The sequence below is a fragment of the Gossypium raimondii genome, chromosome 5 (assembly GCF_025698545.1).
Source record: "Gossypium raimondii isolate GPD5lz chromosome 5, ASM2569854v1, whole genome shotgun sequence".
Taxonomy (NCBI): Eukaryota; Viridiplantae; Streptophyta; class Magnoliopsida; order Malvales; family Malvaceae; genus Gossypium; species Gossypium raimondii.
In genome coordinates, this window is record NC_068569.1 from 4,445,847 (window position 1) to 4,567,742 (window position 121,896).

The 121,896-nt window shown below is 33.0% G+C and overlaps 14 protein-coding genes and 2 pseudogenes across 66 annotated transcripts; 11 read left to right on the top strand and 5 right to left on the bottom strand.

The window, feature by feature from the left end:
- The first annotated feature begins 1,344 nt into the window (after positions 1 to 1,344).
- Positions 1,345 to 3,789, top strand: LOC105769794 (U-box domain-containing protein 45). The gene is made up of 2 exons (XM_012590666.2): positions 1,345 to 2,146; positions 2,527 to 3,789. The coding sequence occupies exons 1-2, from the start codon at positions 1,527 to 1,529 to the stop codon at positions 3,452 to 3,454; spliced, it is 1,548 nt and encodes a 515-aa protein (XP_012446120.1). The 5' UTR covers positions 1,345 to 1,526; the 3' UTR covers positions 3,455 to 3,789.
- Positions 3,790 to 9,006: 5,217 nt separating this feature from the next.
- On the bottom strand, positions 9,007 to 11,137 carry LOC105769194 (stromal cell-derived factor 2-like protein). The gene is made up of 6 exons (XM_012589669.2): positions 10,735 to 11,137; positions 10,510 to 10,650; positions 9,930 to 10,070; positions 9,781 to 9,830; positions 9,562 to 9,691; positions 9,007 to 9,327 (listed from the first exon to the last, which is right to left on the bottom strand). The coding sequence occupies exons 1-6, from the start codon at positions 10,846 to 10,848 to the stop codon at positions 9,244 to 9,246; spliced, it is 660 nt and encodes a 219-aa protein (XP_012445123.1). The 5' UTR covers positions 10,849 to 11,137; the 3' UTR covers positions 9,007 to 9,243.
- Positions 11,138 to 11,621: 484 nt separating this feature from the next.
- Positions 11,622 to 14,597, top strand: LOC105769192 (NADP-dependent glyceraldehyde-3-phosphate dehydrogenase). Its single transcript, XM_012589668.2, has 9 exons — positions 11,622 to 11,905; positions 12,041 to 12,234; positions 12,316 to 12,444; positions 12,611 to 12,730; positions 12,873 to 13,009; positions 13,316 to 13,471; positions 13,578 to 13,956; positions 14,058 to 14,174; positions 14,298 to 14,597. The coding sequence occupies exons 1-9, from the start codon at positions 11,758 to 11,760 to the stop codon at positions 14,409 to 14,411; spliced, it is 1,494 nt and encodes a 497-aa protein (XP_012445122.2). The 5' UTR covers positions 11,622 to 11,757; the 3' UTR covers positions 14,412 to 14,597.
- A 118-nt stretch (positions 14,598 to 14,715) lies between these two features.
- LOC105769193 (uncharacterized) lies at positions 14,716 to 15,759 on the top strand (annotated as a pseudogene).
- Positions 15,760 to 23,000: 7,241 nt separating this feature from the next.
- LOC105767533 (sister chromatid cohesion protein PDS5 homolog C) lies at positions 23,001 to 31,476 on the top strand. The gene is made up of 14 exons (XM_012587094.2): positions 23,001 to 23,453; positions 25,224 to 25,427; positions 25,516 to 25,697; positions 26,308 to 26,434; positions 26,517 to 26,711; positions 27,062 to 27,109; positions 27,227 to 28,126; positions 28,262 to 28,369; positions 29,321 to 29,394; positions 29,744 to 29,795; positions 29,926 to 30,012; positions 30,083 to 30,126; positions 30,397 to 30,474; positions 30,552 to 31,476. Exons 1-14 carry the CDS (start codon positions 23,352 to 23,354, stop codon positions 31,120 to 31,122), a joined length of 2,772 nt encoding a protein of 923 aa, XP_012442548.1. The 5' UTR covers positions 23,001 to 23,351; the 3' UTR covers positions 31,123 to 31,476.
- Positions 31,477 to 40,341: 8,865 nt separating this feature from the next.
- On the top strand, positions 40,342 to 48,973 carry LOC105766756 (sister chromatid cohesion protein PDS5 homolog C-like). Of its 2 annotated transcripts, XM_052630955.1 has the most exons (15): positions 40,343 to 40,868; positions 42,440 to 42,485; positions 42,643 to 42,846; positions 42,937 to 43,118; positions 43,721 to 43,847; positions 43,930 to 44,124; positions 44,491 to 44,538; positions 44,696 to 45,595; positions 45,731 to 45,838; positions 46,815 to 46,888; positions 47,233 to 47,284; positions 47,415 to 47,501; positions 47,572 to 47,615; positions 47,893 to 47,970; positions 48,048 to 48,973. In XM_052630955.1, the coding sequence occupies exons 3-15, from the start codon at positions 42,691 to 42,693 to the stop codon at positions 48,616 to 48,618; spliced, it is 2,622 nt and encodes an 873-aa protein (XP_052486915.1). In that variant the 5' UTR covers positions 40,343 to 40,868; positions 42,440 to 42,485; positions 42,643 to 42,690; the 3' UTR covers positions 48,619 to 48,973. The 2 variants fall into 2 exon arrangements, with proteins under 2 accessions (XP_012441787.2, XP_052486915.1); XM_012586333.2 differs by lacking the exon at positions 42,440 to 42,485 and having other exon boundaries at positions 40,342 to 40,868.
- Positions 48,974 to 62,112: 13,139 nt separating this feature from the next.
- Positions 62,113 to 67,391, top strand: LOC105767534 (uncharacterized). Of its 50 annotated transcripts, none has more exons than XR_008196246.1 (9): positions 62,113 to 62,273; positions 63,640 to 63,689; positions 63,783 to 63,817; positions 64,055 to 64,142; positions 64,294 to 64,329; positions 64,431 to 64,506; positions 64,592 to 64,697; positions 66,507 to 66,634; positions 66,985 to 67,391. XR_008196246.1 is itself a non-coding variant. In XM_052631562.1 (8 exons), exons 1-6 carry the CDS (start codon positions 62,965 to 62,967, stop codon positions 64,661 to 64,663), a joined length of 510 nt encoding a protein of 169 aa, XP_052487522.1. In that variant the 5' UTR covers positions 62,282 to 62,964; the 3' UTR covers positions 64,664 to 64,697; positions 66,507 to 66,634; positions 66,985 to 67,391. The 50 variants fall into 50 exon arrangements, 11 of the variants coding, with proteins under 11 accessions (XP_052487522.1, XP_052487523.1, XP_052487526.1 ...); XR_008196247.1 differs by lacking the exon at positions 62,113 to 62,273 and adding an exon at positions 62,290 to 63,203; XR_008196254.1 differs by lacking the exon at positions 64,055 to 64,142 and having other exon boundaries at positions 64,297 to 64,329.
- A 1,107-nt stretch (positions 67,392 to 68,498) lies between these two features.
- On the bottom strand, positions 68,499 to 73,655 carry LOC105766757 (transcription initiation factor TFIID subunit 5-like; annotated as a pseudogene).
- Positions 73,656 to 77,440: 3,785 nt separating this feature from the next.
- Positions 77,441 to 79,329, top strand: LOC105769108 (CBL-interacting serine/threonine-protein kinase 25). Its single transcript, XM_012589532.2, has one exon. The coding sequence runs from the start codon at positions 77,800 to 77,802 to the stop codon at positions 79,150 to 79,152; it is 1,353 nt and encodes a 450-aa protein (XP_012444986.1). The 5' UTR covers positions 77,441 to 77,799; the 3' UTR covers positions 79,153 to 79,329.
- A 7,733-nt stretch (positions 79,330 to 87,062) lies between these two features.
- Positions 87,063 to 88,843, top strand: LOC105769109 (probable WRKY transcription factor 40). Its single transcript, XM_012589533.2, has 5 exons — positions 87,063 to 87,407; positions 87,516 to 87,575; positions 87,681 to 88,004; positions 88,102 to 88,218; positions 88,327 to 88,843. Exons 1-5 carry the CDS (start codon positions 87,336 to 87,338, stop codon positions 88,693 to 88,695), a joined length of 942 nt encoding a protein of 313 aa, XP_012444987.1. The 5' UTR covers positions 87,063 to 87,335; the 3' UTR covers positions 88,696 to 88,843.
- A 1,558-nt stretch (positions 88,844 to 90,401) lies between these two features.
- On the top strand, positions 90,402 to 92,013 carry LOC105768161 (WRKY transcription factor WRKY76). The gene is made up of 4 exons (XM_012587933.2): positions 90,402 to 90,550; positions 90,642 to 90,854; positions 91,007 to 91,123; positions 91,394 to 92,013. Exons 1-4 carry the CDS (start codon positions 90,524 to 90,526, stop codon positions 91,793 to 91,795), a joined length of 759 nt encoding a protein of 252 aa, XP_012443387.1. The 5' UTR covers positions 90,402 to 90,523; the 3' UTR covers positions 91,796 to 92,013.
- A 158-nt stretch (positions 92,014 to 92,171) lies between these two features.
- LOC105768155 (formin-like protein 6) lies at positions 92,172 to 101,211 on the bottom strand. The gene is made up of 17 exons (XM_012587920.2): positions 100,640 to 101,211; positions 99,407 to 100,107; positions 98,971 to 99,192; positions 96,999 to 98,836; positions 96,783 to 96,912; positions 96,553 to 96,624; positions 96,192 to 96,290; positions 96,029 to 96,070; positions 95,840 to 95,920; positions 95,705 to 95,755; positions 95,524 to 95,605; positions 94,631 to 94,725; positions 94,150 to 94,221; positions 93,944 to 94,060; positions 93,645 to 93,713; positions 93,488 to 93,554; positions 92,172 to 92,888 (listed from the first exon to the last, which is right to left on the bottom strand). Exons 1-17 carry the CDS (start codon positions 100,710 to 100,712, stop codon positions 92,731 to 92,733), a joined length of 3,969 nt encoding a protein of 1,322 aa, XP_012443374.1. The 5' UTR covers positions 100,713 to 101,211; the 3' UTR covers positions 92,172 to 92,730.
- A 4,654-nt stretch (positions 101,212 to 105,865) lies between these two features.
- Positions 105,866 to 107,560, top strand: LOC105768159 (protein POLAR LOCALIZATION DURING ASYMMETRIC DIVISION AND REDISTRIBUTION). Of its 2 annotated transcripts, none has more exons than XM_012587929.2 (3): positions 105,866 to 106,352; positions 106,433 to 106,842; positions 107,038 to 107,560. In XM_012587929.2, exons 1-3 carry the CDS (start codon positions 106,082 to 106,084, stop codon positions 107,374 to 107,376), a joined length of 1,020 nt encoding a protein of 339 aa, XP_012443383.1. In that variant the 5' UTR covers positions 105,866 to 106,081; the 3' UTR covers positions 107,377 to 107,560. The 2 variants fall into 2 exon arrangements, with proteins under 2 accessions (XP_012443383.1, XP_012443384.1); XM_012587930.2 differs by having other exon boundaries at positions 105,871 to 106,352; positions 106,436 to 106,842.
- A 373-nt stretch (positions 107,561 to 107,933) lies between these two features.
- On the top strand, positions 107,934 to 109,729 carry LOC105768160 (chorismate mutase 2). The gene is made up of 5 exons (XM_012587932.2): positions 107,934 to 108,408; positions 108,736 to 108,822; positions 108,929 to 109,072; positions 109,156 to 109,248; positions 109,359 to 109,729. Exons 1-5 carry the CDS (start codon positions 108,124 to 108,126, stop codon positions 109,593 to 109,595), a joined length of 846 nt encoding a protein of 281 aa, XP_012443386.1. The 5' UTR covers positions 107,934 to 108,123; the 3' UTR covers positions 109,596 to 109,729.
- On the bottom strand, positions 109,719 to 113,359 carry LOC105768158 (3-hydroxyisobutyryl-CoA hydrolase-like protein 2, mitochondrial). Of its 2 annotated transcripts, none has more exons than XM_012587925.2 (14): positions 113,076 to 113,359; positions 112,781 to 112,861; positions 112,576 to 112,644; positions 112,356 to 112,419; positions 111,954 to 112,033; positions 111,765 to 111,848; positions 111,405 to 111,489; positions 111,132 to 111,217; positions 110,929 to 111,050; positions 110,736 to 110,796; positions 110,537 to 110,635; positions 110,361 to 110,462; positions 110,241 to 110,282; positions 109,719 to 110,088 (listed from the first exon to the last, which is right to left on the bottom strand). In XM_012587925.2, exons 1-14 carry the CDS (start codon positions 113,196 to 113,198, stop codon positions 109,969 to 109,971), a joined length of 1,218 nt encoding a protein of 405 aa, XP_012443379.1. In that variant the 5' UTR covers positions 113,199 to 113,359; the 3' UTR covers positions 109,719 to 109,968. The 2 variants fall into 2 exon arrangements, with proteins under 2 accessions (XP_012443379.1, XP_012443380.1); XM_012587926.2 differs by having other exon boundaries at positions 113,030 to 113,155.
- Positions 113,360 to 113,664: 305 nt separating this feature from the next.
- LOC105768157 (BTB/POZ domain-containing protein NPY1) lies at positions 113,665 to 118,605 on the bottom strand. Its single transcript, XM_012587923.2, has 5 exons — positions 117,882 to 118,605; positions 117,455 to 117,687; positions 116,146 to 116,215; positions 114,702 to 115,877; positions 113,665 to 114,471 (listed from the first exon to the last, which is right to left on the bottom strand). The coding sequence occupies exons 2-5, from the start codon at positions 117,514 to 117,516 to the stop codon at positions 113,932 to 113,934; spliced, it is 1,848 nt and encodes a 615-aa protein (XP_012443377.1). The 5' UTR covers positions 117,517 to 117,687; positions 117,882 to 118,605; the 3' UTR covers positions 113,665 to 113,931.
- Between the last annotated feature and the right edge of the window lie 3,291 nt (positions 118,606 to 121,896).

Consider the following 121,896-nt stretch of genomic DNA (forward strand, 5'->3'; position numbering starts at 1 on the left):
TCGATTGAGTACTTTTTTTCAAAAATCCCCTGATTGTTACCATCTTTTAATATACCACTATTTTAATAGATTTTTTAACTTTATTAATGATGTTTTACGAGGTTTGATAATTTAATTTAATTTTTAATACTTAAAAGATTAATTAACTTCATTTGTACTACATAAGTGCAAAATTTTAAAATATATAGAAACTTTTAAATATTAATTACTTTTTAAGGGTTTTTAATAAAAAAACTACATGAGGAAATGTAGGGAAGTATTTTTTTTAAATGCTCTTTTATTTTGAATTCCATTTTAACTAATTTGATTTTTATTGTTTTTTAGTGTTTTTATGATTAGGTTGATATCACTTTTATTTATAATATCAAACTCATAAAGAATTATATGAGTATAAAATTTAACTTATTTGATATTTTTACTAATTTGAAAATCTTGATTGAGTCCGTGTCACCCTCAATCGGGTCACTAACTCGGTTAAGAAGTTAAATGAGTGTCTTTTCGTAGTTAAAATAAGTAAAATTATTTAAGAGTATTTTATTACTTTCACTTAAAAAGTCAATAGAAATATGTATATAATGGGATTTGAATCTACATCAATTACATTAGTTAAATATTTAATTTACCATTAAACTAAAACTTTATTTTGATATTTTTATACATTGCAATTTTATGATGTACACTTTATTGCCTCCATTAGTTGCATATTTGTACTTATCATTATTTAAACTATTGACTGAGTTGATGTCACCAACTCGATTAGGAAGTTACGAAATTTTTTCTATAATTTTATTATTTTAGAGTATTTTAGTCTTTTAACTTTAAAAATCCATAAAAAAACATACACATGATGTGATTTGAATCCACATAAATTTATTATCTTTACTAGTTGTGTATATGAATAATATATTTGATTAAATTGATGACAAAAATTATCTCGATATGAACTCAAGATTGATGACATCATAATATTTTATTTTTTATTCTAATATCATTTATATAATGTGTTACTATTAATTAATATTTTTAAAGAGATATTTATATTTTAAATTTGTGATTTTGTTATGAAAAATTTCCAAATTTTAATAATATTTTAGTATTTTAAGTCATGACAGCGAGGAAAAAGAAGTATACTAGTATAGATGTACTTAAAAAGTAAAACCGATCCAACATAAAAAGTAGGCACTCAGACAGCCGTTAACGCTATCCAAAACACCCCCTTTGCTTTTACGGTGTTTTAATTATATTTTCACTGTAATAATTTTCTTTCTGACATATGCAGATGTAGTTATAAATAAACAAACCGAAAAAAGTAAATATATAATTTCTCTATTTTTGAGCTCTGAAAAAAAGTGAATAAATTATTAATAAAAACTAAAATAAATAAAACAGAGTGGAATGATTACGAAGAATTAGCCCTTCTTCTTCCTCTTGTTGAATTCCACTTCTCTCAAAGCCAAAGCTCTGTTCTCTTTTTCTTTTGCAAATGTGAAGCTTGTTTTTTTCTTTTGCAATAAAGAAAAAGAAAAATGGCCAAGTGTCACAGAAACGACATCGGATCCATAGCCCTCGATCGCCCTTCCACCGCCACCAGTAGTACCGGAAACAACTTCAGATTATGGACGGCCTTCACCGGCGCCGCATTCCGAAGAAAAATCTTCGACGCAGTAAGCTGTGGAGCAAGTTCCCGCCACCGCCACCAGCTCATGCAAGAAATGCTCAACGACACTGGCTCTCAGTCTCAACCTCCGCCACCCACCACCACAATGAAGTCGGTGTTGAAAGAGTTCAATGATCCGAAAAAGGCGGACAAAGTAGTAAAGAAACCCAACAGCAATGGCAAGTCGGAGAAGCTAGCCGATCTCTTGAACTTGGTTGAAACTGAAACTGCTGCTGAGACTAAGAGGAAAGTGGAAGCTTTGGAGGAATTGAAGCGCGTGGTTAAGGAGTTGCAAGTGGAAGACAAAGAGAGAAACGTACAAGCTGCGTGTAGAGTCAGGTCTCTTACTAAAGAAGACTCAGAAGCCAGAATGACTTTGGCCATGCTCGGAACCATTCCGCCTTTGGTTGCAATGCTTGATTTTCAAGATTCTGATTCACAGATCGCTGCTCTCTATGCCTTGCTTAATCTAGGAATCGGAAATGACGCGTAAGTTTCCTAAATTTGCCATTTTTCTTTTTAAAAAAGTTATTTTCTGAGTTTAATAACAAGCCCTTTTCTAATGTTTTTAATCTTAATCTAGAATTTTTGTTGGTGTTTTGATGGGTTTCTTGCCAATGTTGGGTTTTTTTTTTTTAATAAAGAGAGAAAATAAAAAAGCCTGAAATGATTGAAGGGAATTTGGTCGGACAAGTCATTTTCCATGTTTTTGCTTGCATGCCCTGTTATTTTCTTGAAACAGATCCGGATTTGTAGAATAATGCATTTAAATTGTCTTTAATCTGATTAATTTCCTTTTTCTGGGTACAGCTTTGCTTGTTTGATTTTGTTACTTAAAATATAATTCTTTTATAAAAACCCTGTTGCAGGAACAAAGCAGCCATTGTCAAAGCAGGGGCTGTGCATAAGATGCTAAAGCTACTTGAATCCCCAAACGAGCCAAACCAAGCAGTTTCAGATGCGGTAGTCGCAAATTTCCTTGGCTTGAGCGCCTTGGATTCAAATAAGCCTATCATTGGCTCTTCAGGGGCTATCCCTTTCCTGGTAAAATCCCTCAAGATTTTGGACACAAACAGCAGGTCTCAAGCCAGACATGATGCTCTTCGAGCTCTTTATAATCTATCCATCTCCCCATCAAACATATCCTTCATCTCGGAAGCTGATTTGATACCTTTTCTGCTGAATGCCTTGGGGGACATGGAAGTCAGTGAAAGGATTCTTTCCATTTTGAGCAATGTAGTATCCACTCCAGAAGGTAGAAAAGGCATTAGTATTGCACCAGAAGCATTCCCGATTTTGGTGGACGTGTTGAATTGGACCGATTCGCCAGGGTGTCAAGAGAAGGCATCGTATATTCTTATGGTAATGGCACATAAAGCATATGGAGATAGACAGGCCATGATCGAAGCTGGCATTGTTTCATCATTGCTTGAGCTAACACTTTTGGGTAGTACATTGGCTCAGAAGAGAGCTTCTAGGATCTTGGAGGTCCTGAGAGTTGACAAAGGGAAGCGAGTTTCAGAAAACTTCGGTGGGAACATGAATGCAGCTGTCTCGGCTCCAATTTGCGGCTCTTCATCATCGTCTTCAACAAATCTGAACGGAAAGGAGTGCTTGGTGGAAGAAGCAGGCATGATGAGCGAGGAGAAGAAAGCTGTTAAACAGTTGGTCCAACAGAGTTTGCAAAACAATATGAGGAGAATTGTGAATAGGGCCAATTTGCCACAAGATTTTGTTCCATCAGAGCATTTCAAGTCACTCACAGCAAGCACGACTTCAAAGAGCTTACCCTTTTGACCCCAAAAAAATGAATTACCTACCACCTTCAGCAATTTGCAGTGAATGGAGAGTGAAGAATTAGAAGCCTGTAGCTTTAGTCTTGTTTCCACACACCCATTGTTCCTTTTTTTCTTTTTTTTTTCCTTTTACTTTTAGTTTTTTTTGTAGCTTTTGTCAATGTATGATATCGCCGTTGTCAATATTCCATCATAACCTTTGTAGAAACCGTTTCTTTCTTTTGGGTTGAGTTTAAAAAAATAACTCCCAAATCCATGGTGTGTGGGAAATGTGATCGATCTGATGTGATGAGCTCTGCTAGCATTAAATTTAATAAAAACACACCTTTGGGGATCCGAATAGTGAAAGAAGCATGAAGTCATGAATGGTCTGAATGACGAAATATGATCCAAGTGATCCTTGGTTGTCAGTGGTATGGCATGCAAAAAAGGAGAAAATCTAAAGGTTGATTTAGTCAAGTTGGATTAATGGTGTAGCCAACTCAGTCCCTACCTCCCTATAATCAAGGTCAAATCGTCACTTTCAACCCCTTCAAAGGTACAGCTTTGTCCAAAGCCTTGGCCCTACGCCTTTAATCTCCCCATTTATTTATTTATTTCATCTCACGCACCACCTGTGCTGTTAAGCAAAGAGGTGTCGGTCATTTTCTCCTGTACGTAAAACAAAGGACCATTCTTTGCAATTTCCATCTGGGAATCTGTTCACCTTTGTCAACATTTCTTTTTTTTTTAATTAAATTCTAACTCTGACCATATTTCATCGGGAATCTCTAGATTTACAGAGTCGAATTCAAGCTATTTTTGCATCTGTGATGGGAAACATTTCTATAATTTATCTTCTGCATTGACATTGTTTACAGAGCCATATTATATTTTTTGACTTCTAATCTATTCTCAAGTTAAGATCAAGAGAAGGGTTAATAAATAAATGGGAACACAAGGAAGAAGAATCTGATTTGTTAGGCTGAAATAATAAATAAATTATTTGCATTTTCTAATTTCTACCCTCCAGATGTATTTTATTCCTTGGATGCTCATTATTGTTTACTAGTTACACCAGTCATCTTTATTTACCTATGGCGACTTAAGTCACTCTTGTTGTCCATCTGTGGTGCTTGAAATTGAGTTTTGTTGTTTGGTTTGTATATTCTATATGGGAAATTATGATTTTTCACGAGGCTAATGAAAAATTCAGACCTGTCGTTTGTCCTTTCTCTTTCATTTCTTTATCTGCTCATTTTCCTTTTCTCTAAAATCGCCAAAATTCTTTGACATCATAATAACCATGTCCATTACCAATACCATAGATTATTGGCTAAGACAAGAAACTTCATTAAGAAGGTAAGTCATGTTTGGGGACTGGAAAAATAACTTAAAAAGGTACAAACTTTCACAATGCTTTTGGGTTTAGTCTGCACTTAGCTGCATCTAAACATGTATAGTCTACGAAAGACAAACTTAGTCCAATTGATTCATACAATCACACTTAAGAAGTAACACCTCATAAATCTGACTCGGAGATGTGAATCTTAGCATCTTGGCTTTGGACCATTACCCTCTTCTTTAAAAAAAGTATGACATTCTACATCATGATTCATAGCTTTATAAATCACAGGCTTTTTAGTTCAATCACAATGGTAAAGTACCAGACTTTGGTGTAACTGCATTCTTATAGTTTGTCAATGACAACTATAGAAGACAGAGTTGCAGCTGTAAAGAAAGATAAAGTTAGAGAAATACTAAATACTTCATTAAGAATCTACCGTGTTCTGTTCACCAATTGCTTAGCAAAGACGGGAGATTGAATTGAAAACCAGCTTCAGAAGCTTAACATTCCAATTTTAACGTTAAAGACAAAAGATACGAACGAAACTTGAAATGCCTTCCGGGCTGATAGTAGTAGTAGTACTAATTTGAGGTCCATATCAGCCAGTAAATGAGCTACTGTGGGTACAGTAAAAGCATATGTATATAGTCGATAGATCCAAACACATAAATGATTATCTATGATCTTTTGTTTCTCGCTGCAATAACTGACACCTTTCTTTCCTTTCCCATAAACATACGACTGTGAGAAAAATAATAATGACTGGGCTCTCTGAGAGAGTGTAAAACGGACATGAGCCGTGGGGCTGCCTTTTGTCAACCACTGTTGAATATATACTTTGCCGTGAATAAATCTTCGATAATCAACTCTTAAGATGAACCCCACCTACACAGGCTATACCATTATTATTACAGCCTTTACCTATCCATGCCACTAGATGTTCAATTATTCATTGACCTCCTTTCCCCCATTTAACAATTCTTTTAAAGGATTGTTGATTATATAAAAACAGAATCGCCTCTGGTTTCCTTTCTTGATCACTAGTGATTACAGCATTATTGATAATATTAAAATTCTCAGTTTAACTAAAAAGGCTTATGCTTGGATTATGGTGATTAGTTTATTCATATTTATTTCCCAGCACTCGATGGGAGAAAATCTACTGTGCTAGACTTTAGACAGTCAAGTATGGGGTGTTAATAAAGTTATGGAGCTTTTCATTTAAATCATAGACACATGCATTGATCATCCCGATGAGATGTCGGTGCTAAATTTTGAGATGCAAATATGGACATTGGTCAAATTTTATTTTTGTGTATAAATTTGGTTGATGGAAACAGATTTGGTTCTGCTTCTGTTATGAGAATATCTAACAAAGTGGGTGGAAATGGTTTTGCATGTGTTAATGGCAGATCTTGAATGAGGATCGAGCGAGGTACATTGTTTGGTCATACATGAAGATTGAATATAAGGGGGTGGAAATTGGCATTAAATAGGGGACAGTGGACACTATTTTTTTGTGCCTCACCTAAGTTTATTTATTGGTTCATGTAATGTTGGGGCCATCTAAGATTTTAATGATTCATATGTAAAGGACCCATCCCATGGTAACCAAGTTTTCAGCCTAGATTTATGGGACTTTTAAGAAAAATTCACAATAAAAATCAGATTATTGATTGTAATTATTGAGATAATTAATTGAGTTAAACTCAATTATTGATTGTGGGCCTTTTTTCCCCCTAATGTCTTGGATTTTAGTCATTAGAAATGAAATATGATGTTTGGTTATAAGACCCGAGGGATAAAAAGGGTTAGGTAGGCAATGATATTAAATGCGGAATGGGGCTAGTTTTCATACAAAATAATAAAGTTAAATTATAAAAATTGAGTTTTAATTTAGTTGGTATTGACATTATTATCGGCTAATTCGAATGTGTCACACTCAAATTAAAGGAAATAAGTAAAAAAAAAAAAATTATAAATCAACCATACAATGAACATAGAAATTTCAATGGAAATCCGTCCCTCCTTTGTGGGGCACATTATAAGCCCAAATATTCATTTCAACCGGGCTGACTTTCCACTTCTACCCCTCAACCTCTTTTCTTTATTTTGACTGTCCTACTCATTCAATTAGTTTTTGTAATTATTTAAAAGTGGTAAAAATATTTTTTAAAAAAGAGATAAAATTTATTATTTCAAATGAATCCTCTATACTTGTTTCTTTTATCTTTAAAAAAGAAAAGTTTTCTTTGAACAATATACTATGATTCTCTTTCGCATTATATAAAAGAGGTTGAAGATAAAGAAGTAAAGATCGAAGGTACCCCCAATTACAGGCCTTTCATAGTACCAAGTGGACCACTCTCAACTCCATTGTCAATTGCATACATGCATACATACATACATAGCAACATATAGCTTATATGTAGCCTGGAAATTGTTGTTTATGATTTATGAAACCAAAGAAAAAATGGGATAAAGGCTAATCATTAACAAAGCAACCATCTTTATACTAAAAGCTTTAATACGAAAATGGAGACTTTTTATACACATGGGAATGGGACTACTTTTATAATCTTAGGACCATTTTTTTTTCCTCCCGATAAAGTTAAAGATTTGGCCGCAATATTAGGATGCAAATACATGCGCGTGGGATTGACAAGAAACAACGAAATCATGTGGTGTTCTTCTCTCGGGAAAATGAAAAGCAGGGCCGTTCGGTTTAGAAAAGCTAGAGAGAGCTTTTGAAAGGTTAATCTCATACCCCTCTTATGCCAGTATTTCTGTAATGTAAATTACCCATCATATACTTTTATTGTCCTTGCTAGCTTTTTTTCTTCTTTTTTGGCTGATTACAGCAATCTTTCTTTCTCCAAAGCATAAAATCTTTCAATTTTATTTTTATATTTTTAGCTAACAAGACCCTAGCTTGGTTGATAAAAGGCAAAAATTTTGAATTTTGAGTTGTTAATGTATGAGTTTTATTTCAATTAGTTAATCTTAAGTCTGAATAGATTCAATTCTTAGTTTGATTCTTTATTTTAATTTTTAATTCGTTTGTACAGTAACAGTTTGATTATATATCAAGTGATTATTTAGACATATATTTATACTTTATTTTAATTATCATGTAATTGTAAACTTAAAAAAGAAAACTTTTAAAATATATACATTATTAATTTGTTTTATATAAATATTGATATATTTATCGACACGTGTTGATGCTATTTTTTATAACATGTGTACTGTTCTAAATAACATGATAATTGAATTTAGATAATAATCTATATGTTCGTGTTGTAATTCTGTTGTGCCTATATTCACCTTACATTTTATATTTATAGTTTATATACATACATATTGGATATATTAGGCAAAGAAACTAAATTAGCTTAATCTAACGAGTAGCAACAATGTCGATTGAGTCTTAACTTGATTGGCATGAGTATTGTTGTCAATATAAAAGGACGTGAGTTTGAGTGCACTGAAATATATCATTCTTCTGTTTATAGATTGAGGAAGAACTATGAGTAGTTTTATTTTAAAAAGAGCAGATATGATCAGAAACTATCCTAATATTATTCAAAAAAAATCATAAAATGAGTTTGTTTTCTTCATTTTAAGATATTAAATAAAAAAGTTAATTTAAGATTGCTTACTTCCTTCTCATTCAAAAATATATGTTTTTCATGTATGATTGTGCTGGTGATATTTTTCTATTATAATAATATTTTAAGTACTATATAATTTTCATTGTTTATAAGTTGTTTTACGTGAATTTAGACGCGTTTGAATATTTGTGTCATATTAAAAAAAATTGTAAAATCATGTTTAATTTATTTATTTTTCATGTTGTCTTTGTGTTTTACAGTTATGTTTAATATTATGTTTCTAATTCTTTTAATATTATGTTTATGTCGTTTAATCATGTTATGTATAAAATTGTTGTCGGACAATAATTCTCAAAATTGTGTCATGCATATCGTGCTTCAATGAAGATGCAAAATTGGAGGGCACAAGATTTCATTTTTGCGGCTCCATGCATGTTGATAGGAATGGGAAAGCCATTGCTCATGAACTAGCCAATATTGAGCGGAAGGAAATGTCCATTCAAATATGGATAAAATTTAAGTATTTCTCATGTTCATTTTAGGATTCATAAATATTAATATTATTAAAATTTATAGATGCCCCTCTCAATAATGTTGTCTTGGGAAATAAAGTTGCTCTACTGAAAAAAGTATATATAATTAATCATAAAAAGGGGTATATCTGATTAGTATCATCTCAAGGTACAAAACCATGCATGATAGGGTATTTAGCAGAGAGTTGTTCTGCAAAACATACTACTGATTTAGTAAAATGACTATCAGCTACTAAAGCAAACAGGCACCAGTCACCTACAAATCCAAAATCCATGCACCTGCTTTCACATTGTAGTAATCTCCTAAACAAGTATACTACTTGCTTTCAGTAATGGGGAGGTACACACCCTCTGCAGCCAACCATACATTATCAGCACGCTTTTCTCTAACGCCACAAACCTACACCATAACGTGAAATGGTTTAACATACTAACAAATAACAATGACCAGCTCATTTACCATTAGCAGAGACTCATGTCTAGCAAGCAATAAAAGTAGGCTTTTACACTCAATGATGAGTTAACTAGCAAGCATCAAATATTAGTATTGTAAAATATGATGGAAGATGAATATGTTCCTTAGAATGGAATTTAAAATCAAGAAAAACACTTATTGATATATTTCCATTCTCACCTCTTGCTGTCCACCAGCTATTCTGGCGTATTTCTTGTCGTGACTATGCAGGTAACCGCCAGTGTCAATATGTTGAAGCCGAATCCTTTGATCTTGCTTCCAAGTCTTTCCACTTCCCTCAATCAAGAGCCTGATAGGATCCTCCCAACGATGAAGCATTAGCAGGAAAAAAACAAAAACAGGGAAGTTAAATTAAGAAAAGAAAAATATATGCCTCACCTCCAATAATCGCCGGTATCCGATTCTGATTCTCCTCCAAAGCAACTGACCTACAACCAACACCAAAAGGGTAAAACACTATCTGTAAGTCTGAATGATGATAAGAGACCTAGAAGTTATGATTGGCTGTTGTAACATGTGAAAAATACCTCGAGGTTTCCGGATATTGGGGATGCATGCAAGTGGCTATGCAGCCATTTTCGGGTCCTCATGTGTTGCAACCTAATAATTGCCCCATCGGGGATGGTGTCTCCTTGTTTAGCAGATGTATCGGGTGGAGGCCTAACTATCTGCAAAGCATAGTCCCAAATGCAATCGGATGATGAAACACTCATCGCATCATTAAACCAGAAATTGACTGAAAAATAAAAGCAATTAAAAATTACCAAACCTGAATTCAACTTTCAAAACGATTTCAAACTTTAACAAGAAAGAATTGTAGAAATGAAACAAAGGCACTAGCCAATTGGAATACCGTTTAGAAAACTTTTCATGTTCTTCAACCATACACGATAATATAATTGCATGGTTAACTAGGGATTGAAACAATTTACAAACAAGCATGTTTACTACAAGCTTGGAAAAGTTCATTGATCCACTATATTAACCATCAACAGAAAATCTGATTGCAGCATGTAGATAAACAACAACACAAACATTAGCAGAACAAAAATTCAACTTTCAGAAACTACTGCGGAAGATCAAGCAGGCAAGATAAAGAGGGAGTACCCAGTAGCTGTTGGAGTCATCTACATTAGGAAAGCCGGTGACAGATTGCTGTCCACTTCCAGAACCATACGGCACCTCGTGTGAATGAAGCCTAAATTTTGTTTTCTCGTGCATCAGCTTTAAAACCGTCCCATAAGTAACCTGTTTCATTCATTCAATTTAACTAATTTATGAAACAAGGAACAAGGAAAATTTTTTAAATAAGTTAAAAAGGATTTTTGAAACCTGGACGTTTTGGGAGGAGGAGGAGGAGGCGGCGGAGGCGGAGGAAGGAGAACCTTGATCGAAATCGAAAGTGAGGAAGAGGAAGAGAGCAAGACCAAAGAACCCCATCGCCATCAAGAACAGCAATCCGATGAACCAATTCTGTTGCCAAAATGGATAATCGACCTTCAGATCCTTCCTCAAATGTTCTCTTTGCTCAGCTTTGCTCGGACCACTACTTGTTGCAGAAGACGAAGACGGTTTCCTACGAGAGACGGCTTGCGACCCCGACGACGCCACGGTGGAGGAAATTTGTGTCAGGTTGAACGGAAAATTAACTTCTTTGTCTTGTGAAATGGCATTTTAACGGATCTGGCTGGGAAAGATGGGATCATATGCTCTTGGAGGAAGGGGGAAGAACACTAAGAAGTTGGAAATTTTCTTTAACGGGTGACACGTTTGAGTGACATGATTTTCTCCAATAGGAACGTGACATTTGGAACAGTGATGACGTGGAGGGTTATGGGTGGGTGGAATTGGTTGTTAAGAGAACCCCTTTTCGGGTCGAAATCGGGTCCTCTAGGAAACCTCCAAGAGAAAACGATTTCTTTTTATATTTATTTCTCTACTTCAGTGAACCTTAGCTTCGGGCTCTATTTGGGTTTGGGCTTTGCTTTTCAACAATAAAATTGTGAAACTCCAAACCGACGAATCTTTCCCAAACTCAATTTTACAAACATATAACGTTAAGAGCAAGCTAAGTCAGAAGAATATAACGTTAGAATCCAATCTACTAAAGGGTACATTCTGTTAAAATGGCAAGTTATTCAATTTTTCTGACGCATATTGTGTTGAAGTGTCGAGATACAACCAAATGGGACATATTTTAAGTCACCTACCCACTCAGCCTCACTTCAACTCCCAAGTGTATGGCCCCAAATTGAAAGCGATCAAAGTTTACACCTCAAACAAAGTCGTCTCCCTATAAAGCTTTTCTTGTTTTTCTGCGATTTTTACTGAAGAGGTTAATTGAGCGCACGAACAATGGCAGGAACAGGGGTGTTTGCTGAGCTAGTTGATGGAGATGGTGTGTTCAAGTATTACTCATCTGGGGAGTGGAAAAAGTCATCTTCAGGGAAGTCGGTGCCAATCATCAATCCAACCACTAGACAGCCTCACTTCAAAGTCCAAGGTGATATAACGATTGTGTTTCACTTTTTCCTCACTTCTTACTTCATTGATGATCCCTTCAAAGTCGACGCTATGGCATGAACATGATCGTTACATATCTTCAATTTTTTTTTTCTTTCTACATGATTTGGAACAGCGTGTTCTCAGGAAGAAGTAAACAAGTTGATTGAGGAAGCTAAAACAGCTCAAAAGTCATGGGCTAAAACTCCACTTTGGAAAAGAGCAGAGTTGCTTCACAAAGCAGCAGCTCTCTTGAAAGAGCACAAGGTTCCCATTGCAGAGTGCCTTGTCAAAGAGATTGCAAAACCAGCAAAGGATGCTGCGACTGAAGTGAGTTCAAATCACCTTTGAATTGTTGGTTTCTTTAGCATGCTGTAACTATTTTGGTGGTATACCTTTTGATTTAAATAGGCGGTAAGGTCTGGAGATTTGGTGTCATACTGTGCTGAAGAAGGGGTCAGGGTACTTGGTGAAGGGAAATTTATGGTATCTGATAGTTTTCCGGGAAATGAGAGGACCAAATACTGCCTCACTGCAAAGGTAATTTGTTTCAGATCATGTATACGCCCACCGTTTTGAGGTTCCACATTATGACCAAGTGTTGCTTTCATGATAATGAAACTGTCATGATTTCCTTTTTCTTGCTGGCCTATTTTGGTTGAGGACTGAATGCTTCAATTCCATATTTCTTATTTGGGCCATGCAGATACCTCTAGGGGTCATTTTAGCTATTCCGCCCTTCAACTATCCCGTCAATCTTGCTGTTTCAAAAATTGCTCCTGCGCTCATTGCTGGAAATTCTATTGTGCTCAAGCCTCCAACCCAGGTTGGATATAACCCTTGCTGATTCATATAAATCTTCTTTTCATTGCAAAATTAATAGTCAAGTACGCATTTCGTATACCATAAACCATGCCTCTCAGTTATAACTGAATAATGGGACAAGTTTTTCTGGAAACTACTTCCAGGGTGCTGTAGCTGCACTTCACATGGTACACTGCTTTCATTTAGCTGGTTTCCCCAAAGGTCTGATTAGTTGTGTTACTGGAAGAGGTTCGGAGATTGGTGACTTCCTTACAATGCACCCCATGGTCAACTGTATTAGGTATTATCTTAATTACCTTGAGATGATGTCCTCCCTAGATATCATTTATTGCCTTTCATCTTGATTGAATATTATAATTTGCCAACAACAGCATTCTGGAACTGCATATGCTCGTGATAGGAAACAAAGTAATGATCTTGTGGAACTGTATCTGCATTGTCCTGATGTTCTGATTTGTGGATTAAATATATTCTGTTGTTGGTAGTTAAGCACCCTTTCTAGTCGCAAACTAATATAGATACAGATCCAAGTTCCTTTTATTCGCATGTTAATTTTGTCTACCATCATGCATGCATGCCTACTCAGCTTCACTGGTGGAGACACTGGAATTGCAATTTCAAAGAAAGCAGGCATGATACCTCTTCAGATGGAACTGGGTGGAAAGGATGCTTGTATCATACTCGATGATGCAGATTTAGATTTAGCAGCGGCTAACATTGTGAAAGGAGGCTTTTCTTACAGGTGAGAGAAATCATTATATGAGTCCTTCCATTTTGATTTTAGGTCGAGTATGGTTGCAATTAGCATGATGTGTTGATATTGAATAATTTCCTTTGTCATTTATCAGTGGTCAAAGGTGCACAGCCGTGAAGGTCGTGTTGGTCATGGAATCTGTGGCTAATGCTCTTGTAGAGAAAGTTAAAGCTAAAGTTGCAAAATTGACTGTGGGGCTACCAGAAGATGATTCTGACATCACTCCGGTTGTTACGGAATCCTCTGCTAACTTCATTGAAGGATTAGTCGTGGATGCCAAACAGAAAGGAGCTACATTTTGCCAAGAGTACAGGAGGGAGGGCAACCTTATATGGCCATTATTATTAGATAATGTTCGTCCTGATATGAGAATAGCATGGGAGGAGCCATTTGGTCCCGTTTTGCCTGTCATAAGGATTACTTCAGTTGAAGAAGGAATTCATCATTGTAATGCTAGCAACTTTGGCCTGCAGGTATAATTCTTAAACGATAGTTTAAATGCATACACTTTCACTTAAAGTTGTTTAAGACTTAAGAAGTCAAATACATACTTGGGGGTTGATTGGAATTGCAGGGTTGTGTCTTTACAAGAGATATAAGCAAAGCAATTCTGATCAGCGACGCAATGGAGACTGGTACAGTTCAGATCAATTCTGCTCCAGCACGTGGACCCGATCATTTTCCTTTCCAGGTGATTTTATTTTATGATCATTTGTTCCTCTCTGATGCATTTGCTTTCCCAACTCTAAAAGTTTATTTCTATGGCATCTTAACCACCTAGCGATTAACAACTTAATCGTTGAGTTTGTGGCAGGGTCTCAAGGATAGTGGCATTGGATCTCAAGGAATCACCAACAGTATCAATATGATGACAAAGATCAAGACCACCGTAATTAACTTACCAACACCTTCCTACACAATGGGTTGATATGAAAAATTTTCATAAATTCGACCAATGAAATAATGCACTAGCTTGTAAAGTCAACCAACATTATGAGCTCATGTGCTTGTTGTCTGTAGGAAATGAAATGAGTAGTTAAGACTATAACTTGCATAAGTTGAAATCTTCCAACTTCCAACTTCCAACTTTGTTAATCCACCTCCTTTTTCTCTATTATTTTCTTTCGATTTGCAATTCTGCATAATTTATTATTTTTCCCTATTTGTTTCTGGTAATCAGAATTATACTGGCAAAATCTATAATTCAAACATAGAAAAACCAAACCTTTTTTCATTGCCTCTTCTTTGTATTCTTTTACCATGGAACCTATCACAAGGAAGTTGAGCCTTTTGAGAAATATTTTGGAACGTGCTCTTCTCTTTGGTGTATTCGTCATTGTAATCCGATTCACTTACATTGTTACTATCAGCGGTGAATCCTGCAATCTCAGTGACTTCTGCTTTGTCTCGTTGCCACATAATCTCAACCCCATCATCCTTAACACCAAAGCTTCCGCTATCGTTGGAAATGACACTGCTCCCTGATTTAATCCGCATCGCCATCTCTATACCACAGAAGATTGGATTAAGATTGTCCATTTCTATTCTTCAATCATCAAAGATTTGATATTTGAAGGTTATCTCCTCGCCTCACTCTAAGTCTCTCTGCATAGAGACTACTCTTGGACAGGAAGTTTTCGCCTTGAAAAAGGTTGGAGTGGAGGACTTAATTGTAATTTTCAATAAAGCGACCAAAGGAGAAGGTCACAAATACAATTTTACTTCATATATTCTCTGGCGGAGCCCGCCTGGGCATATCAGCTCAACCATTTGATTTTGCATCAGAAATTGCTCGAACCTTGAAATCTGAAGGGTTTGCAGTGCTCCACACCAAGGTTAATGATACATATAGTTTTAATTCTTTTCTTGATTTATTCAATTCTTGTAAATTAGTTAAAGTGTTTGAGATTGGTGGCTTCAATCCATCAATGCCTTATATTAGAGAAATTGTATTGAAAAAAGAGAATGAAATTCTTAACCATGGGTACAGGAAGATGCTCGACGGTGATTCTGATAACAAGTGCTTTATTTAAAGGTCATAACAGCAAAGTCGTTGATTGAGGAAGAACCCTTGAAGCCATGGATTACCTTAAAAAGAAATATTAAGAACGTAAAGTATTTGCCATCAATGGTAGATATAAGTTTCATATGTTGATGTTGGGAATAGGAGTTATAGTTCTAGTATTGGAAGTTGGTTTATGAAACAATATCCCAAATAAAATAAAACCTTTCAGGTCTGTGAGGCTGATAAAGTTTTTCATAAACAATATGAATGAACAAGATGGTTACATTGTTCGTCATTTGTGGCATAGGTTAGGAGTAGACCTGATTATGGGTTAAATCGGGCCAATGCAAAATTTAATACTTGTTTTCAAGGTCTTGAGCTTGGCTTAGCTCGAAAAATGGCCTAAAATTCTACCTCAAACCCAACTCAGATTAAAAATATTAAGCTCGAGCTCGATCTAGCTTGTTCATATTAAACTTTTTTAAATTATTTTTTTATGTAAAAACAATTTAAAAAATATAATACATCAAATATGCTAAAAAATTAAAATAAATGTTTCCCAACAAATTGAAAATACATTAAATAAAGTTACTTAAATAACACTAAAATAGTTACAACTTAGCAAGCAAACCCCTTTAAATAAAACAGGGCTTATACAATATCCAAATAATACCAACAAAAATATTAGCAATATAATAGCGAAATGACAATAAAATAACAACAAAATAGTTGATTTGGGTTGGGCCAAGTTTGCCAAGAAACTCTTACCCAAGGCTTGGTCCATTTAGAAAATGAGTCTTATTTTTGTCTAAACTCTTTTTCGGGCCTATATTTTCGTCCAAACCCTCTCACATTTTGAGTGAGCCTTCAAGTTTGTACGGGTAACTCAACTCATGATCAGGACTAGTTAGGAATGAGACATTGTTGTTTGAGATTACTTGCAATCCTAAACAAGAAAAGGTAAATGAATTAAAACGCGACCGCATAACTTGGAGAAATCATTGTGATGTTGTGACTTTCCATGCATGCTCTGTAACGACCTGATAGTCATGGCTGTCGAAAAGTGTATTTTCGGGATTTTGTTTTCGTAAAACGGACTCTTAATATTTTGTGTAGTTAATTAGGTTTTGGTTAGGTGAATTTGCATGAATTAAGAGTAATTAGGTAAAATGACAAAATTGCATAAATGGTGAAAGTTGAATTATAGATTAAAGAAAAAACTAAAAGGACTAAAGGAGCAATTATGCCGTTTTCTTTAGATGAGGCGGCATAAGAATGAAATATCCTAAATTTTAAGTTAAAATATTATATTATATTATATTATATTATAACAAATAAATAGATAAAAGAAATAGAAAAGAAACAGAGATGGAAACGAAAACAGAAAGGAAAGAAAGAAAAAGAAAAAGAAAAAGAGAAAGAAAGAAAGAAAGGAAAAATTAGGGCTTTAAAGTTCAAAGCTCAATTGGTGAGTCAATTTAGTCCTTTTCTTGTAATTTTTATGTTTTAGAATTCGATATTAAATACTACCCGACCCATGTCAAAATTTTAGAAATTATTGAGTTTTTAAGTGTTGTTTATGTTGAATAATTTTAGTATTAGGGATTAAATTGATATATTTTTAAGTTAGAAATAAAAATAATTAAATTGTAGAATAAATTATAAATTTTGTGTAATAGGGACTAAATTGTGAAAAATCAAATTTTAGGAATTTAAGTGAAATTAGGGAGTTAAATTTAGTTTAAATTAGAATTTGAATGAAGATGTATAATTAAATGTAAAAAAATAGTCTTGGTTTAGGGACTAAATTGAAATTTAGACAAATATGGAATAAAAATTGAATTATTAATTATGAGATTGAATTGTGTTGTATTAATGATTTTTTTAATTGTTTTAATTCCGTAGCTAACGTCGTACTAGAACCCTTGACTAAAAAGGGAAAAGATAAAGTTGACGAGGAATAGCTCGGGATTTCTAACTTGTATTTCTATAATCCGAATTTAGTTGTTAATTGTTATAATTTAATTTAATGTATATGGTAAGTGTTGAGGTGAGAATTATTGTGTTTTGCAATTGAAATGAATTGATTTAGTATGTGATGAATTTATTGAATTTATATTGATTGAATTGGTATATATATTGAATATATTGATTATTTGTATTGAAATGAATATTGGTTGTATTTGAAAAGTGAATTGGAACCCTATTAACTGTATCGGACTGAGTTGGATATAGATGGCATGCCATAAGATTGGAAGAGTTCAGGGATTTATTCGACTTTGAGTCAATGAGACACTGGGTGTCAATTTACTACTTTGGATTAATTTGATGAGGCACTGGGTGCCAATTTACTTCGGTTTAGCCAATGAGACACTGGGTGTCAATTTACTACTTTGGATTAATTCGATGAGGCACTGGGTGCCAATTTACTTCGGTTTAGCCGATGAGACACTGGGTGTCATATTATTACTTCGAATTATCCGATGAGGCACTGGGTGCTAAACTGGTGTGTTTGGTTAGATCTATGTATCCATCCAAGTCTGAGTCGTGTAAATAGGGGTAATTAATTGAAATGGCACTATGATTGATATTAGATGATATTGTATGCGAAATGAAAATGGGACAGTGAATTGAAATATGGATTGAGACATATGAATTGTGTATTCATGAATTAGATATGGAATGAACAATATTGTTGTTTAAATGATATGTGTATCATATTGTGAAAAACTATTTTATAGCAAATGATGAGAATTGAGTATGGTATGAATGATGTATTTATGAATTGAATATTGAATGACTAATGTCATTGTATCAATAAATGTGGTTTTTAATATTCATGTAACACCCCAAACCCGGTCTAAATGTTATGATCGAATCTGGCGATGTCACATTTTAACACCCCTTACCCGTATTCGACGCCGGAATAGGGTACGAGGCATTACTAAAAGACATACATTTGCATACGTATTAAACTGAGTTACAAAATTTCATCCGAATTAAAACTTTTAAATTATTAACGTGCTTTTATAATTCTTTACAACATATCCTCGAAATATTATATTCATAACAAATAGGCCTACGAGACCCGATATTTACTCATGTAATTCAAAGTTTCATTTCCATTTCATTCAATTCACAATTTCTCATGTTCACAATTCAAATCAAATTCTCAATCCAATATATATATTTAAATCATCTAAGAATATAATTCAAGTTACACGAACTTACGAGGCTAAATTGCAGAAATACCAAAATTTAGGGACATTTTGGTAATTTTCTATTTTCCTCGAATTTCCACCCAATCTTGATATAAATTAATATTTCATTCAATTTATTAATTTAAATAACAAAACAATTCATTTCATGCAATTTGGTCACTTTTTGACATTTTACCAATTTACCCTTAAAATATTACTTTTATTCAATTTAGTCCTTGAACCTAAAACATGCAAATTGGTCATTTTAATGAGAACTCATGCTAGTTGAATAATCATTTGTTTTCTTCCTTCTCCTCTCCATTCCACATCCTTAATGTATAATATGCTTATATGTTACATTATCTATAATTCCACCATTTATTTATATATTAATTCAAAGCTGTCCACTTAAGTTATAGTCACTGAATTATTTATATCTTGAGCTAAGGAACTCTAAATTAAGATCCGATAAATTCATATGAAACTAGACTCACATATATTCTTACCATAAGATTTTTAGAATTTTGGTTTAGCCAATAAGTACAATTTATTCTTTAAAGTTTCCCATGTTTCACTGTTTGACAGTTCTGATCCCTCTTCACTAAAAATTAATTATCTCTTTGTACAGAATTTGGATGATGTTTCCGTTTATTTCTATTGAAAATAGACTCATCCAGGATTTTAAACATATAAATTTAAGTCTCTAATTATTTTTATTCATTTTTTGATGATTTTCCAAAGTCATAATAGGGGAACCCAAATTCATTCTGACCTTGTCTCACAAAATTTATTATATGTCATGATTTACAATTCCATTAATCACACCATTTCTTCTATGAGAAACTAGACTTAATAAGCTTTAATTCCATATTTTTTTCATCCTCTAATTCGATTTCCACAATTTATGGTGATTTTTAAAAGTTAACTTACTGCTGCTGTCCAAAACTGTTTTAGTGCAAGATGTTGATTACTAAGTTTATAACTCCCTAATTCCCTTTCTCTATAATATTTCCCATCATTTTCACTTATTTCCCTTCACTAATATATCAAGAACATAAGACTTTATTTAAGAAAACTCTACTATAACATCATTTCCATGCTTTTTCAATAAGAACAAACTTAAAAATATATTGAAATCTTAATGTTCTTACCTTGTGCTATTGATTTCAATCTTTAACTTGATTTTCTCTCTCCTTCAGCTTCTATTTCTTGAATCTAACTTGACACTCTAGCTCCCCATTGTCTCCTTATTATTTTTCTCTCTTGGAAGCTATGGAAATTCTTTTGATTTCTGGGTGAAAATAGTAAATTTTTGGTGAAAGGACCAAATTGTAAAGAAAGCAAAACTTTCTTTCTTCTCTTCTCTAGTAACGATGGTTGCATTGAAAGACGATAATTTTTTTCATCATCTTTCCTCCCTTTTATATTAATCATTTAATAATAAAATAATACTAAAAATCTTAATAAAATATTAATTAAATAATATTTAATTAATTAATTAATTAATTAAAAATATCACAAACATCATCATTACCTTCTAGAATTCTCTCTCTCTATTTGACCATTTTGCCCTTTATAATCTTTGGAAATTCCATCATTGAGTCATCACTTAATTTGGTAAAATTGCAATTTAGTCCCTCAAAATTCTTCACCTTTTTAATTTGGTCCTAATTCATCCATTTTCCTTAGTTTCTAGATTATTCCACCGTTAAAATATTTACACTATTGGTCCTTCAACTTTTTCATATTTACACTTAGGCAACAAAACTTTTCTCACTTTTGCAATTTAATCCTTTCTTGAATTAATATGTCATAATATACTTTCCAATGTTGACATAACTCAATATTGCCCTTTTTATCACTTTATTTCCTTGTTTTACTATATCAAGGATATTATCTTACTTTCTTAATGTAGTAATTTTCGCGGTATTACAATTCAATTGTGCTTATAATTAAAATGTGCATATTATATTATTTTGTCTTTAAATATTCAGATTATAGAAATACCTCTGAATTTTACTCAGCGTACGATTTGTTTTTCGTGCGCAGGTTAGGTACTTAATTTTGATCGCTAAATCAACATCGAACAACGATCCCGATCTCAAATGTGGTGATGTTTATCCTTTTGAAATGTGTTGGCATGTACTTAGGGTGTCTAATTAATAGTTATTTTGTGGATTGAATGTAAATAATGTTAATATTGATTTGGTATATGTATACATGCGTTTGTGTTTGAAGTTTTATTTTGGCATGCTAATTTGGTGTTTAAGTGCTCATAAGCTAAGTAAAATGAATTAAATTAGATATGTTTATAATTTGGACTTGAATGATATTTTGATGATATAATTTGATGATATAATCGTGGTACCAATGAGGGTACATTGGTTAGGCACCTAGGATGATTGTTTTGACATGTTTTGGATGTGTTTGATTGTGTTTTAAATTGGTAAAATGAATTATTTTTGAGTTGCTTATTGTCCAAGCTTGCAGGGAATGGTATAAACTTGTTGTTTAAGGTACATTTTGAGTCCACACGGCTAGACACATGGGCGTGTGACTGGACTGTGTGAGACATACGGCTAGTACACGGTTGTGTGAACCCTGTAGTTTTGAAATTTTTTATTATTTTTCGAAAAATTCTTTGAGTTTTCGAATTAGTCCCGACTTGTTTCTAACACGTAATTTGGGCCTCGAGGGCTCGAATAAGGGACAATATGTATGAGTTTGATTGGTTTGATTGGTTTTGACCCGAATATTATATGATATGAAATGCATTAAAATTATGTATGTTTGATCGGTAATGCTTCAAAATCCTATTTTGGTTACGGATGTGGGTTAGGGATGTTAAAATGCTCGTCATGTCGTTGTCGTCACATTCGTTTGAGGTTTCGTCGATTGTCTTCACGTCGCGACGTCGCCTCTGTTTTACCTCTTATTCGGTAAATCGTCGAACGTCTTCCTAAATACCTACAAAACGTCTTCCTAAATACCTACAAAACGTCTAATAAATGCAAGACACACTCCTACATATAAATTTACTTTTGAGAGTGTTTAAGTGGATTAAGAAAATATCATGTATTTTTAATTGATATTTAATTTTTTTAAAATTAAATGAATAAAAAAACATGATATTTTAATAATAAATAATGTTTTTAACTATTTTTATTGTAAATTTTTCTACCATAAGTTTATTAAATAATGTTTTTTGAAGAAAAAGTTTGTTAATTAATAATAATACATGCATACTATGTATATGTATAAAATTACAAGGTATCGGGGTTGATTGATAATTGTTTGATTGCCTTTTCAAGGAGGGTGAGCGTAATATTAATTTTCAAAATGTCTTAAAAATGTTTTCTAGAGCTGTGATTTAAGGTTTTAAGTGTTTAATATTTTTATTTAAAAAGTAATTTTATTTGATATAATAACAAATTAAGCCATCAATGTTTAAATATTCTATCAGTTTAATCCTAATTCTAAAATTATTATATGAAAAAATTGTATATCTCAAAAACTTAGAAAAGTTCAAAATAATATAAAAACTTTAGCCTAAAAATACATATAAAACAAATAAAATGTGCAAATTTTTAGGGCTAATTTTATTATTATAAAAATGACAAAATATTAATACTGTGATTAATTATCTTTAGATACTCACTGTTAAAATTGTTTGCATTTATATTATTCTGAATTTTTTTTAAAAGAACAATTTATTTAATATTGAAATCAAAGTTTTTAAAATTAGACTGTTGATCAAATCTTTAGACTATTGATTCGTTGATCCAACCAATTTGATTAAATAAATTATTAAAATTTATAAAAACAAAATATTAAACATTTAGTTCAACTAAATTTTTATCTAACCGTATCGATTTTTGAATCAATCGAATCAATACCCTCTCTAAATGATCTATTCTGGATCACCAATGGATCCAATCCATTTTAAACTAGCTTAATTGAGATGGAGGGAAATTCATTTAACCTATAAATATAATCTAATATAATTTTTTTGGACCATAATTTAATATATATAAAATAACTTAGTTGTATATTTGTATCGTCGTAAGTTGCATTTTTGGCCAAAAAATGTGATCAACAAAAGCCGGAAAGCAAACAAAGGCAACAATAAAATCAAGCGGTCTAAAGAACTCCACGAGGTCCCCGCGTCCACAGAATGAAAAGGTGGATTTAAAGCGTGTAATTTAACTCCAATTCATAAGCACGGCGGAATCCGAGCACAGCCTCGCTGGATTCTCCTTAAAGCGCACAAAAATACACACAACAAAATCGGTCAAAGAGAGTAAGGAGGAAAATGAAAAAGCTAAAATATTTAAAATTATAAAATTTATCTTTTACTATGTTCAAAATTTTTTTTACAGTATTCCCTCTGCAATTTTTTAATTAACCAAAAAAAAAAAACCCTCACCCCATCAACTTCCACTTTCTCGTTCCGGGAAAAAAACCCGAAAACCCTAACTTTCTCTCGAGTAAAATCTCCTTTTCCCTCTCTCGCTGAATCCACCTTTCGTTTTACGTTTTATGGCTTTTCGCGTGAATTTGTAGGTTTTCAATGGTGTGAAATCGAGGCCTTAGATTAAGATTTGAAGGATCTGTTTCTGTATATTTAGGTACATAGATTTTTTTTTTCGTAGAGAAAAAAGCTATGACGGCATCTGAGAAAGAGCTGGAGCTACAGTTAATGGAGGCTGGAAACAGGCTCGCCGAACCCCCTTCGTCAGTCGCTGAGCTCATCCCTCTCCTTGACGTAATCCCTAATCCATCCTTTTACTATTTTTCTAAACTTCGTTTTGCTCTTCGTTATTTTTTTCTTATTATTTGATTTTTCTGATTTTATTATTTATGCGTTTTCGAAATTTTTCGTGTGGTTCTTTCTATGCTATTAATTTAGTTGGATTTACCCCATACTGATCTACTTTTACCACCTTCTTTTTTTCTAAGATTTTCTTCTTTTGTTTGGTTTTCACGTGCTTATTTCTGCTCTTGTTCTCACTGATGTAAGATTGAATCAGTTTAAAAGTGTTTTCTGCTAATGGATATTGTTTAGCATTCTTCAGTCTAAACTATTGTATTTTATATTTATTGTGGATATATTGTCATGTCTATGTTTTCGAATTTGATGAATTACTGATATGAACGACGTGTTTGCTTTACTAGGCTTTAACCGCTAGAATTTCTTTGTTTTTGGATGCAAATGCTATGCAGTAGCTAATATTTGGATGAAATGATACGCAGTTTTGAGATTTCTTTTGAATTCAAAATTGCGCAAGCAGCATTTAAGTGATTGTGTATGTGAAAGTGTGCATTTTCCGTGTCCTTATGTCGCATGTCAGGCTTTAAGTTTATGAAACCTGAGGATTAGTATATAATAGATATATCATTATTTTTTGTTTAGATAATAACCACCAGCTATGTTTAGCAATTAATTTCTGACAGGCTAGTTAAATTTTTAATAACCAACTTGTGATGACATTGAACGCGTTGAAAATTAACATGGAAAGGATGTGTAGATATTGTGTGAAAGGATTCCTTGTAAGCAAGGATTTTGTTGGACATATGAGATTACAATTTTATTGCATAAAACATTTATGTTAATCATATATATTTGTAAATATCTAATCTATTTCCTTAGAGGGATGATGCATGGAAATCTGTTATTTTTAATGAATTTCACCTCATCTGCTCTATACCTCTGGGAAGATCTGTCCTGCCAAAATTTTGTGTCCCAACTAAAGAGCTATTAAAATCCACTATGGATGCTTGTAGGATAGAAGTTTAACTCCATACTTGATGAAGTCCTTTATTTTTATGGTCTTTGCAACCATTTGGTTTTCTTCTGCCCCGGAACTCCATTTACAAATGATAACAATGTCAAAGAAGATTCTGGAATTGTGATATTCCACACAACTCTCTTGCTATTCCATGTTTAGACAAAATCATGTGTACTCATGAGGTCAAGCAAGAAAACTTTAAAGACGATGAGCAAAAACAGTGATACTAGTGCAACTATTCGTTTTTCCTTTGGTAGATTGTTTTGTCTGGAATCAATGTCTCCTTTAAATCATCGCTTTAGGTTTAGTGTTTTACTACTTGTTCTTGAGTAGGTGGCTGCTGTAAAACCGTGCATGAATTCTGTTTTAGAATGCCCTAGGAATTTAGTAATGACTGCAGTGTGATTCCAGTGATGAGTGCGTGCTGAAGTGTTTGGTTTGTAGTCAATTTGAAGTACAAAATTTTAAGTATTTTGGTTTTGCTCTCCTTATTTCACTAGGGGATACTTCGTGTTGCTTTTTTTTACTGCCAGCTTTACCCTTCCAGTAGGCTTTATTTATGTTCTTGTGGAGCATTATAGGTATATAGGTATTTTTTGCACTTCCTAATGATATGTGGGATGATTAATTGTTTGAATTTTTAGGTGCTTTAGCATTCCCGTGTTTTGCCTTACACCAGTGCTTTTTATAAATACTTTTCACATTGATGATTATTGTTTATTCTTTTCCATCCCTCGTGAATATAGCAAGTTGAGAGTTGTCTTTCAAGGGTGGAACAATCACCAAGCCAATCAATGCAAAATGCACTGTCTCCATCACTCAAAGCATTGGTAGCAGAGCACCTGTTCAGACATCCTGATGATGATGTAAAAGTTGCAGTTGCTGCTTGCATCAGTGAGATAACAAGGATAACTGCGCCTGATGCTCCTTATGATGATGACCAAATGAGGGTACGTTGACTTCATTGTTTCAGTATGCTTTGCAGATCATGGCCATTTTAAAATCATTCTGTATTTATTGCTATTAATATGTACGCAGGAGGTTTTTCAACTGATTGTGTCATCCTTTGAGAATTTATCTGACAAGTCCAGCCGTTCATTCATTAAGAGGACCTCGATTCTTGAAACTGTTGCCAAAGTCAGATCGTGTGTGGTGATGTTGGATCTTGAATGTGATGCTCTTATTATTGAGATGTTCCAGAATTTCCTCAAGGCAATAAGGTAAAAGTGAACTTCTTGAATGGAGAGTTCATTCTCTTGTTGTGTTTCATCATTGTTACTCTTCAGCTATTGTCTCCCAGTTACTGTCTGGTTTGATAGATTTATTTTTTTAAGTTTGTTGCTTTTGAAAATTTGCTTGTCAGTTTTTTCTCTTGGTCTCTAGTGGATGAACCTGTGCTTTTGCAGAAGCTGCTCTTCTAATGTCAAGTGATGATCATGGCCACTATGAATTTTTAACTATGGGTTTAAAATGATAGACTGCTATATAGGTTTCTGGAGAATGGAGATTATGCTCCCTCTAGATTGTCTGGGTTTAAACCTGTCATTAAGTAGTTGTCTATGTTAGGTAACTGATCGTCAGTTCCATCTAATCTGAACAAAGTTTAAGTGCTTTTTTAAGAATTCTAAGTTTCTTCAGGGAGCTTTGTCTTGGTCGAGTTTTTAATTGAGTTTGTTTTCATATCAAAATTTGGTCGTCATCCAAATGTACCACTACTTAACTAGAATATATTACTAGTATGAAAAAGAATAAAAATGGTTTAGTATTCTATGTAGAATGCGTATTCTGATCCTTTATTTTCCTTATGGTTCTCTTTGTTTTTTTTTTCAGGGATTATCACGCAGAGGCTGTCTTTACATCGATGGTGACTATTATGACCCTTGTACTGGAAGAAAGTGAAGAAATCCCTACAGAGCTGCTCTCCCCAATCTTATCTAGTGTAAAGAAGGATAATGAGGTCTGTTGTCATACGAGTAAGTTACTGCCTTTCACTTCTGCTTTCTTTGCTTAATTCACCTAGGGTTTCTATTTCCTCTCAGGAAGTTCTTCCTGTTGCTCGGAAGTTGGCGGAGAAAGTGCTTGAAAACTGTGCATCAAAGCTTCAACCATACCTAACCCAAGCTGTAGAGAACTTGGGAATTTCTTTTGATGATTATAGTAGTATAGTTGCTTCTATATGTGGGGCGACAGCTGGTGCTGTAGAGCGGCATGATGCTGCTGTTGGAAAACTTGTGGTAATTACCTCATTTGTATCTTAATGTAACTGCTTAATTTCAAGGTCTTCTGTTTGAGGCAATTATTTACTTATTTTGTGCTGTGATTTTGTATGAATTTCGACTCAGCATTATTTGCTACTTAATTATACAAAATTTAAAGCTTTTTATTTGTATATTTTGTGTGTCAACTTTTTGTTCATCGGCTTTCTGTTGCTTATCTTTTAATTTTTTCTTTTGTTCAAACTATTCTTCAAATCAACATGTTTTTAGATCATGCTTACACCTTACTGATGTCTTCTATTTTTTTATTAACATAACTTAGTCTCCTACTCTCCTTATGTTTCTCTTTTTGGTTTGATTTGCTGTAGGATGATGAGAGCATACCAGCAGATGCACATTTGGAGAAGGCAGCCCAGGTATGCCTGTGGATTCAAGTCCTTTCTCTTTTCTTTTAATGTATTCTGTATTTTTTTTTTTTTTTGAGAATTTAATTCCTGAATTTGTCATTTATAAATCTTCAAATTTCCTATCAGGGGGACAAAAAGATTCCTAAAGAAGTAGTTCCAATTGAACAAGTGGCCCTTGTAAATGAAAAGTCTCCTGTGCCAGTTGCATGCAATGGCATTATGCAAACTGCTGATTCAATCTCTGTAAAGAAGCAAGAGGATGATCACATTGCTGATAAGTCCGAGAATGAAACATCAACTGCTGCTGAACCTGATTTATTGGAAGCTGAGAAAGTGGTCGATCCAGACGTTAAGTTAGAGCAAAGTACCCAGGAAAAGGAGAGGAAATCTGATTCAAAATTAATTGAACCTTCCGACAGCTCTCATGTTGATGAGAAGGAAGTTGAGACTATACCAGATCGTAAACATGACAGCAAGGATGACGCTGGGTCTCCATGTCGAGATGTGTCTGTTGATGGGGATGTATCCTCTGGAAATAGAAGAGAGACAGATTTTCAGCATTCCTCTCCAAAAGTAATTGAGGATAAATTGACTGATGTTGCTTCCCAAACACCAAGTGGTACTGTAGTTGATGATGGTCATTCTAAAAGGGTATCAAGGCCAAAAAAGAAAGACAGCGTAAGCAAGGAGACAACGTCTTCTGTTGATGATGTCTCTAAGAAGGCGTATGAAGGGGCAAGTGATTCAGAAGCAAAATCTAATAGACGACCAGGAAAAAAGGGTGCTACTGTTTTTTCCAACAAGGATAATGCTCCAGTTAGTTTAGATAAACCTAAGAAAGAAAGTGACACTGCAAGTGATTCGGAGGCAAAATCACTAAAGAAGTCATCTAAGAAGGTAGATTCTAGTGGTAACAACTTAGATAAATCCTCTGTAAAGCAACTGGAGGATAAGAAAAGGCGAACTCAGGGGAAAGTTGCTCCTGAGAAGGATGGAACAAAAAACTCAACCAAGAATGATGATGAGGTAATTTCTTTTTGGCTTATAACTTGTAATTTAGCTATTGTAGTAATGTTGATTATTTAAAGCTTTGTGATTTATTTGTTTAGCTGTACTAGATCCTTCAATCAAGGGAATCATTCTTGCTTACTATTGATTTAGGAAGTGATTGGATCTCCAAAGTCAGTGAAGCCAAACAAACAAGATTCTCACGTGGAGGGGACCCCTAAGACAAGTTCCAAGAGAAAGCATATGCCAAGTAAAGAAAAAGTAATGTCTTTTTGCATCTTTAAGGATGAAATTTTAGTAGTGGTGTATTGTAGTTTAGGTAGGTTGCATTTAAATAATGGTGGCATCTATGTTGCTACTATTTTTCATGTTTATTGATGTACTGTGTTTGTTACTTATGTCCGACGCATATCTAGACATAGATATGGGCCTACGTACTTGCAAGGGGCCTCTAAATACATGGAAAATTTGAAAAAATTAAACATACCTGTGTCCAGCACTAGCATCTGAGTCTGAGAAAGACAGGCCAGCATTGTAGGTGGCCTTTGATGATGTTTGTGGGTTTGAACTCTTAATGATTTCTCCATTCTTGCATCCTTGATGATCATTTTGCTATTCACAGGCCATTTATCTTTCTTGCTTTCTTCTTAATTCTCGTATTGGCTTTCTTCTGAATATTCCTGTGATTGTCTAGATTTTTACCTTTAGCTTTTATTGAAGCGTTTAATTTTAGCCTTTAAAAAAGTTCTCTGCCTTTCTTGTTGGTTCCTCATTTTTTTCCTTTGTTTCTTAAGGATTTTTCTTCTTTCACAATTATACCTGTCTAGCAACATGCTGCATTTAACCATCTTTGAGGAAATTTATCTTTCAAGAGCCATTTAACATTAGTTTGATATTTTCACAAGGTTCCAGTTTGTGTGTTTCTTTGGAAACAGTATGCCTGCAATGCTGTCCTTATTCCTTCCTAGAAAACCCACCAATCGAATGCTCTGCTGCACAACTATTGCATTTGTGTGAGTGCTAACTTTTGTATTTTCGTTTGTTGTTTCTTGAGATCATAGCTAATTGTGTTTTGTCTGCAATATTGAAATTTAGAGTAATCCTTTTATTCAACTCTCTTCATGCATGCTGCAGTCTGAACATGGTTGAAGCACTGATATTACATATCATTCTTCTGGAGACAAATGATTTTTTTTATTAATTATTTTCCAGGCTTCTGATTCTATGGAGTATGGTGAGAATCTTGTCGGCTTGAAGGTGAAGGTTTGGTGGCCCAAAGACCGTGAGTAAGTATATATATTTTCAATTGTTGCAGAAGTGATCCTCTGAAGTAGAAGCCATGAATTTTATTTGTTTATATCTTCTTTTTTATGCTTATGCACATGCGGGCATTTATCTAATGTGTGATTGTGCTTATATATGTTGGAGCCCCCCTCCTTCAAATTTTAATGTCAACGAATTAATGTTGCTTAGTCTTGAAGCTTATTATCATTATATAAGCTCTTTTTCCCTTGTTTTCTCACACTTGAATCTTTTATTTGCTGCAAGAAAAAAAATTGATAAATTTAAAGTGTTCTCTTTCAAACGTGGAATGTCTGCTAATTTCTTTCTCCCCTTATGGATTTTGTTTTGCAGGTTCTATGAAGGTTTTATTCATTCATTTGATTCCACTAAAAAGAAGCACAAGGTGGCACGTCTAATGAGTAGAAATTCATTTTAATGTTTTCTTTTTCTTAGTATGTTACTGGAAGTTTTTCCTCTGACCATTCATGCTACAATGTATTAAATTATTTTCTTCAATTTTAATTTGTTTATAGGTGCACTATAATGACGGTGATGAAGAAATTTTAAATCTTAAGAGAGAAAAGTGGGCTGTGATTGAAGACGAGTCAGGGTCAGATGAGGTGGGCAGTTCATAAGCAATTGATTTTTTATTTGTTCATGTACTTTGATGCTAATGTTTCATTGAAACAGGAAGGCGCAGCTAATCCTCCAAGTCCTGATGGTTCATCTGACATGTAGGTGATTCCTATTTGTGATTCTTGAATGTTATATTTGATTGCACGACCATTTTGGCCTCAGATGGTTCTGTGTATTTTGGTCTTTCGTGATGAACTTTTGCGTAGGTTGCTTCTATAGTTTAAGTTGATTCTTTTCCATTCTTTAGCATCGTTAATTTTTTCTGAAAGGTGAGTTTATTTCACGTGTTATATCTGGTATTAGTTTGCATTTCTGTTTCACAATCCTTGTTTGCACTTATCTTCTTTTCCCTTGTGATCATTTTTTAGTGGCAGGCTTCAAAAGAAGAAGGCAAAAACAGCTGATCCCTCAAGCAAGAAAGCTAAGATGGATGCTTCACCAAAAAGGTTATTAGATTCTTTCAAATGGAACCCTTGATATGTTCTTTATTTGATTTCTGAAAATCCCAATATTGGATGGTCAGGGGTGGAGGAACTTCGTCGGGGAAATCCAAGGGTAGTGCCACAAAGTCTGGTCGCAAAACGAAGGAAGATGCTAAAGTGGATGGGAAATCCAAAGATGGTTCCAAGAGTGTCGGTAAATCTGGCAATGACAGTGTTGCTAAGTCCAAGGATCCTAGCACCCCCAAAACTGGCAGTAAACCAGTTGACAATGCTTCAAAAGCAGACAAGAAGTCCAAGAATGAGGAGAGTGGTGAAACACCGAAGTCTACGAAATCCAAGGATGATGGAAGTGCCACACCAAAAGCTTCCTCAAAGTTAAAACAAGACGTTCCAAAGACGGGCAATTCCAAGCAGGAAACCCCCAAAATTTCGTCCCAATCTAAGGGTAAGCCTCTTAAGAGTGGGGGCAAATCCAATTCTAATGGCACTGGTAAGTCAAAGTCTGGTTCGTCAAAGGTGAAAGAAAGTGAAAGCGTGAAAGAGAGCTCAACTGATTCAGGAAAAGTTGTGGGAAGTGTGAAGCGGAAAGCGCCAAGTTTGTTGAAGGCGCAGGGAAGTGATTCGAAGTCTGGAAAAAAGAGGCAAAGATGAGTTGAAAGTCGCACCTACTGCATTGTCGCTGCCAAGGGTTGGTTCTTCTCCAATGTGGAACTTGGGTGAATTGTAGTATTTATTGTAGCATTTGGGTATTTGACGTAGATCTTAGGTTTGTGGCTAGCAAATATTCGTAGTTAATGCAGTTTATAGTGGTTGTACTTTGTAGGGTTACGATACCTTTTTTATATAGATATAGTTTTTTTTCCTTTTCCTTTATTATTGATGCCAGGCGTTAGGATCACATTGGGTTTAGAGTTTTTGCCTTTGTACCAAAGAGTTGCTTCTATAGATTAACTGTGGAAGCAGTGGTGGCGTATCCTTTTCTATCGAATGCCTTCCCCTTTTTAACGATTTGCTTTTTTTTTTTGTTTGGTCCGATTACATTTTCTTGAAAGTAAATATAGAACTTAACTGATAGTACACGAGATGCGGTATTATCTATTTCTAAATTTATGAAGTTTTTCCTATTCTTTTAAATTACAATTACAAATTGAAGTGGTGTCAACATTGCTGTTTGGCTGCTGTACTCTACGTAGAAGTAAACGAAATCGAAGAGGTTTTGGATTTTCATCTTCGTTTGATATTAAGAAGTGCTCGTCTTGGTGAAGACTGTAGATGAATGGTTGGAATTAATTTTTACACGTCGATTGGCGATAAAGCAAATGGGAAAGGGATTCGACAAATTCTGGTGAAGGCTAACGTGGGAATGTTGAGGTTCAATGGCTTCACAAATGGATGATCACCAGCATTTAATTGTTTCATTTGTTTGAATTTTTGGTCAAATTCTGGATTTATTTCTTAATTTTGATTCAGTTTTTATATTTTTTATTAATTGGTCAATTTCTATAGTAGCTTGAATTGTAGTAATTAAATTTCACTATTAATCTAGTATTATGTGAAAAGTTATAAATTTCATTTCTATTCTTTGGATTATAATTTTTTTGTAAGTAAATCTAGAACTTAACTGATAGTAGCGGAGTAAGGTATTATATATTTCTATATTTGTAAAGTTTTTCCCATTCTTTTTCATTACAATTACAAATTGAAGAGTTGTCAACATTGCTGTTTGGCTTTTGTATCGCTTCGTAGAAGTAAACGAAATCGAAGAGGTTTTGGATTATAGCTAGAGCGACTGTTTGTTAAAGCAAGCAAGCTTCAATTTAAATATTAGGGAAGATTGTGGTTGTTTCCGTCACTCTGTCGTATCCAGAAGGGGGGAAAAAATGAGGATGTAATCGATTTAAACGATTATAGATCTGCGAAGAAAGAAAAAGATAGTCATTGAGTAGTTGGAGTTGACAAATGTAATAAGTTGAGGAGGATCTATTTCAGGAGGACTTTAACTGTGAAATTAGATAATCCTTATTATTAGAAAATTGAAAATATTGATACGACTATTTTTAAACGTGCATAAATAAATTATTCTATGAAAGCGTTGAAACTTGTATGGATATGACTACTGATATAATATATATATATATATTTTTTTTACAAAAGACAGTTGAAACTAAATTAAAAGCGAAATGAAAATATAATCCTTTTCCAATTGCGATGCCGGAGCTACGACCAACGAAATGGATGAAATTGACATGATTTTGATTGACCAAAGGTATGTTGGATAAACTTTATTCCATTGTTTAATATTGGTTATAGTTTATGATCTTAAATGACAAATGTATACTACTTTTAAAGGCATGACATTTGTTGCTTAATGCCTAAAAAATTGGAAACATTCATCTTAACATTGTTAATTAAAAATTAATTAAATACAAAAATAGAGTGCGAAACAAATTAATTACAAAAATGAGGTGTTTGTTATAGTATTTTGTCGACATTCCTTTATTGGAAGAAAATTGTTTGAGACATATTTAAGTTGTCGGAAATTACAGATTGTAAAGTCATTATTCGTGAGCACTATTCAAATTAAAAGTGATGATTTATCATCCAATAGATACATTTCCATGGGACATGTTTCTCTCAAAAAGTATGTCCAATATGAAGGGTTGTGTAATACCCCTACCTGTATTCGTCGCCGAAATAGGATATGAGGCGTTACCAGATTTTACCGAATAAATTTTTCGTTATTACGAGTTAAATACTATTCATTTATCGAAACATGTCATGACGTCCCTTGGATGGGCCTCCGAAGCCCAAAACATACATCGGGACCAAACCGAGATTAAATCGAAACCATAAGAAATTTTTTGCAAAATCCCCAAGTTTTTTTTTTTTTGAACTCAATATAACCCCTTTATAAATATCTAATTTTCCCCGCAATTTTAAACCGAGACCAATCCAACACAACCAATCCATTTCAACATATTTTCAAGATAGATTTAACATATTCATAAGATAACCTCATCACATACCAATACCAAAATTTGTTAGCCATACCAATGGCTAACCATACATTCATTTCACATTAACATTTACTTTACTAGCTTATACATGCCATTGATTTCCAAAATAAAGTTTCTTTATATACCGGGATCTTGAGGTTGATAGTGTGATGCGTCTCCCACCAAATCCAACCTCCGAGCTCTTAACACTACAACACAGGGGAAAATGAAACAGGGTAAGCACTTTGTGCTTAGTAAGCTCATGTAACAAGAATTATACTTACCTAATATTGTCAATACAATGCAATAAACATTCATACATCCATTCAATGCATTTTTCCCTTAACATGCACAAACTCAACATTCAAGTTAGTTCAATAATTTCCATGTATCAATAATATATATACCATGATTGATGAGCTCATCAATACCATGATTTTCATTTCCTTGTTATTTTTCCATATTTATCCCATTAAATTTCTCCGAATTTTGATTGATTTTCAGGGATACACTTTAGTGTACAAATTCGGGTCCGTCAATTCATATTCATGTGCACACATTTCCATTTCAGAGAGCACACTCTCATGAATTTAATCTTTACAGCGGGATTACCAGCCCAGGCTAAATCCCCTGTAATATAAACTTATAAAGTATTGTCGGGATTACTAGTCTAGGCTAAATCCCCTGCAATGACAATTGCTCTAATGAGCTTGGATCTGAATTACCAGTCCAGGCTAAATTCAGACCCTAATTCGGATTACCCATCCGGGCTAAATCCATTTTCCACATATTCTTCGGGAGAGCTATATCAGGATAGGATCACCTGTCCGGGCTAGATCTTTTTTACCGTCAATTCATTTTCAGAGATCTATCGAATTTTCCTTCCATTCAACCGGGGTTTCTTCCCTTTTTTATCAAATATATCAATGTTTCATCAATTTTCATACAATGAACATTCAAATCATATTCACATCAATAACATACATTTCAAGCATTTAAGAATATAATTCAAGTTACACGAACTTACCTCGATACTTGTTAATAAACAAAAATCTACTAATCTCGAACTTTTTCATGTTCATATGTAACATTTAATCATTAATCTAATACATTTCATGTTCATATGTAACATTCTCTATAATTCCATTATATTTATATATAGTTCATTCAAAGTTGTCTCATTGAGTCATAGTCACTAAATTATTTATATCTTGAGCCACAGAACTCCAAATTAAGATCCGTTAATTTTCACCAAAACTATACTCACATATCTTCTTACCATAAAATTTTCAGAAGTTTTGGTTTAGCCAATAAGTACAGTTTATTATTTAAAGTCACCCCTGTTCTGCTGTCTGGCAGTTTCGACCCTTCTTCACTAAAAATTAATTATCTTCTCATACAAGATTCGAATGATGCTCTCGTTTGTTTCTTTTGAAATAGACTCATTAATGGTTTTAAAAATATAAATTTAAGTCCCTAATTATTTTTCTCCAATTTTTTATGATTTTTCCAAAGTCAAAACAGAGGGACCCGAAATCATTCTGACATTGTCTCACAAAACCTATTATATCTCATGATTTACAATTTCATTGCTTACACCGTTTCATCTATGAGAAACTAGACTCAATAAGCATTAATTTCATATTTTATTAATCCTCTAATTAAATTTCCATAATTTATGGTGATTTTTCAAAGTTAACCTACTGCTGTCCAAAACTGTTTTAGTGCATGATGTTAATTACCATTTTTCCTCCAAGCTTTCAATAAATGATAATTTCATTCTTGCTCAATTAACCTCTCAATTGAGCTGATTTTTCTCAATTAACACTTTATTCCATCACTTTAAACTACTTTATAACCTTTGGAAGTCAGAATTTCAGCACTAGACTTTAATTCCAAACCTTTTCACAATTAGGTCCAACAAATCAATATCTATTGAAATTGCCTAATAAAATCATATCATAAACAAATTAAAGTTTCAATTTCATGCTAAATCGTCATATACTTCCAGCACATATTCATAGAAACTTTCAATTTCCTTCATAAAATCCAAAACTAATGAATTCAACAAGTGGACCTAGTTGTAAAAGTCACAAAAACACAAAAATTTCAGGAAATAATCAAGAATTGAACTTACTTGTAGTAAAAATATGAAAATTCAGCTTAAGGAAACCTTCTATGGTGTTCTTTTTGCTGGTGAGAATGCAGAAAAATAAAGAGAAATCTAGATAATTCCACTTTAGTCCTAACTTTTAAAGTAAATTTTGCAATATTTCAATTTTACCCTTAATTCTCCAATTCTCCTGATTTTTCTCAGCTTATGCCGCCCCAAATATCTCCTTTTGGGCCTATTTACAATTTATGTCCCTCCTCATTTAACAATTGAGCTATTTAATCCTTTTAGTAACTTTTACATCCTTTTCAATTTAGTTCTTTTCACTTAATTAACTACCCAAACGTAAAAATTTTCTAACGAAAATTTAATACCATATTACTAACACTTCATAAATATTTTTAAAAATATTTCCGACTCGGTTTTACGAGATCGAGGTCTAGATACCTTGTTTTTACCCAATTTCTTCAATAATTTTTTTTCTAATTTAACCACTAAATCGGTAATTATTTTATTGATATTTTCATACGATTTTCCTATCATATCAATATTCATGCAAAAATATTAAAATAAATTTCTTTTTAAATCAGATTTGTGGTTACGAAACCACTGTTCCGATAACCTTGAATTTCGGCCATTACAGGTTGTGGCTCTTCAAAATTGTATTCATTGAGTGCATATAAATAGAGGCATTATGGTGCTCACAAATGATATAATTACAATCAATCCTATTTTCAGAAACTAGAGTAAGAGTTAGGGAATTCATCGATTTTACTAATCAAAGAAAATTTAAAACTTCGTTGTATCCCGGAAGGACCTTTGTCTTAACCTTATAGCAACAAGTCAGTGGCCAATTTTATCACCTAAAAACGTTCCAAAACAAAATATACATTTATAATTATTTTTAAATATTCAACAAGCCGTTTTTTTTATAAAAATAATATCTAAAAAATTAATTAATTACAAAAATAAGGTGCTTGTTATAGTATTTTGCAGTGTCACTAAATACATTTGTAGCATCACCTTCACTTTTTGTCCAATCATTCAGCAATCATGACATTTAAAAAAAATTAAAAATATGTATATCGGTGACACACCAGCGGCATCGCTGTCAATTTAAAAAAAAATGCTGACAGAAAATAGTAACGGAAAAAATAAAGGGAAAAAAAATGCCTGACACACCACTAGATATGGAATTAAATTAAAAGAGAAATTTCAAAAAGTGACACCAACTATCGTTTTGTTTCATTGTTGGGGAAGAGAAACTACATGTAGTAGTCACAAACGATTTCGGGTTGGGAGAATTAAATTAAAAAAATTAAATCCATGAAAATATATGTATTTTTAAAAATATGTTGCCCAAAAAATATTATTTTTAAAACATCATGATTGCTGCATGAGACAGCAAACATTTCATTTTGTAATTAATCTGTCCTCCACCCATAATTGTAATTAATTAATTTTTAATATTATTTTTATAAAAAATGCCTCAATAAGCTAAAAGATGTTGTGAAACATCAATTTATACGTGTAAGTACTTCTATTTTTTGGTTTTTGTTATATGATATGAAAATCACTGACACGGATGATATACCAAGAGATTAAGACTTAATTTAACTAAATTTTTTACTTTTGAAAAAATACTTAGAAAAATTACTTTTCTTTCAAACAATGGTTTATTTAGAAATATTGTTGTTCCAAAAAATTTTCTGCCAAATGTAATAAGGTTCGTGGAATTAAATTTGTCATGAAAAATAAATTGAGGTCGTAATTATAGGAGGGGAACATGACATGTGGTAGGGATCTACTAAGAATCAAATGAGTTTATTTGAAGGAAAATTTGTATATTTACTATTTAGATTTGTGCCACAACCAATGTTTAATGTTTTCGATTTAGACATATTCATGAGTTGAGTCGCTTGAAAAGTTGGAGGATTTAAGTAAAAATATAGATCTGAAAATAGGTTTGGGCAAAAAAATATTACCCATTTAAAAAACGGGTCAAGCCTCGGGTAAGGCTTTTTGGCCCGGGCCTAAACCGGCCCGAATATGCAAAAAAATTTGTTGCTTTTCCTTGCTTTTTTTACTCTTTTTTTTGTTATTTTTTCATTATTTTTCTACCATTTCGATATTATGTTAGTACTATTTTTGTAGTTACTGTTTGGATATTGTATAACTCTTATTTTATCGTTAATTTTGTTACTATTTTAAAAGCATTTGCTTGTTAAATTGCACATTTCTTAGTGTTATTTAAGTATATATATATATTTATTTTCAATTTTTTGGGAAACATTTATTTTAATATTTTTGATGTATTATATATTTTTAAAATTTATATAATAAAAAATATAAAAAATTAATATAGGCGGGCCTAGACACAAGTTTTAGCATTATTATCCGAGCTGGGCTTAAGCAAAATATTATGCTCATTTTTGGGCCGAGTCAATTTCGGGCCCAAAAAATAGGCCTAAAATTTTTGTTGGGCCCGACCCGGCTCATGGGCACTTCTAATTCGATTGTGACAAATAAGACTATCATGTATCAATTCTTAAATTGGATAACGGTTAATGAACATCTATCAATAGCTGTTTAAAATTATCTAGAGTTTAGAGTTTGGTTGTGGAACTTGATGCAATATAAGATATTATATACAACCATCGAGAAAAGACATTACATTGCATGAAGGCAGATTAGTCTTAAGCCAATATATTATCGAATGGATTGTTGAATAAATTATTTACTGATTAAGAATTCGTAAAACAAAATTATTTACAAAGTTTATATGTCTGCAATTGATAACTTATATGTAAAAACATTTGTTGAGACAAATTATTTAAACATAACTAACTTACCAAACGCAAATGTTTAAAAATTCAAGCAATAAAATGCATTACCTCATAAAGTCAACCAGTAATATCAACGCTATTGTAGTCTTGAAAATCACTGCGTAATTCGTAATTTGTAAAACAATGTTTTATTTGATTTAGTATGTTTATTAGCCATTTTTTATAATCGCATTAAAGAAAACCAATATACATAAAAACGTAAATCAACAAATAAATTGCACTAAAATAAAACTTATTAATAAAATCATTAATTTTCTTTTTCTTTTTCTCTTTTCCATTTAAAGATAATTTTAAAATAAAATAATCTCATACGTTGAAGTGAAATCACATCCTATCGTTCACGAGTAGGGGTGTGCATAATTCGGGTAAAACTGAAAAAATTCGGTTAACTAAATTTTTTTGGTCAGGGGTCGGTTAATTTTTTTTATGATTTTTCGGTTAACGGTTAATTCGGTTCGAAACCGGTCGGTTAACTGAATTTTTTTGATTTAACCGAAAAAATTAATAAATAAAATTATCCAACCCAATAAAACTAAAACTGAAGTCTACCCAATTGCCCAACCCAATAAAACTAAAATTAAAGTCTATCCAATTACCAACCCAATAAAAATAAAACTAAAGTCTAACTCTAAGTCTCTACTCAATTACACATGTTTTTTTTTTTAAGTTTAATGCAAATGGGAATTTTTGGAGAGAAGAAATTGATATAAATGGAGAATGTTAAAGACTTACATTTCAATTATGTGTTAATTTCAAGACTTATGTAATGTTTTTAATTATGTAGTGATTCAATTTGGGTAATTCGGTTAACTAAAAATAAAAACCATACAATTTTTGGTTAATTCAGTTAACCGACCTAATTAACCGAAAAAAAATTGGTTTAGTTAATGTTTTTTTTTTTAAATTCGGTTCGGTTAACGGTTAAAAATTTTAGAAATTCGGTTAATTCGGTTATAGCTATTTCGAGTAGGTTAACCAGTCGGTTAACTGAATGCACACCCCTATTTACGAGTCTCGCGAATTTTTTATACATCCACTCAAACAAGAAATAGAAATAGAAGTGTTAGAAATGGACCACTCTCTCAAATTATTTCTGTCATCCATTTTTAGTTTAATATAATATAAGAATAATTAATCACGAAATTAATATTTTTATAATTATGTTTAATATAATAACAAATTAAATTTTTATGTTTATATATTTTATTAATTTAGTCTTAAAATACATATACAAATAAATAAAATGTGCACATTTTGAGGACTAAATTTATTATTATACAAAATAATAAAAAATATTAATATTATGACTAATTATCCTTAAATGCTCATTGTTAAAATTGATAAGGATTATACTATTTTGATTATTTTTAAAATAACAATTTGTTTAATATTGAAATAAAATTTCAAAATTGGACCGCTTATCCGATCTATCATACCTCGATTCATCACTCAAGTTAGTTCCATTAAATAGGTTATTAAAATTTATAAAAACAAAAATATAAAACGTCTAGTTCAACCGATTTTGTCCAGCTTAATTAATCTATATCAAATTCTGAATCAATCAATTCTGATCCAACTCATTTGACCAAACGATCTAGTACCATTCAAACAACCTTAATTGAGATAGAGGGGAATTCATTTTACCTATAAATATAATTTAATATAATATTTTTGGACGGTAATTTAATATAATTTAAAATAACTTAGTTGTATATTTGTATTGCCGTAAGTTGCTTTTTTGGCAGAAAATGTCATTTCAGGCATAATAAAAGCCGGAAAGCAAACAAGGCAACAATAAAATCAAGCGGTCTAAAGAACTCCACGAGGTCCCCGCGTCCACAGAATGAAAAGGTGGATTTAAAGCGTGTAATTTAACTCCAATTCATAAGCACGGCGGAATCCGAGCACAGCCTCGCTGGATTCTCCTTAAAGCGCACAAAATTACACACAACAAAATCGATCAAAGAGGCTAAGGACTAAGGAGGAAAATGAAAAAGCTAAAATTTTTAAAATTATAAAATTTATCTTTTACTATGTTCAATTTTCTTTTTTTACAGTATTCCCTCTGCAATTTTTTAATTAACCAAAAAAAACCCTCACCCCATCAACTTCCGCTTTCTCGTTCCGGGAAAAAACTCCGAAAACCCTAACTTTCTCTCGAGTAAAATCTCCTCCTCCCTCTCTCGCTGAATCCACCTTTCGTTTCACGTTTTATGGCCTTTCGCGTGAGTCTGTAGGTTTTCAATGGTGTGAAATCGAGGCCTTAGACTAAGATTTGAAGGATCTGTTTCTGTATATTTAGGTACATAGAATATATATTTTTTCATAGAGAAAAAAGCTATGACGGCATCTGAGAAAGAGCTGGAGCTACAGTTAATGGAGGCTGGAAACAGGCTCGTCGAACCCCCGTCGTCAGTCGCTGAGCTCATCCCTCTCCTTGACGTAATCCCTAATCCATCCTTTTACTATTTTTCCTTAACTTCATTTTGCTCTTCGTTAATTTTTTTCCCTATTATTTGATTTGTCTGATTTTATTATGTATGCGTTTTCGAAATTTTTCGTGTGGTTCTTTCTATGCAATTAATTTAGTTAGATTTCCCCCCATACTGATCTGCTTTTACCCCTTTTTTTCCTAAGATTTTCTTCTTTTGCATTGTTTTCACGTGCTTATTTCTGCTCTTGTTCTCACTGATGTAAGATTGAATCAGTTTAAAAGTGTTTTCTGCTAATGGGTATTGTTTAGCACTCTTCAGTCTAAACTATTGTAATTTATATTTATTGTGGATATATTGCCATGTCTATGTTTTCGAATTTGATGAATTACTGATATGCACGACGTGTTTGCTTTACTAGAGTTTAAATGGTGGAATTTCTTTGTTTTTGGATGCAAATGCTATGCAGTAGCTAATATTTGGATGAAATGATACACAGTTTTGAGATTTCTTTTGAATTCAAAATTGCCCAAGCTGCATTTAAGTGATTGCATATGTGAAAGTGTGCGTTTTTCTTGTCCATATGTCACATGTCAGGCTTTAAGTTTATGAAACCTGAGGATTAGTATATAATAGATATATCATTATTTTTTGTTTAGATAATTAAGCACCACCTATGTTTAGCAATTAATTTCTGACAGGCTACTTAAAATTTTAATAACCAACTTGTGATGACATTGAAAGCATTGAAAATTAAGTTGGAAAGGATGTGTAGATATTGTGTGAAAGGATTCCTTGTAAGCAAGGATTTTGTTTGGCATGTGAGATTACGATGTTATTGCATTAAACATTTATGTTAATTATAGATATATTTGCAAATATTTAATCTATTTCCTTAGAGGGATGATGCATCGGAATCTGTTATTTTTAATGAATTTCACCTCATCTTTTTTATACCTCTAGGAAGATCTGTCCTGCCAAAATTCTGTGTCCCAAGTAAGGAGCTATTAAAATCCACTATGGATGCTTGATAGGATAGAATTTCGACTCCATACTTGATGATGTCCTTTATTTTTATGGTCTTTGCAACCTTTTGGTTTTCTTCTGCCCCAGAACTCCATTTACAAATGATAGCAATGTCAAAGAAGATTCTGGAATTGTGATATACCGCACAACTCTGGTGCTATTCCCTGTTTAGACAAAATTATGTGTACTCATGATGTCAAGCAAGAAAACTTTGAAGAGGATGTGCAAAAAAAGTGATACTAGTGCAACTATTCGTTTTCCTTTGGTACATTGTTTTGTCTGGAATCAATGTCTCCTTTAAATCATCGCTCTAGGTTTAGCGTCTCTTAGGGTTTCACTACTTGTTCTTGAGCAGGTGGCTGCTGTAAAACCATGCATGAATTCTGTTTTAGAATGCCCTAGGAATTTAGTAATGACTGCAGTGTGATTCCAGTGATGAGTGTGTGCTGAAGTGTTTGGTTTGTAGTCAATTTGAAGTACAAAATTTTAAGTATTTTGGTTTTGCTCTCCTTATTTTACAAGGGGATAATTCGTGCTGCTTTTTTTTACTGCCAGCTTTACCATTCTATTTCTGTTCTTGTGGAGCATTATAGCTGTATAGGTAATTTTTTCACTTCCTAATGATATGTGGGCTCATTGATTGTTTGAATTTTTAGGTGCTTTAGCATTCCCGTGTTTTGCCTTATGCCAGTGCTTTTTATATTTACTTTTTACATTGATGATTATTGTTTATTCTTTTCTATCCCTCGTGAATATAGCAAGTTGAGAGTTGTCTATCAAGGGTGGAACAATCACCAAGCCAATCAATGCAAAATGCACTGTCTCCATCACTCAAAGCATTGGTAGCAGAGCACCTGTTCAGACATCCTGATGATGATGTAAAAGTTGCAGTTGCTGCTTGCATCAGCGAGATAACAAGGATAACTGCACCTGATGCTCCTTATGATGATGACCAGATGAGGGTACGTTGAATTCATTGCTTCAGGATGCTTTGCAGATCATGACCATTTTAAAATCATTTTCTGTATTTATTGCCTTTAATATGTATGCAGGAGGTTTTTCAACTGATTGTGTCATCCTTTGAGAATTTATCTGACAAGTCCAGCCGTTCATTCATTAAGAGGACCTCGATTCTTGAAACTGTTGCCAAAGTCAGGTCGTGTGTGGTGATGTTGGATCTTGAATGTGATGCCCTTATTGTTGAGATGTTCCAGCATTTCCTCAAGGCAATAAGGTAAAAGTGAACTTCTTGAATGGAGAGTTCATTCTCTTGTTGTGTTTCATCATTGTTATTCTTCAGTTATTGTCTCCTAGTTATTGTCTGATTTGTAAGCTTTTATCTGTTAAGTTTATTGCTTTTGAAAACTTTCTTTTCAGTTCTTTGTCTTGGTCTCTTGTGGATGAACCTGTGCTTTTGCAGAAGCTGTTCTCTTAATGTCAAGTGATGATCATGGCTGCTGTGAAATTTTAACTACGTGTTTAAAATGATCTGCTATATAGGTTTCTGAATAATGGAGATTATGCTCCCTCTAGAGTGTCTGGATTTAAACCTTTCATTAAGTAGTTGCCTATGTTAGGTAACAGATCTTCAGTTCCTTCTAATCTGAACAAAGTTTAAGTGCTTTTTTAAGAATTCTAAGTTCCTTTAGGGAGCTTTGTCTTGGTCAAGTTTTTCATAGAGTTTGTTTTCATATTAAAATTTTGTCGTCATCCAAATGTACCACTACTTAACTAGAGTACTAGTATGAAAAATAATAAAAATGGTTTAGTATTCTATGTCGAACATGTATTCTGATCCTTTATTTTCCTTATGATTCTTTTTGTTTATTTTTTCAGGGATTATCATGCAGAGGCAGTCTTTACATCGATGGTGACTATTATGACCCTTGTGCTGGAAGAAAGTGAAGATATCCCTACAGAGCTGCTCTCCCCAATCTTATCTAGTGTAAAGAAGGATAATGAGGTCTGTTGTCATACGAGTAAGTTACTGCCTTTCACTTCTGCTATCTTTGCTTAATTCACCTAGGGTTTCTATTTCCTCTCAGGAAGTTCTTCCTGTTGCTCGGAAGTTGGCAGAGAAAGTGCTTGAAAACTGTGCATCAAAGCTTCAACCATACCTAACCCAAGCTGTAGAGAACTTGGGAATTTCTTTTGATGATTATAGTAGTATAGTTGCTTCTATATGTGGGGCGACAGCTGGTGCTGTAGAGCGGGATGATGCTGCTGTTGGAAAACTTGCGGTAATTACGTCATTTGTATCTTAATGTAACTGCTTAATTTCAAAGTCTGTGGTTTGAGGGCAATTATTTACTTATTTTGTGCTGTGATTTTGTATGAATTTTGACTCAGCATTATTTGCTGATAGATTATTTGCTACTTAATTATACAAAATTTAATGCTTTTTATTTATATATTGTGTGTGTCAACACTTTGTTCTTGGGCTTTTTGTGGATTATCTTTTAATTTTTTCTTTTGGTCAAACTATTCTTCAAACCAACAAGTTTTTGGCTCATGCTTACACCTTACTGATGTCTTCTATTTTTTTATTAACATAACTTAGTCTCCTACTCTCCTTATGTTTCTCTTTTTGGGTTGATTTGCTGTAGGATGATGAGAAAATACCAGCAGAGGCACCTTTGGAGAACGCAGCCCAGGTATGTTTTATTTCGTATATTTATTGTCAATTGTGTGATTCTTCTCTTTGCGTGCGGATTCTAGTCCTTTCTCTTTCCTTTTAATGTATTGAGTATTTTTTTTTTGAGAATTTAATTCCTGAATTTGTCATTTATAAATATTCAAAATTCCTATCAGGGGGATAAAAAGATTCCTAAAGAAGCAGTTTCAATTGAACAAGTGGCCCTTGTAAATGAAAAGACTCCCGTGCCAGTTGCTTGCAATGGCATTATGCAAACTGCTGATTCAATCTCTGTAAAGAAGCAAGAGGATGATCACATTGCTGATAAGTCCGAGAATGAAACATCAACTGTGGCTGAACCTGATTTATTGGAAGCTGAGAAAGTGGTCGATCCAGACCCTAAGTTAGAGCAAAGTACCCAGGAAAAGGAGAGGAAATCTGATTCAAAATTAACTGAACTTTCTGGCAGCTCTCAGGTTGATGAGAAGGAAGTTGAGACTATACCGGATCGTAAACATGACTGCAAGGATGGTGATGGTTCTCAATGTCGAGATGTGTCTGTTGATGGGGATGTATCCTCTGAAAATAGAAGAGAGACAGATTTTCAGCATTCCTCTCCAAAAGCAATTGAGGATAAATCGACTGATGTTGCTTCCCCAACACCAAGTGGGACTGTAATTGTTGATGGTCATTCCAAAAGGGTATCAAGGCCAAAAAAGAAAGACAGCGTAAACAAGGAGACAACATGTTCTGTTGATGACTTCTCTAAGAAGTCGCATGAAGGGACAAGTGATTCTGAAGCAAAATCAAATAGACAATCAGGAAAAAAGGGTTCTACTGTAGTTTCCAACGAGGATAATGCTCCAGTTAGTGTAGATGAAACTAAGAAAGAAAGTGACATTGCAAGTGATTCGGAGGCAAAATCACTGAAGAAGTCATCAAAGAAGGTAGATTCTAGTGGTAACAACTTAGATAAATCCTCTTCAAAGCAACTGGAGGATAAGAATAGGCTAGCTCGGGGTAAAGTTGCTCCTGTGAAGGATGGAACAAAAAACTCAACCAAGAATGATGATGAGGTAATTTCTTTTTGGCTTATAACGTGTAATTTAGCTATTGTAGTAATGTTTATTATTCAAAGCTTTGTGATTTATTTGTTTAGCTGTACTTGATCCTTCAATCAAGGGAATCATTCTTGCTTACTATTGATTTAGGAAGTGATTGGATCTCCAAAGTCAGTGAAGCCAAACAAACAAGATTCTCACAAGGAGGGGACCCCTAAGACAAATTCCAAGAGAAAGCATATGCCAAGTAAAGAAAAAGTAATGTCTTTTTGCATCTTTAAGGATGAAATTTTAGTAGTGGTGTATTGTCGTTTTGGTAGGTTGCATTTAAATAAAGGTGGCATCTACGCTGCTATGATTTTTCATGTTTATTGATGTACTGTGTTTGTTTCTAATGTTCGAAGCATATCTAGACATAGATATGGGCTTACGTACTTGCAAGGGGCCACTCAATACATGGAAAATTTGAAAAAAATTAAACATACCTGTGTCCATCACTAACATCTCAGTCTGAGAAACACAGGCCAGAATTGTAGGTGGCCTTTGATGATGTTTGTGGGTTTGAACTCTTAATGATTTCTCCATTCTTGCATCCTTGATGATCATTTTGCTATTCACAGGCCATTTAACTTTTCTTGCTTTCTTCTTAATTCTCATATTGGCTTTTTTCTGATTATTCCTGTGATTGTCTAGATTTTTACCTTTAGATTTTCTTGAAGCGTTTAATTTTAGCCTTCAAAAAGTTGTCTTTCATGTTGTTTCCTCATTTTTTTTCCTTTGTTTCTTAAAGATTTTTCTTCTTTCAAAATTATGCCTGTCTAGCGACATGCTGTATTTAACCATCTTTGAGGTAATTTATCTTTCAAGAGCCATTTGACATTAGTTTGATATTTTCACAAGGTTCCAGTTTGTGTGTTTCTTTGGAAACTGTAAGCCTGCAATGCTGTCCTTATTCCTTTCTATAAAACCCACCAAACCAATGGTCTGCTGCACAACTATTGCATTCGTGTGAGTGCTAACTTATGTATTTTTCGCTTGTTGTTTCTTGAGATCGAAGCTAATTGTGTATTGTCTGCAATATTGAAATTTGGAGTAAATAGGCTCAAATAATTCTATAGTAAACCTTTTATTCGACTCTGTTCATGCATGCTGCGGTCTGAAGATGGTTGAAGCAATGATATTACATATCATTCTTCCGGAGACGAATGATTTTTTTTTTATTAATTCTTTTCAGTCTTCTGATTCTATGGAGTATGGTGAGAATCTTGTCGGCTTGAAGGTGAAGGTCTGGTGGCCCAAAGACCGTGAGTAAGTATATATATTTTTCAATTGTTGCAGAAGTGATCCTCTGAATTAGAAACCATGAATTTTATTTGTTTATATATTCTTTTTTATGAGGATGCACATGCGGGCATTTTTCTCAAATTGTGCTTATATATGTGGGAGCCCCCATCCCTCAAATTATAATGTGAATGAATTAAAGTTGGTTAGCCTTGAAGCTTATTATCATTATATAAGCTCCTTTTCCCTTGTTCTCTCACACTTGAATCTTTTATTTGCTGCAAGAAAAAAAATGATAAATGTAAAGTGTTCTCTTTCAAACATGGCATGTCTGCTAATTTCTTTCTCGTCTTATGGATATTGTTTTGCAGGTTCTATGAAGGTTTTATTCATTCATTTGATTCCGCTAAAAAGAAGCACAAGGTGGCACGTCTAATAAGTGGAAATTCATTTTAATGTTTTATTTTCCTTAGTATGTTACTGGAAGTTTTTCCTCTGACCATTCATGCTAGAATGTATTAAATTATTTTCTTCACTTTTCATTTGTTTATAGGTGCACTATAATGACGGTGATGAAGAAATTTTAAATCTTAAAAGAGAAAAGTGGGCTGTGATTGAAGATGAGTCAGGGTCAGATGAGGTGGGCACCTTATAAGCAATTGTTTTTTTATTTGTTCATGTACTATGTTGCTTATGTTTCATTGAAACAGGAAGGTGCAGCAAATCTACCAAGTCCTGATGGTTCATCTGACATGTAGGTGATTCCTATTTGTGATTCTTGAATGTTAAATTTGATTGCACGACCATTTTGGTTCCAGATGGTTCTGTGCATTTTGGTATTGTATGATGAACTTTTGCGTAGTTGGCATCTATAGTTTAAGTTGATTCTTTTCCATTCTTTAGCATTGTTAATTTTATCTGATATGTGGAGTTTATTTCAGGTTTAGGTGTTATATCTGGTATAAGTTTGCATTTCTGTTTCACAATCCTTGTTTGCGCTTATCTTCTTTTCCCTTGTGATCATTTTTTAGTGGCGGGCCTCAAAAGAAGAAGGCAAAAACAGCTGATCCCTCGAGCAAGAAAGCTAAGATGGATGCTTCACCAAAAAGGTTATTAGATTCTTTCAAATGGAACCCTTGATATGTTATTTATTTGATTTCTGAAAATCCCAATATTGGATGGTCAGGGGTGGAGTAACTTCGTCGGGGAAATCCAAGGGTAGTGCCACAAAGTCTGGTCGCAAAACAAAGGAAGATGCTAAAGTGGATGGGAAATCCAAAGATGGTTCCAAGAGTGTCAGTAAATCTGGCAATGACAGTGTTGCTAAGTCCAAGGATCCTAGCACCCCCAAAACTGGCAGTAAACCAGTTGACAATGCTTCAAAAGCAGACAAGAAGTCCAAGAATGAGGAGAGTGGTGAAACACCGAAGTCTACGAAATCCAAGGATGATGGAAGTGCCACACCAAAAGCTTCCTCAAAGTTAAAACAAGACGTTCCAAAGACGGGCAATTCCAAGCAGGAAACCCCCAAAATTTCGTCCCAATCTAAGGGTAAGCCTCTTAAGAGTGGGGGCAAATCCAATTCTAATGGCACTGGTAAGTCAAAGTCTGGTTCGTCAAAGGTGAAAGAAAGAGAAAGCATGAAAGAGAGCTCAACTGATTCAGGAAAAGTTGTGGGAAGTGTGAAGCGGAAAGCACCAAGTTTGTTGAAGGCGCAGGGAAGTGATTCAAAGTCTGGAAAAAAGAGGCAAAGATGAGTTGAAAGTCGCACCTACTGCATTGTCATTTGCCAAGGGTTGGTTCTTCTCCAATGTGGAACTTGGGTGAATTGTAGTATTTATTGTAGCATTTGGGTATTTGACGTAGATCTTAGGTTTGTGGCTAGCAAATATTCGTAGTTAATGCAGTTTATAGTGGTTGTACTTTGTAGGGTTACGATACCTTTTTTATATAGATATAGTTTTTTTTCCTTTTCCTTTATTATTGATGCCAGGCGTTAGGATCACATTGGGTTTAGAGTTTTTGCCTTTGTACCAAAGAGTTGCTTCTATAGATTAACTGTGGAAGCAGTGGTGGCGTATCCTTTTCTATCGAATGCCTTCCCCTTTTTAACGATTTGCTTTTTTTTTTGTTTGGTCCGATTACATCTTCTTAAAAGTAAATATAGAACTTAACTGATAGTACACGAGATGCAGTATTATCTATTTCTATATTTATGAAGTTTTTCCTATTCTTTTAAATTACAATTACAAATTGAAGTGGTGTCAACATTGCTGTTTGGCTGCTGTACTCTACGTAGAAGTAAACGAAATCGAAGAGGTTTTGGATTTTCATCGTCGTTTGATATTAAGAACTGCTCGTCTTGGTGAAGACTGTAGATGAATGGGTGGAATTAATTTTTACACATCGATTGGCGATAAAGCAAATGGGAAAGGGACTCGACAAATCCTGGGGAAGGCCAACGTGGGAAGGTTTGAGGTTCAATGGCTTCACAACTGGGTGACCACCGGCACTTAATTGTTCATTTGTTTGAATTTTTGGTTGATTTATTTCTTAATTTTGATTCAGTCAACTTCAATTTTTATATTTTTTGAATTGGTCAATTTCTTTCTTAACTTAGACGGTAGCAATTAAATGTGTTTATTTAAATTTTGGCATTAATTTTATACTATGTATAAAGTTATAAATTTAATTTAGGATCTTTGGATTATTTTGTTTTTCTATTTTTGAATTTCAAGATTTCAATTTTGATGAAAATGATAATCAATTAATTCATTTACCTATTTTTTTCTGTGATTAATATAAAGAAACAACACACTAAGATGTATTGTATGTGTATACTATGTTTGTTACATTGAATTTTAGGAATAATATCTAATAGATTTAACAACTATCATTTGTTTATGATAGAAATTTTAAAATTTAACAGCTATGTTTGTACTCCAAGTTATTTTTAAAAAAAAACAAGAAAGTTATTTAAAAAAACCTAAAAATTAAAATGACCAAATAAAAGTATAGGTATAAGAATGAAAATCCATAATATACATACAGAGAAATTTAACTTCAGTGTATATATTAAATGCTTGTGAAGTTGCAAGTATGGCGATATTCACATTGACCGGAGTTTTTTTTTTCTTTTTTCCCTTTTAAAGAACATGTAAATTGAAATAACCAAAGGCCTAGACATTCAGTGTAGATATTATATTCGAATAACAAAAAAAAAAAATGTAGAACATCATATTACATCATATCAGCCCAAGTCCTGGACACTCGGTGTAGTGTTGCACCTGAATTGTAGTACAACTCAGCTAATTATACCATTCCCTTTCCCTTCTTTTTTGGCATGTATTATTGTTGTCGAAGCTATGAAATAATTAAGATGCAGTAACAGGAAAAATTGTGTTATTTCCCTTTGAGGGCCAAAGTAATTGCTTGAAATTTTCAAGATGGGGTTGCAGCTCATTGTATATATGTTATGGTGGTAGTGATTTGTGGCTACTTTTTTCCACTTGGAATTCTGGCATAGCAACTACATCATCGCCATGATTACATTCAATGAACATGTAGACTCACACCTTCATCATCATCATAATATGCTTATCCAATTTGGCAGCTTTCCAAGAATAAAAGCAATTTCCCCGGCCTGTTGACTTACAAGGTGACCAAATATTCTTTGCAGCTCACTGTACGTAGTGGTCGTGCGACCCCCCATCTATCTAAAAAAAGAAAAAAAAGAAAATTAAGATTACAATCGATGTCATTGAGTTACTTTAATAGTAGTTTGTCTTCATTAATAGTTGCTTCCATCATTTATTATTTATTTGATGATAGTTTCACTTTGCAATTTGTTTGCATCTAGATGTCTTGTTTTTCAAGTCGCTTCTCTTTCTATGCAGCTGCCTATTTTGGCTTTATCCTTCTTGAATGTTATCTAGATTCATTTCCTCAATGTCATCTAGATGTAGTGAATTTAATGAAAGTCTTTGTGATAAATTCCAAGTCTCTCATGTGCTTCTCATTTCTTTTAGAATATGAGATGTAAAATCTTCAATCTCTATTTCGGCTATCTTTTTTAATAGTCGCAAAGGTTTTTCATCTCTATCATTCTGGATGCTTCCAGTTTAATATGCCAATATTCTTCTTCTATCTATCCAAAGTTTATAAATTTCTTTGACTGGTGATAATCGGAGGCTTCCAAACATCCTTTGAATAATTCATATTTGATATGGCTGATAAAGTTTTTTCTTTTTCAGCTATACCAATAAAGACTACTAATTTCAATATGAAAATAATAGTAAAAATCATCATTATTAATTATATTTAATAATACTGATTTAACGGACGAAGAAAGCCTTTTAAAAGATGAAAAGAAAATTTTGAACTATTATTCCTTTAGTAAAACCCCATTCAATCTGGTTATATCAAATGGTTCATGATCTAATCCAAATTTTATACTAGAAAATTTTTTCCTCTATATCATTAGTAAAAATATAAGCTTGTAGAAACTATTCGAAAAAGCTTTTTGAAATTGAGCTTACTATTTGCAAATAGCTTCATTTATTTTTGTAAAAATTTCTACTAGTAATATTTGTCTAGCTTTATTATAAAACATAGTCTAAACATTTTATTCATAATAGGACTATTTTTTCCTTTATTAATAAAATATTGAAATATATTAAGAAGATTGTTTATCTCCTTAATATCTTTATATTCTAACTCAAACTCATCCCAATATCTATATAAAATAGATTTTAATAATAAATCATCGACTTCATTAGCTTTAGTTGTTTTTCAACTAAAATAGTGAAAAATTTGTAATAGCTGAAATTAGCTCTTTGTTCAAAAATATGAGTTTTCCATATTTCATTAATAAAATTATATAATTCTAATGATAAACCTGGATTGTAAAAATCTTTTATTTCTTGAATTTATTATTGTTTCAACAAATTCTCTGCTCCCTTTATCATTTCAGCATAACTGGCTTGAAATGCTGAATTTGGATCTTGGGACCAAGGTAATTGGCTTACAGTATTTGATGATAAAACTAGTTGTCTTACCATTGGATATGGCGCATAATATCCTTGATTGGGGTAAAATAGTGCTTGAACAGGTATATTCACAAATCTTTGTTTAGAATTTATTGTTTTCCCTTTGTTGGGTTGTTTATGGACAGTTGTCCATTCACCGACTTTTTCTAGAGGTTTTTTTACCTCTATCCATAAGGCCTACTAAGATAATCAACAATTATATTATTAGTACATTATATATATATAAGCTCAAAATTAAAAATACATAATTCATTGTACCATCCAATTCTTCTAGGTACATTTTCTAAACTCTTGTTAGTAAGGAATTGTTTAACTGCTTGATTATCAATTTTATTATAAATTTTTCAGATGCTAAATATATAAGAAAATTTTTATTCCCTTTTTATTGCTAATAATTCTTTTCATATATAACATAATTAATTTCATTTGGTTTAAATTTTCCTGAACTATATCCACATATTAGTTCTTCACTATTTTTGTTTTAGCTTTTAAAATACATCCCCAATAATTTTGTGAGGCATCATTACTAAAATTAATTTATCACATTGTTTAGGTAAATAAACTTTTGGACTATGATTTATTTCAGTTTTTAGTTTTGTATAATCTCTAAATCTTTTTAGTCCGGATAAAAGGTTTATCCTTTTTAATCTTTCATATAACTTACCTATTTTTAAGATAAGTTAGCAAGAAGTTTCGTCCATAATTAAATATTCCTAAAAATTGTTGAAGTTGTTTTTATCTTCAATATTTTCGGAAATTCTTTTATTTTACTATAATATGATATTGTAATTTAAGATCATTTGCGATAATTTTAATCCTAAAATTCTATTTCTTTTTTCTAGTTCTATTTTATTAGGGCTTAATATGATTTCATGTTTTATGAATTCTTGAGAAATAATATTTAAATGTTATCTATATTTTTCTAATGTGTCTAAAAATATCAAAATATCATCTATATAGACTACACATACTTTTTTATATTTATTAAATATAGAATTTATCCTTCTTTGGAAGATTTGAGGTGCATTACATAATCCAAATGGCATTACTTTCCATTGATAATGTCCATTAGGAGCACTAAAAGCTGTTAAAGGTTTAGATTCTTTGGTTAGCATGATTTGCCAAAATCTCGATTTACAATCAAATTTACTAAAATATATTGCTTGTTTAGCTTGATTAATTAAAATATCCTTTCTTGGATAAAAAATCCATCAAAAATAATATTTTAATTTAATCTTTTATAATTAATAACCATTCTAGCTTTTCCTCTTTTATTTCAAATGGTTTCGACTATAAAACAGGACTAGAATGTGGACTATTAGTTTTTCTATTAATCCTTTTCTATTGATTCCTTAATTTGTATATCAAATTCATCTATATCTTATTTAGTATAGATAATTGATTTGACTCTAATAACTTTATTGGGATTTTCCAATTTAATATCACAATACCTAGGGTTATTTTGCCATAATTTTAATGGTTCTTCACTAAAATTATTTTCTAAAATTTTAAACAACCAATGATTTGTTTCTAGTTGTTTAATCTTTTCTTTTCTTTTTGGTGTAAAATTTTTATCATACACAAATTTATGATTTTCTACTAATGATATCTCTATAGAAGATTTTTCTCGATAACATAATTAATTTTTATCAATAGAAAATGGTAAATGTTGGTATAAGAAATTATTTTCTAATAATATATCTTGATGCATTGTAGGAAAACATAAGATTTTGGTATCACAAATCTTACATTACTTATGTATATAGGTATATTTCTAGCCTTATATTGAAATTGCATTTCAATATATGTAGAACATTTCCTAGATTGGAAATTTGAAAATGTAATTACATCATTTGTTCCAACTCTCATTTGTTGAATGATTGTTGAAGTTTGTATTTCTTCCATTCTAGTGTTAAAATAGGTATATGAACTGTTTTCATTCTTATTGGTGTAGAACTTGAACTTACATTATCCTCTTCTTTCTCTATTTGAGTATTTGAGGTAAAATTAAATTCTCATTTGTATTTATTATAGCAATATTTTTAAAATATAATTTATTGCTGACGACATATATTCTATTGTACTTACAGGTTTAAAAGTACTTGCACTACTTATTTTCTCTATCATCCAGTCTTTTGGTATTGATAGATCTCTTAGATGTAATAATTGTAGTTGTATTTCGTAGTAAATTTATTAGGTTCAAAGAACTCAATAATTTTATTATTAATCTCTTTTATTTCTACTTCTGCAGATTTGTATATTCTTTAATAGAAGTCCAACTTATTGCTAGATCTTCGCTAAATCATTGATTTTAGAATTTTTGTTTGAATTCTTAAACATAAACACTCTTCTATTAGAGGGTTTGTAATGGATATAAAGTAATTTGGTTTAACTTTAAATCCTATTACACCAAGATGTAAATTTGATTGAATTCCTCCAATAAGTGCTTTTATTGGATTTTCAAATCTTTTATCTAACAAAACGCTATTATAAGTATATCATGACCTTTTTCTAAATAAAGCTCTAATAGTTATCATTATTATTCCTAAATGTATATATCTAACTTGAGGGTATTTCTTTTAATCCTCTTAATTTTATCTTTAGTAAATAATGGGATTTTTGTTAATCCTCCTCTAGTATCCTTTGCTACCGTATTTCCACTTATTTTCTCTATATGTCTTTGACTCCATATTTTGAATTTAGATATTTTATACATTTCTTATTTAGAAATATGATTTTATTTATTTATTCTATCATTTCATCGAAAAGTAATTTTCTTCTCCAATTAAATTTCCTAATTTTATATCTTGTTGTTCGTTACTAGGAATTTCTTCTAATTGATTATTAAAACTACTTCTTATATTAAACATAAATATATATTCTTTATCGATACCTATTTCGATATTAATTCATATAAAATCTCTTGAGATTTATTTCCTCTTCGTAACATATTTCTAATTCTTGTTCTTCAAGTGTTTTTATCATTTTCTTTGCACTTTTTCCTTTATTAGGACAATTTGGTGCTATGTGACCTTCTTCATCACATATAAAATATTTACAAATTTGTTTTTAGATTTTTAAAAGTTTTCTTCTAACAAATCTTTTTTTATTAATATATCTTTTATTTCCGGTTTCTATTTAACTAGTTTATACCTTCTATTTTCTTTTTATATTTTTATAAGTCTTAGGACGTATTTGTTTACATCCAAATTTTCATTCGTTTTCTAGGAATTTTTACAATATTTAGTACTTAAATTATGCTTAACTTGTTTAGTAGCTTTACTTTGCAAACAATGTAGAGTTATTCTCTCTTTGCAAAATTTATCCTATTTCCTCTGAGTCTATAATTTCGGTGGTACTCACTATTTTACTATGTTTATCTAGATAAGAGACATATTTTTTATACATATCTAATCCTATGGTGGTAGTAATTTATGAAAATATTAGTTTTTCAAAATTTTATATTTTCATTTTTAGTTTTGATATCCATGAAGAAATTTTTAGAAAATTCTTCTAGATATCTAATATCTTCCTCTATTTGAGTATTCAAGGGTAAAATTAAATTCTCATTTGTATTTATTATAGCATTATTTGACATGTATTCTATTGTACTTACGGGTTTAGAAGTACTTGCACTACTTATTTTCTCTATCATCCAGTTTTTTAGTATTGATAGATGTCTTAGATGTAATTAGTATCATGTTTACGCATTATATGGCTGGTTGAATAGTCGTCAATTTTTATTACTATTAACTTCTTTCTCTCTTTTGTTGTAGTGAATTATATGATAACTCTTAAAACTTTTGTGGGTATGGCTGCAATCCCCATTTGCTTGCCCCCCCCCCCCCCCCCCACTTGGGCTCACCATTGTCATTCAAGTTGTAGATTTTGAAGCTCAAAATTCAAAACAGCATAATATTTTATGTGGATGGGACGGTGCAATTGGGTATCGAGCACCTTTTTCATTGGGTTTTTTGTCGTTATTGTAGTTGCCTGTCTTGTTTTTGGTCGTTTGGTTTGGTTTACTTTATTTGGTCAATTCTTTCTGCTCTGCGAAATGTCATATAAACTCATAACATTATCTTTAAAGAGCATGACAGAAAGAAAGACATGAAGATACGTTTCATGAAGCGACGGTGACCATTAACTTGATCTAAAGCTATTGCTGCAGCTGATGCAAATGCAAACGCAAATGGGTGCTGCTGACCCAACAAAGAACAGAATATGTGTTAAAACTCTAGTGGATGGGGTAATATAAAATAGGAAGTTGTTTTTAATTTCAACGGAGGAGAAGCAAAAATGAGGAGAGATGATTCATTGTTCACAGACAAAGATTAACTAACACATATGTTTGACTTATACATAATCGTGGGACATTAGCAGCAGCCATTATGGCCTGTTTAGGAAAAGGTGATGATTAGATAATATATTTATGGGTGGAGTTAGATTTAAATAATTTTGTTCAACTTTGAGTCAAACTCAATTTCATACTAGTATTTTCAAACTTGGATGGACCCTAATGTTTCTGGGGGGGTGCATGATTGGGGACATATGCCTTTGTAAATGATATTAAAATGCAAATCCTTTGATTTTGAGGCACTAGTGCTCCTAGGAAAATGCAATTTGTAGCGCATGATCATCAAAGTACTAATATGATGCAGAGATAGTGGTGCTTATTTTACGGCTATTATTATCCACACCAGATGACAGAATTATTCCAAAGACCATAAATTAAAATTTTAAGTGTTAATGAATTTAATGTTATAAAATATATTTTAAAAAAAATTATTTACCAAATAATATACTTTTAAAAGCAAAATATTTAAAGGATATTAAAATAAATAAATAAAATTTGCTCTTTTATTATGGAAGATAAAAATGTTTTAAATTTTAAAGCATTTAAAATATTATTTCAATGATTATCAATTGATTTATGCAACTATATCATACAGGCCTGAATTTTCAACATTTGATATTTTTAGATTATTATTACGATATTTTGTAAATAAAATGAGATCTCATTGGAAAAATGGCAATAGTTTGAAGAATTTTCAGGGTGCAATTTGACTTATACAAGTGTTTTTTTTTTAAAACTACTATTTGTAATAAAAAAAACCATTTTAAGAAAAAGGAAAAGTAAAAAAAAAAATCACGAATTTTAAAAGATTTAATTTTGAAAGTATAAAACACACACACACATTTTTGAGACAAACCATATAATTGGGTTGAGGTGGGGTTTGAAATCCAATTCCAAAGATTCTTACCCAAACTCTTGCATTTACATGGAAATTCGAGACCATTATATTTGCATGTATAACAAGATATGCTATTTTATTTCATTGTAACCTTTTAGAATTGGAATAACATAGTGATTACTCACATATTCCAAAGAGAGATGGGACAATTTCTTTTCTTACTCAAAACAAACTCTATTGCTTGGATCAACTTGTAATTTGGATGGAGGAAAATTTTATGTATTAAATTTAAATTATAATCTTTGTTTTTATATTTCACATAAAATATGATTTGATTGTTTAATAAATATGATTTTGCGATTTTATTAGCAAAGATAGAGGTTAATAGTTAAATGTGGGTTTTCGTGACTTGAGTGCTTGTTGACACTCAAACTTGTAATACTTTAAAAAAAAGTGATTTTAAAATTTTATACATATAAATATTTAAAGATAAAGTTAAAAAGTAAAAAATAAAATAAAAGTCTTTCTATATTAAGTGATAACTGATAAGTAACTCCTTATATGTTTATCATTTTCACATTGTACTCCTAAAATGAACTACTAAACGTGCTTTAAAAACTTGAATTACTAAAAACACTAATTTTAAGTTAATTTATTTTTTAACTTAAGCCTTGTTTGATAAAGTGTTGAAAAATTCAATCAACTGAAAATTAATAATCTCAACAATTTAATTTTCTAAACATGTTTGATAATTTAAAATGAAATTTACTAAATAAAGCTTTTTCAAAAATAATCAATAAATATTATTTAATAGAGAATAAGTTTAATTATTAATTTTTATTTTATTCTAATAGGCTAATTATATTTCTTATTTAATTTTATCTAATACACAAACTAATTTTATAACTTAAATTTAATATTTAAATTTTTAACATTTATTTTTTCTAGAAAAAGGAAACAAGTTGGAGGGCAGATCAGAAGATAATTAATTAGGAGTATTGGTGGCAATCAAGGGTTGGGCAGTGGAATAATGGGTGGTCCATCATCTATTCATAAAGTTGTAATGCTTTGAAGTAATTTAAATGAGAAATATAAGTGTGTGGGACTTAAAAGGGCGTGGTCTCCGCTTCCCATAAAATATCAGTTTGGATGGATAATTAAATATAATATAACACATATAATTTATTTTTTATTTTACGATATAATGTTATTATAATATTTAGTTTTACTGTTATAATTATTTTTATATTAATAATAAGTAAACGTACTACTCTTTTAAACTTACCCTAACTTTCTGCTAATACAGTGGTAGCTTTGAACTGATTATTACCATCCAAAACTATGACGTGAAGTCACCATTTGTACGATAAAGACAGTTATAACCTCGTCAGGCACACAATCTGATTGTTCTCTAGTGGCGGTTGTATAGTACTAATCTCAGCTCCACGGTGATGATGAAGATGAACTACTACATACAGTAGAGGCATACACTGTTTACGTGTATGCTATGTATTGATGATAAATAGTTATAGTAATATATGTTTATATACTCGTAGAGATAATGTATTAAATATTAAAAAAAAAACCTCTCGTGTTTCCATCAACGGACGGTAAGGAAATCAGCCCATGTTTAAATATAAACATAAATTTATTAAACTTTATTTTCATTATATATTAATTAGGTGTTTAAGTCGTTTTAATTTCATTTTCATTATATATTAATTAGGTATTTAGGTCGTTTTTAATTTTATTTAGGAAAATAAGATGTTTTTTGAAAAGAAAGTATGAAAGTGTGTTTAGTTGAAGCGCTTTTAAGTTACAATTTTAATTTTTAATATAATTAATTTCTTTGGTCAAATGGTTAAATGATGATAGTTTTATTCTTGAGTCCCAGATTTGATTGCTCTCCTCTCCCATTTACATTTATATTTTTTATTTCATGCTGTTTTAAGTTTTTTTTAAATGAATGCTTTTAATGTATTAGCTTCATTAGTTAAATGGTTAAATAACAATAATTTCATTATTGAGACCTAAGTTTAATTCATTTTTCTGAACACATTTGTAATTTTTATTTCATATTGTTTCAAGTTTTTAATTAATAAATATATTATTTTTATTTTTTATATTTTAATTCATCTTTTAATTAATAACTCTTTTATTCATAAAATCAAATAATAAATTTGTAATTATATAATAAATATATATATATTTTACATATATCATTATGTTAAAAATATTTGAAATTAATAACTCTTTATATATAAAATAAACATCAACTAAAATTTTTAATATATTTTTCCTTATATATAATATTTATATGTCAAATATTTATTTTCTCTATGTATATTGTGGGTATGTTGATTTCTAATATTATAAAATAAAATAATTATTTGAATATAATTATTATTTTTATATGTAAAATATTTCAAATATAATTATTTTTCATATACATTGTGAGTATCATATTTCAAATATTATTATATGTGAAATATTTCAATTAATTATTTGAAATATCATTATGTTTACATGTGAAATATTTTAAGTACACATACAAAAATATTTACTGCACTCATGATATATATAGATTGAAAATTAAAGATTACAAATATAAAAGTTATATTTACTAAAATAATCATATTTGTAATAATTATTTTATTTGATTTTATGAATAAAAGATTTATTAATTAAAAGATGAATTAAAATAAAAAATTGAAAACAATATATTTATTAATTAAAATAAAAACTTGAAACAATAAGAAATAAAAATTACAAACGTGTTTAGAAAAGGAATTGAACCTAGGTCTCAATAATTAAATTATTATTTAACCATTCAACTAGGAAAGTGATATATTAAAAATAATCATTAAAAGAAGAAGAAGCTTAAAACAACATGAAATAAAAAAATATAAATGTGAGTGAGAAAGAAATCGAACCTAGACTTAATGACAAAACTACCACATTTAACCATTCAACTAAAGAAATTAATTATATTAAAGAAGTTAAAAATTGCAACTTAAAAGAAAAGCGTATCTAGTTGGACGAGCTTTCCTACCACCTATGCTTTGTTTCTCTCCTAAAAACGGCCTATTTCCTTAAATAAAATAAAAAATGACTTAGAAGGCCAAATTAATTTTTTTTTTTACTTATTTAGCCATTAATCTCAACCACTATAGTCAGTTTCCAACACACAACTCAACTCTCTCTCTCTCTCTCTTCACTTTCTCTATAAACTGAAAGCTTCTAGTAGCTGTACTCTATGATTTGTCTTCAATCTATTCAGAAATAATATAATAATGAAGTCCATAATTTATGAAGTTTATAGAAGTATGGTTAAAACTGATAAATGTTTTATTTAATTTTATTATATTTTACGGGATAAATATTAAATTTGTCACGTATATAATAAACATAATTACATGTTATTATTTACTATCATAAAAAATAGTTTAAATTAAAAGTGATCTAATTTGGATAATGTTTATTAGATTGTAGCTATTAAATAAAGCATAAGTCAAAAATGTGTAAATACTGTAGTAACTAATTTCTAACGATGATGAACTAATTAGAAATTAGGGTTAATGTGTAAATACTATAAATATTAGGGTTATGGTCCATAAATTATATATATAACTTCTCTAATATCCCATATTTAGAAAAGAAAAGAGAAAATCACTGTTTCTAAATTACTCGTATGCTAATTTGGAATATTAAAATGCCAAGAACCAGTGAATTCAAATATATTTTCACAAGATAAATCCCGATTTATTATGAAATTATAACGAAATTTTGAAAACAATCCTAAACTCTAAAAAAGGATTATAATAAAGAGAGGAGAATTCATATTTAATTTTGGAAGTGTAAAAGTACAGGTGTGACCGCCACCAGTACTTTTGTTAATTATGATAAACCCAGGTAAAGAAAATTGGCTTTTGTTTTGGGGAGTGAAAAGTTTTGTTAATTATTACGAATAAGTACTGAGGCTTTCGTTTTCAGGTTTAGTTGAAATTATATAAGGTGGAAAGAAAGTACTCTCACAATATATTTACTATTTTATCTTTTCAAAAATATATTATTATTTTATAAAATGATCGAGTATTCTGAGTTGGAATTTAGCTGATGTGTAAATATTGACTCAAACAACCATTTAATATAGAGCATAAATTGAAAATAAATATATGGTAAAATCTCAATCCGTTTGTGGAGTTAAAATTTCCGGCACTTGTGTACCAAATAATTACCCATAGGTAATTATATCTTAAGGGTTAGTATTTGGCATATTGATAATGTACTTTTTTTAATATTTTATTATATCCTTATAAGACACTTGTTAACTCCTGATTTTACTTGTAAAATTTAAAATCTCCATTAATAATATACCAAATATTATTCCTATTTCTTGAACACTAAAATAATATTTTCTGTTACATATCTAGTATCTTTTATAATGTTTGACCACATTGTTGTTTTCAGTTGACAATATTATATTTAAAGATATATTTATACATGAAAATTTGAACAATATCTTTAATACACTTTTTTAGAAAAAAATATTTAGTGATTATTAACCATTAAATATTAACTTAATTAATATTGTTATTTAAAAGTGTAATTTCAAGCCTACAATTAAATCTATACTTTTCTAGAATTTAATGGTTTATGAATTTTAAAAAATATTATGTGTTTAAATATATTCGAATATATAAAATTAAGACAATAATAAAGCAAAGTTTGTAGTTGAGAAATTAAATTTTAAAATTTTTAAAATAAATTTACACAACTTCAAAAGAATCAAATTTAATTTGAATCTATCACATGAATCATAAAGTAAATTATAACCTTAAACATTAAAGTTCAAATATCACAATTTTTATGAAGACATTTTAATTATTATATACCTAATAAGTTGATTATTTAATGACTATGGTATAATTTAAAGGAGAAACCACGTATATCCATTCTATATAATAGCCCTCTCACGATGAAATCATAAAAAGACAAGATAAAAGGGTTTCTTCTTTTCATTCTTCTGTCCTTCCTTCCGTTCCTTGGGGGGGGGGGTTCTTTAATTTTGGTTTTTACTTTGGCATGAACAACAAAAAAAACCCTAGTATTGTGTGAAGTTCTCCTGGTCACTCATTACCGAAAACGTCATGGATCTTGGATTTTAAGGTCTTTTCCTTAAACGGGTTTAGTTTGTTTTCAGATCTGTCTCATTCCTTTTTAATATTTTTCTATGTATTGTGGAACAGTTTATTTCTTCGTTTCGGTAAATTGTGTGTTGCCTGCTTTGTTTCCTTATATGGGAAATGCTTTACCCTTTCTTCCTTTCATCTAATACCTTCTTCTTTGGGACATAGAAATTGACAGAAGAGAGTGAGCACACAGAGGCACTTGTATAAGGCTATACTTTTGCTTTTGCGTGCTCACTTCTCTTTCTGTCAGTTTCCAGTGCCGGAATTTGATCTTAATTTCCTTTTGGTCACTTCTCGGCCTGTTTTGTTCCATACTCTCTACTCTTGTCTTGTCTCGCTTATCCCCCATTTCCCTCTGTCTCTCTATAATTATTGATTAATCACATGTGATCTTCCCTCTCCTCTGGGACTGGGACTAGTTAATTTAGAAGCCAGCAAAAATACTCTACTCTGGGAATATGGTCTACGTCTGACTGTCTCTTTTTTTTTTTTTGTTGTTGTTTCTATTCAAAATGTTTTAATTTATGTTTTAAATTCAATAAATAGCATCAACGCGTGACTTTCGATGTTATTGACTATGCCTGATCACTGTGCGGATTTAACGGCAAGACTATGAATAGTATGGGACCATTCATGTTATTAATTGCCTATTAGTAGCTATAGCTAGTATGGTCCTCCAACTAACCCTCTTTCTTTTCTTTTTCTGGTTTGTTTCTTGTTATTGTTTCTACTATCTTCTTCGGTTTTTCTTTCTTTTTTTTAATTCCTGCGCATGCGATCATAGTCAGTACCCAGAAATTCGTCCTGCTTGGAGCTTGCTTTCACCTGAATCTAGCTTGCTTTCACCTGAATCTAGCAGAATCTGGTTGCTTTCACTGATCACAATTGCAAATGGAGGTTTCTATTTGTAAATTCAACTATAAACCCACACTTGAACAATTGACGTGTTGCTTGTTTAGTGTCTGTGATTAATGGGTGTTGATCTGCAGCTAGTTCTTGCCTCAATTTAGGGGAATCAAGGTTTTACCCATTTTGCGGTGTATTTACCTGCTCTTCTTTGCTTCCATGGGGTGATTTGATGATGTACCGTGAGTGCTGAAAAGAAGAAGGGCCCTGGGGGGGGGGGGGAGGGAACTAGGTTTTAGGTTTTGTGATGAGTTTCCATCAACAGTTTGTCTGGTTTTTCATGTTCCTGTTGCAGAACAGGTTTAATTTTTTAAATCATCTTAAAAACCCATTTAATCTTCGTTCATTTGAAGTACATGCATCCGTCTGTTTTATGAATTGTTTCTTGCGTCAATATTTTTCAAGCTTATCGCACTACAACTTCAAACTGTGTCCAGGCCTTTATTATTTCTTGTATATCCTAAAACATCAGTTGGATTGTATCAAGGTAAAGAGTTGCATGCAATCAACAATTCTCAAGCACTCTTTTATTTTTATTTTTTATTTTTGTATAACTATAAGTGTTCTCATGGTTTTTCAGGAATCTAATCTTGTTCTGGCCGGGTTGGTATGCAGGTAAAGCTTCCCAAAGTTTAAGATAACTTTTTTTTTTTTTTTACCTTTGTGATTACCTGCAAATAAAGATAAGAGTTTCTATGCATGTGTTATTTGAATGGTTTGATGATAAGTAATTGGGCGTATCAATCTTTTATTGTATGCACCTAAACCGATCTTGATAATGTCAAAGCTGGAAGATAAACGCTCTACAAATATGTGATACTGAAGGCTAATTACATACTGTTTATCTTGCAGTGCATGTATTGAATCGAAGAAAGGAAATATGTTTTGGTCCATGTTTAGTATCATATCTAGGCATCTGCTGCTGTTTAACTTAATCTGTGTAAGCAAAACGAGACTTGTCTTTAATAAGAAATTTTGAAAAGAAAAATTAAATAAATAAAAGAGCAAAGAGTAAAAGATTGAGTTAAACGGATTGCAGTGTCTGCTTACTTGATTCTTGAACCAATTTAACAATATGTTATTGCTTTCAGCAGGGTTTATTTTCCATTGGCAAAGCCTTGCTCCATGTAATTTGCCTCCTTTAGCTTATTGTCTTTGCTTTGTCCCTTTCTTTTTATATCTATTCACCAGTAAATTATGAATTAATTTAATCTTCCATACATTCAAGCTCTTGTGATTGATAGAAAACGGAAGCCTTAAATCATTTCCCAGCTATATATGTCTGCATTACTAAGTACCCAATGGTTAAGTTTTTTTGATCTTATTTCGATTTACTTAATTGCTTTTGCTGAAACCATCAATTAATATGCCGTGCAATGTTCTTCTCAGCGGACGACTGTGAATGGATGGGGTTCTCTCATTTGGTTTTATGGGGATGTCACTATCATACACCAAACCTGAAATGCTCAAATCTGATTTCAAGGCTTCAAAACAAGTAAGAAAACATTGAATAGCTAATATTTGTATAACAAGTAGTATTTGTCTTGTTGCGGGGATGCGGGCCTCCTCTCCAACTATGCTAGGTTCTTGCTGGATTTAAGGGGGTTAAACTTTTTTTTTCTTTCTAAAATAATAAAATAATAAACAAAGATATCATAATCGACTCGTTTCCCCATTATATTAGTAAACAAGCTTAAGTGGGCTTGCTGCTTTATGTGAGTGGTTTTTGCCTTTACTGCTTTTATGCTTTGTGCAATGAAGATTTTTATTTTATGTTTTTCCCAATTAGAAAAACCACAAATGACTGGATAGAATTTGTATGGATGATCAAATTGTGGGATCATCAATGTCGGATTGTCTGCATATCCAGCTAGCTAGACTAGCTTTTATGGTTCTTAAAAATGAAGCAACTTTTTTGTCATCAACCTTTGCTGGGAATCTATCTTGGAGCAATATGGCAGAGAGTGACTGCTTCTCTTTTTGATGTAGTGAAACGATTTCTATTGGTCTACATTATTTTATTTATGGGGGAATATCAATGATAGTCGCTACTTGCTATACTTTTTTTGTTTTGTTCATGGAAAGCATTAATATAAACTGCTTCCTCTTTAGTGTTTTAGGAGCTCTTTCAAAAAAGCATCAAGTTAAATGTTGTTGCATGATTGATATACACATGGAGTAAAATAGAAGTCCAAAAGTGAATAAAACTAACCTGTTATAAAACTTCAGACATTTGTACTTGTCATATAGTTTCAGGTATGTGGGTGTGATAGTTTCTATTAGGCGCAAAACACTGATCTTTGTGATGGATTCTCTTCTGCGACTTGCTTGAGATCTATCAATTTGTACAATGAAGAATGGCGCCGTGGTGCTTTGAAGATGAAAGAACTTGTCAGGAGCTGTTCCTGTTGTTCTAGTTTCAGACCATCTTTTTGACTTAATAGGTCACTTAAATTTGCCCTTAATTATTATAACCAGTCTTGTTTTCTTTTTGTTTTAATCGTATAATGGACGTGATTATAATCGGTCCCTATTTGTAAATCCTCTATGATAAAGTCAAACACCCTTCACTGAGTATTACATTAGTGTTTCAAAGAGATTGATCATATGCAAGCTCTGGAAAGCCTTAACCTTTGTACTGCGTTTAAAATCTATGAGAAAGGTATCAAAACATGATGGTGCTTCCATCCATGTTTTAAGCCTTAAAATATGGTTTGTTTCTTTCAAATGTTTTGATTCTTTAGAACCAATTATGTAAATATGGAAAGCGCAGAACTATATTAGGTAAGATCAAGCTGTGGGTTTGAGATTAGAGCTTTTTTACTATTAGCCTGTGGGGGGTTCTGAATTTAATCAAGAAAACAAAATGGTTTTGCCTGAATTCTTGCAAGTGAAATGCTTACTTTGCATCATTTTTTTTTTCTTAATTTTGGTGGAGTAAATTAGAGATGGGTATAATAGATACATATAGGGTTGATGAAGTAGTTTCTAAATCTTTAAGATGGCCAACTGTTTAGCATATATCAGTCTAAATTTTGTGTAGAATTTAGGGTATTTATCATGTTGTAGGGAGTTGACCATCATTGGGTTTAATTATTTAATTTAGGGTAACTTTAGCCTCAAACAAATATGTCCTTATCCTTGAATTTCAGGCCAGAGCTGATTAGAAATCCTTGTTTTCATGAAACAAAATAATAGACTGCACCTATGACCTGCCCTACGGCGTGTCGTTTGTTTCAAAGCAATTGTAATGGCTGGAATTTAAAAGCATCAAATAACTATATGTAATTCTGGTATTTTGTAGCAACAGATGTTTTAGAAATGCCTGGACAAATGCATGTGCTTCATGTTAGCTGTCTGTACTTGGTTGAGTGTGCTATTATGAAGAAGAAGAAGAAGAAACTGCAATTTTTCTGTCTGGCTGCGTTCATGGTAAGTGTGGGTGAAAATTAAGGCTTCCTTGAGTATTATGAAATTGTGTGCAACTGTTGTGTTTTTTGTTTTACATGCAGTGGATCATATTAGAGAAAATTGACTGTGATACATACTCATCAAGTGAAAGTCGTATTAGAGAGTACGAGTTAGATGAAATTTCAGTTTTTAAACTCTCTTTGAAACTTGTATAATCCCAACTTTCAAGATTTGCACTCATGGTAAGGATGGGGATGTGAAGGCTAATAGGCGATGATTTGAAACATTGAAGTTCATGCATGTATATATATATATCTTACTGTTGAATCTGGATGTTTTTTACTTGTGTTGTGATGGTGACCTTATTGCAGTACTGTCGCAGGAGTGTCCAAGAATGTTGTTGAATACCATGGAAGAGGTTATACGCAAAGAATATGAGGATAGTGGGAGCCATAGCATATGATTTGTACGACCCGTGGGACTCTAGCACAAGAGACGTCAAGTCCATTATTGCTTTCTCCAATTCGATCTTATCTTCTTGGCCTTCTAGTATAATTATTTTTATATTTACAGCCAAAGCAACCGTTATTATTCTACTCTTTTATTTTATGCATATAACTTGCTAGACATATAAGTTGCCAGCTTTTTCTGTTTTAACCCGTTTTCTTTAAAAAAAAAAATTTGGTGTAATAGAGACGGTTGATCAGGGAGAAGGGTCATCTGTATGAATCATTTGTAAAATGTTCCATTTAATTTAGCATTAATTGAGGGTTTTTTACCTAATAATCCAAAATGATAATTAAATATTAAAATGGGTCACCCTACAAATTAATACTATCCATATGGGTCGTTTGTTATAGTATTTTTTGATATCGCCTAATTGGTTGGTGACATCACATGGGGTTTTAAAGAAAACGATTTTTTATTGGTGCTGTCAGGTACATTGACGGCATCGAATTAAAATATAATTAATGATTATATTTCGAAATAGTTATTGTAGCTTAGGTGGTAGAATGTGATTTTTAATTATGTAATTGTGAGTTCAATTTTCATTGAGAGTATTTTTACTTTTTTTCTCCAAAAGTAAGTTTTATTTTATTATTTTTTTAAAATTTACTTTTTTTGACAAAATAACGTTATTTGTGTAAACATGATCACATGGTTAAAAATCACACAATTTATCACCTGAACTAAACTATTTTATAACATGATAAAAATAATAATTAATTATATTATAGTCTGGTGTCGTAGCAAGCGACCTATTTCAATGATTAATTTGTAAGATGGTCTATTTTGATAAAGTTTATATACATACAAGTGAAATAATGGGCAATGTTTTAACTGTGGGCGTGCGTTTTGGAGATATGATTAGATACCTTCCCTCCATCGAGAATCGATCTAGTGAACTAACTAAAAGTACAGCTGACTGTTTCGAATGACTGATAGACACACCGATTTCTTAACTACCCTTAGGTTGATTTGGACGAAGACACTTCATCCAACAACATTACCATCTTTGCTGGTACGGTAAAAAACTACATTTTTTGAAAAAAAATATATTTTAACAAGATAATAGAGGGCGTTTTGCTTTATATAATCGTCTAATGTGTTGAAAGATTAAACCAAACACCAAAATATATAAAACAAAAATAATGGCTAGTAGAGAAAATAATTATACTTTAAAAAATTGTTTTGACAAAATCAATCAACACTTTTAATGTTTTTATTACGCTTTTACGCGGAAGTGTCGCCTAATCCCTTGAGATTTGACAACAAATAGTCAGCTGTCAATTCCACTCGTCCTTTCAACTTTTATTTGCGAGGGATAGTGCCACGTCCACAATCCAACTTTTTGTCATCCAAACATTTCGAAACCAAATTGCAATTTTGTGACGGAACACAAGATTTCTGTTTGATAAATATTTTCTAAATTTCGTGTCATTACAATAATGATAAAAGAACGAGAAATATATTTAAGACACAGATGGAGAAGGTTTATGTCAATACATCAAAAAAAGCTAGTTAGCATCTTGTTTCTTCTGTGCAAGTATACGGTACCTAACAGCACCCAAACATCAAAATGGTGGTCATGGGAGAGGTTTTACTGATTACATGTTCTTAGAGAGCACCCCGGCTGCAAATAGCAGATTCCTTCTAGAAAACTGATCCAAACATAAAGTTGAACAAATATATACACATAAATGATCAGACAGACAACACAGACCAACCTCAGAAGTTGCATAAAAAGTGGAAATATACACGCATCTGATTCCGAAGAAAAGAATTACCTGTAAACTATACACAGAAGTAGACTTGGTTGCAAGGGTTTTCAATGATCTCAGCCTGTTTGGATTCGCCCCACTCCTGTTGATTCACCCATTTTACCATATCAATAAAAATTACCAGATGATACCATACCATATGAGACATTATATATTATATCATACAACCAAATTGCTTCACTTGTGAAACCTACTTTTCTTCATTCCTTGGGACCTTTGTGCTTCTTGTTACATCCCACAATTTTATGGTGCAATCCGCAGATCCAGATGCCAGAAGTGAGCCTTCACAACTGGATGTCAAGAAACTCAGGCGTACCATCATCTCAAACTTGCTTTATGTATGAATTTTCAAGACGTAATTAGGATTATCTACACTAGGAGCTAGGTTTTCCACCTGAAACCAAGTGTCCACACACAAGAGGTGTGACCCATCAAACGTGTAATGCACCGTCCGCTTGAAAGGTCCCACGTCATTATCATCCCATCTTCATCACCAGATGCCATATATCGACCATCAGGGGATATTGCTAATGACAATATCATACTTCTATGACCAATGAAAATCCGAACACATTCTCCACTTTGTACATCCCACAACCTAACTGTTTTATCACTAGAGCCAGTGGCAATATAGTTGCAGTTGGCATGCCATTGCACACACTGAGAAAAGAAGATTGAACAATTTGTGATTGGTTGAATATAATACAAGATCAAACAAGAGCAAGAACTTTGCTTTTATAAGTAACAACTAGAAAAACTCTGAAATCCACTTTTATTCAACATCAAATCGTGCAACTTTTTTTATGGGCTCACATCTAACAGAAAAGATTGGCCACACAGGTTAGAATAACATTTAGAACAACACATCAGAGAATAAAAAGATAAGACGCCTTACATCAACATCAGACAAGTGCCCTGCCATTATTCTCAGAGGTTGTATTCTGTCCATCGACCAAATCCTTGCTGCTCAATCATGAGAAGCGCTGGCAAAATAGTGACTTACAGGACTAAACTGCAGTAGGAGATAAGGACGTCAAAATGTATTAGAGGCAGAAACCAAAAAATGAAAACAAGATTCTCGTTCTAAAGAAGGAATGGAGGTGAGGAACTTTAAAAGTGGTATATATTACAAACATCCATGGAAGAAAAGTTATACCTGAACATCCTATACAGGATAATTATGACCCTTGTAGCAAACAAGATTTGCATTTAGTTTTGTGCTCCATAAGCGAACTGCAAGAAATTTGTATATAGGATGAAGAGTAAAGCATTAAAAGAGAAGGGAGGGAGGGAGGTGCGAAGAGGTGAACAAACTGAGATGCGAGTGAAGAAAATCCAAATGAGCATGCTATATAGTTTAACGTACTTGTTGTATCTACTGGAGAAGAAAGAATAAAATCACCAAGAGGATTAAAGGTGGTTGAATAAACTGGTGCTGAGTGACCCTGAAACAATGTATAGGACCTTTTCCCACCATTTGGCCCCAGAACCTGTTCACTTGAAGAAGAATCATTTTCAACCTGCAGATTAGCTGACACCATACTTCGCTGTCAAACAGAGATATAAATAGGCATTTTATAATTGCAGGCATATCGAAAGAGGTATCCAACTATTTTTGGATAAAATTTCTACAGATACTGTGCAGCGTCATGGGCGGATAAACAAAAACAGTCTTTTTAACTTACAACTTCCACCTTGTTGGCCCAGCTTTGCCATATCCCAAACCTGGGGTGCAGAAATCAAATTAGCAACCAATATGTTTCCTAGAAAAATGAAAAAGAAAGCAACAAAGCAGAATCATATATCAGCCAAGCTATGATTTAAGATACAACCTTCAGTGACAAGTCTGAGAACCCCCCAGCAACCAAAGATCCATCATGAGATATTGATGAACAATTCAAACTGATGCAGGTTAAATAAAACACAATAAGTACCTCAAAGCATTAGAAAATCAAGATGACCATTAAATCACCCAATTCACGGACATTACCCATTATACGTGTTGAGGAAAGTATAAAAGCTGACTGATGGTAGTGCAACACTACTCAATTGTACACGGTTTCTTAAATCCTCAAGAATAGACTGCTCTACCTCAGTCGACCTGAAGCAATTGTCAGAAAAATAATTTAAGGAAACATCATAAACCACTGCATAGCATAGCATAGCATAGCATAGCAAGCATTATAGCTTTCGCCATAGATTTTACATGCCGAGAAGTCCCCTTCTTCATGATAGTCTAAAACCAAAACAATATGATGGTTTACATTCAGTGGAAATTTAGCGCACTACATTAAGAATCAATTTTACATCTGATAAAAATAAAGAGGGAGTTACTGAAAGTACATTAAGGGCAAAGGGAGCTTTGGTTTCACTCGAGGTGCTGCTGAGGTTGTGCTAGCCTCTAGATGAGCATTTTTTGTTGTTGCATTAAGAGCTTTCTCCTTTTTCGACTTTTTTGTTGAAAAACCTTGCTTTCCACCTTCAATTGATCTTTTCTGAACAAGAAACAGATAAGACAAGTCAAAGAACAAAGATCGGATTTGTGCATTAATCAAAAAGTAACTTCATGATCCTATAGTAAACTTGAAAATCATGTATAAACTAACAAAAGCAAAATATATACAGTGAAATGCTGAAGGGAAAATAATGAATTGTAAGAGGCACTTTTACAGCAGAACGTACCTTAGTCTCATCTACATCCCCCTCTTCGTTCTCTTCTTCTGTCTTTTCAGAATCAGAAAGCAAACCTCCAGCCTTCTCCAAGCGTTCTTCTAAGGAGTCTTCGAGCAACTAAGAGAAGTATATAAAATCAAAGTCAATTACAAAAATGTGAAGAAGTATACACATGTATATTCAGTGGAGTAAACTAATAAAAGTAGGAATCAACAGAGCTGATGGCAGCAGGAACCTTCCTTCTTTTACTAATGGAAGGGGAATTATGTGTGCTAAATTCCATGGAAAATTCATTTAGAAAGATAATTATAAGAGCAGTTCAGCGACTCACTCCCCAGTGTAGTTCTTTCTGGTTTAACTGATTAGCTGCACCCTAGCAGCTCCCAATAAGTGTTACAACATCTGCATCATCAAAAATGGAACTGGGCTGTCCAGAAAAAACTGCAGGGAAACAAAGAAAACCATAATCTGATGCAGCATAACCTCTTCTGTCCTGTGCAATGCAGAATATGAACAATGAAAATGGCATCACCTTGAAAGTTGATGTGCTCGTTGATGACCCCAAGCATTGCAGTGGACTGTGTTTTGTGCAAATATTGCAACAGAAGGTCATAGGAATACTGCCAAAATGATTGACACCATTTCAGTAGTTAATGAGGAAATGAATAGATCCCTCTCTAATCTTATTAGCAGCCACCAAAGCAAGAATTTACATGTTTTACCTGACATATCTTGATGTTGACTTTACTCTGCCTAAGAGAACGAGCAAATTCATTTCCTGATTAAGGAAACAACAACTGATGATGAGAACAAAAAATTGGCAGCAACTCTCATAAGTGGTATGTAAGCAAAAGTACAAAAATAATAGGATGTTCCACCTCTAAATGAGATTGAGAAAGAACCCCTTCCAACTTTTGAAGATCGCATGAGTGCATCAGTTCATGGTCTTCACGAAAGGCCTTAAAGAAAGTTCTAGATGCAATTAAAAAATCAAAGTTATTAGAGACCAACTTATCAAAGTTGCTCTCGGAATAGCCCACTACAGGAGATCGTTAACAGAATGAGATACGAGAGAAAAATAAAGTCTAGTAAGTTCTGATATATATATATACCCTCTTGTAGGTGTCCTTTTGCCACCATATCCATGAACGAATGAATAAAGACAGGATAAAGCACGTGAAGCAATTCATGCTGCATGCATGCAAAGACTAAGTTATGTCACTGATTTAAAAACTCGTACACTAAATATCAAAACTGATTACCTTATATAAATCAAGCGAACCATAAGCCCATGACCTCAGCTTGCTATACCCATCCTGGTACCGTGCCACATCATCCTCCGATCTGAAAACAAGCACAATGATGAGGAAAAAGGAAAAGAAATCACAATAAACAGTGAAATGCAACCAAAAAAAAGTAAGCATTCATCTTCTACACAGAAATAATCTCTCTATTTAGCATTCTTTACTGCACCATCGAAATAGTCGTTCATGTTCACAAAACATTTGACTAGTTTTTATCCAACATGCAACTTACTTAGGTTATTACAGTGAAATTCCTTAGAAGAGTCAGAGTTTGATATTTTGAAATATTAACTAACTCAACTTCTTCAAATTTTACGCCATTCCCCATATTTTAAACAAAATTCCAATCTAGAACGGTTTCTATAGCGGAAATTAAAGTAAAACCGAACATGAACATCAAAAACTGATTCTACACGTAGAAAAAGGTTATGCTGACCAAATAAGTTAACCAAAAACAATGCAAAATGGAAATTTGCTGGAGTCTGAGAGTTAGGATTTGCATAGAACTTACTGGGAGAAGCGATGAATGAACTTAGCTAGTTCAGGGTCGTTGTGGAAATCGACAGGAGCGGAGTCCTTTGTTTTGAAGATCCTCTAACAATTGCTCCGCTTCTTTAAATCCTTTCTTCTTCAAATAAGCTGCTACGAAGCTATTCACTGCTTGCATATTTTCCATTTTTGCTTTTCTCCTCGACAACCTCAAAACTAAAGAAACAAAAATTAAACCAAGCCAAAAACAAGCATACACCTCTTGGCAAATTTTCTTCTCTTTCTTTTCTTCGCTGGTTTACCTGAGCCACAGCGAATTAGGTTATTTATATATGGGTTTAGATTTCGCTAGGCCCATTACTAATTGGAACCATATTATCCGGGAAGCCTTTTAATGGGCTTAATCTAATCGAATCGATTTTCCCCCTCAGCCTAAAAACATCTCATTTTTCTCACAAACATTTAATTCACACAAATAAAAATAAAAATAAAAATAAAAAATTGATATATTTATGATAGAATTTATTAATTGAGTTAATAAATCATCATTTTATTTAATTAATATTAATAAATAAATAAGACACATGTACCAAATAATAATCTAATAAAAAATAAAATTTCATTTTGATTTATAAAATATTGTACAAATTTTATATCGACCCTCAATTTTGGCCTCGAGTTTTTAAATATCTTAAAATGACTTATACTATTATCTGAATTATTTTTAAATTTAGTCATTATAAAATATCAAATTATAAATTTGTTAACATTTTTTTGTCTACATCGCATTCATTAATATTAATTTAATTCTCTCTATTTTATTTTTAACCAATCAATTAGTAGCCAAGTGAAAATTAAATAATTTTATTAATAATTTAATTATGTTAAATTAATTTAATTCAAGTTAATGAAATCTAAAAGTTTGGATACATGTGTTTATAAACTTTTATTTATTTCTCAGCCATTGCTTACTGTATTAGATCATACACTGCACTATGTTTTGAAGTCGAGCTACAATTAATATTGAGGTATTTGGGACATTGAGTAATATTTACAAATTTAAACACCAATTGAAAACACACAGAGTGATAAATAAATAAGATTCTTGTTTGTCGCCGGTTGCGTCTTAATTCGATTGGTATGGATATTGTTGTCAATGTAAGAGGACGTGGCTTCGAGTGCGCTGAAGCGTATTATCCTCTTACTTATATGAGTTGGGATGGAGTTATGGGTAATTTTAAACACATTGTGTCAAAAAAAATAGATATGATCAAAAACGATAATAAAATAAAGGAATGATGTGATATTTAGTGCGTCAACCTTAGTTTTGAAATAACTATTATTGGAATTAATTTAGGGGCGAATCTAAAAAATATAATTTCAACATTTTAATAGCTTAGATCTTTATAATTTTTAAATGATTAAATCAGTTTTTATCATTTTACGAAGATTAAAGTGTAATTTTATCTTTCTTGATTTAAGATTTTAAAAATTTTAAAGTGTCTAAATAAAAAAATTATATTTTAAGGAGGCCGGGTCCCTACCAGTAATCGTTATATATATTTAATTAAATGTTTAAAAAATTAATTAGTTCAATCGATGTCTCGTTAAAACCACTAAACTAAATCGATAGAGGAAGGGTCACATAATGAAACATGGTTTCTGCAGCTGGTTGCAACAGTAAAAATTTAATGGTTTTGAAAGGTGGGAATGGGGATGACGCAATATCTCACTGATTTATTGAAGTTTTGCTTGATTAACGCTGGATGTATTCATTTCTCCACCAACTTATTCCTTTTATTCATATTTTATTTTTTCTACGAATAAGAAATTAATGGTTCGAAGGTTCTAATACTTGCATCACGTCTTTAACATATTTTATTTCATAATGAATGGCAATGTTACAGTGAAGAATCACTTATGCGCATGCGCTACCAAGGTCTTTTGCTCTTTTTTTTTTCCTTTTATGTTTTTATATATTATCATTTTGGTGATGTCCCTTAGGTTTGTTTAATAATTATCCTTTCTATTTTATTCAAATATATATATATCCTTATATTGATTGAGTTTCAGTTTGATTGATATGAATATTATTATTAATGCAGAAAGACATGAATTTAAATACATTAAAATACATCGTACTCCTATTTATGTATTTGAAAGATATTATAAATAGTTTTAAATATTATATAAAAACATGAGAACTTTTTTTAATTCAACAGCAAATAATAAAAGTGAGAATACCTCCAAAATGAATGACATATACAAAGGTTCATTAGTGTATTGAAATCGATGACTGTACTTAATTATATTGATGATAAGTAAGAGAGAGAAATAAAAACATTTATAGAAGATATCTTTTAAGAAGAAGATTTAGGGAAGAAGGAGAAAGTGAGAAGGGATTGATGGAAGAAGAGAGAATTTATGAAGGAGAAGAGAAATCGTGGGTTGGGGAAAATAAAAAAAATTTCATTAATTAAAATTTGATTTTAATATAGATTTATTTTCATGTATACAATGATTAGTTTATATATTAACATTAAGAGTTGAAACGATAAATAAAATTATACTTGAAGTATTAAAGTCAAGATTTAAATAATAAGTGGGGAAATTAAAGTGTTAAATATGGGATAAAACGTTTTGATTATTACGTCATAATACATAAATTACTTATATCTACTTGAAATTTAATTAGTGTATATAACTATTTTAGGATAAAAGCAAACAAATTATAATTAATTATTTAAATTACAATCTCCCAAATTAGTTATTTATTCAGGCCATAGCATGAGAATTGAGAATACATGTTTTTAAGCGACAATAATGGAACCCTAAAACAATTAAAAATGGAACCACATAAGTCATGCGAAGCAGTCAAGGAAAGAAAACAAATATTTGGTTAGCTAGAATAAAATAGACAAATAAACATATAATAATATAACATTATTTGATTGGAGAAAACAATTTAAGGAATCAATAAGGAATAGACTGGAAATGACCATTTTACATTTTACTTTTAACTAAAAATATTTTATTTATATAAATTATTTAATAAAAATAAAATTATGGGATAGCTTAGAGGTTGTTTTGAATATATAGTTTTGATTATTGATATTCCCTATAAAAAGGTGGGGTGTTTTCTTTTAAGGAACTATAGAAAGGTGGTTTGGTCCTACCTTTTGTTCAAAGTTGATTAATTTAATCCCCAACTTAAGGGACCCAAAATTGAAAAGGTCCCATCCCAGGAGGGGGAGATGGGTGATTTAGGTGAATCTAAAAATTGATAGGTATATATGTCTGTCACATTTTGAACCTTTGGATCAAAATTTGTTGGCAATCAACTAATGAGTTGTTTGAAGGAATTTACAAATATATTTTAATTTTACTTTTTGAGTTATACTTATAACCAATGGGATGGGAAAAATTAAAATAATTTTAATAATTTAATTATTAAAATTTAAGTTTTATGTAAACAATTAAATATATTGATGTATAGATAATATAATAAAGGCATTGAAGCAAAACGAAACTTTATATTTATAAAAGTATAAATTCAATATTTTAAAATTAAAATATTAATTATAAAAAAATTGAAAAAGAGTGTCACTCTAATTTATTCACAAACCAATATCCTAACTCGACATTAATTTTAGGAAATTGAAGATTTTGTAAGCTATGACTAATTTGGTTATTTTTCAATTATTAATCTTGATTAACAACATTTCATAGCTGTGTTCTTCCTCGTACATTTCAAAGGGCAAGGTGGAGTTGGAAGAAGCTTTGGTCGGGAAAGAAAATTGTAGTTGACAGATGGTTTCTTTAAAATACTCATTGTCCTATAGCTTAGAAATATATACTGAAAACAGTCCAAATAAAACCGAAAATGGGATTGGGAAGGTAAAAAATATAAAATCAGAGAAGAATCTTTGACCAAATATGCACGCTTCTAGACAAATTTGTTACCGGGTACATTCGAATTTTGAGTGCATACGAATGGACAAGTCCATTATCGAAACAGAGAAGAAAGCCTTTTAAAAACAAAGAGTTTTACTTGTGAAGGAAAAGGTCAACTTGATTTGTGTTATTAAGGGTTAGTTGTAACTCCCCCACCATTAACGCGTCTTCCTATATATAGTAGTTTACATTATGGAAGCACTTTCGTGAGATTTCATTCTGTGTGCTGTTGGGGGCGGCAGCTCCATGTCTCTCAAAACGCAATACCAGGTGCTCCGTTGTCTTCTTAATCGACTCCCTTTAGCTCCATACAATGATGCCGTCAACTGGGTTGTTTTCATCTGATGGAATCATTTAAAAATCAACACACTTGGATTCTCTTTCATTTCACATATTTGCTAAACCACCAACCACCCTCCAATCCTCCGGATCTCAACACACAGTTCCATAATTGTTGTGTGTGGGAAAACGAAAAAGGGAATTCATGGAAGAGAGGCATATTCTGTTTGGGAAATATGAGATGGGGAGATTGCTTGGGAAAGGCACTTTCGCCAAAGTCTACTACGCGAAGGAATTAAAATCGGGTGAAAGCGTGGCGATAAAGGTCATCAACAAAGCTGAGGTAAAGAAAGAAGGCATGATGGAGCAGATCAAGAGGGAAATCTCTGTGACGCGTCTTGTTCGTCATCCAAACGTAGTGGAACTCAAAGAAGTCATGGCGACCAAAACCAAGATCTTCTTTGTTATGGAGTATGTCCGTGGTGGTGAACTATTCGCCAAAGTTTTCAAAGGCAAACTCAAAGAAGAGGCTGCTCGTAAGTACTTCCAACAACTGATAAGCGCAGTCGATTTCTGCCATAGCAGAGGTGTTTCGCACCGGGATTTGAAGCCCGAGAACCTTCTATTGGACGAGAATGAAGATCTGAAGATCTCTGATTTCGGGTTGTCGGCCTTGCCCGAGCAGCTTCGCAATGATGGGCTCCTCCATACTCAGTGTGGGACTCCGGCATATGTTGCCCCTGAGGTTTTGAGGAAAAAAGGCTACGATGGATCCAAAGCTGATATCTGGTCTTGTGGGGTTATCTTGTATGTGCTTCTCGCAGGTTTCTTACCGTTTCAAGATGAGAATATTATGAAGATGTACAGGAAAGTTTTCAAAGCTGAATTTGAGTTCCCACTCTGGTTTTCAACGGAATCAAAGCGTTTGATCTCTAAACTACTCGTGGCTGACCCTGAAAGGAGGATCGCAATTCCAGCAATAATGCGTGTTCCTTGGTTTCGAAAAGGACTTAGACGTCCCCTTTCGTTTTCAATTGAGGAACCCATATCAGATAATACAGAAGATGATGATTCTGTCTCCAAGACTACCAAACCATCGTCTCCGAAATTCTTCAACGCTTTTGAGTTCATTTCCTCTATGTCGTCAGGGTTTGATTTGTCGAGTTTGTTCGAAAACAAGAGGAAACCGAGGACGATGTTCACGTCGAGATGTTCACCTACAACAATCATGGCGAAAATTGAAGTTGTGGTGAAGGGGTTGAACTTCAGAGTAGGAAAAGTCAAGGACTTCAAGATGAAACTACAAGGGTCATCAGAAGGACGGAAAGGGAAGCTCTTGGTGACGGCGGAGGTGTCTGAAGTGGCACCGGAGGTAGCAATTGTGGAATTCTCCAAGTCTTCCGGTGACACCTTGGAATATGCTCAGTTCTGCGAGGAAAGTGTGAGGCCTGCATTAAAAGACATTGTTTGGACATGGCAAGGTGACAGTTTCAACTACTCTAGTAACGTTAAAATCGAGGGAGAAGAATGTGAAAAGTGTCAGCCACATACAGCCTAACTCCCTACGTACAGATTAGGGAAACTTGGTTTTGTTTTTCCTTCTATTTTGGAAAGATAGGTTTCAGAATTTGTAAATCCTACTATTACTCTGTAATTACTACAGTAATGTTTGGCTTGCAAGTTTGAAGTTTGGTTACAGATAATAGATACAGCCCATGGATTGTCGGATAAGAAACTCTTTTAACCTCAAAAAGTTATTTTGGCTTTTCCCGGAAGCCAAACAAAGATGTTTTTGTCAGTCTTATGCAGGTATCGTCATCCATTTTATTCTCTAACATTAATTCTGTGAAGGTAAAATTCTCCTAGTTATGACAACTTAAGATTCAACCTACTTCTAACCATCTATTGGCATGAATTTTTGTTGCTTTCTTGATGAGAATACAGATGAGAAAGACAAAATTGTTAGACTTTGATGATGGAGGCCGCTGCTTGGATTTGCCCATTGTTTAATTGTTTCAATACCATTTCAATTTTGAGGTTTGGGAGGGGGGGGGGGCGGAGAAGATAGAATTGACCCCTATTTCGTGGGTCAGAAAAAGCTTTCGGACTCCATACAAATTATATATTATTTTTAAGATCTATATTTGAATTAAAGCAGCTATCGTGCACTCAAATTACTGGTAGAACCCAAGAGATGATTGTTTTTGGTACGGCTCTTAATGATTCAGGTAGATCATCCTGGCATGTATCTAGTGATAACAACGGAGAGCAAAGCACCGTTAGTGAAGTGATGTTAACCATGGATAAATCAGTTTCTGACACATTATAAAAATCGGTGAAAGGCCCACAGGTGTAGCTTTCAGATGAGATGATGGGTAATTTGCGTGGAATGTTTGTAATTATGTCTGGATTGTCATTTACCTCTTTCTATGGCGGCGGAAGTCAGGACAGGTGTTGACCTTAACTTCCGCATTTATGTGAATATCAGTGGACGATTGTTGCAGGCTTTGAGATAAATGAGAAGGTCACCATCAAGTAGTTAAAAATGTATGGTCATGGAAAACCAAGAACGTTACTTGCACGGATAAGGATCTACTGAAAGCGGCAATTGTGTCAAGCAAATCTGCAATGGCAAAGAGGCTTCTCTATCTATGATCTTGAAAATCCCGAGAACAAGTGATAGTCTTAAAAGTGTAAGCTCTCATCATTAAAAGAGAAGTAACAAAAATTAGTCCTAAAAGCACAGGTAATTGGATGACATGGAGTTGGAAATTGAGAAACCTTCTGGTTTCATCTGTGCTATAGTTTTTGACTTTGAGCTAACCTCACCTGCGAGGGTTACAGCACAACCATGTGACCCTTATTGAACAAACAAAAAATAAAAAGACCATGTGACCCTTAGACTAAGGGAAGGCGCTATGAAATGGGCTCTAGTTTTCGTCTTTGAAGCTTTATGTTTAAGATAAAGCCTGCCCACTGGGACTGGGAAGGTTAACAAATTAATCCCAATTAAGACCCAAAAATCAGAGGCCCAAATGTGAAAACGGAACTTACCAATGGACCCTTATCTTTTACAAGCTGGGTTGGGTAGGCTTTACAATTTTTGTCCAAAGAGCAGTCAAGAAATTGGTAAATAGCCAACCAAATCCCCCCCATTCTACTTCAGGCCTTGTGAAGCTGACAAAATGCACAGTGGAGCATTGAAAACTATTGGACTGCGGCCTGTACCAAAGATGCACCGAAATTGACTTGGAAAATAAGTGCTTGGTTCAAACTTTAATAAATAGTAGGGATTTTGCTTATAATAATGCGTTTTAAGACTTCTATTAGTTCTTTTTTAAAATAAACTATTTCCTTTTTTTGTGCTTTTATTTGGGTCCTAATACTATTTTCATCCTTTTTATTTGATGATACTGATAAGAACAAAAACTAGTATTTAATTCAAACAACTGATTGTTCATCCCCTCAAATTCCAACCTCTATATATGACCAACTTTCTCTTGCTTTTTTGAAGGATTCCCACCAATCTCAAAGACAAAGTTGTAACTTTCAAGTTAGATGCTTTATGATCAGATTCTCCAAACAAGAACAAAACAACAATTAAAGGTAAAGATAATAACCAATTTGCTTTTGCCTTTATCATGGCCAGCACTTAAAATCATTTTCCTGTTAACAAGTTTGGTGCACCCCACCACTCAGCTTACCAACAAAAAGAAACATAAAAAAATGTGGTATTGGGCAGTTGTAAATCACATCATCATGATCAAATGAGACAATAATATCTCATAAAAACAAAGGGAACCCAAATTAAAAGAAGATTCCCACTATCATGTTGTAAATTAATTTGATTTGGTTTTGTGTTTTTTTATGTAAGATTTTAGGCGTCAAACAAATCACGTCATGTTGCTGATTTCATGAAGGGTTTTAGGGAAAGTGAAACCAATAACAAAGTAATATATGCGATGACTTAAAAAGACCTAAAACTTAAAGTTTGTGGATGCATTCGAGAAAACAAATATTATTGCTCGACTTGTTAGTAAAGTTTATATGCAAGTAGGCATCACGTGTAAACCAAGTACGGAAGGGGATTTTTCATAACAACTTAAAACTACGAATTATTCTTTACAAATAATTCTATGGAACTTACGACGGGAAAAAATGAAACAAATAAGTATATTATCGGTAAAAGAATTCTTAGAGGAAGAATGTTTCATATAATCTGATTTAAATATCGTAATATCAATTTTGGATATTGGATTTATTCTTTTTCCCTACTATAATATAGGAAAAAGTTAACATGCAAATGAGGTTTTGATTCTAAATTGGAGACTCATCGATGCAGTTATATGTGTGGGTTCAATTAATCTAGTTTATTGATTTTAGTTTGAACTGTAATATATATTTATATCTTAATTGTACTTGTAACATTTTCAAATAAAAAATTTATCACTAAAATATTAGAAAAAAAAAAAACTATCGTTAAAGTTAAATATTTTGTATGGTGAGCTTTTCAACTTTAATGTAGTTGCCTCAAATGAAAATACTGTCAAAAGACATTGAAGTTTCACAATCTTTTGTCCTAGATGTAACAAACAATCTAAAACTTTGGAGTACGACTATCTTTTTCCATCCCACATCCAAGCTACTTGACGAGATTATCCTTTTCACTATGATCCAAATCCTATAAGTTTCCTTTCCTTGGTTCAATGGTGGATTTCAAATCAAAAGATGTTCGCCTCCTCGGTCTCATCTCTTGGACTTTACCTCATAGCTTATATTTGTTGGGAGATTTAGAACGCTTGCGGCACCACCATTTTTGAAGGAAATGCGAAGGATTTGGCATAGGATTGGAAAGAAGCTTTCGACAGATATCCGAACTTCCTCGCAACTACCCCTCCTCTTCAAGTCAAGCCTCTCTAAGGCACTTTAAAGATTAATTGTAATGCAATCTTTTCTTTTTCGCCTTCAAGAGATAGTACCGATACCCTTACCTGAAACAACTAAAGATGTGTAGTTATTAAAACCAAAACGTTAATTCACTCCTCCTCTAAATTAACAGTTGAAGCCTTTGTTTTAAGACTTAGCTCGAGACTACTACTCTCTTACAAATGGCAGTATACCATATTTGAATTCGACAACAAATTTCGTATTGACTCTTTAAGTTGGTATTCTAACCATCTCTAAATTTTTTTAGCAATTTTGGTCGATATACTTTTTTTTAATTTCACTTTTAACTTATAATTAGATTGCTAAAACTTTAAATGAGATTGATGTGGAATTCATTAAAGTTGAAGCTTTCAATAATTTACACTCTCATAATGAATACTAGCATGTTTTAAAAAAATATTCGTACGTTAAGCTAAACAGCTAGTAGTATGGACAGCAAAGATAAATGTCCCATGTGCGATTGAATAAAAGGGAGAGCTTGTTGTTTTGTTTTGTTCCTAATTTCCATTATTGGCACGTGCAATTCAAAGCCAAGAAAAGACACGTAGATGTGGATGGGATAGGGTGCGTGGCCACAAAAAGAAAAGAACTTTTAATCACCACTCAGCTCAGCACTGGTTAATGTCATCTATTGATTGCAAAGCAGTAGTACATGTAATTGAGCAGTTGCACAACTGATGAGCTGATACAGGGAAGACAACAAGAAAACTTCACATGCTATTTAAGTCTAAATAGAACCCAGATTAATTTGGACATGTTATTTTCCTACCAATCTTTGCGAAACCAATAGAAAAATATAATCCGTGACTGACAACAACACGGAGCAATTAGATTCTTACACGCAACTTTGTTTAATTGTATCGATGAGGATATTTGGGGAGTTAGACTGATTCTAGCTTTCAATTTCCAGCCGCCTAATCCACCGACTTGTTCACATTGCTGTTTTTCCTCCTTTAAAATTTGTGTGAAATTGATGTTTGCATTGCCGACATCTCCATTCACGCATCTGTCTCGTGCCTGGTTTTCCCTGTTTTTGAATTTTAGGGTTACTTCCCATTCCAGGTTAACACTGTGGATTGACAATAAACCTTGGAATTTACTATTTTGAAAAATGAGTTTCTACAATTGTTTCGTATAATCATAAATAGAATAAATCAATGTAACACACATTATGAAACTTTAAAATAACAATCAAACTAGACAAAGAATCATCACATGATTTATGTAGGATAAAACTCCAACTCAAATTTAATATCAAATGGATCACATTAGCAGCAGTAAAAGAAACGCTTCATAGTGCAAAAACATCCAAATTTGGGGGTTTGAAATATGAAAGCCAATCTCATCAGTTGTGAACATAAATATTGTCTTGTGGAGATACTATAAATAAAGCTGTTGAAATATAAACAACTCCCTGTCTGAACAGCATGCAGTAAAGCTTGAATCCTTTCTTTTTCACAATTCTTGACTGCAGACAATTTCTTGATAGCTTTGATTAGTTATTGAAAATATTCAATTAACTTATTTTTTTATATGTATTTAATGATTCATGATTTACCAAGAAAACAATTCATAATAAAAATTATTTGATAGAATAATTTCATGAAAAATGTGGTGAAAATTATATTTATCTCTTTTTTTTAACATTTTATTGTATTTTAATACATTAGCTTACTCCACATCTACTCCTTAAATTTCTTCTTTGTATTTTCAAAATGATAAATGATCAAAATTTTATTATTAAATTAACAGAGCAAATAGCCAACTCACTATCATTGTTTAAATTAATCTTCTTTTAAAGAGAATCAACTCATATTTTATTTTATTCTCAATATAATATTGTTATAGTGTTCTCCATTATTCGTTTCTGGACCGATCCATTACCCGGCCAAAATCGGCCCATCTCTTCTTACTTGAATAAGTATATAGTTCACTATTATGGTTCACCTATGCACTTCGCCACCATGCAGGCAACCTTATATTAGGAGGACACGTACCAATCTTAGGAGAGAGTACGTGTTAACATGCATGGAGCCTATCTGATCCTAGTACGCCATATCAAATGACTGTAATATGTAAATTTGATAATATAATTTATTGTAAATATTTCATGAATGTTTAAAAAATAGATAAATGTAAAATGTAAAACTTTTATAAATCGAATTTTACATTGATAAAAAAAGTAATTATATTTTTTAATTTAGAGACGTGTTAATCTGTAGATTCGCTATAAAAAATAATACGATTTAAATTCATATCATATATGTATTTTAAAAAAAAAAATTATCTACCATTTTTATATATATTCAAACTAATTATATTGAGTTAGAAATAAATCCAGTCCAACCCAACCATGGGAAAGGTTCTGGTGATGGACAAAATAGCAAAAGAAATTCTAGGATGTTGGAAATATCCATTTTCTTTTTTAATTAAAGGAGGAGGAAAGAGAGTAGCGTAACGTTTTCAAACCGTGTGGGCGATTAGTTATGGCTTCAGCATTTTCCCCTTTTCAAAAGTCAATACGACTATGACCATGAAATTGAAAGCTTAATTGAACTCTACCTTTTCTTTCTTCTCACGGAATTATAATCCAAATATATATTTATTTATATATGATTAAAATTAAAAATAATAAAATTCACACATAATTTATATGAGAGATTTTGAATACGAGATAAAACTTTTACATCTTAATTTTGATATTATTATATAATTATATAGTCGTAAATGTCCTTTTGCATGTTTAAATTACTTATAATTAAAATTAAACCCAATAAAATACAATCGAAATAATATCTAGAATATATTTAAAGTCGCACTAAAATAATTTTAGAAAGAGTTCACGCGTTATAAGAAAATTGAAATAAATTTATACATTATTTGCTTACAATGAGGGTTAAATATAAGATATCAAAATATTAAGATATTCCCTTTATACATAGAGCGAATTAGAGATGCTCATAAGTCAAGATATAAACATGATATTAACATATTTTATATTTATCCAACCTAACTCGACTTGAAAAAATATTATGGCCAAAAAAGTATAGAGGGAATGTTGCTTGCTAATATATGGATACAAATGTGGCAATGGGGTGTAGTAAAGTGTTGGAAGAGGGATAAAAAGTTAATTACATCTACTTGTAATGATTAACAATTTGATAGAGATTGTTTTAGTTAAGATAGGAAACGTGCTTATTTTTATATAAACATTTCCTTAGAGATTGTTTCACACTTGATTTTGTTAAAGATTGGAAACGTGTAGATATAATTTGAAATGGAAAAAAGAGACTGACTGACCAACTAAGGCCGTTATCTTGCTTAACAGCTATCGTCTTTCTAATAAAGCAAGTGCCTTTTCTTTATCCGTTAAAAAAAATGAAAGGCTTAGATCCGTAGGATGACATGGCGTTAATGGTCCAAAATATACATATGAGCCTAGCCTTCAAGAGAGGTTTCGTGTCATTGCAAAATAAAATATCCTCGTTAAACAACAATAAAGTTTATAGAAGTGATGATCAAGTCGCAAAAATGCATATCATCCCGCCTGTCCCACGCCCCTTCTAATTCTTCTTATAGTAATAAGGAAAACATTAAGCACAAATCAGACAACAAAATATAAGAAATCAAGTCCTCCGGATTCGAGTAAAAATAATAGGATAAATTACATCAAAGTTATTAAATTATTAATAAATTTATATTTTGATCATTTAACTTTAAAATATTATAAAATGATTATTAAATTATTTAAAAAAATTTATTTAAATAAATGGACTATTCATAGAAGAAAATTGTTTGGATTTTGATTCACAAATTGTTCAAAGTTATTTCATGAAAAAAATAAATTGTAGAAGAGAAACAAAAGAGCTTTCGATTGGTGCAGACGATGCGAATAAAGAACGTCATATAACAATAATTTTAATAGTCCAATGACTTAAGTGAGAAATTTTAAATAATTCAATAATTATTTTATAATTTTTGAAGTTGATTTATCTAAAATAACATAAAAATATTTTGATTTAAAAAATATTCATTATAATTTAAAATATTTAAACTAAAAGAACACGTTGGGCACGTGGCAGAACGTGTCATATCAGTGTTATTATTATTTTGTTTCATATCAGTATTATTGTTAGCGGTAGTAAAAAATGAAAGAGCCTGGAAAGAACGGGGGCATGGTAGGTGAGCTGGCTGAAAGTAGGAAAGTCGACTAGATAATCTTAAGGTCAACAAGACGAACCTTCTCTTAGTCTTTGTGGGTTCAATAAATATGTACGTATTAAACCATAAATCTACTGTCATTGGTGGTGGTGGGGGCTTCACTTTTGACTCTTGACCTTGAAATCCCCTTTAGAATTTCAATATCTATATACCAAAAAAAAAAAGAGGAGAGAGAGAGAAATTATAATCCCAATATGTCCAAAACCAAAAATAATTAAAATTCCAGAAAGCAAATAAATGTTTAACAAATTGATATTTGTTTGTATGAATGTAGACAGGTTACCAAGGTGAAAGAGCGAGTTTTTATTCCAAGTGGGATGTCATCTGTAGGTGAGAGAAAGGCTCTTTCAGCCTCATCTTCCTCTAACTTTCCTGGATAAACCAAATCCTTTTGAAACATCATCTGAATTTAGCCTCTATATATTTCCAGATTCCTCGCTCTGGGTATTATTACTCTCTCATTCCCTTCTCAAAAACCTTCCACTCTCTCTTCCTCATCGTATCTTCACAGTTTCAGCTCCATCGCCTGCCTCTTTGCTTCTTCTTTTCTTGTTCTATAGTGTAATTTCAGTGATGGAATCGACTTGGGTGGATACGACTCTCGACCTCAACATCAATTCTTCCCATAATACCATCAAAGTTCTGGTGAGTTTGGGTTATCAGCTCATGTTAGTGACATATGATTTTCTTGCTTTTTAGATTGTTGGGCTTATGAAAACTTTTCAACTTTTATTTTTTATTTTTTTGAAACAGAAGAGAGAATCCAGTGGAAAACTGGCTGATTCTGATGTGAAAGTACCAGTTAAACAAGAGGTCAGTTTCTGGATAAGTTTATTAATCGGCTTTAAAAAACTTAAAATTGTATATCCTAGAAACTTGGATTGCTACTTCATAGCTGATTTATATTTCTAATTACAGACCGGAGCTTTGGTGGAGGAATTGAACCGGATTATCGCTGAGAACAAGAAGCTAACTGAGATGCTAACAGTTTTATGCGAGCGCTACAGCTCTTTGCAGAACCAATACATGGAATTGGTGAGCAGGAACTCGGGAAGTGATGCAACAGCTGCAACATCAAAAAAGAGAAAAGCCGAGTGTGAGGATTATGTCCCTATGATTGGATTCAGTGGAAAAGCTGAGAGCAGCTTTAGTGATGAAGACTCGTGCAAAAAGCCTAAGGACTGCATCAAAGCAAAAATTTCAAGGGCTTACGTCCGCACAAATCCTTCTGATAACAGCCTGGTAAGTCCCTCCCTAGAGTTTTAGTATATGCTAAGTATTTAATAAACCTCCAAGTAGTTGGGGTTCTGAATTTTTCTTGTGTTCATCTGTGTTACAGATTGTGAGAGATGGATATCAATGGAGAAAATATGGTCAAAAGGTTACAAGAGATAACCCCTCTCCGAGGGCATACTTCAAGTGCTCCTTCGCCCCAAGTTGTCCCGTCAAGAAAAAGGTGAATCCATGCTTCTCTCCCACATTATTTATGATCATATACAACTTGAAGTTTTAATTAGTTTCTGATTGTTTGTTTATTGTTCTTTTTGTTTGATCCTTCTTTTAGGTGCAAAGAAGTGCTGAAGATCCATCAATCCTGGTTGCTACTTATGAAGGAGAGCACAACCATGCACAACACTCTACACCAGCATTATCATCATTAAGCCCCAACAGTGGTACCAGTAACCCTCGTTCAGCTCCTGTTTCTTCTTCTTCTTCTGCCCCCACCAAATCTTCACCTCCCACAGTAACTCTGGAGCTGATGAAACCAACTGGGTTGGGTAATGATACCAAAAACCCAACCCAACAAGTTGATGAACCAGCTATCCAAAAGATTTTAGTTCAACAAATGGCAGCTTCTTTGACTAGAGACCCGACTTTTACAGCAGCTCTAGCTGCAGCCATATCTGGAAAAGTTCTAGATCACAAGTGGTAAAATTCAACATACTTAGGGAGAAATCCATAGTTATGTAATTCTTTTTCCTTTTTGTTTAGATTGGTAGAGAGAGTTTCAGTATCAACTGATGTAAATAGAATCTTGAATCTAATATCCGAAAAGAAAATGAAGGTAATTCTTTTCCTAAGTAATTCAGCTGCAGTGATCGTTAATGCTATATTCCAATTCAGAAGGGAATTCTTAAATACTTGGATATTCCCATGTTACAACAAAGAAATTCATTTACAGTTAACTATAGCACAATGACCAACATCCAAATGTTTTTTTGCTTCAAAGTACATACAAGGGTCAGAAAATTTACACAGTGAAATCCCTATTTGAGTGTTGTTAATTGTAAGCTTATAGTGGCAACAAATTCATCTGCAGATGAATAATAAGGCATGTGTATCTCTGTTCATTGTTTTTTATCGTAAAGAAACCGACAGGCATTTTTCAAATAAATTACCGTAGATATTTACCATCGTTTTTCTCTCAGCATTGATGACAATGACTAATTAAGAGATATTTGGTATTAAATTATTGTCAAAATAACAAATGTCGTGTATGAACTGGATGCTGTGGTATAACCAAATTTAAATGCTTGACTTGATGGAGCTACCATTGACTAATAATTTAGAGATTATATAATTTGAACATAGACTTTTCTGTAATTGTTCTTTTCATAATATGCAAAATAGTCAATTATGTTAAAAGAAAATCTTTATCCACAACGTCTTTCATTATTTGCACAATGTAAAGTTTTACAAATCAAAGATTCCCAATACAAGTGACCTAATACTCAATCATGCTACACGCTTTCTGCCTTTATACCGTTTTGGGTCAGTTTCAACGATAAATCACCCTTCACCCGCCCATGGTTTCATACATAGGGATGTGAAATAAGTGGGGAGGTGCGGAGAAATCCCCGTCAAGAATTTTTATCTCTATTTTCACTCTGGAATCTGCGAGACTAAAGCCATTCTGGTCTCACCGGGTACAAGATTATACTCATGTTTGCTCCATCACTCACTGTGGGTTTAATTTTTGTCTCCATTTCTACCCTACCACTTGCAAAACATGTATCCTTCCTCGCCTAATTTGGTGCGAAGTGGAGCAAGATCCCGCGAAACCTGCCCCACTGACGTCTCTATTCATACACTTAAAATTTATCTTATTAATTTAAATCTTAAACCTATTTGAATCTAATTCCATTATAAATTAATAATTTAAAATTTAAGTTAATTCGAATCAAAATCTTGTTTTATGTTAATATGAATGTAGATTAGGTACATGGTCTTATACCTAATATGTTAAAATGTTTTTTAGTTTAGAAATATATATAAAATAAATATGATGATTACATGGAAAACTAAGTTAATTATATTCTATTAGAATTGAATCTTACGTATCACGTAAGCAATAAAATTCTACATGTAAATTTATATGATTGATCATAATTTTTTATTTTTCTTTCTCTTGTAAATTTTCTGGGAAAGATAGGACAGAAAGAAATAGAGAAATCAAACAAGGGGAAAGACTAAAGAAATGAAGTCCACGCATTTTGTCTGCACCCGCAAACACGTCGGACCCATTTCTCACAAACAAAAGTAATTGGAAAAAGGAGAAGTGCTTACTTCATTTTGAATGATGTCACACCTATTACGATTTCCATAGTCGTGAATCTCGATCCTAAATTCCACTCAAATATAAAATACCTATTTGATGATTCTACGGAATTCGTGGAGTTTCCTGACTGAGAAAAACCAAACCCAAATATAAACTCTTCCGGTTTGATAATTTCTAGTTTTTTTGGAGAAGGAGATTCGCCATGTCTCCAGATTACGACAAAGAAAAGGTTAATATACATATATATATATATAGCTTCTTGATGATATGATTCCTTTTCGTTTTCGATAAGGAGATTGATTTAAGAAGAAAATTTTCAGGTGGAAGCTCTGGAAGCAGAGCTGGACTGTTTGCAGAAAGAGAATGAAGCTCTCGGATTAATGTTTGAAACGATGAGCAGAAAGTACATCATGCTTCATCAAGCTTATCTCCACCAGAAATCAAACAAGAGGCAAAGACTTGAAGTTCCGGCTGCTGCTGGATCCAAGGCGTCACAGGTTTTCGTGAAAACGGACCCCAGAGACCAAAGCCTTGTAAGTGAGATCAACATATATCAGAACTTTACCCTAGCTAGCTAGGTTTCTTAATTTGCATGTTTAATTATTATTATTAATTCCTTTCTTTCTTTCAGCATGTTCGTGATGATATATATGTTACCTAATGTTACTAAGATTTGTTTACGTAGATAGTGAAAGATGGATTTCAATGGAGAAAATATGGCCAGAAAGTTACTAAAGACAATCCCTCGCCTCGAGCTTATTTTAAGTGCTTTATGGCTCCGGGATGCCCTGTCAAAAAGAAGGTATATTATATACAATTATATTTTTTATGTTCCAACTAAGGATCTTTGATTTTTGTTTTAATGAAAGAGGTTTTTTATCAACTTATGACTCTAACTTTGAGATTCAAGATAAGCTAGAAATGACTAATTTGGACTAATAAAAAAAAGTAATTTTTTTTAGAGAAGAACACTAATAGTGTATAATTCTATTATTTCTAATGATCTGTGTATCAAAATTAATTCCTTCATTTATAATTTTGCATTGAAAGTTATGGGGTAAAAAATGTGTAGGTTCAGCGATGCGTGGAGGACAAATCTATTGTTGTGGCAACATACGAAGGACAACACAACCATGATGTTGATTCCACAGCTGCCGGAAAATCATTGTTAGCATCATGCAGCTCGGCGATATTTTCCGGGACGAGAAGCATTCCTTTTCCACCTCTGGATAATCCTTTTCGACCAACCATCACCCTTGATCTCACTCTTTCAGGCTCCGACTTACAAAACCACAGAAACCTTCCAAGCTTTATGCATGATTATAGCACCAGTAACGACGACGGAAATAATAATAAGAAGAAGATCGAAGACTATGTTGCATCCTTTACAAAAGATCCTAACTTCACTCTAGCTTTAGCTGCAGCGGTTGCTCGCTCCATCAAAACTGAACACCCTAAACCATCACTTCCGTGAACTTCAAAAACAAACTATAACACTATGGTATATATATATATATATATTTTTTTTGGTGACAAAGAGCGAAGATAGATAATGGAGTGAATATCAAACACTTTTGTAGTTTGTATCTGCTTTGGTGCAAATATGAATGGCGGCACGCTGCTTAGCTACTATATGTTCCATAAACTATTTATCTATAGATATATAAAATAAGTGTCTTTAAATGAGGTTAAGTTCTTGTGAACATTCAAGTTACTTTTCCTTACATAGCAGGATTTTAAAGGGATTCTTTTTTTTTTCTTTTTATAATAATAATCCGAGCCAACAACCAAGGATGATCGGTGTTTGATCTTTTTCAGAGACCAACATGTGTGTGTGTACACATCCAATGGACCCAAAGAGATCATGAGAATAATAGAAACAAGTGCAGTACAATTCAGGATGAGAAATTTTGATCACTGGCTAATCATCTCGTGATATTAAGCTCATATCACATTGACATTTAGATTCCTATAACTAAAATTTTTACACAAAATATTGAAAAGAGCACAAGCTATCAGGTATTGTATGTATTCCTATATTTTACAACAAAAAAATTTACGCATCCTACAAGAGGCTCTGGAGGACCTAATGAATTCCATCCATCAGCTCTACTTGTGGACGGAAACTGCAGCTGAATGCATCTACAATAGCTTACCATTTGAATTTAGTAGTTGGACCCGCCTGCGTTTTAATCAATACAACCCCTTATTCTTGCTGTCTTATTACACATGATACATTCTTCTCCACGACATGAAAGGCTGTAATTCGTGCTATGAGCTTCCAAGAGTTTATTCTCCATGGAGCAAAATTGTCTTATTTCATATGGGAGCAGTAGAATGTAATGTAAATCGACAGGAATATGGATCCTATAAGCACCGATCATCAAATATTGGCACTTTCATTGGACATCATTTCAAGTGTTCAGACTTCTTTGTCGGAGTACTAACTTTCAGCTTCTCATTATCTGCCTCTTTCTGTGCTTTCTTCTTTTCCAATTCAAGCTGCTTGCAGTTTTCCTCGTGTGCTCGGACAAACATCCTCACAAAATTGAGCAGAGTGGACACAACTATAGGAAAAGTTGAGAGTAAATTAGCAACACTCAAAACGTAAAGCAGATCTGCGGCTGAGATTTACATGGGTGCATGTTGGCTAATAGTAGTGCAAAGCATTCAAAGTCGAGCTATACATGCACATAAACAGATGTGCAAATGCCATCAAATCACTTAGAACTAATATATTAGCATAAATGCTAGCTATAATATGAAATTCAAAGCAACTTTCAATGATGTGTTCACCGCAGTGAATTGAAAAACAATAGCATTCTCAATTCCATTCTGATGCAAAAGCTTCCACCATATACTAGATCAGGGTCACTTTCACCATATGGGACAGCATCCCTCATACTATTGCTATTGAGGGTCAACAGAAATTTTTTTACAATAAAGAAAATGAACAAGGCACAGATGACTTCAGACTAATTAGACCATAAAATTTTCATTATGCCAGGCTTCAAGAACCCAACCCTCAGTCTTACCCCAACTTCACTAAATCAAAAAGAACTGCAACAAAATGTTAATGAATCAGTTCTTTTAAACTTTATGGTCCTAGATTGTTACAGCGTAATCAGTAAGCATTAAACAAACATGTTAAGACCAACAACTATACCTTGCTCAAATGGGCACCGTGCCGGATCTTCTCCAAAATAAAGAGCCAAGGCATCTGCATTTCTACCCTGAAACATCCAATTTAGAAATGCTAATGAGATAGCTATGTAGCCTGTACACTTAAGAAGTCAGAATAAAAAACTCAATATAATACATACCACACTAGAATAAAGCAAAGCCAAAGACCTGACTTCACTTTCAGCAAAACCAAGGAACTCCTTTAAAGTCTGAATATATAAATAAATAAATAAAAGCATTATTGTTAGTCAAACAATATGGAATAAGAAAAACAAGTAGAAAGGATGGGGTTTAGAGTTTATAGCTTAGGGTTTATGGTTTATGGTTTATGGTGTCCCCTAACGGAGATGCATCCATTACCAGCAGAAACCGAAGCAACACATAAATGTGCAGAAACCCCATTAATGTGCAAAACAACTAGTTGATATATAAGAATTACCCAACAAAATGTTTCAGACACTGGACCATCATTTTCTGAGGCAGTCAGTTCTTGTACAACTTTCTCCAATCCTTTACTAATGGCTTGCATTTCCTCTGCTAAACATTTCAATTGTATCTGCGTGGCAATCAATAATTTTACCTAGCAGCATATGACAAACACTAAGCAAATTAAGTATGACCTCAAAAGGCCATAAAAAATTTTACCTTCGTTGAAGCTTCCAAAGTTACAAGGTCTTTTGGAAATTCTAGTAATTCTGGCGACTTTTCATTCAGGACCTAAACAGTAATGAAGTAATGGGAGGCTTATGAAATGGTAGAGGCCATTAGCAGCAAGTATAAATAATATTTTCATACAGAATATGTTATTGGTTGAAATGGTAATAAATGCAATATAAGCAGTTAAATTAAACAGGTCCTTAACCCAAATTCTTTGTTTTTAGGAAAAAGAAATGAACATAATAAAATCTCTAGTAAATTTGAAACATGCATGCAAAACTAATGACAATGAAACTATGATGAACTGATGTCTGCATATTCCTTACAAAGTGTAGAATGGTCTTAAAAACAAATACAGAAGTGTTCCCCCTAGAAACATAAGTGTAGAAATGCAAGAATATGTTATTCAGGCAAGTTTAACAACAAACATCAGTATCAGGGAAAGTAAGAAGGGCAAATGATCTTTTACCTTGCAAAGATAATGCATGAGAGTCATCTTGTTGTTCCGAGCTCGTGTCTCAGTGAGTTTCAGGAGACTATCCAATCGAAAACCAACAGCAGAACCTGAGGGAAGAAAGAAACCATCAAGTACTGAAATCTTCAGAGTAAATTGATGCTTAAGATTGTAAAGAACTGCCATCTTAGGAGAAGAAGTTACAGTACTGATAATAGCACTCGAAGATACGGTTAACAGAACAAAGTTATCAAATTAGAGTCACCAGAAACTGATTTAGATCCAGGGCATTTGGTATGATAGAAAGTGAGAATTTTCCATGAAAGTAAAAATAAATTATTAGACAAAATTATCCTTCTTTTATTTTGATTTAGGGTATTATTTTGTTCATGGTATTAACTTTTTTCCTTTTTTTTCTATTCTGAAATAATTTTGTTTTTATCTAATTATTATATTGTGATTTTTTAATAATTATTAACTAATGCATTTTTTTCTTAAACATATTTTACTTATGTTTCCTCTCGTGTATACACAATTTTATTTTCAATTAAAATTACAATTTTAAAAATTACCAATTAACATATCATTAAATATGTAATGCAAGAATATTTTCATAAATCTAACCTTCCCCACGATCACATTCCATTGGAATCATAAGTTGAAAAATCACAGGATTATTGGATAGACATGATACATAGCAGTAATCAGCTACAGGATTGTGTTAAACATTTAGGGTCAATTAACAATAATGAAATGGTGACAGAGACAATTAATTCAAGTAGAACAACAGAAGGCAAGGAGATTGACCTTTGTTTCCCATTGACAAATATATCTCACCATAATGAAACAGAAAAAGAAGACTGCAATAAGATAGTAATAGAAACTACCACATCAACAAAATCACTCACCCCTTGCAGTGCCCTTGTTCAATGCATTTCCCAGATAAAGAATAGTTTGCATGATCCTTTTCAATTTGACCGAATTCCTCACCTGATGAATGTGTTGGTGAAATGGTACCAATGACAAATTGTTCAGTAAAAAAAATCTTTTGAAAAAGCTAATTTATGTAAAAAAGAGAAATTAACTTGCCTCTTCAGCTGTAGAGTTTATGATATTCAAACCATTTCTAAGGTCAGAAACCTGGAAAGATGCAAAATTTACCAATTAGGTGACAACAACAGAAAGCATCTGATACCAATTTGATAACACAGTTTCTCCTCATACCTGGGAAGAAAATTGTATCTTGAATAAGAAAACTCTTAGCTTTGACTCTACTCGTGGCACTTTTATCAACTCTAGGAAAAACTGTCACCAAATACAAGGCAGGTAATCAAATATAATGCTTGTTTTCTTCTTAGAAGGATATAATGTTTGTTAAAAACACGTGTATAACACAAAAGTTACTACACTGACTTGTTCACATTTTCCCAACTTCTCCTTATCTCCATTATAACCCTGAAAATAAGAACATGATCATCACTTAAAACATGATTTTTTGCGTAACATGCCAAATGATGTCATCAACTCAAATGGTTATGAACAGTAACAGCACAGAATAAGCATATTTTTTCAACACCTTGAGTAATTCAGTCTCTTCTTTAGTAGGACAAAACTTAATAAGGTTCTCAAGCTGATCGGAATCTAGTGTTGTATCATCCAAGGTAAGTACCGAACTCTGCAAGATAGTGGCAGCAAAATAAAAATGTAAAAGATCAATTTAAGAATATTTCAGGGGCAACAATTTGTAAATTGACATATGGAATGTAACATTAAGTACAATTAGGGTAGTCATGTGGCAAGGAAATGAAGTAACTAAAAAAAAAAAAATCAAAGCCCAACATGTAACAGTGTATGAATACATGATATTTGTCGCTTGTAAATAGAACTATAACTGAGAATCTAAACTACTAAGAGAAATACCATATAGTTTATCTTACCGTCAAATCAGGCAAAGGAATTTTGACTTTTGTGAGCATGATTTCACAATTATATGCCCGCCTAAGCTCAATCTGCAAATCAATGAATTTCATGTGTGATAGCAAATACAGATTAGATGCTCCAAGTGTGGAACTGTAGACAGGTTTAAATACATGAAAAAACTCCAGGTTTGTACATAACCCATGAGGGATTTCAACATGTTGAGAAAGAAAATTAGCATACTAATTACCAGCTGGACTTTCTCAGGTTTACGGCCTGAAGCACCTCGATTTGATTTCCCATCCCTGCTAGCATTATCTGAATTAGGTGCGGCTGCAGAGAAAAGACTCTCAAGTTCTGACATGTCAATTTCCGGAGCCCTAGCACAGATTTAAAAAAAAAAATGAACCATAATATATCTCCATAGAATTATATGAACTAAAATGGTTCAGTGACAAATATGTACTTGGAAGCTTCTTCAGGTTTTTGTGCCTCAGCCCATAAGCTTCCTTGCATCGCCCTCGTCAACTTCAACCAATGATATGGCTTCAAGTTGTTTTTTCTAGGTTGAGCCAGACTTTTAGGACCTATGCGTGATATGCCCCGTCCCTTCAAATTCAAAGGAGCAGCAGAAGGTTGTCCTGGAATTGAAGGTATATTGCCATTGCTTACTGAATGTAACTGTGGAGAGGTGTCACCTGCTTTAGATAATCCTTTGGCACAAGGAGCTGGAGGAGGTGGCACAGGTGGAACATGAGCAGAGTTATTTGGTGAAGGACCCTTCGCAGCAAGACTAGGAGGAGGAGGAGGTGATGGCCGTGGCACTGAGGATTTACTAGTAGGATCTGAGATAGATCCAGACTGTGGGGGAGGTGCAGGTGGTGGAGGAGGTCCAGATGTCCGAATCTGTGGTGAACATGAATTGGGGCAGGTGGTTGAGGAAGCCACGTTAGGGAGTGGTGGAGGAGGAGGGGGAGCTGAAGATGAATTCTTTACGGTAAAAGATGGAGATATAGCTGAGAAAGGAGGGAGTGGGGGAGGGGGAGGGGGAGGGGGAGCTGAAAACGAATTCTTTACAGAAGAAGATGGAGATGTAGCTGAGGATGGAGGGAGTGGTGGTGGGGGAGGGGGAGACCGGAACAAGTTCTCGACTTTGGGAGCTAAAGATGCACTCGAGGAGGGAGGAAGAGATTGAAGTGAATTCTTAACCAAGGGAGATGGAGATTCCCTAGAAAAGGAATGTAGAGGAGGGGGAGGATGGGGGGGAGACTGGAATGAACTCTTCACTGAAGGAGGAGATACCTCCAGAGAAGGAGGGGGTTGATAAGCAGGAGATGCTCCTGAAAAAGAGGGCAATGGAGGAGGAGGAGGAGGAACAAATGATGACTGACCAGGTGAAGCAATTGCACGAGTAAGTTGCAGATGCTTAGGTGTATTTGATAAATGACTTGAAACTGATGAGGAAGATAAAGATGATGCCACAGGATGACTGTGATCTTCACTTTCAGATGCATCATGATCATGCAATAGAGCTGTAATGCCAAGAGCTGAAGGTGGACTACGGTATCTTGATATTGGAGCAGGTGAACCTGGCAAGGAATTGCAATATGAAACTGGAGAAGAGATTGAAGACTGAGGTCCTCGCTGGGATATAATCTTAGGTTGTGCAGGCCTTTGCACGGCAACCTGAAGTTCTTGGGGTTCAGTTTTCTTTCTGATTGAATTTACATCCAGGACAGGAGTGAAAGTCGATGTAGATTGTGCAGGTTGTTGTGAAGAAACTTGAATTTCTTGAATTTCAACATTCCTTCTACTTGGATTGGTAAGTTCTGCTTCTTGAAGAGCAACTTGAAGTTCTTGTGATTCGGTTTTCCCTTCAGTTGAGCTTGAATCTGAAGAAGGCACAGCAGAGGGTGAATGCTGTGTAGCCATTTGAGGAGCAACCTGGATTTCTTCTGGTTCAAACTTCGTTCTAGTTGAATTTGCATCTGATGATTGAAAAGAGCATATAGATTGTTTCTCCAAAGCATCGGACGTTGGACTTGTAGTAACGTGTTCTGGTGCCTCCGAGTTAGATTTCTCCTCGACTTTATCATCATGCAAGACACTGGCTATTTCCTTACTCTTGGGACAACCTGTCTTCAAATTTTCTTGTAGCATATTTGCTACATCTGTATAATCAACTCTGCTGAAAATTTCTTGAACTTTAGCAAAATCATCAATGGAAAGGCCATTTTTCTCCTCAATATCCGGAAAATCAATTGAAATGGCAGAAGGTGCAACATCTATATCTGAGAAAATGACCTTCATCCATGCATGAAAGAATAACTATTCAGAATCACAATAAAACAACACACAACAGATTTGGCCCAAAAGAAATAAAAAAACACAAGACAGAAAAGTAAGGAAAAAAGAAGATATTATATATAATTACGTACCTCTGCACTGAAGTCCTTTGGAAATTGGTCCTTAGTATTCCATAAGATGTCAATTTCATCACGGTTAAGCATCAAAATGTTTGATCTTATAAAGGCTGTATTGAACATGATCCTGAACACCATTAATTCCCGCTCCAGATTGCTATCCAGACTAATACATTCAAGCACAACATCACCCACAACATGGCAACGGATGTTGATTTTAACTAGTTCACAGTCCGCCTGCAAGAATAAGTGAAGAATATATATTAAATAATTATGACTTAGATAAGAGTGAATTCATTTTTGAAGTAAAAAGCAAAATAAGTCACATTGTTAATGGTGATTTCGAAACAAAAGAAATCAAGAATAAGCTTCCTTTCAGGAAAAAAAAAAACTAAAACAGAGAATGAGATAAAAAAAGAAGTTACTACAGAGATCAATGAACTGGACTCACTTGCTTGTAATACTGAACAAATTTACTATTCTTCGGCGTAGAGAACAGAACTTTGGGGGTCCTATCAGCAGCCATAAAAGGATCCTGTCCATATATCCTAAATATCAGACGGCAGCCCCCCTCACCATCCATATTAGGAATACATCTTAGAATAATACAGTCCAATGTAAGTGCCTTATCTGATGGAGGCCATTCTGAGCCCACATTTCTCCGAGAGACATACTGGAGGTACCTTAGTTGGGAGGGTAGTGGATTCAGGGGAGATGTCAAATGCAAAAGCTCACGAGGTGCTTGCTTATAGATCATTTCTAATGTTTTCTGCTCCCCGGAATACTGCTTTCGATATAGTAAAAGAGCAGTAAGCATAAACGCCAAAACTGGCAACCCACCTCGTTCACTATGCATTAAGATTATATTTTGTTGCCCGAGTGAGAACCAGTTTTCACTTGATTTCAGGAAATGATGGATCAGCTCCGTCGTGAGTAATGGGCAACCTTCATATTGACGAGGATAGTCCATTACAGTCATATCGTACTCGGACAATATGCTAGCAATTTGACTTTGGTACTCTCCTTCTCGGAAGTTGAACACCATGAATGAAGCATCAGTAAAATGATCACGGAGTTTACACACTATGTTTTCGATGTAGACTCTATATTCCTTTTCTTCCCGTATGTCCGTGGAAAAGCAGCAATCAAAAACTACAAATGCATACAACAGCACATTGGTTATTAACAATACAATAATACTTTCCAGAGATAGACAGAGAGCGAGTGGTATAAACATTTCAAAACCTTTAAAGAGGGCAAAGAGTTAAAAATTATGACTAAATGCATACATCAAATCGAAACTAGGACCATAAATAACAGCAAATAAACGAGTAATAAGGAATGTCGACCCTAAGCCATTAGCTTATTTTTGCATATATGCTACTGGCTCAAAGGATGAATTCTTACAACTAATGCCCGCAGCAGAAATTAGATCAAGGCTCCAACTGCTAAAACACTTTCCCTTTTTGTTTTGTTATTTCTTTTTAGCACACAAGCAATGGGAAGTATTGACGAGCTGTTCTGTACATTAAAAATACACTAATATGGCGATTTAAGCCAGAAAATACTTGGAACTAAAAATGTCCAAATTAGTAAATAGGTCCTTTTTTCTAATCCCATTATTGTTTAACATTCATGGAAGCAAATAGATTTTTTTTAAAAAGCAAAAACAAAAAAAGCGTACCGTAAACCCTTTCAGAGATCTCCAAAAGTCCATCAGGCGGCTTTCTAAAAAAGAGCTTCCTAAACAACCCCATTGTGGTTTCAAGATCTGTCAACAATCAGCTTAGCCCAGAAGGACAGATACGCACATTTTGAGCTAATATAGAGAGAAGAAGAAGGAGAAGCTGAAGGGTCCAAATGATTGTATTGGCACTGCGTAGAGCAATGGGGAGATTGCCGGGTTTTGAAGCAACGAGTTTTTAGGGAAGTGTCCCAGAAACTTAGCTTTCAATCAAGATTCAAGAAACGATATGAGACAATGACTTTAGGTTTAGGACAGAATATTCCGACAATGTTTTGTCAAGGCAGACAAAGATTTGGTCTTTGGAGAGTCCTTTTTTTTTATTTTTTTTTTCTAGTACTATGAATGAAGCAAAAAAATAAAAGAAAAAAAAAAGAACACCAAAAGAAAGAAACAAAATAAGTGAGAATCTAAGAATACAACCAAAAGATCTCAGCTTTGTCTCTATTTTTCCATCATTTTTCTGTTTGTTTGTTTGGTAATTGTTAATGAATAGCAACAAAAAGAAAAAGAAAAAACCCATTAACCATCGGACCCAGTTTCATTTATCTTCCCATTAGTTTCCATGTTCACGGTTTCTTTTGTTTTTGTAATTTCCTTCTATGATATACCATTTAATAATACTCACCAGCACGTCCGTTTCACCCATTGTACGTTTTTCTGCTCCGAAATACTTTATCCAAATTATGGATTTAAAAAAAAAAAACAAAATTAAAGTAATTTAAATCAATTAGTTTTAAAAACAAAATTATTGTAATTAAAATCATAGGACTCATGGAACCTTCACCTTCAGTTATCAGTTCTGTTTTTTTTTTTTTCTTTGTAATTTGATAATACCAAACCAAAAAAAAAAAATCTTGTAAGAAAAACAACTACTATTTTAATTATTGGGGTAATCTCTAAAGACGCACTTTATTCATGTACTTAACGACTCAAAAGATGTCTTTTAGTGGGCCTAACATGGCTCTCAAAATCAAATCAGTGTGAGTTTTTATGGTATTTAATAAAAGGAAAGGTCCTTTGATGGGAAATTTAAAGGAAAAAGGATTCATGGCCCACTAAATCTTAGGTTAATATTTGGATTATGAATAGAGTTTTTTTTTATTTTATAATTAGTATTAAAAAATAATATATTTTATTATATCTCTATAGTTAATTTTTAATTTTATTTATAAAATCTAAAACTTCATTAATATTAATATACTAAATATTTTTCCATAAATCTCACCTATAACAATGGATGGATGACAAATTAGTTTATCATAACAATACAGTGGGTCAGTGTTACTTTCATGAGTTGGCTAGTAATAATAATTTGTTTTTTAAAGATAATTGCATTATTATTAACAATAAAGTTTATACTAAATATAATAATTAATGGTTATTTTCTGTGAATTCGATCGAAAATATTAATTTGTCTAATATAATAATTTTAAAGAGTGATTTTAAGTCATTTATTAGGAAAATCCTTCTAATTTATTATATCATTTTATCAATGATCACCAGCCATTTTAGAAGAATAAGACATCATGCAAGAAATTGTATCACGTAATATTAAAGGATAAATTTTATGTTAAAAACATCAAAAAAATTTTGAGAATGGGGAAATGTTCATAATTCGAATTTTAGTAGATTTTTTATTAAAAATATATTACAATTTAAGAATAAAGTAAAATTATAAAGATTAAAATTCAAAATATAAATGACAAGGAAAAAAAAAACAAATATGGCTCCATTTGTCATTACCCATTGGGATATCCATTCGTCATTACCGATAGCGATAATAAGGGAATGGGGTGAGAATAGATAATGTTAAATCTATTGTTGCACTTTGTTCCACTATTATCACCTTTATAGATGTAGAATGCATTCATTCCCGACCCACATCACTAAACTTTTGCTAGTTATCTTTAATTCTTTCAATATTTTTAAAATCAAGTAAGTATTTAAATATATTCCTTTAAATATATATATTTAAACATAAAATATATTATTTTTTCGTATTACATTTTACACTTTTAATAGTTTATATATATAAAGACAAAATGATAATTTTGTCATCCCTAATTCTCCATCCTACTTTTGTTTTATTTATTTTTAACTTGTATATTGCTTTTCATAATTAAATAAAACTTCTTTTTGTTTCTCACATTATATTTTTCGAGAAGTGCATAAAATTACAAATTAATATTTAATATTTAATGTAATGATAGTGTAGAATTTTATATTTTGTCAGCAAATCAAATGATGTTACATAATTTAATTTAATTTTAAATTTTTAAATGATGAAAAAACTCTAAATGAATAATCAATTTAACTTCTAATTATTGTTTTCTATAGGATATTGTTTTATCCATTTATTGTATAATGATTTTTTAATCATTAAGTTTTTTATAGTATATAACATTATAGACAGTGTGATGCATAAAATATAAATTCAAATTATAAAAATAAAATAATGATGAAAATTTTACGAATTTTAATTAGTATTTTTATGTTAATTTTAAGGCTCATATTTGGAGTTATGACTGTTTCTTCCAATGACGTATTTTTAAGATTGGAATCCTATTCTTCTCTTTAAAGTGTAATATATACCTTACTTCCAATTTATAATTTTATAACACAAATGGAACTACAAAGCCACTGGCAGTGGGCAGTGCCTACCAAAAAGCAGCAAAATTAGATTGGCATTGCATTGCAAGGAAACTCCACGTGGTTTCAAATTCAAGCTTGGATTCCAAGCATTCTCCTTTCACTGATGTGTGTTACAATTTTACAAACTACCTTTGAGCATTTCTCACGCGTCAGTCTCCAACCACAACCACTGCTAACTCTATTTAAACCATGCCATAGGGAAGCAGCAGGTTTAGCTGTTGTGGCCCCTGATAACGAGGGACGTCGGATGGTTGCGGGCTGCTCTAATAGTTCCTACCCCCGGTACTTTAGCGGCAGAGGCCCATGCCATCTGATTGGCAGGAGAGCTAACAATGAGTGATCCGTGAGTTTGATTGCCTGAATTTGATCACGGCTTTGCAAGAATCAGTCGCAATACCTTGGGAGGTTGAGGCCATTATCCACTCAAATCGGCAAGACCTTTCCTTTTGTATTATTATATCTTTTGTGCATTCCGGCGTCACTGTAAGCAGATTGGGTGGCAAAAGCCCTACCGCCCTTGTAATCGGGTGGAATGTGCTCCCCGAAGTCTTGTTAGTCAAAAAAAAAAAAAAAAAAGATGAACTTTAGAATGGAAAATATCCCGTCTTTAAAAGATCAACTTATAAGGCTTTCCTTCTTCGACACCTGTCCAAGGATTTTTTTCATTATAAAATAAATGATTAAATTTCAATTATGGTCCCTTTATTTTATTTGATTACATAAAAATTATTAAATTTCAATTCTGATTCCTATACTACACTCAAATTTAAGATTTAATCTTCATACTTTATATATTTACATAATTGGGTACCTCAATTCTGTCATCACACGTCCTTTTCTTTTCTTTTTCCTATAAGATACCGGTAAAATTTTAGTATTGATCACTCTACTTTTTAAAATTTTAAGATTTAGTCTATATTTTAATTTGACATAATTTGGTCATCTACTTTATCAATGACATTAGTTGGTTTAAATAATTAGCATCCTTAACTATTACAGTTAAAATGTTGTTGTGAATATTTCTTAAAAACACCTTTTAACACATACAAAAAAATTTATTTCAAGATGATAAGTACACCTATCTAACACACACACAAAATTTATTTCGGTATGATAAGTTTGGAATAAGTTTTTTTAAGAGAAACTTTGACCTAAACATCTTGATCGAAATAAACTATTTAAGCTAACTAAAAGTAGAAAAATCAAATTATGTCAAAATATAATATAAGTATTAAATCATAATTTTAAACACAATAAAGGGACCATAATCATAATTTGACTTACTACAATAATTTATGATTTGATTTAATAAAAAGAATTTGACTTTTATATAAATATTTTAATTAACATAAAGATGATTACAATCATAGATAAATATATATTACAATTTTAATAAGCATTTAATAAATAATTATGATATAATTATAATTAAAAATTGAACTAAACATTTTAGTTTTGATTAATAACCATACGGTGATGGAATTTAAATCTGAATTAAATAGCATTACTAATAAAATTATATCTGTCTAGAACTAATGCCTCAAACTTAAGACAATCCGTAACCTAAAAATTTCAAATATCTCAATCACACGTATGGCATGAGATAGACTTGATAAAATGTTGTTATCAAACTCTAATATATTAGGGTGTTTAAACGGTCGGTTCGATTAATATTTTAACTGAATTATTATTAATTGAATTATTCAAAATGTAAAAATCTTTATCCGTTAATCGAATTGAAATATTTTGATTAATTTAGTGGGTTAATTAAATTAACCGAAATTTATATATTTTTGTCTTTCGATATAAAACATATAAAAATATATTGCTAATGTTCATTTTCTTTTATTTAATAGTTCAAACAACTTTAAATGGAGATTAAAACAATAAACAAGACATTGGAAACACTACTTAAGTTTTAAAAACAACAAATATTTTAGTTAATTGGTTAATTACCCGGTTTCGAATTGAATTAATCGGTAACTGAAATTCTAAAAAATCATTAGCTCACCTCTGATCGAACTAAATTCAGCCACCGATCAATTAGCTGAATTAAATCGATTCGATCGATTAATTCGATTAAAACTAAACTATGAACACCCCTACAACATACAATTCTTAAAATACATATATATATATATATACTAGTTTTTTAAAATTTTAAAAAAATAATTGTAGGTCAACTATCAATAAATTTGAAAAAATATAAAAAGCCATGAAATTAAAATATTTTAAATCCAACTATTCAAATTATTTTTTATAAATTGAGCCACATTTAATTATTATTTTTGAATAATTTATTTTAGGCATATTCTCAACATTAAAAACAAACATAAATGTTTGTGTTTGATTATGGCCCCAGTAGCTGCATGATTGGAACCGAAATAAGGCCCAACTAAAGCCACAGCTTCCTCCATTTCCTAATTATATATTCTTAGCAATCGCCACTACCCATTATCCGCTCCTTTATTCTCGTCACTAATAAATTATTTCATCAATAATTTTTTAATTTTTATAAATACATATTTTTCAAAAGTGAAACATATTATGTTATTTTAATTTAAAGCGATTTTAAATTTATTATAATTTTTATAAGAAAAGCCCAAAATCAAAAACTTTCCATTCCCTCCAAATCAGTCACCGTTCACTCTCTTTTACTTTGATTTTTATTTCCGCTGTCTCATTTCATTTTCTCCTTCTTCAGCCCAGAAAATTGATCTCAAGCCAATGCGAATGGTGTTTAAGTTAAAGCCCCTGCTTTTGTCTCCTTTCTCTAAATCCAAACCTTCGCCTCCTTTACGCATCGCCGACGTGCTTTTACTTCAAGATCACGAAGAAGACAGCCTCCTTCTCATGGACGGTTCGCGCCGTATCGCTGCTCGCTTGCTCTCTGCTCTTAAGCGTGGGAAGGTGGCGAAGCGGGTTATTGGTGACGAAAGTAAGGAAGATGACGTTGCGCCGCCTGATCACGAAACCGATGCTCCTGATTTCTCATCCGGTAACAATAAAAGTTTCCTGTTGTTTATATTTTGGCTTTTGAAATTTCAAATTCTAATGTTTTTTATTTATTTAAAAAAGCAGAAATATGTGGGAAGGAATCAAACTTTAACGTAGGAGTAGGGTGTTGTTTGCTCCATCTTATTGCTGAGAGTAAAAATGAACTTCAAAAGATGAAGGAATTGAAGATCCAAATGGAGCATGTTCTTCAAAATGTTAAAGAGGGACTGCTAAATACAGACATACTAGTTTGTAAGAATCTTGAATCAAACGATGGGGATGGGGTCGACGAAAGTTTGGGTTTTAACAGCAACCTTACATCAAATAAAGTATTGTTTGATCAGTCGTCGAATTGTGATGATGCACCAAAAGACGCTTGTTTAGAAGGAATGGATAGACTTGAAGCAGAACTTGAAGTTGAGTTAGAACGTTTACTTCTCCATTTGGATTCAGGAAAATCCTCCACAATCCCACCTGAGAAAACCATCGAGGTACGGAGAAAACGTGGAAAGTCTTAATTTTGATTCAGACTTAAACATTTTGTTGTTTCTATTCAAAGAAAGATAAAGAAATACGTTTAGATAATAAGTCGTGTTAGTAGTTTATATAGAACATTTAGGTTAGAATTTGAAATCTTTACAAATTCCCCAGATATGTTAAATGATGTTGTGTGCAACCATACACAGGAGAACACTGTTAACACCACTTCAGTGAGAAGCTACAGTATTAGTAATGCTGAAGTAATCGACCCTACAATTGAGGCAGAGGAAGAAGACCGTCCGGACTCACATGGCGGGGTTCCTCCATGTGAACTGGAGAGGAAATTGCATGAATTGCTGGAAACAAGGCAGGAACAACAGATAAGAGAGCTAGAAGCTGCTTTGGAAACCGCAAGGCAAGAGCTCCGTGAAAAGGAACGAGAGATTTCTTGGTGGAAAGAAACCGCACATCTTATGTTAAAGCATGTTAAACAACCTTCAGGACTTAATTTCCAGTACGTTCGACATGCTCACCAACAGAAGTGAGAAAAAAAGAATTGTAATGCAGCTGATCCCCATCATGTATTACGTGTAATTGGTGGGTTTTAAATATGAGTTGCTTCTCAATATTTAGATGATTGGTTTGAAAATGTAATAACAAGTGAGAAATGAATACACGGATTCAAGGGAAATATATATAGCTCGTCAATGGATCGCTTATCATATAAAACTGGTTGGTTCTATATTTACATGTAATATTACAGAGTCCTCCTTCCTTTGCTTTAGATTACAGAATTTGTTATAGCTATCTAAGGGAGGGGATGTTTCGTTGCAATTTATCCAAGGCCGAAACATCTTTATTAGTGGAGTATCAAATTAGAAATCCCAATTGTTGATAAGATTTTATGCAGTGATGGCAACTACACAAGGTTACTAACCATATCGCTGTCCGTTGCCTTTTCTGATTGGAAGAAGATATGACAGATATGAACACTGTATCTTGCAACCATGCTAAGCCCGAGACCCATCAGCCTATAACTTGCACGTCTTTCTTAAAGGTGATTATATATGAATGTAGATGTGCGTATCAAACTTTTGGGCTGTCGTTGACTTGTCGTGGCTTCAATTACTCCTGGTCATGGGAGAAATAGTTGGTTGGTATTGATGAGTGAGAGCTATTAATTTCAGAAAAATCTTCGGATAATTAAGAGGAAAAAAGGGAGAGAAAAAACAATTATTTGCCAACGTATTACCATCTATTAATGTTTGGGTTCTTCCTTCTTTTGACCAAACATGGATGTGTCAGTGGTAATTGTGTTAATTCTCGTGCGTTGGACATGTTGGATTAGTGAAGTCGAAATGGTAAAAGCAGAGTCCGATGTTAGCGATAGATTGACACTGGAATCGGTGAGGGATTCGTTGATAAGGCAAGAGGATAGCATTGTTTTCAGTCTGATAGAGAGAGCCAAGTTTCCTTTAAATGCTCCAACCTACGACCCTTCCTACTTTTCAATGCCCGGCTCTTACGGTTCTTTGGTTGAGTTGGTTGTTAAACAAACAGAGGCCGTCCAAGCTAAGGTATATTCTTTTCATCTTTCAATTATCCCAATAATGTTTGCAGAGGCCAAGTGGAGGGGCAGGCCGGCCAGTCTTCTCGAAAGATTTTAGAGCTCTATATTTCTAAATAAACCATGTTTACAGTAGGCCTCCTATTTATTTTAAAATACCTTATTAAAATATCAATTTAATTATTTATTCTACTTTTTAATCAATCAAATAATCAAGTCATGGTCCAGCTCGTGTACGTACTGCTAATTTGGTAGAAACCATGGCAATAGAATTATGGATAATGGAACTTGTTTAGACATTGAGTAGAAATCCAACCTATATATGAACGTGTTATAGGCCGGTAGATATGAAAATCCCGAGGAACATCCATTCTTCCCAGATGATTTACCACCGTCGCAGGTTCCACCTCACAAGTATCCTCGGGTAATAATTTATTCTTTCAAGCCTAGTACCTGCGTGTCCTTTTTCCGGATTTCTTTAATACCGGAAGCAAATTCAATTAAAATTAAACCTGATCCCAAGACCACAGGTTTTGAATCCCGCGGCAGTGTTCGTTAACGTAAATAAGAAGATATGGGATGTATATTTCAACAAGCTGCTTCCATTGTTTGTCGCTCCCGGTGATGACGGAAACTATGCATCAACAGCTGCTCGTGATCTTGAGTGCTTACAGGTAAGAATCTCCCGTAATTGTTCTCTTTCTTATCTGTGTGATACGAAGGCAGTGACACTAAAATATGTTGTTATTCCCTTTAGGTCCTATCTAGAAGAATACATTACGGAAAACTTGTGGCTGAAGTCAAATTCAGAGATGAATGGAAGCACTATGAACCTGCAATTCGTGCTCGGGTACTTTCATTTCATAGCTATAATGCCACCAATGATGCATATATGAAATCAGTAGTATACTTTTTTTGGTGAAGATGATCACTTTTGAATTCTCTTGCATGGAATTTTAGGATAAAAAAACTCTGATGGATTTATTGACGGCTCCGGCTGTGGAAAAAGCAGTAAAGAAGAGGGTGGCGAAGAAGGCAAGTATATTTGGGCAGGAAGTGAAGGTAGGTGATGATAGTGATGAGAATAAAGGGAAGTACAAGGTGGATCCAGCTGTTGTTTCCAGATTCTATGGAGACTGGATCATTCCCCTAACAAAGGATGTTGAAGTCCAGTACCTCCTCCATCGCCTTGACTGAAACCTTGGTCATGTATCAGTTTCAGTCAAGGGTTCACAATTATAATACAGAATAAAATGTATTCTGTCAAATTCTGCTTTGATTATTATGTCTAGATCTACTCCAATGTAATATGCACGCATCTTTTCACAACACCCTCAAGCCGTTTTGAATCAGTTCTCCATAAAAACATACGGAACAAGATCTGGTCTTACTTGAAAAATCACAAACAAAACAACTCTTTCTAATCTCTGCGTCCCTACTTAAAGTTCTATGTATAACTGATAACAACATAAAAATATGGGATGTTATTTCCATAAATGAAAAGAACATGATCAACCAAAAATTGTCTGCTACCAAAAACTGATAGCTTCCCCTACAAAGAGATCTTTCCTTAGATGTAAGGTTCTCTTAGTGAAGTTGGCAGCACCAGTTCAGGCTCTAATTCCCCGAGTGGCGTAAAGTAGTACTCAACCATGTCTTTGCTAACCTCTTCCAGGCTTGCGGGGTACCACTGTGAATTTGTTAGATACAAAAATCATAGGAGTAAGATTATATGAATGGATGGTGGGATTAAAATCCCGTCACTTTAACGTAGGCCTTTCGATTATGTACTAGTATAAAAGTACATGAACACAGACAATGGAGTCAAAAAAAAGAGAATACCTTGGGAGCAAAATCCTTGTCCACTAACCTAGCCCGAACACCCTGTAGAGACAGTCCGATTACATTGACAAGAACAATGATTCAGGAAGTGCTCTCTATGTGAACAAGAACCGCCCATACCTCAGTGAAATCATTAGAGACCGATTTGGAGATCCAGGCAAGGGAAATCCGATATTCACGTGCCAGACACTGATCAAGTGATTGAAATCTACCTTCTCGTATCTAGCAAAAAGCAACTGACATAAGCCATTGATAGTGAACATGGTATTTAAAGCACTTGGACATTGTTAACCTACGGATCTTAGAGTAACTTTCAAGCTCAACGGTGAGGCTTCTTTCATTTTTCTCAGCACTGTCTTGCACCAATCATCATAAGCTCCAGCTGCTTCATTTTCCTGAGATATCAAAGTCTTTAACTGACTGCCCAGGAACTTGGAAAATGTAGGCGAGGGCCTACATGCACATGCACACACATCTGCATATAATTATGCTTACCAGAGAATCAATAATTTCCTCAACAGTGTCATGGCTGAAACATTTATCAATTGTGTCAATCCTGAAACAAAAACACAAGATAAGAGAAGACAAAATCTATCAGGAAAAACAATGATTCTTACAAATAAAATTAAGCAGTCGAGATATAAAATCTGTTTCTAAGTTCTACAATAACCACAAAAAAAGAGGTTACCTGCGAAGAATGCTGCTCCTATCGGGATAAACAAGGTCACCATATTGTGCAAGAGAAGAATCTATGACAGCTGGATCATCATTCATCAAGTTGCCGAGACGTTCTTCAATCCAAGCAAGTCTCTATAGGGGCAGTTTGTTCAAATAAGTTGAGAAAAGAGGAAAGGAGGAAAAGCACAATAAGAAGCAGAAGAAAAAACAAACAGCATTTAAGCAATAGTGGGTAGCAAGGCCACAGGCAATCATTTCAACACCATTAAGCTTGTCTCCTGTTAGAGCTAAGTATTCCCCTGCAGGAAAAAATAAACATGTATTGTTAAAATAAACTGGAATATGTGGCCAAGATATGCAAGCAAGTAATCTGGAGAAATGAACAAATTCTTATATTTTAATAACTAGAAAAGTATACAAATAAGTCACGCATATTGATGAAGTCAGTTATGCATTGAAAAAATCGATAAAATGGCAGGTCAATACCTAAGTAACCAGGTAGGCGAGAAAGATAAAATGAAGCCCCTGCATCAGGATGGAACCCCAGTTGAGTCTCTGGATGAGAAAAAACCTGAAAATGTTAAGCAAAGGTAAGGAAAGGCAATTTAAGTCCATACACTAGAAAGGTTAAAAAGGAGGGCAAGGGGAGAGAACTGTTTGCCTCATTATCAATCCTCATTCTACAAGGAAAGGAAAAAACATTCTTATTGCACGGGCATAGAAGTTCAATCCCCACATATCATGTGCATGCCACTCATAAGAAGCAAGATGGATACATTAACGATAATTTGGACAATGCACAAATTCTAACATAAGATTTCTTTATAATGTTGTGGCACGACATACAGTTTTATCAGTCACTAATCTAAACATCCCTGGCAAAGAAATTCCACCTCCACACCCCATTGTTATACCATCGAAGATTGCCACCTGTATATATGGTCAGTGATTATAGTCAGAAGCCTCATTTGCGGTTACCAAAGAAAGTCAGAAGCAGTTCACAAAGACATCAATCACTTAAGGTTGAATTCTCACATGCGGCTTCAAATATGTTCCTTGTAGGTATACAAACTTATATAGCGTCTCAAAAAACCTTTTACATTCATAAACTTTCCCTGCACAAAGTTTAATCAGGTGAAACATGAATCACATACTCTAGTTATGCAAGCTATAAAGTAACTTAATAAAAAAGAAATTGCATTGCATGTGATAATAATGTGTCAAGTGATAATAATGTGTCAAGTGACAGCAAAACATGGCTAGGAACATGCAATAATCATGTTTGTAAAATCCTTGGCCAAAAAAGTTCTGATTTCAAAATTCAAATTGGTCATGATGGATATCATAGTTAAGATGTCATTATTGAATTGCTTTCTCAAACTGGAAAGCTCTAAATTGACTAATCAAATAACTAAACGACATTGATAGCTGACTAACCTTCATTAAGTAAGCGATGGAGAGCAACAGTATCAACCCCAGAACAGAAAGCCCTGCCATTGCCCTTTAGTAAATTCAAGACAACAACTCAGACGCCAATGAAAATAAAAACTGAAATGTCAGGGCATGAAGAAATACCATTGACAGGAATATCTGAAAAAGCAAACGACATGTTTGTTCATGTAAATGAGTGTTGTAACCTAACTATGCAATATGATACCTTCATTAAGACAAAACCAATATCAGGGTTTTCTTCCCATGATTCATACAATCTCTTCAGCCGAGCTGCCTATAAAATTAAAAAAAAATGAAAAAAGGTCTTAAATCTATTAGCTACTTCAGCATAAGGGTCAAGAGGAGAAGTTGAAGTTATCAATTTTAAAATTAGAAGTTTAGAACCAAAAGGAGAGAGAGCAAAATTAAACCATCGAGGCGGTAAGTGCATTGAGAGCAGAAGGTCTGTTGAGAATTGCTGCTCTTGATTTAGCTCTTCCTTCCACTAAAACCTGAAACATTTCACGCACAAATAAGCAATCTTTTTATTTAATTAAAAGAAAAGCATTTTGGTTTTCCATTTTTAGCTGAAAAACAACAAATTTAAGCACAAAGACATACTTGACACACGAATCACGGGAAGATCACCCAAAAAAATTGACTAAAAAGTTATGACATACAGAAGAAAAATAAAAACCCAGAAAGTAGACAATTATCTTCAAAGACCTGGTCCTCGAAATCATCATATAGAGCATAGTTGGGCTGAGCAGAGAGACATCTTTGATGAGAGAGGATCCCAAGTCTTTGAAATGAATGCCTAGCTTTTAATACAGCCTTCACTCTCTGCATCTTTGCTTTGCCCTCTCTATCTCGCTTGCTTTCACTTTTAACGTTTCTTTAGGAGAACGAAGCTTTTTCGCCTTAGCTAGCTCGCCTCGCCTCGCCTCGCCTCCCACACAGTGTTTCCCTTAAACGATGTCCAGCGTCACTGTGGGTTTTTGCATCAAGAATTCATCCTAGCCGTTCGGTTCGGCTATCGACTACTTTTAGTCAAACTGTCAGGGCTTTTCTGGCCCAAAGATGAGCTCCGTACATTTTAAAGCCCACATAGTAACGGGCATGAATTCCAAATTATTTAACAGGCTTGTATATGAGAAAGAAAAAAAACCTAGTTCCAAAAGCTTACGAAAATAATTGTGCCATTTACCAATTGCTCGGGCCATGGCCTATTCATTCCCATCCCATTATTGGGTCTCGAGTATTACACACAAACAAATAACCCAAGAGCGCGGTGCCAAACAATGGGACAAAAGTATAAACAGAAAATTGTCTCACTGGACAATTTGGTAAAAGGCTATTAAGTTTCACTAAAAATGTAGTCCGCTTGATACCATAATGGATGATCATACAATTAGATAGAAGATTTTCGTAAGAGAAGGACCCAAAAAACTGATATTACATTATTATTTTCCCCCCAGCTGACCACCATTTTAGAATACTTCAAACATCACAACCACCCCCATCGGCCATCATAAACTACAACCTTTTTTTACACTAGTAATAGTTTCTGAATCGTCCTTGTCTACGAAATAGAATGCCTCCTGTGTTTGGCAGATGAAGCCGCGGACTTGGTATCCCCTGGAACCATCGAGGTCGGGCTTTGCGAACTTCCAGAGGTCTCGGAACTTTTGTTCTCCCCATGCCCTTTTCCCACAACCCACAACTTGTCAAATATTCTTCTTGATCGAGATGGCAGCAGCTGCATCCCACTTTTACTGTTTCTGCTATCCTTCTTCAAAAATTTACCATTTTTGGGGAATTCACCCTCTTTTATCTTGGTCTGATTCATCTGTTTCTTGATGGAGTTGCAATCTTCAGCTGCAGTTTTTTCCCATTCTTCCTCAGTGTTCGTAGTGGAACGGGAAGCATCGCGGGGATTGTTATTAAGTGATTGAACTCCTGCTGAAGCTCTAACCTGTTCAAAGAACAGAACTTGAACTACAACCCGAAGTGGAAGTCTATCGTTCTGTGCAGCATGCATTGACGCATCCATTGTCAACTTCTTCACATCCATCAGACTACACAGTTCCTTTCTTTCAGCCTTCGTCAAGCTCAGATGCTCCTGCAGATGTAATAACCAGGAATATTACAAATAACCAAATCACATACATTACCATGTACTAAGGACACTTCTAAATAAACACAATTTCAATGGAATAGTTCACCCTTGGCACACAAGTCATACCATGTACTGCCAAAGCAGCAACAGATTTGAGCTTATGAAATGGGATAACATATAATCCTAAAGTCTGGAAGATCAATGGAACTGGCATCCATAATTCAAAAGCCTACCTTGAGGTACATGTCAATGGCTTTATAGAGTCCATCATGAACCGGTCTGGCAAACTCAGGGATAGACCGTGCCAAGTCAATGAAACTGGCAAGGGAAAGATTCGGGTCGCGTGCAATTTCTTCAAGATACCCATCAATCACTTTACCAACACTCAACAATGATCCATGCCCTAGAACAAAATCAGTACATCCCACATCATTCTTTCCAAGATCCAAATCTTGACTGCACTTCTCATTGATCATACACTGATTCACAATAGAATGCACCATCCCAACATCATAAATGGTTGTTTGGGGAGACCGTGCTGGGATTAATAAATCCTTGACAGAAGCTTCATCCAACTTTAAACTTATCCTATTCATTAAATCTTCCCTCGCTGAATCATCCACCCCAACCAAAATGGCAACTTTCAACAGCTTCAGCAAGAAACTACATGAACAACTCACACCCTTATCCGAAGGCAATAAGCATACAATTGTTTCCACCAATAATTTGTTTCTCCAGGAATGTACATCAGAAATCAAGGCATCAACAGAATCTGGCAACCATCTGACAGCGTAAGTTTTGAGTGCCTCACCGATGATTGCACCATCCATTCTTCCCTTTGATTTTACAGCAGTCATGACTCGTTTGTACAGAAAAATCTCTAGCTCACATATGTCTTCAACCCACCAATCCTTTGGAACAGATTCAATCTTCTCTTGGTATTTCATACCACCCTTGACTATTATTTCAGGGGCTGATAACTTCCGGTTATACGTGTAGGACCAAGTGACGTTTGCAGGATCCACAGAGGTTTTAGATGCAATGGAATCAATGCACCTTCCAACAATCTTCAGGTTTTCAGACCATGGTAGAAGAGACTTGGTGGTTTGTAGAACAATGATGGAATCTTTCCAGCTACGTAATATGCTAGAGTTGATGAATACTTCAATTTTGAAAATCAGGTTACCTCGATCAACATCCTCGGTCATCTCTAAGTATTCAGCCGCACAACGAGCAGCCACAACATTGTAAGCATTTAAAGTAACGGTCATTCCATAGCAGAATTTCGCACAAATTTCAAAAGCTTTCGGTCCTCCAGGAAAATCAACCATATCAATTTCATTAGAGTTCTCTTCACTAGCCTTCAGAACTAGCTTTTGCAATCGATTGCTCTTAGACATTAGAGGAAACTGCAAAGAGACATTAAGACCTCAACCATAATTAACAATTAAGAGAAAAATAGGTGCTCTCCACAGGCAGAGCATACCTTTTTCAGGAAGAAATAAAAGCCACTTGAATAGCTGATTGAAGAAATACATATAAAATTTCTTAAGTTCTAATAGAATGAATATAAAAAAAACCAATATGGCCCAAAGCACCAAAGTTAGGATAGAGATTCATAATTTACACATACATGCACATAAAGAAGCATTAAAAATTAGAACAGATTGAGCATACCTTGTGAAGGTGAAATTTCACTTCACCAACAATGATGGTGACATCTGTTGCCAAATCAGATATGACATACCTGCATCAACAAATATTCTCTGTTTAATCCCAAATATAACAAAACTTCAAGCTAAATAACTGAAAGAACAACAAAAAACATACAAAAGAAACTACATCCAATGCTGGATTGAAAGTTTCAAAATTTAGATGCCAAATGACCATATAATTAAGGATTAAATGAGGTTTTATGATTTCTGTAATTTGCTATTTAACTATTGCACAAACTGATTACTTATGACCACTGTACTCCAGCCATACTAGAAGCCTGAACATAATTGTTATTTGTTTCACAACCGCTAATCCATAGAAAGATCTTGGGGGTAACCACTAACCATAATGGAAGAAACCATTTACTGGGATCTTATTAAATCCGGCATTCAAAGAATGTATCCAGAGCACTCAAGACTATATCACTCCTACTGGATATGCCCTTAGCAACACAATGATTCCGTGATTCGTTTATGACAAGTTGCTTTCAGGGGAAGAGACTTTTGGAAATGTTATGATGTAAAGTACAAGCTCGTTCCTTGTTGGGAGATCTGGGAAATGCCCGAATGTTAGGTGAAATATGCTATTGTTTACAACAAGAGATTTCATACAATACGATGACTGAAGGCCTGCACCCCCCAATATGCCTTTCCCACATTTGGACCACCAACTCATGGGGTTCAACAGTTGGACCACTCCCAGATACTCATCTCCTTTTTCACTCTTCAGTCCCCTTCCCTCCACTAAAACCAAACAATGAAAAGGATAATAATTGTAATGAAAACCACCCATGTGGTTAATCTGTCACCAAGACAAAGCAAAATCAAGAGGAAAAGAAAGTTTACATGCTAAAGTTATGACTTTTCCCCGATGGTATGATTAACCGCAAAAAGTTATCTTTTTCTAAAGCTATATTTTTTAAAAAGAACAATCATAACATAATTTACAGTAAGAGCACACAGAAGACTAATAAAACAAAGTATAATAAGGTATACATATTCAGTAAAAAAATCCATAGAAACTAGAGTTGATGAACTTGCAGCTCATAAACCGTACGGACTATTATGCAAAACATAAGCAACAGAGAGAAAACACCAACTCCGATAGTTAAAACATGTCAGGAGCAGACAGCATAACGGGAAAACAAAAATGAGAGGCGAAACTAAATCAAACCCTGATAGAAGAATGTTAAGAAACAGCTCAAAAACATCAAAAAGATTATATTGGAATTTTGCAAAGAAAAGAATGCTGGTAGTGAAACCTTTCTTACCGGATGCATTTGCCATCAGCTTGGAAGGTGTCAGGTTTCGAGCCAAGCTTCATAAACTTCATTTTGTTCTTTTTTTCTCGAAAATAAACCTTAGAGAGGAGAAGAAACGACAGGTGAACACTCTCGAAACAAACTCAAGAAGCGACGCCTAAGTTCCTTGTGGTTGTAAGATGCCCATACATGAATGATACTATGTACCAACGGCAAAGTTTCTTTCTTTCTTTCTCTCTCAGCTGAACAAGAGTAAAATCCAAACCAGACCAGAAACCGAGGTTCAAAGAGAAATTTTAGGCTTTCAAAGAAAAAGGAAAGAAAATATATATATCTTTTTCACTACACTAGAATTCTAAAGAAGAAAACATGCAAACGAGACAGCAAGAAGCCAATGAGAGAGCATTAATAAACATTTGACTAAGACGAGGAATACCAACAGCCCTTCCTTCGTTATCCTCTTCAACCTTTATTCGAACACGTACGCTGTTCTCAGCCCATTTTCCCAGTTTCCCCCACTTTATGATAACATTGATGACGTTTATACAAAATTCACTAACCAAACCAAATGGTCCAAAATCCCAAGCCAAAGACAAATAAAGGTAAAGAAGAAGCAAAACACAAGTGTGGCGTAAGAGAGAGAGAGAAAAGAGACAATACTATGAAGCTTATAAATAGAAGAAGAAAGTAAGAAACAAAGCTAACAAGTTAGAAGAAAGATGAGAGAGTAAAAGAGACGAGCTAAAAATCTTTGGGGTAAGGAGTCATGTGTATGAATGATGGGGCTGTTTATATCAGCTACATCATATCAATAAATTCTCGCCGCCTTTGCCTTTAAAATCAGAATTCTTTTTTGGGGTCTAAATTGCTATTAAAATCAACATGATCCGGTGAATAAAATCAAAAGATCTTTTCTCTCTCCTTTTGCACTGGCGCAAATCTCGATGAATCTCTCTCTCTTTTATACCATGGTAAAGAGAAGACTAATATATTATTTGTAGCTGTGTGCGTGATCAATGGTGGTCAGCTTCCAGTCTGACGAGCTTGTCTCTCCAATCCAATCCTTTTAATCCTTCCTCTTCCTTCCAATATTTTCTTTGCCCTTTCTTCGCTTCATTTGCAAATAAGGGAAAATTTTATAGAAGAAATAGGGAGTAGGGAGACTGTCATACAGGGTGGCACTTTTTATCGAGCTTCCCTTTTTTTCTTAATGCCGTTAAAGCACGCCATCTTTGGTTTTACTGTTTTACCCTCGGTTTCCTTGTTTTATTTACTTTCTCTTGCCACTGTCTTGTTGTTGCCTTGTCTTTTGACCTTTTTCTCGAGCCAGCGCTTTTTGTTTTCGTTTTTCATTTCGGATCGGATATGTTCCTATGGCATAAGTTTCAGAGTGTCGTTTGGTGTAGCACACTGGAAATTCAACACGTGTCGTGAAGAGGTTTCTATAGTATTTATGCTCATTTGTAATAGTTAATTATAAAGTTTTTTAAACGAATTTATAGTTGAATTGTTCGTAATTAATTCATTCGATTAATTGACTTATATCAATTTGTGAATTAACTATTTTTTATTGCTTCCAATATTAGTATGAAACCAATCCAATCTAATTTTAAAAACATTAATTTTTCTTTTTCGATTGTATTTCTTGGAAATTACTTGCTATTTTGCTAATTAATTAACCAAAGAATGGTCGTTAAGAATGGCAAGAAGCATGACTTTTCTTCCAAACTCATTTTTTATCAATAGAGATTTAACTCTAATAATTAAAGTGTGAAATGAAAAATTATATATAACTTTTGATTTTATATAATTTTATATATAAAATTTTGATTTGATTCAATTTTGTAAATTACATTATTTCATGTTTATATATTGCATACATAAATAATTATATTTATCCAATATAAAAATAAATTAATGTATTTATTTCTTTAGATGTACATGATTAAATCAAAAGTAAAGTTTCAAGTATATATTTGAACTACAATTAGAGTTTCAGTATATATAATTACACCAAATTAAAATTCATGTATACAACTCCACATTAAATCAAATTAAATGCATAATTTTAAGATTTATCCTAAAAAATTAATCAAATCCTTTGAAATTGATTAAAACAAATGAATTATTTCAAATTCTTGATTTCACTCGTGAATATTACAAAATTAAAAGGCGAGCAATAGTTTAACTATCATTTGTAAAATGATGCATAGTTCAAACTATGACATTAATGATGGTAATCGATGATTATGTTTGTTATTCTTAATTTTAATTTGTCATGATGTATATTTCTTAAACCACTAACTTAAACAAATAGCATTATGCTATTTAAAATGATTGTGTATATGCATTAAAAATGATGATTTAATTTATGACAATTACATGTAAAATATGATTAATAATTTAAGTTTAAAAAAGCCCTAAAAAACACAGGTTAGCATAAGCCATAGATTAATACAATAACAAATAGTTTAATAAAATACAAAACAAAGTTACGCAGAAAATATAAAATGAAGATAAAAGTGGAATTTTATCACCGATTCGATATTAAAATTTACTTCAATTTATCAGTTAAATTTTAATTTAATTAACATTAAAATTGTAGTTAATACCTAAGAACATAAGTTTAAATATACTAAATTACGTTATTTTTCTATTTATAAATTAGAATAAACTATTTTGCCAAAAAAATAATTATAATCAAAATCTAATAAAATTTATGAATGGTATTAAGCAATCACTAATAATTACATCATATCCCCACCGCAATCAAACTATGCTAACAGTAAATTTCGATCATGAGAGTGGCTTTTAAAAACCCCTTTCGCATAGATGATACACGAAATGAATTCCCGACCTTCTTCCCCATCATTGCAAAAATAAAAAAATAAATTCAACTTTCATATAAAACATGATAGACTACTAACATCATAGTAGATTTAAACATTTTCAAATTTTGGTTTTAGTTGTGTATTTAATACTTGTATTTTAATTTAATCAAATTTAGTTTTGTGTTTTTTAAATTTTAAAATTTTAGTCCTAATTAAATGGTAGTAGTTAAATATATTTGGTTAAATATGTCATTAGTTTTATATTATGTGTAAAGTTATAGATTTAGTTAATGTTCTCTAACTAGATCTTTCATAGTCACTCTATTTTTGAGTTTCAAATTTCAGATTAATGCAAATTAACGATAACTGATTTTTTGTGAGTAATATGTGGAAATAATAAGTTAACATGGCATTACACATGCGATAATATATTTGACGATCAAATTGTGAAAATAATAAAACTTAATGAATTTAATAGTTACCATTTAGATAGGACTAAATTTTCCAATTCTAGAAGTTAAGAATTGAAAATAACCAAATTAAAGTGTAGATATTAAATCCACAACCTACACAAAGCGCGGAGTCTAATAGCATAATTTAACATTTAAAAAAACAAAGCAAGCTTTTATTTATGTATATGCATACTTTCACTCGATATTATCCGACGAATCTCTTTTGCTATAAAAATTATTGTGAGATCGGACTGAGCGATTGGACAAATCATGTTCTTACAAGATCAACAAGAAAGTTTAGAAAGTTGTGTGGCAATTCAAGATTCTTAACAAGTTAAAACTTATTCTTTGGAAGTGTTCCACTAATGCAAATCCTAATAGATATGGCTTATGGAAAAGAAATTGTGCTCCTAATCCTCTATGTGAATTGTGCAATCAAGTTGAGGAAACTATGTAACACATTGTCCTTGGTTGTCACCGGATAAGAGTCATTTGATTCGAAGCTTGCTACGGTTTGAGGCTACAATGGGAGAACATTAATACTTTTGACCAGTGATTGTTACAAGCAGTGGAGAATCTATCAAATAACACAACAGGGGAGCAAGTAATGCTTAAGGTTGTTTATACATTACGGTGCATTTGGAAAGCTAGATGTGAGAAAGTTATACAAGGAAAGGAAATTGATGTGTGGAGTACTACTAGAAAGATTCATTTTGCTATCAAGGAATGGTCTGATGCGAATGCTCAATATAAGCTCGGTCATTCTCAAGACATGCTAGATTTGGAAATTAGAGGCTGGGAGAAACTTGAAGAGTCTTGGTTAAAAATAAATTGTGATTCAGCTTTTGATGTTGATACTAAAGACACTGGTATATGAGTTGTTTGAAATAGTGAGGGGCTACCAGTGGATGGAACTGGAAAGCATGTGCAAGCTGATAGTCCAAAGGTTGCGGAAGCACTAGCACTTAAAATGAGTGCAGACTTAGCAAAAACAAAAAGGTTTTCAAGAGATAATCTTTGAAACAAATCTGAAAATTACGATGGATGAGATCAAAATAAATAATTTAAACAAAAAACGGAAATTAGATCCAATTTTAAGAAGATTTAAGGAATGATCGACACTATACTTGATGTAAAGCTCAAATTGGTGAAAAAAGTTGCCAATAAT

Coding starts and splice junctions, on each gene's coding strand:
- LOC105769794 (XM_012590666.2), top strand. CDS start 1,527: ATGGCCAAGTGTCACAGAAACGACATCGGATCCATAGCCCTCGATCGC. Junction 2,147..2,526: donor CTAGGAATCGGAAATGACGC/GTAAGTTTCCTA, acceptor ACCCTGTTGCAG/GAACAAAGCAGCCATTGTCA.
- LOC105769194 (XM_012589669.2), bottom strand. CDS start 10,848: ATGGCGATGGGGTTCTTTGGTCTTGCTCTCTTCCTCTTCCTCACTTTC. Junction 10,071..10,509: donor ATGACTCCAACAGCTACTGG/GTACTCCCTCTT, acceptor TATGCTTTGCAG/ATAGTTAGGCCTCCACCCGA. Junction 9,328..9,561: donor TAGCTGGTGGACAGCAAGAG/GTGAGAATGGAA, acceptor GTTATGGTGTAG/GTTTGTGGCGTTAGAGAAAA.
- LOC105769192 (XM_012589668.2), top strand. CDS start 11,758: ATGGCAGGAACAGGGGTGTTTGCTGAGCTAGTTGATGGAGATGGTGTG. Junction 11,906..12,040: donor GCCTCACTTCAAAGTCCAAG/GTGATATAACGA, acceptor GATTTGGAACAG/CGTGTTCTCAGGAAGAAGTA. Junction 12,445..12,610: donor AATACTGCCTCACTGCAAAG/GTAATTTGTTTC, acceptor TGGGCCATGCAG/ATACCTCTAGGGGTCATTTT.
- LOC105767533 (XM_012587094.2), top strand. CDS start 23,352: ATGACGGCATCTGAGAAAGAGCTGGAGCTACAGTTAATGGAGGCTGGA. Junction 26,712..27,061: donor CTGCTGTTGGAAAACTTGTG/GTAATTACCTCA, acceptor GATTTGCTGTAG/GATGATGAGAGCATACCAGC. Junction 30,127..30,396: donor CCTGATGGTTCATCTGACAT/GTAGGTGATTCC, acceptor ATCATTTTTTAG/TGGCAGGCTTCAAAAGAAGA.
- LOC105766756 (XM_012586333.2), top strand. CDS start 40,767: ATGACGGCATCTGAGAAAGAGCTGGAGCTACAGTTAATGGAGGCTGGA. Junction 40,869..42,642: donor AGCTCATCCCTCTCCTTGAC/GTAATCCCTAAT, acceptor TCGTGAATATAG/CAAGTTGAGAGTTGTCTATC. Junction 45,839..46,814: donor ATATGCCAAGTAAAGAAAAA/GTAATGTCTTTT, acceptor AATTCTTTTCAG/TCTTCTGATTCTATGGAGTA.
- LOC105767534 (XM_052631560.1), top strand. CDS start 62,965: ATGGTCCTCCAACTAACCCTCTTTCTTTTCTTTTTCTGGTTTGTTTCT. Junction 63,194..63,639: donor GATCACAATTGCAAATGGAG/GTTTCTATTTGT, acceptor AACTGTGTCCAG/GCCTTTATTATTTCTTGTAT. Junction 63,818..64,054: donor CTGGCCGGGTTGGTATGCAG/GTAAAGCTTCCC, acceptor TTTATCTTGCAG/TGCATGTATTGAATCGAAGA.
- LOC105769108 (XM_012589532.2), top strand. CDS start 77,800: ATGGAAGAGAGGCATATTCTGTTTGGGAAATATGAGATGGGGAGATTG.
- LOC105769109 (XM_012589533.2), top strand. CDS start 87,336: ATGGAATCGACTTGGGTGGATACGACTCTCGACCTCAACATCAATTCT. Junction 87,408..87,515: donor ATAATACCATCAAAGTTCTG/GTGAGTTTGGGT, acceptor TTTTTGAAACAG/AAGAGAGAATCCAGTGGAAA. Junction 87,576..87,680: donor AAGTACCAGTTAAACAAGAG/GTCAGTTTCTGG, acceptor TTCTAATTACAG/ACCGGAGCTTTGGTGGAGGA.
- LOC105768161 (XM_012587933.2), top strand. CDS start 90,524: ATGTCTCCAGATTACGACAAAGAAAAG. Junction 90,551..90,641: donor CAGATTACGACAAAGAAAAG/GTTAATATACAT, acceptor GAAAATTTTCAG/GTGGAAGCTCTGGAAGCAGA. Junction 90,855..91,006: donor ACCCCAGAGACCAAAGCCTT/GTAAGTGAGATC, acceptor TTGTTTACGTAG/ATAGTGAAAGATGGATTTCA.
- LOC105768155 (XM_012587920.2), bottom strand. CDS start 100,712: ATGGGGTTGTTTAGGAAGCTCTTTTTTAGAAAGCCGCCTGATGGACTT. Junction 100,108..100,639: donor GATCTCTGAAAGGGTTTACG/GTACGCTTTTTT, acceptor ATGCATTTGTAG/TTTTTGATTGCTGCTTTTCC. Junction 94,726..95,523: donor GAACAAGGGCACTGCAAGGG/GTGAGTGATTTT, acceptor TTCTTCCCTCAG/GTTCTGCTGTTGGTTTTCGA.
- LOC105768159 (XM_012587929.2), top strand. CDS start 106,082: ATGCGAATGGTGTTTAAGTTAAAGCCCCTGCTTTTGTCTCCTTTCTCT. Junction 106,353..106,432: donor TGCTCCTGATTTCTCATCCG/GTAACAATAAAA, acceptor TATTTAAAAAAG/CAGAAATATGTGGGAAGGAA. Junction 106,843..107,037: donor CACCTGAGAAAACCATCGAG/GTACGGAGAAAA, acceptor AACCATACACAG/GAGAACACTGTTAACACCAC.
- LOC105768160 (XM_012587932.2), top strand. CDS start 108,124: ATGGATGTGTCAGTGGTAATTGTGTTAATTCTCGTGCGTTGGACATGT. Junction 108,823..108,928: donor CACCTCACAAGTATCCTCGG/GTAATAATTTAT, acceptor CCAAGACCACAG/GTTTTGAATCCCGCGGCAGT. Junction 109,249..109,358: donor AACCTGCAATTCGTGCTCGG/GTACTTTCATTT, acceptor ATGGAATTTTAG/GATAAAAAAACTCTGATGGA.
- LOC105768158 (XM_012587925.2), bottom strand. CDS start 113,198: ATGCAGAGAGTGAAGGCTGTATTAAAAGCTAGGCATTCATTTCAAAGA. Junction 111,051..111,131: donor CCCACTATTGCTTAAATGCT/GTTTGTTTTTTC, acceptor CTGCCCCTATAG/AGACTTGCTTGGATTGAAGA. Junction 110,089..110,240: donor ACAAGGATTTTGCTCCCAAG/GTATTCTCTTTT, acceptor ACAAATTCACAG/TGGTACCCCGCAAGCCTGGA.
- LOC105768157 (XM_012587923.2), bottom strand. CDS start 117,516: ATGAAGTTTATGAAGCTTGGCTCGAAACCTGACACCTTCCAAGCTGAT. Junction 115,878..116,145: donor TGAAATTTCACCTTCACAAG/GTATGCTCAATC, acceptor GTCTCTTTGCAG/TTTCCTCTAATGTCTAAGAG. Junction 114,472..114,701: donor CCATTGACATGTACCTCAAG/GTAGGCTTTTGA, acceptor TTACATCTGCAG/GAGCATCTGAGCTTGACGAA.